The sequence below is a fragment of the Tachysurus fulvidraco genome, chromosome 8 (genome assembly GCF_022655615.1).
Source record: "Tachysurus fulvidraco isolate hzauxx_2018 chromosome 8, HZAU_PFXX_2.0, whole genome shotgun sequence".
In the NCBI taxonomy this organism is placed as follows: Eukaryota; Metazoa; Chordata; class Actinopteri; order Siluriformes; family Bagridae; genus Tachysurus; species Tachysurus fulvidraco.
In genome coordinates, this window is record NC_062525.1 from 15,770,503 (window position 1) to 15,910,862 (window position 140,360).

General features: G+C 37.7%; 13 protein-coding genes and 1 non-coding gene across 31 annotated transcripts in view; 9 read left to right on the top strand and 5 right to left on the bottom strand.

The window, feature by feature from the left end:
* Positions 1–3,526: 3,526 nt before the first annotated feature.
* On the top strand, positions 3,527–15,646 carry aco2 (aconitase 2, mitochondrial). The gene is made up of 17 exons (XM_027137690.2): positions 3,527–3,679; positions 4,420–4,562; positions 4,775–5,033; positions 5,278–5,370; positions 5,467–5,625; positions 5,723–5,873; positions 5,954–6,058; positions 6,141–6,232; positions 10,074–10,179; positions 10,285–10,442; positions 10,619–10,692; positions 10,811–10,922; positions 11,036–11,314; positions 11,405–11,596; positions 11,728–11,860; positions 14,402–14,523; positions 14,753–15,646. The coding sequence occupies exons 1-17, from the start codon at positions 3,644–3,646 to the stop codon at positions 14,882–14,884; spliced, it is 2,346 nt and encodes a 781-aa protein (XP_026993491.1). The 5' UTR covers positions 3,527–3,643; the 3' UTR covers positions 14,885–15,646.
* A 974-nt stretch (positions 15,647–16,620) lies between these two features.
* Positions 16,621–19,961, top strand: csdc2a (cold shock domain containing C2, RNA binding a). 2 transcript variants are annotated; one of them, XM_027137692.2, is made up of 4 exons: positions 16,621–16,807; positions 18,000–18,236; positions 18,397–18,519; positions 18,675–19,961. In XM_027137692.2, exons 2-4 carry the CDS (start codon positions 18,061–18,063, stop codon positions 18,835–18,837), a joined length of 462 nt encoding a protein of 153 aa, XP_026993493.1. In that variant the 5' UTR covers positions 16,621–16,807; positions 18,000–18,060; the 3' UTR covers positions 18,838–19,961. The 2 variants fall into 2 exon arrangements, with proteins under 2 accessions (XP_026993493.1, XP_026993492.1); XM_027137691.2 differs by having other exon boundaries at positions 17,964–18,236; positions 18,675–19,960.
* A 1,892-nt stretch (positions 19,962–21,853) lies between these two features.
* gucy2cb (guanylate cyclase 2Cb) lies at positions 21,854–34,108 on the top strand. Its single transcript, XM_027137660.2, has 27 exons — positions 21,854–22,407; positions 23,671–23,783; positions 23,869–23,936; positions 25,577–25,792; positions 25,974–26,089; positions 26,191–26,290; positions 26,427–26,526; positions 26,730–26,862; positions 26,957–27,039; positions 27,212–27,332; positions 27,557–27,641; positions 27,769–27,871; positions 28,309–28,371; positions 28,453–28,524; positions 29,372–29,476; positions 29,572–29,658; positions 29,745–29,877; positions 29,958–30,095; positions 30,317–30,405; positions 30,538–30,629; positions 30,887–31,042; positions 31,196–31,388; positions 31,500–31,674; positions 31,856–31,954; positions 32,087–32,181; positions 32,337–32,413; positions 33,570–34,108. Exons 1-27 carry the CDS (start codon positions 22,200–22,202, stop codon positions 33,766–33,768), a joined length of 3,219 nt encoding a protein of 1,072 aa, XP_026993461.1. The 5' UTR covers positions 21,854–22,199; the 3' UTR covers positions 33,769–34,108.
* kctd17 (potassium channel tetramerization domain containing 17) lies at positions 34,105–43,677 on the bottom strand. Of its 5 annotated transcripts, XM_027137666.2 has the most exons (7): positions 42,925–43,676; positions 39,417–39,525; positions 38,907–38,998; positions 38,445–38,591; positions 38,051–38,176; positions 37,613–37,746; positions 34,105–36,418 (listed from the first exon to the last, which is right to left on the bottom strand). In XM_027137666.2, the coding sequence occupies exons 1-6, from the start codon at positions 43,264–43,266 to the stop codon at positions 37,654–37,656; spliced, it is 909 nt and encodes a 302-aa protein (XP_026993467.1). In that variant the 5' UTR covers positions 43,267–43,676; the 3' UTR covers positions 34,105–36,418; positions 37,613–37,653. The 5 variants fall into 5 exon arrangements, with proteins under 5 accessions (XP_026993467.1, XP_026993465.1, XP_026993470.1 ...); XM_027137664.2 differs by having other exon boundaries at positions 34,105–37,746; positions 42,925–43,677; XM_027137669.2 differs by lacking the exon at positions 37,613–37,746 and having other exon boundaries at positions 42,925–43,672.
* A 654-nt stretch (positions 43,678–44,331) lies between these two features.
* rangap1b (Ran GTPase activating protein 1b) lies at positions 44,332–49,786 on the top strand. 2 transcript variants are annotated; one of them, XM_027137662.2, is made up of 16 exons: positions 44,332–44,568; positions 44,900–45,018; positions 45,109–45,236; positions 45,478–45,537; positions 45,618–45,797; positions 45,883–46,017; positions 46,109–46,267; positions 46,577–46,687; positions 46,980–47,079; positions 47,389–47,473; positions 47,696–47,831; positions 47,951–48,052; positions 48,160–48,262; positions 48,351–48,439; positions 48,550–48,671; positions 48,813–49,786. In XM_027137662.2, exons 2-16 carry the CDS (start codon positions 44,910–44,912, stop codon positions 48,889–48,891), a joined length of 1,698 nt encoding a protein of 565 aa, XP_026993463.2. In that variant the 5' UTR covers positions 44,332–44,568; positions 44,900–44,909; the 3' UTR covers positions 48,892–49,786. The 2 variants fall into 2 exon arrangements, with proteins under 2 accessions (XP_026993463.2, XP_026993462.2); XM_027137661.2 differs by having other exon boundaries at positions 44,334–44,552.
* A 193-nt stretch (positions 49,787–49,979) lies between these two features.
* On the top strand, positions 49,980–56,015 carry chadlb (chondroadherin-like b). Of its 3 annotated transcripts, XM_047817769.1 has the most exons (9): positions 49,980–50,574; positions 50,847–51,063; positions 51,339–51,533; positions 51,645–51,946; positions 52,073–52,574; positions 52,687–53,373; positions 53,686–53,852; positions 54,861–55,104; positions 55,557–56,015. In XM_047817769.1, the coding sequence occupies exons 2-9, from the start codon at positions 50,857–50,859 to the stop codon at positions 55,557–55,559; spliced, it is 2,307 nt and encodes a 768-aa protein (XP_047673725.1). In that variant the 5' UTR covers positions 49,980–50,574; positions 50,847–50,856; the 3' UTR covers positions 55,560–56,015. The 3 variants fall into 3 exon arrangements, with proteins under 3 accessions (XP_047673725.1, XP_047673724.1, XP_047673726.1); XM_047817768.1 differs by having other exon boundaries at positions 49,982–50,574; positions 54,861–56,015; XM_047817770.1 differs by having other exon boundaries at positions 49,983–50,574; positions 50,882–51,063; positions 54,861–56,015.
* l3mbtl2 (L3MBTL histone methyl-lysine binding protein 2) lies at positions 55,360–64,129 on the bottom strand. Of its 4 annotated transcripts, none has more exons than XM_027137753.2 (18): positions 64,015–64,129; positions 63,274–63,705; positions 62,836–62,992; positions 62,356–62,489; positions 62,082–62,181; positions 61,921–61,997; positions 61,496–61,613; positions 60,888–61,022; positions 60,673–60,761; positions 60,320–60,569; positions 59,907–59,983; positions 59,691–59,795; positions 59,245–59,392; positions 59,079–59,161; positions 58,747–58,981; positions 56,113–56,154; positions 55,748–55,942; positions 55,360–55,663 (listed from the first exon to the last, which is right to left on the bottom strand). In XM_027137753.2, exons 2-18 carry the CDS (start codon positions 63,646–63,648, stop codon positions 55,533–55,535), a joined length of 2,451 nt encoding a protein of 816 aa, XP_026993554.1. In that variant the 5' UTR covers positions 63,649–63,705; positions 64,015–64,129; the 3' UTR covers positions 55,360–55,532. The 4 variants fall into 4 exon arrangements, with proteins under 4 accessions (XP_026993554.1, XP_026993553.1, XP_026993552.1 ...); XM_027137752.2 differs by having other exon boundaries at positions 62,356–62,516; XM_027137751.2 differs by having other exon boundaries at positions 55,360–55,942.
* Positions 64,130–64,305: 176 nt separating this feature from the next.
* Positions 64,306–64,377, top strand: trnaq-cug. The gene has a single exon. It is a non-coding gene; the product is annotated as a tRNA-Gln (tRNA).
* Positions 64,378–72,791: 8,414 nt separating this feature from the next.
* ep300a (E1A binding protein p300 a) lies at positions 72,792–93,548 on the top strand. Of its 4 annotated transcripts, none has more exons than XM_027137589.2 (31): positions 72,792–73,218; positions 75,370–75,995; positions 76,427–76,603; positions 76,830–77,127; positions 77,743–77,856; positions 78,071–78,277; positions 78,421–78,526; positions 78,676–78,810; positions 79,179–79,296; positions 79,868–80,051; positions 80,208–80,297; positions 80,422–80,501; positions 81,596–81,748; positions 82,040–82,468; positions 82,585–82,806; positions 82,918–83,074; positions 83,263–83,381; positions 83,587–83,826; positions 84,705–84,793; positions 86,495–86,605; positions 86,786–86,842; positions 86,975–87,052; positions 87,149–87,216; positions 87,322–87,472; positions 87,691–87,837; positions 87,974–88,087; positions 88,203–88,368; positions 88,477–88,644; positions 88,732–88,893; positions 88,988–89,266; positions 89,420–93,548. In XM_027137589.2, exons 1-31 carry the CDS (start codon positions 73,125–73,127, stop codon positions 92,489–92,491), a joined length of 8,211 nt encoding a protein of 2,736 aa, XP_026993390.2. In that variant the 5' UTR covers positions 72,792–73,124; the 3' UTR covers positions 92,492–93,548. The 4 variants fall into 4 exon arrangements, with proteins under 4 accessions (XP_026993390.2, XP_026993391.2, XP_026993392.2 ...); XM_027137590.2 differs by having other exon boundaries at positions 80,220–80,297; XM_027137591.2 differs by having other exon boundaries at positions 72,793–73,218; positions 86,525–86,605.
* Positions 93,549–94,596: 1,048 nt separating this feature from the next.
* Positions 94,597–102,908, bottom strand: cbx7b (chromobox homolog 7b). Of its 4 annotated transcripts, none has more exons than XM_027137642.2 (7): positions 102,555–102,908; positions 101,721–101,764; positions 101,498–101,563; positions 101,330–101,396; positions 100,940–101,222; positions 100,178–100,278; positions 94,597–97,001 (listed from the first exon to the last, which is right to left on the bottom strand). In XM_027137642.2, the coding sequence occupies exons 1-7, from the start codon at positions 102,621–102,623 to the stop codon at positions 96,912–96,914; spliced, it is 720 nt and encodes a 239-aa protein (XP_026993443.1). In that variant the 5' UTR covers positions 102,624–102,908; the 3' UTR covers positions 94,597–96,911. The 4 variants fall into 4 exon arrangements, with proteins under 4 accessions (XP_026993443.1, XP_026993442.1, XP_026993445.1 ...); XM_027137644.2 differs by lacking the exon at positions 94,597–97,001 and adding an exon at positions 100,564–100,683 and having other exon boundaries at positions 100,144–100,278; XM_027137641.2 differs by lacking the exon at positions 94,597–97,001 and having other exon boundaries at positions 99,436–100,278; positions 102,555–102,906.
* A 2,390-nt stretch (positions 102,909–105,298) lies between these two features.
* josd1 (Josephin domain containing 1) lies at positions 105,299–109,167 on the bottom strand. Its single transcript, XM_027137645.2, has 5 exons — positions 109,009–109,167; positions 107,829–108,514; positions 107,441–107,569; positions 107,163–107,357; positions 105,299–106,890 (listed from the first exon to the last, which is right to left on the bottom strand). Exons 2-5 carry the CDS (start codon positions 108,113–108,115, stop codon positions 106,788–106,790), a joined length of 714 nt encoding a protein of 237 aa, XP_026993446.1. The 5' UTR covers positions 108,116–108,514; positions 109,009–109,167; the 3' UTR covers positions 105,299–106,787.
* A 1,884-nt stretch (positions 109,168–111,051) lies between these two features.
* Positions 111,052–115,599, bottom strand: xrcc6 (X-ray repair complementing defective repair in Chinese hamster cells 6). The gene is made up of 12 exons (XM_027137609.2): positions 115,260–115,599; positions 115,054–115,166; positions 114,806–114,947; positions 114,479–114,730; positions 114,205–114,391; positions 113,750–113,936; positions 113,486–113,654; positions 113,207–113,368; positions 112,949–113,078; positions 112,212–112,312; positions 111,592–111,708; positions 111,052–111,489 (listed from the first exon to the last, which is right to left on the bottom strand). Exons 1-12 carry the CDS (start codon positions 115,327–115,329, stop codon positions 111,293–111,295), a joined length of 1,827 nt encoding a protein of 608 aa, XP_026993410.1. The 5' UTR covers positions 115,330–115,599; the 3' UTR covers positions 111,052–111,292.
* A 25-nt stretch (positions 115,600–115,624) lies between these two features.
* On the top strand, positions 115,625–119,213 carry desi1b (desumoylating isopeptidase 1b). The gene is made up of 6 exons (XM_027137648.2): positions 115,625–115,987; positions 116,095–116,116; positions 116,213–116,282; positions 116,432–116,541; positions 116,699–116,821; positions 116,938–119,213. Exons 1-6 carry the CDS (start codon positions 115,903–115,905, stop codon positions 117,029–117,031), a joined length of 504 nt encoding a protein of 167 aa, XP_026993449.1. The 5' UTR covers positions 115,625–115,902; the 3' UTR covers positions 117,032–119,213.
* Positions 119,214–128,335: 9,122 nt separating this feature from the next.
* The window catches only part of shisa8b (shisa family member 8b), a 16,061-nt gene continuing 4,036 nt past the window's right edge, over positions 128,336–140,360 (top strand). Inside the window, exons 1-2 of the mRNA XM_027137629.2 lie at positions 128,336–129,506; positions 134,949–135,070. Of these exons, the coding sequence (XP_026993430.1) occupies positions 128,953–129,506; positions 134,949–135,070 (676 nt within the window). The 5' untranslated portion in view covers positions 128,336–128,952. The remainder of the gene's footprint in view (positions 129,507–134,948; positions 135,071–140,360) is intronic.

The window sequence follows — 140,360 nt, forward strand, 5'->3', positions numbered from 1 at the left end:
TAATAATGGAAAAACATTCTGTGAATATCGTTTTTGTGGATAGAAATGACTTGTTGATAAGAGACGTCAACGGAAAATGATCAGACTGGTTTTGAGGTGCCAGAAAGGCTGCAGTAAATCAGATAACTACTCTGTACATTTGTGGGAAGCAGAAAAACAGTCAAACTAATACACCCTACAGCATACATGCATGCCACACACTGCACTTTAACTTCAACAGTTCAACACTGGACTATACATACACATCGCATTTAATACAATAATCTATCTGTTACTATTGGATACCATTCGATGCACATCCATGACATTTCTGTATCCAGCTCATGTACAATCTATTGCAGCTTAGCATATTTTTATGCGTATATATGTCTACATAATGTAGAAATGTGTACATTCTGTGTAGAGTGTATAATGTGTAGTTTGCTAACTGTATGTATGTACATATTGTGTATAATGTGTAGCGCTAACTGTAAGTATGTCTAATAGTACACTGTGTGTACTGACTAGATGTATGTGCATATTGCACATTTTCACCTGTTAAAGTCTGTATGGTTTTACGTTAATTGTTTCTGCAATTTCTGGAGTACGCTCCAGAGAATTTCACTCACCAAGGCACATGTGCTGTGGTGATGTGAGCCAAAGATCAAGATGGTGCCACGGATGGCAGCATTGGCTGGCAGCCTCGGCACGACACTCTAGAACTTTCTTTCTTTTTGTTTACTTTCTGTGTGTTTGGTTACCCTACCGTGATAACTTACACTAGAGAAGAACTGCTTAACATTGGGCAGTTCACTCAGACAACTTTTCACCAGTTTTCACAAACCCAGATAGTTTTTTGTAAATATTAGTTTGAGGAGCAGGGGGACACGGTGGCTTAGAGGTTAGCACATTTGCCTCACACCTCCAGGGTTGGGGTTTGATTCCCGCCTTCGCCTTGTGTGTGCGGAGTTTGCATGTTCTCCCCGTACCTCGGGGGTTTCCTCCAGGTACTCCGGTTTCCTCCCCTTGTCCAAAGACATGCATGGTAGGTTGATTCGCATCTCTGGAAAATTGTCCGTAGTGTGTGTGTGTGTGTGTGTGTGTGTGTGTGTGTGTGTGTGTGTGTGTGTGTGTGTGTGTGTGTGTGTGAGTGAATGAGAGTGTGTGTATCCTGCCTTGATGCCCGATGACGCCTGAGATAGGCACATGCTCCCTGTGACCTGAGAAGTTCTTATAAGCGGTAGAAAATGGGTGAGAGAGTGAGTTGGAGGAGCAGCTGTGCTCTATGGTTCATGGAGGAGACGCCGGCAAGGGAAGCGTGCCAGTGCGCTAGTGAAGCTGTGACAGAGGGGATTTAGAACTGCGCCCCATCGATTCACCTGGCGAACCTCCGCTTACTGCCGAACAAAATTAGACAAACTGTTTCTTCTGAACGGAACAAACAAGGACTTACTAAGGCTCACTATACCACCTTCCATTTGTCAGCAGATCACCAGCTTCCTGACAGGCAGGAAACAACAGGTGAGACTGGGAGGTGTCACCTTCAGAGTTCGGACAATCAGCCCTTGCGCTCCACAGGGATGTGTCCTCTCTCCACTTTTATTCTCCCTCTACACTGACGACTGTACTTCAAGTGACCAACCTGTTAAACTCCTGAAATTTGCAGATGATACTACGTCTCATCCAAGATGACTATGAGTCTGCATACCGGCAGCAGGTGAAGCGGCTGGTGTTATGGTGCAATCAGAACAGTCTAGAGCTAAACACCCTCAAAACTGTGGAGATGATAGTGGACTTCAGGAAAGACCCCTCAACACTCCTCCCTCACAATATCCAACAGCCCGGTGTCATCTGTGGAGGCCTTCAAGTTTCTGAGCACTACCATTTCCCAAGACCTGAAATGGGAGTGCAACATAAACTCCATCATCAAAAATGGCCCAACAGAGGATGTACTTTCTACATCAATAAGGAAGTCTGGTCTGCCACAGGAGCTGTTGATGCAGTTCAACACTGCAGTCATTGAATCTGTCCTGTGCACATCCATCACCATTTGGTTTGGTGCAGCAACAAAACAGGACAGAAACAGACTGCAACGCACAGTAAAAACAGTGTAATTACTGTTATAAAAAATAATTGGCGCCCTCCCTGCCCACTCTCCAGGACTTGTATGGCACAAGAATCAGAAACTGGGCAGGAAAAATCACCACTGACCCTTCGCACCCTGGACACAACCTCTTTCAGCTCCTCCATTCTGGCAGGTGCTACAGAACTTTGCTTACTAAAACTGCCAGACACAGGAACAGTTTCTTTCCCCAGGCAATCACCCTGATTAACAACTCACCATAATTATATTCACTGCTTCATATCAATAAGTACTGCATTATCAGGACTGTCAGTCATCAAATCATCTGTATATATTACACACATTACTGCTGCTATGTATTGTAAAAAAAAAAAAAAAAAGCATAATATTACACAATATTGTTATTTGCATTCCCACACTTTATGTACATAACACTTTTTTGTTCATATTCTATATTTATATTTAATACTCATTCTGTCTATATTGTATCTCATCGTCTGCATTCTTGTATAGTTTGTATGGTATTGTGTTATTTATGTCTGTACTTTTGAGAGTCACAAACAGCTGGAACCAAATTCCTTGTGTGTCAACACACTTGGCCAATAAACCTGATTCTGTTTCTGATTCTGATAAAAGTGACTTGACTTGAAAAACATCTCAGAACAGACATGTCTAAATGTGTGCCCACAGAACACAACACCAGGCTCCACTTCTGGAAGACAAGAACATAAATCTCAGGCTATAGTGGGCACAGGCTCAGTAAGACTGGACAGTTGAAGACTGGAAAAATGCAACCTATTCTAATCACACCCTTCAGTGTCACCCATATGAGGATGAGGTTCTCCTTTGAGTCGCCACAGTCACCTGAGTCACCTCAGACTTGCTCATTAGGGATAAATACAAACACATCTAAATATATCTAATAACCTTGAATTTGTGTATTATATTAACCTTTTGTTCTATGTTTATGTTCTATAAAGCTGCTTTGATACTGTCAGTGGTAAAAAGCACTATACAAATAAATTTGAATTGAATTGAATTGAATGAATCTTGAATTTGGGATGTGGTACAACAGGAGATTCACATCACTAAAGTGCAGCTGAAGAATCTGCAGGTATTTTGTGGTGCAACGATGCATGTTAACATGTGAAGTAGAATCCCAAAGGCATGTTTTTCCAGCTTCTTGTGAATCCACAGAGGTGGGAGTAAGTCACACATGTGCAAGTCACAAGTAAGACTCAAGTCATGAATGTCAAGTGACTCGAGTCCCCCATCTCTGGGAATCCATGCCATGGACAACTAAGGCTGTTTGGAGAGCAAAGAGACTGTAAAGTTTCCTTAATAAAGTGCTCAATATAATGAGTGAACATAACATATTCAGCAGCTAAAACCACATTATGTGCAAATTCAGACCTAAATTCGTTGTACAAGACATGATTATTTCAGTTAGGGTTACTTCTCTACCAACACTAGTGCACTAAACGGTACTACAGAGCAGTAAAGTAGAAAGAAAAAGGATGCTAACGAGACATAAAACCGCTGACGTCATTTTCAAGCGTCACATCTTTGTCAGTGCACAAAATGGCATCGTACTGCTTGACCGTCTCTCGGCTTCAGGTAAACGAGAAAAAGTCCATCGAAACACCTCATTAGACGTGTTTAGTGTTTGAATAATTTACTATACAGTGTTAATTGCCGTGATGTGTGTGTATTTAATGTTAAAAGGAGGTTTTTGTGGCGCAGATAGCAGGCTAACGCTGCTCGGGTCATCGAGTCCCAAGGATGTTAGCAGAAAAGCTATGAGCTCTTTTTTACCTAAAGAACTGATATTCATGCATGTTTTTTTAAATAAAATATGAGTTAACCAGCATTGTATAATACTCGTTATAGTTTTGACGGTTTTGTGTTCGGCGTGTATTAAGAGATCTGCTCGGTGTTTTAGTTAGCAAGGTTAACGCAAGGTTAAAACTGCACACAGCGCCATTTACACAGCAAAACAACTCAAAAGTAGACTGTAGAACTTAACCACAGAGTAATGAATAGCCTGGAAATGTCGTGTCTCTATTTCTGTCTAACATTTATCTCTGTTCTTTCGTTAGTTAAGACACCATGTGCTGAATCATCTTTGTTTTTCTGAACGACTCTGTATACCAATGACATGACTCCCACAGAAGTTGTTGTTGTCATTATTATTATTGTTATTGTTGTTATTATTATTATTATTATTATAAGTTTAGTTAGTCCTGATAAACTTTTTCATAACTCTTATTAGTTCTTGGTTACATTTCTTTACACTCATATTTTACTAGAATTGTGTCATCCAGCTTGGATTTGAAGTGCAGTTTTGTCTCCTTTAGCTTATCCTGGGCCATGGAGTTCGACGTCTTCATGTGTCTGCGGCCCTTAGTGCCAAAGCCAAGGTGTCTATGAGTCGTTTTGAGCCCAGCGCCTACATCAACTATGAAAAACTCCAATCCAATATCAATATTGTGCGCAAAAGGTCAGCCTGCTCCAATCATGTTTGCTTTACACTCTGTTTGTTTATTTTTCCTCTCTTATCTACTATGGTCTGTTTTATTATGGCTCTTTCTGGTGATGTCTTTCCAACACACTGTTTTTTGTTTTTTTTTACTTTTTACTCCCATTTGTCCTCACTAACCGGTTATTAGAAAAGCCATGTTATAGCTTTTATATATATTTTTTGTCCATTAGGCTGGACAGGCCGCTTACACTTTCAGAGAAGATCGTCTACGGGCATCTGGATAACCCTGAAGGTCAGGAGATTGTTCGGGGTCGTACATACTTGCGTCTGCGTCCGGACAGAGTGGCAATGCAAGATGCAACAGCTCAGATGGCTATGCTGCAGTTTATCAGCAGTGGGCTGCCCAAAGTGGCCGTACCTTCCACCATTCATTGTGATCACCTTATTGAGGCTCAGATAGGAGGAGCCCAGGACTTGCAGCGAGCAAAGGTAAGTCTGTAATAAGAATTGGTTGGCAACATATTTGCCATTCTTGTAGTACAAGAGTATTGTGTCTGAGTCAAAGGATGCGCAATAAATGTATACTCAAAAGCTCATGTGTCAATTTATCATTGACTGTAAGGACTTTTCTCTATAGTTTGATTAAATTATTGTGGCTGTACTTACTATTTGTACAATATGAGTTTATGAGTGACTAAACTGCAGTTTGTTGTTTTTCTTTTCTGTGACCCAGGAAGTAAATCAGGAAGTTTACAATTTTCTTGCCAGTGCAGGGGCTAAATATGGTGTTGGTTTCTGGAAACCGGGCTCAGGAATCATTCATCAGGTACTAATGCATAATGGAAGCTTTTTAAAGATATTCTTCCAGCAATTCATCAATTTCACATTATTGAATCTATATTTTATATTTTTTTCCATTTAGATTATTTTGGAAAATTATGCCTATCCTGGAGTGATGTTGATTGGTACTGATTCACACACACCTAATGGTGGTGGATTGGGCAGTATCTGCATTGGTGTGGGAGGAGCTGATGCTGTTGATGTTATGGCAGGAATTCCCTGGGAGCTTAAGTGTCCCAAAGTAAGTTTACATTTACACACATTCAGCTACTGGTCACCATTGTGGCACTTAGTACATGTAAGTGACAAGATTATCATTTGCCAAAATACTTGTGCAGGTCATTGGTGTAAAACTGACAGGCAGTCTGTCAGGTTGGACTTCACCAAAGGATGTTATCCTGAAAGTGGCAGGCATCCTTACTGTAAAAGGTGGAACTGGTGCTATTGTGGAGTATCATGGTCCTGGGGTGGATTCCATCTCTTGTACAGGTGAGACTTTGCATGATTGATGGTTATGAGATAAGAGGAAAGTTTACATGTATGCTTACATGCTGTCACGTCTTTTTTAGGAATGGCTACTATCTGTAATATGGGTGCTGAAATTGGTGCCACTACCTCCGTCTTCCCATACAATCACCGTATGAAGACGTACCTGGAGAAGACAGGCCGTGCAGGTTAGTAGTAGTATATCTGTCACATGGGTATTAAAGCTTTTTGTCCTTTTCCTCTGTTGTAGTTATTTTCTGTTTTGCCTAGAAATTGCCAGTCTGGCTGAGGAGTACAAAGATCTGCTTGTCCCTGATGCTGGCTGTGAATACGACCAACTGATTGAGCTGAACCTGAGCGAGGTGAGCACTCATCCTGATTTTATCTGCAACTAGAATGCTAGAAACCTGTGAAATTCGAATATTAAAACTGAATGTCATGATCTGTTCTCTGTATGCCATTGTAGTGCTAATGTCCTCTAGATCAGTGGTCCCCAACCTTTTTTTCGCCGCGGACCGGTTTGATAATTTTACCGCGGCCCGCTGGGGGTGGGGGGTGGCGGCTATACAATTAAATTAAAATTAATAATTTTAATTTAATTTCAATTAAATTAATTTAATTTCAATTAAATTAAAATTAATAATTTTAATTTAATTGTATTTAAACATGCCTTCTTAACTCACTACAACGCTAAATCAATGAGAACTAAGCTTGTTTTTTTGCAACGAGACGGTTCCATCTGGGGTAATAGGAGACAATGACACCCGAAGTGTGTTGCTTATGTCCAGTTTATTCCGTGCTTTTGTTTTGGTTGCCGTCACTGCAGAAAACCCCGCTTCACACAGATAGCATGTCAGAAATGGCAATGGGGATTTAAGTGCTGTGGTGGCAATCTCTGGGTATTCCGCCATGACTTTAATCCAGAACACCGGCAGAGTTTCTAACTTTCTAACGACGTCTGTTTCGTGCTAATTTGTGGGTTAAATTTGAGCAAACACAATATACACGTACACCAAGCAGTGTTAAACATGACAAAGTACCGGTGAACAGAGAGAAGAGTGATACACACCTTCTCTCCACCAAAGCTACAACGCCACTGCCGCTTGCAGCCGCTCAGCTCCAGACATCACCTAAACCCGGCCCGAGATCACGATATTTTGCGCATGCGCGGGATTGGTGCGGCTTTAGGTGACATCTCTCAGCTCCCGGTTAACCTGTTGTCCATGGAAAATTGCAGAAACCCGAGAGAAATACACCACAGTAAATTAAATGGAAATAATTTTTGTCCTGGTCAGTTTGATATCTCTGGGCCTTTTTACACCTGGTCACTTCATGTGTTTTTTCTGATCCGATAGCTATCTGATTTGTTAAAACTGTTCCATTTACATTAGGCCACATAAATGTGTCTTGGCGAATCGGATATCAATCTGATCTTTTTACTCCCGCCCAATACGAAAATATATTCTCGCACGACTCGCGAGTCACCTGCGAGTGACATGCTTCCGTTTGGGAGGAGTATAGTGCTGACGTATGTGGCTTGAACAACCACATGCATTTCCACCTGTCCATTTTCATCTGAAATGCGTCCCAGACCACCTCCTGAAGTGGTTTGAGCGATCGGATTTATATCCGTCTCGAAACCGTTTCGGAGGGCATTTAAACCTGCTCTTTTTACGATCTATCCGATCACAGAAAACGCATGAAGTGACCAGGTGTAAAAACCTCCTCTGTGATGCCAGTAGATGTGGCCAGTTGCAAGGAGTGTCATGTTACAGCACTTGGCAAGCTCTAATTACATTACATTTCTCTAATTTAATTACCTTTCTCTAATACTGCTATTCTCCTTTTAAACTGGATGTGCTCCAGTTTGATTAGGGTTTAATCATCTGGTTTGAATTGGATGGGGCCAGAGGGTATCAGCTCCTCCGTATACATTAGTCTAATTCTCAAATATACTGTACATCGACATACAAAAGCCAGTTAAATGTTTAGAAATTGAGGTTTTTTGTTGTTTTTTTAAATAGCAGTTTATGGTTGTATTCAGTGCAGAGATTTAATTAACACATTTGTAACATGCCAAAAATATGGTGTAAAGACACTGCTTGTTTTCTTTAACGTATTTCCAGTTAAAACCTTCCTACAACCGTGCTTTTATGTCTATAATTTTTAACCTATATTTATTAAAAGCATGGTCTTATGCCTTTTCATTTTGGTCAGCTATAAATGCCAGCTCTCCCCTACTAAGTGTAACATGCTTTTGTCTGAAACACATGAAGCCAGCTCACCATATACATGCAAACTGCTACATGTCAGGACAGTGTTACCTAGCTCAGTGGAAAATGTTAACAGCCCTCTTCCTCATAAAATCTAAACTCTCAGAATCTTATGATTGTTTACTAATGATAGAATTGAAATGGGAGAGAAAATGGAAAAGCCATCACTCGCATCTTGAAAGCACAGGCAATGTTGCACTATTGGACTCCCAGCCATGGAGTCCGTTGTGTCATGTGCCATTGCAGAAGATCAATCTCATAATAGGGCAAAAACCTTTCTGTTGTGCTGCTTGGGATCACATCAGCTTCTGCCTTTTAAAGATTTACTGTACTTATACCTGATTCCACTTTCTTAATCAGTTCATCTTGGTCTCTGATCAAATGTGTCTCCTGTTTGGGTGAAAAATATGGAATAAAAACAGTCAATAATAATCGTACGTAATTCAAAGCATTGTGTGTAAATTTTAATTTAGTTGTGCGTAATTTAAAACTATTGTACGTAATTATGTTTTTTGTGGAGTTGGATCCCAAAATCTACGGCCAAGACAGTTTACAGATACGAGAATTTGTGTGTTTGTTCAAATACGACTCCAAAATGTACGACTATGACAGTTTACAGACACAACGCTTGTTTTCACAACACCTCTTTTTTACACACGAAAACGGTCTGCGAAACAACTGTCAAAAATACGTCATCACGTTCACAGGCATTACTATCCGAGGGAAGATGAATCGATTCCACGAAGCGCGCATGTGCTAAACCACTCATAGAAACCACTGGCGCCGAAATGGCGGGTTATTTATCACTAATAACAGAGAGAAATTTGTGCTAACACTTTAAAATAATGGTTTTTATTTTATTTCTTGACTTTTACAAGGCATTTGATACTGTTGAACATACTTTTTTATTTGAAATCTTAGAGTTTTTAGGTTTTGGGAGTAATTTTTGTAAAATAATTAAGATGTTTTATACTGACATATAGTTCTGTATCCCTGAATCCTAGTATAACTCCTAGGTTTGAAGTGCTCCGCGGTGTTAGGCAGGGATGCCTGATTTCTCCCAAACTGTTTATTCTAGCCACTCAATCACTTATATTACTCATTAATCATAACCCAGATTTGCATGGGATCTAAAGGAATTTAAAATTAGTCAATTTGCAGACGACACAGCAAGCCTTTTAAAGAATAAATTCATGGTTGATGTTGCCCTAAATTCAGTCTCGATTTTCCTTAAAGCTTCAGGATTTACCCTTAATATTAAAAAATGTGAGCTACTTCCCATTCACTCATCAACGGACTCTATCATCTCTTCAATTTAGGTTAAAGACGAAGTGAAATATTTAGGAATAGTTTTATCTAAAAATGCTATTAGAAGAGAAGATGTTAACTTTTCTAACCAGTTAATAGATATGAGGAAATCTTTGAGCTATTTCCAAAATAATCTAACACACAAATTCTCGTATCTGTAAACTGTTGTGGCCGTAGATTTTGGGATCCAACTCCACAAAAAACATAATTACGTACAGTAGTTTTAAATAACGCACAACTAAATAAAAATTTACACACAATGCTTTGAATTACGTACGATTATTATTGACAGTGTTTTTATTCCATAGAAAAAGCTTTTAGCCACACCGTGTGTCCTAGCACTGGCTTCTCAAGTCCTCAAGTTTAACTGACATGGGTTGACATGGGTTTATTCTAATTTCTTGTCTAAATGCCTCCTGCCCAAAACTCAACAGTTTCATTATCTTTTCATGTATTTTCTTTTTGCTCTGTGTAGAAGTGCAGCTTGTGTGTATTAACCTTTTCTTTAAACAATTGGTTTAGAAACAGTGCTATAGACATTATAAAATGATTGATACTGTTGAGACCAGATTTCTTCCAGTGCTTGAGGGCCTTTGCTGATTTACTGTTTAACCTTTTGCAGCTGAAGCCACACATCAATGGTCCTTTCACACCTGACTTGGCTCATCCAGTGTCTGAAATTGGTGCTGTGGCAGAGAAGAATGGCTGGCCTTTAGAGGTTAAAGTTGGTATGAAACACCACAACTCCATTAACTCGTATGTTAGCATTAACTTGTTGTGCTGTAAATTTTTCAGGGAAACTGTTTGTCTGTCTTTGATTCACTGAAATTCAGGTCTGATTGGAAGCTGCACCAACTCAAGTTATGAAGATATGGGTAGAGCTGCCTCTCTGGCAAAGCAGGCTCTAGACAAGGGCCTCAAGTGCAAGGCCATTTTCACAGTCACCCCTGGCTCTGAACAAATCCGTGCTACCATTGAAAGAGATGGTTATGTGAGTCTCTAATATATTTTAAAAGTAGACATGGACATTGTATCATTAAACCACTTATTTGCAATTGATGTAAAATACCGGTTTTGACTGAGTAAAATCAGGGAGTTTTGACTTATATAACCACATTTAGCTTTTGTATAAATATGCTCATGGGGTATTTATTTCTCTGAGTGCAGGCTAAGATATTGAGTGATGTTGGAGGAGTTGTCCTGGCCAATGCTTGTGGACCGTGCATTGGACAATGGGACAGGTAACACAGAGAACCTTGCTTATGCTAGAATTAGCATAGCAATTTAAAGAATTTATTTAAAAAAATAAAAAGAATTTATTCTATTTGTGACTTTTAACTGTTCTTTTATCTTGTGTAGGAGAGACGTTAAGAAAGGGGAGAAAAACACCATAGTTACATCGTTTAACAGGAACTTCACAGCTCGAAATGATGCCAATCCAGCCACCCATGCATTTGTCACCTCTCCAGAGGTACTAGGATTATGGTCTCATTAAGGGACACACTACCGTTTGAAGCACTTGTTTTCTTAAAGTTGTGTTTCATGTTAATCGTACTCATTTTTGTTTGACTTTCTGCCGACCAGATCGTTACTGCACTTGCAATTGCGGGTACACTGAAATTCAACCCTGAGGTTGACTACCTCACAGCTGCCAACGGAGAGAAATTTAAGCTTGAGCCGCCCACAGGGGATGAGTTGCCTGAACGTGACTTTGACCCAGGCCAGGACACCTATCAGCATCCCCCAGCTGATGGCTCTGGACTCAGAGTGGATGTCAACCCACAAAGCAACCGCCTGCAGCTGCTTGAGCCGTTTGATACGTGGAATGGCAAAGACCTAGAAGACCTGCAAGTGCTCATAAAGGTAATCTGGTGAAAAGGTGCTTACTGATTTGACTCTTGGGGTTTTGTTTCTACTTAAACTTAATCTCTTATTAATCTCACCTGTTCCTAGGTGAAGGGTAAATGTACCACAGACCACATCAGTGCTGCTGGACCCTGGCTTAAATTCCGTGGTCATTTGGACAACATCTCCAACAATCTGCTTATTGGAGCTGTGAACGTCGAAAATGATGCCGTCAATAAGATCCGCAATCAATTGACTGGAGAATTTGGGGCTGTACCTGATGTCGCACGTGATTACAAGGTAATCCACTTATTGAACTTGGATATGTTAGTTTAATTTATATAGAAATGTTAAAACAGATGCATTATACAAATTTTTAACTGTTCAGGATGTAAATAATGATAAACTGTCTGTTATTGCCTTACCTGCAGAAAAGTGGTGTTTCGTGGGTTGTGGTGGGAGATGAGAACTATGGTGAGGGATCCAGCAGAGAACATGCTGCTTTGGAGCCCAGACATCTTGGGGGCAGGGCCATCATTGTCAAGAGCTTTGCCAGAATTCATGGTAAGTGTTCTCTTTTCGTCCTTGTTATTTTTAATGCATTGATGATGCCCTTGTTTATTTTTAAAACTGCTATTTGACTATACTACAGATCTGGATGCAAAAACAGTTTCTTTTCCGTCTCATTTTATTGCACAAAATGTATCTCACATACAGGTATCCATTACATTACTTTACATTTACAGCATTTAGCAGACACACCCTGATCCAGAGTGACTTACATTTTTATTTCAATTTATACAATGGAGCAATTGAGGGTTAAGGGCCTTGCTCAGGGGCTCAACAGTGGCAACTTGGTGGACCTGGGATTTGAACTCATGACCATTTGTGTGTGTCATTATTGATTTTATTGTTTTAAGGGTCATGGTGGTTTTGAGAAATTAAAACATATTGTGAGCGCATATAATACTTGCAGGAGCAGATGGGTGGGAAATTTCAAGAAAGTCTGCAGTAACACGTTAGAATTTATTTGGGAGTAGGTGGGGAATGGGATTAACAAAACAGTTCCATGCACATTGCAACAGGCTATCTTTCTACAATTACACGTTTCCTAGAGTCGCTCTCTAATTCTGGGACTATTTTCTTTTATAATTTATCTGTAACTTGTATAAATTGCTCTGTGTTTTTGCTAGTGTGCTATAATGTTTTGACTGGTTGGAGAACAGAAGATGATAAAAATTATTTACAACCCGAATTCAAGAAATGTTGGGACGTTTTTTTAAATTTGAATAAAACAAAAAGACTTTAAAATCACATGAGCCAATATTTTACTCACAATAGAACATAGATAACATAATAAATGTTTAAATGGAGAAATTTTTACACTTATCCACTAAATGAGCTTATTTCAAAATTGGTGCATGATACAGGTCTCAAAAAAAGTTGGCACTGGGGAAATAAATGGCTGAAAAGGCAGGAAATTTTTGAAAAGATTTAGCTGGGAGAACATCTAGCAACTAATTGTTAATTGATATCCAGTCTGTAACATGATTAGCTATAAAAGGCGATGTCTTAGAGAGGCAGAGTCTCTCAGAAGTAAAGATGGGCAGAGTCTCTCCAATGTGGAGTACTTTAAAAACAATGTTTCTCACAGTCAGATTGCAAATTTCCTCATCTACAGTGCATCAAAAGATTCAGAGAAACTGGAGAAGTTTCTGATCATAAGGGACAAGGCTGAAGACCTTTTATTTGATGCCCGTGGTCTTCAGGCCCTCAGATGACATCGCATCACTCATCAGCTTTATTGTGTTAATGAGTTATGAATACTTCCAGAAAACACTGTCAGTAAACACGATCCGCCATCTGCAGATGCCAACTAAAGCTCTATCCTGCAAAAAGGAAGCCATATATGAACATGGTCCAGAAGCACCGTCATGTCCTGTGGGATAAGAATCATTTACGATGGACTGTTTCAACTGGAAAAGTGTTCTATGGTCAGACGAGTCCAAATGTAACCTTCTCGTTTAAAGTCACTGGCACTGTGTCCGCTGGGCTAAAGAGGAGAGAGTATCATCAGCGTTCAGTTCAAAAGCCAGCATCTCTGATGGTATGGGGTGCATAAGTGCATACAGTATGGGCAGCTTGCATGTTTTTAAAGGCACTATGATTGCTGAAATGTATCTAAAGGTTTTAGAGCAACACATGCTCCCCTCCAGATGATGTCTATTTCAGGGAAGGCCTTGTGTATTTCAGCAGGACAATGCAAAACCAAATACTGCAGCTATTACAACAGCATGGCTTCGTCTTAGATGAGTCCAGGTGCTGAATCGGCTGCCTGGGGTCCAGATCTTTCACCAATAGAGAACAGTTGGCACATCATTAAATGTAAAATACGTCAAAGACAACCACAAACTCTTCAGAAGTTGGAAACCTATTTCAGACAAGAATGGGAGCAAAACTACAGAAACTCATAACATGACATCTTCCGAAAAGAAGGGGAGATGGTACATCATAGTAAACATGCCCCTGTTCCAACTATTATGAGATCTGTAGCAGGCATCAGTTTAGAAATGAACATTTAGTGGATAAAAGTGAAATTTCACCAAACATTTATCCATGTTCTATTGTGAATAAAATATTGGCTCATGTGATTAGAAAGTCTTTCAGTTTTTTCATTATATTCAAATAATAATAAAAAAAAAGTCCCAATATTTCCAAAATTCAGGTTGTAAAAAATACTTAAAGATTACAGATTTACCATCATTACCATTTAGGTGCACACTACTTGGGTGCATTAAGCAGTTTGGGCTGCAGACTTGAACCGACTCTGAGTGTGTGTACACAGAGCTGAGATAATTCCCAAATCTTACATTCATCAGTTTTGATAAATAGCTGGATGGATAGATTTTATTTTTGCTGTTAACAGTATGCTTTATCGTTGTTATTATTGTTTCTATCTGGGTATATTAAAACTAGGGTATAGATATATTTACATTTGCATTTTGTAAATGTTTTATGGTAAATGTAAATTGGATAATGGAAGCCTAAATACATGTTAATTCTCCCGTTTTTTCCTTTTTTATTATTATTATTATCTCTATACAGAAACAAACTTGAAGAAACAAGGCCTGCTTCCCCTTACCTTTGCTGACCCTGCTGATTATGACAAAATCCGCACAGATGATAAAATATCCATTGTTGGTCTCCAGACATTCGCCCCTGGAAAGGTAAGGAGCTTTCCCACAACCAACCCCACCACCCCATTTTTTTTTTTTGATGTTCATTTCAGTATTGTTTGACCGAATGATCTGTCAAGCAATACTGAAACATCAGCATTTGACATTAACATCCAGTATGTTTACTTTCTTTATGCATGGTGGATATCACCACTGAAGGTTTAAAACATGTCAAACATATTGCATTATGTGTGGTTTTTTTTTTTTTTTTTACCTCTAGCCTTTGCATGCTGTACTCAAGCACAAAGACGGCAGCAAAGAAACAATTGAGCTAAACCACACTTTCAACGAGACACAGATTGAATGGTTCCAGGCCGGCTCTGCCTTAAACAGGATGAAGGAGCTGCAGTAATAAAGGACTGGTCCTAAAGAAAGGGGAAGGACCTACACATACAGAAGAGTTCAGAGGCATCAAATATTTAGCTTATGGATTTGTAATTTGTTGAGGCAGGAATTAAAAACACCCCAATAATAGTTACAGCATCTTATTTGATTGACTTGTATGTGCGTCTAATTAAACAACCAGTATTGCCTAAATAATGGCATACAAACAGTAAATGATGACACGCACAAATATGAGGAGCATAGCAATGTTGATAAGAGCCATGACATTTGGGTAGAGGTCTGGTATTTCACTCAATAGTTTCATCTTTAATCTAATTGTGAAGGGAACTTTACAGTATATTTGTCAACTTGCAAATACTTCTACTTTCTTTTGATTTTACTGATGATTTAATATGTAACCCATTCGTAGCAGTTGAGCAACAGTTGCATATCTTTACTCTTTGCTAATTATGGTACGCAGAATCCCAATGAGAAGTGCTCGTGTTTCATGGTCTATGTTGTTCTGTGGAAACTCTCATAACTGTGTGGTCATAGAGAGGTTGCCATAGAGAAACAAGTGTTTATGTCCTATTTAGGGCTATTTCTATGTAATAGATGAACATTTGGTTTGCTATGCTGCCTCACAGGTTACCTTCTAACTCCAAATCTACTGTATATACAATCTGTCATTACTGTGTGATTCACATTACAAACCTTTAAAGATGAGAAATGCTTATTTATTGCCACTATAAAGGAAAGTCAACTATCCATAAAATTGTCACAAATCTTGGATGCGTTCTTGTTTTATTTTGTATGGCTGTTTTCACTCTAAAGCTTTAAATGTATAAAAATATTATTTCCATGTTACCCTAGCATTCCTTGGTGCAGTCAATTGATGTTGGAAGGTAGAAATCTCCTGCTATTTCAGCTACAATCCAAAAAAAACAACTGTTTGATCTAGAGACTTGAGCAGATATCATATGATTCTTACAGTAAATAGAAGTAATTGTGCTTTTTTTTTTTATCATTTTGACCCTCTAATGTTTTTTATTTTTTAGCACCATTCTTCTATACCCTTTAAATAAACAAAGTTGCTGAACCATTAAGTGCCATGCTGGGGAAAAAATAATAAACAGCTACCAACTACCAAACACAAGCCAAGCCAAGCTGGTACAGCAGAAACAATTTTTTAATTACCACATTAAATGTAAATAATGGAGAAGTGTTTGTTTTTCAAACTATAGCATTAAGACATTGAGAAAATCTCATGAAGCTGGATAATAATGACAGCTGGTGTTCAAACTAGACTTTTCAGTAAGATAGGGCTGTTAAGTCTCATGGGCTAATATTGTTTACAGTAAGTGTATTTAATGCAAGTAAGAATAAAAAATAAAAAAGTAGTTACATTACCTCTGGATAGGGCCTCAAAACAGCCTCAGTTCATAATGGCATGGATTCCACCAGATTTTGGAAGCATTCCTCCATGTCGTTCTTGTGCTTGTTGACATAATGCATAATGCAATTCCTGTAATTTTCTTCAGGACTGTAGTGTGCGTCCAGATTTTGTAGGATGTTCTGGCCTTACTGTCCATTTATCAGACCAGGTTGCATTTGTCCTGAGCCCACTGCAGTCTCACATTTTCAGTGTAGTCTTCTGTTTTCGAGCTACAAAAAAAACCCTTTAACTGAATAATCGATGGTTTACATGGTTTCCCCAATGTGTGAATCACTACACTTTTTTTTCTGGAAAAGGGCCATCCAGACCTCCTCTTCCTCCTCCTTCTCCTCCTCCTCCTCCTCCTCCAGCAAATCATTCGGTAAGCTCAGCTGGGGTTTGTGTTTTCTATATGAACAAACAGCTGTGTGTCGCTCATGGACTACCTTCAGAACAACAAGGCAGCAGAGTGAAGAATAGACCTATTATTACACCCGCGGACATTTTGAATACACGGTAAGGGAAGTCCTTCATATGTGAGCAGCCAGATCCACCACTGATCCACATACCGTGGGTGATAAATAAAACGCCATGCTGGGTTTAGAACGCGGTCGTGTTTACAAGGGACAGGGAAAGCTGTGGTGTTTGCGTAGCACTGGCGTTGTGTTTTTATGTCTACTCGTTTTTACAGCGGGTGAATTTTGTGTCTTTTAAACTCAAATGTGCAATAATAATAATAATAATAATAATAATAATAATAATAATAATAAACAGTGGAAGAAGACTAAGGATAATAGTTCAGCGTGTTGCTCTGTGCTTGAAGTCTGTGTACGAGGAACAATACATTTTCACTTGGAGATAACCTCCATTTACGCCCAGTTTTAATATAAATTACATCTTCAGAAACACTTCATTACTCTGTGTTACAGCATCATGATGTTGTTACACCTGATTTGTCCACAGTTTATAAACTTACAGAAATATTCTGGTTCAAGAGCATTTTTATTAGACTTCTTGTTATTTACCTTCAGTGAAATTGAGCTAGTTAGCACCTCAGCTGGCAAACAAGACCAATGTTGACCTGATACTGCAAAAGTCTTTAGATTATTATTATTTTTTATTTTTGCTGATGAAGACAGAATAACAGATGAAACAGGTAGCACATGATGTTGCTATGAACATCTCAGCTTCGTGCTAATGAAAAGGGAGTACCCCAGGACCACTGCTGACTCAATGGTGTCTAGGTGGTGGATGATTCTCTGTGATGCTGACATGGTAGTCTGCATGGCAGTGAGTGAAGTGATGTATACTCTTTTTCTGGAATTTATAAACACCTCAGTACCAACGGCTGGGTTGAGAATAATTTGCCAAAACCAGTTCTATTGCATGACCACTGATGAAGGCCTATAGAAACACTATGCATGAAAAATATGAGCTAAAGACTGTAACCGCACACTTACAAGGATCCAGTGATTGACAGAGAGCAATTATGTATAACAGGAGATCAGCTACAGTCAATATTATCATAATGTACCTGATGAAACGCACAATGAACATAGCAACAAATAGAGGTCTACTTAATTAAACTTTCTCCTAAGTGTTTATTTTCATATCTTTTGCTTACTCACAATGAATTGTTATATACACTCCATTAATTTTTGCATCTCAACAGTGCTCATCAGCTTCTGAATCTACTCCTTTGTGACAGACCTAATTAGTCTTTAGCCAGTGAAGCCTACAGGTTCAGAGGGCGAAGACTCCTCTGAACAATGACTGATTCAAACACTTCATCCTCATCTGATCCTCTGCTGCACAAACCCCACAATCCCCTCCCAGTCTCCTTCCCTTTTCTGAGAGGGGGCAGTCATGTCTGGGAGAGGAAACCACCACAAGCTGGGGAGCCACATAGTCCACTTCCCACAAAGCGCAATCGCTCCTATTCTGCGTAAGTTAGATCAAAACACATGTTAGAGAAATATTATGAAACCTGGAAGTTGGAGCAGTTTTGACTGTGCATTGTTTCTAAATGTGTGACAGAAGTTTGCTTTGCTTTCAGTAATGCATCCTAGACTCACTTTTCTCAATCCTTGTATCTGTTTTGTCAGCACTGTGAGATCCAGGTCTGGACCCATTTTCAAGGGAGTCTGCAAGAACTTCTCGAGATCCCAAGGACATGGTTTCATTCGACCTACTCATGGAGGAGAGGATATATTTGTCCACATCTCAGAGTGAGTACACTGTCAGAGGAGTTATCAAGTGTACTGCTCTGGACACTAGAATTATCCATGCATTTGTTAAAAAATAAAAGCCAACAGGCAGCGCAAGCGCAATGCTCACCATTTACTGAATATTCAAGAATAATGTTCATCCTTTTGTTTATCAGCATCGAGGGTGAATATGTACCAGTGGAGGGGGATGAAGTGACCTACAAAGTGTGCCCTGTTCCACCGAAGAATCTAAAGTTCCAGGCAGTAGAAGTGGTAATCACTAACCTTACACCAGGAGCCAAGCATGAAACATGGTCTGGACAAGTTATCAGCTCATAGCTCAGACATTTACTCTTACTAAAATGAAGAACAGAATTTTGGCCAGTTTGAATCCTATTTGGATTTGGGGCTGTGTAATATTTGGCTCTTAAGCTTGGCAAATATGTGCTATAAACTTGGAATGTTGTCTAACTAACTGGAGTTAGTGGCAGGTTTGACCGAGCATTTAGAATGGCAGTAGAAGTAATGTAAAAATTATATAAGTTTCCATTAAGTTAGCATTGACATTGTGTGTCTGTCTGTCTATCTGTCTTTCTTTCTTTCTTTCTTTCTTTCTTTCTTTCTTTCTTTCTTTATTTATTTATTTATATTTTATTTATTTGTTTGTTTATTTGGGTGAAGTTGATTTCATTATATTATTGCATTGTACCTACATACTACTGACAACCAAAATCTTACTGTTTTATGGTTAAACAGTGATAATTATGCTGAAAAATATTACCTTGCCTATCTGTCAGAAATGGACTAAGTACTGATAAGTTATACATAATAAAAAAGTATAGAAAAAGTACTCAATTAAAATGGTAATAATTGTATCCTGACATTCCACATTACAATAGATATTATCTATTATCATTACAATAGATATTACTATATTTAGAGGCACATGGTTAGTTATAGAATTAACTACATTGTGTAACATGACAAAATTGGATTGTCAGAAATATTTCAAGGTCTAAATAAAGAATGAATCCCGTTTTAGGTATGGGTAGAAGTATTCAGTTACAACAGCAGTCATATTTTTTTGTTAATATCCCAAAATAATACTTAAATATAATAACAAAATACTACTCAAAGAAACGTTTAAAAAAATTGTAAACACCTGCTCATAATTATTTGGGAATTATTTATTTTGTATTATTTAAGGGCATTGGTAATGCTCACGAACCTCATCTGTATGATAATGAGCTGTTCACTAGTGAAATGTAGTTTTTGACATTGCAATGTCAGTGTCGGTCCTCATCTGTAACAAATTGTGTGCATTTTAAGAACAACAAATTAAATAAACATAAAATAAACAATGAATGTGACAAAATACCTGCTCACATTCACTTCTTTCCCACCTTTATTGTGCTGTAATTTTATTGTCAACAATGTTATAAAAATGTTTGTTTGAATTAACTGTTGTCTGACCATACATGAGTTTGATCATTCTGATACAGTGAAGATATAACTCTTACTGAAAATATATGTAAAATTTGTGAATGGTTATTTCAGATTTGTTCATATACATCTTTGATAAGAGCCATTGTCTGCAAGTTTCTTAACAAGTTATGGTGACTTAAGTCACCAACTCTTAGTATGACCTTTAATGACTGTTTTAATGACTCAATCATCGTTTTAATGTACTTTGATCAAATTTTATAAGCATTTTGCACCAATTGACAATTTTGACTCTACAAATCAAACCATGCTATAGATGTGCTTAGTGTGTCCTTGTGATCTGTCTTCATTACTCCAATTATAACACACACTGCATAGAAGTACAGCAAAGGTTACCACATTACATGATTTAAAGTATCTTAAAAACATTTCTTGTTATACTAGTTTGGGCTATGTTAGAACTTTATATATATATGTGCAAAGGTTTAGACACTATCCTAAATCAGTACTACTGTGTTACTTAGTGACACTCCCTTTGGCAGATACCACAGCAAGCAAATGCTTTTAGTCAGTGATTGTTGCAAAAGATTTTCATTTTTACTTTATCAGTCTACATCAATTGTTTTCAAAATGTTCTGGCATATGTAGATGTTGTTTTGAATACATCAGTCGATCATGTTTGTGATGATGTTGCAGTTAAGGTTTCATTCTGATGACTCTTTGATGCAGATCAATGCTGCAGTGCAGACACTGTTCTCAGCACTCAGGTGTCAGCTAAACCTTACTACTGTACAGGTCCTTAGTGTCATATGGGGTTTGGTTTGCTTTTCTGATGAGCATGTGGTCAGTTCTGCCTTAAGATTCAGTTGGTGTTCTATACTTTCTAAAGTATACTAGTGAACTACGCATTTAATTTTTTGATTATAGAAAGAATTGATATTGTTTTCAGTAGCTGTGCTCACTTAGCAAGATAAGGAACAAGGCTTTCCTGAGAACACTAAACCACGTATAATTTTATGACAGTTTAGTTAATGAGCAGACAGTAGTTTCATAGCACAGCAACCTTTGTACTCTGAGCTTCATTTTTACTGCTTTATATTTTTTCTACCAAGTTTTTAATATAAGAGCAAATAATCAAAGTTAATCTAATGTAAGAATGTTTTAAATGAGGCAATAAATGAAAGGCATGTCAAATTAAATTGACTAAAAACCCATATAACCACAGTCCACGTTAATTTATATCTGCTAGATATAAGTTTAACAAAGATGAAAACATTTAGCTGTGCATGAGCTCAAAAATGGACTCAAACATGTCCAAATGAATAATGCATTCAAACCGTGATGACCTGGTGTCACATGGTGCTGCAGCGCTAATTGAGCATATGGGAGCAGATCTAGATTAGATTAGATTAGATTAGATTAGATTCAACTTTATTGTCATTACACATGTACAAGTACAAGTACAAGGCAACGAAAGGTCTAACCAGAGTGCAATAGCAGTAAGTGCAGGATATAGTTTGTACAAGATTTAGATAAGTTAAATAAAATGGTAATTTGGAAGTGATTTACAGATGTGTGTGTACTCTGAACATAATATACAGATGGCTATAATCATAACTGAAATTTACAGAAGGATGTAACAAAATATGGCTGTTGCTATAAACAGTAATTTACAGATGTGTATGTACTGTACTATGAATATAATATACAGCTGAATATATATGTGCTATGAATATAATATGCAGCTGAATATATATGTGCTATGAACATAATATACAAATGAATACATCTACAAGATCTACAAGACTGCTGTACATGTTTAATAAGAGAAACGTGCTCTTATCTCATCAAGTTCACTTCGGATGCAGATCCGATTTATTACTCTAAGCTCGACCTTCTTTCCTGTCTGTAGTTTATTAACGAGCAGGTGTTTCAGGACAGAAACAACTCTCTTTCAACTGAGTGTCAACTTTTTTTTACGCCGTGTTAATGAATTTTTTTTTATTTGTATTTATCTTATCTAGTAGTCAGTGGACTACAGGCTAAAAGACGACGATAAGCCAGACACAGAGGACTAAACCAGCATTAGGTTGTAGATGTTTTGATGGATTTTTGCCCATTAAACACTTCGACTTGCTTTTAAAATAATTTATTTACATTATTAACCCTTCAAAAAGCTTAGTCCGTGGTCTTAGATCTAGAAGTAGATCATTAGTTTTTATTCAACGCGATCGTGTTGGACCTGCTGGTAATGAATAATGCGTTGCCCGATGCGCTGGCATTTTATGTGTTTATTGTGGACTCTTCTGAATGGAAAGCAGTCGATAAACCAGTCTTGCTTATACGGTCAGTACCTGATGAACGTGGTGTTGCTGGAAGACGGCGTGTCCCCCTGGAGTATGAACTTCGTGAAACCAGCGGTAATGAAAGCCATTGAAATGGACGCGGAAATCAATTACAGCAATGGTAGATGTTTTCTCCTTGTAAATAATTCATTCTACACATTTTTAATGTTGTTGGACAAATAGACATAACTGTCTATATGTCCCTGTGTGGTCCTTCTAGGTCCCAAGTCACTGTAATTTGATGAATCAATGATTGACAAATATTATGTAGCGATAATTTGTTCTAAAAGACGTTTTATTTTGTCTTATTCGCTCTCTATAGTATATTGATGTTTGGATTAAAAACCTTTTTAAAAAAGGTGACCAGTAATGTATCATTTACCTTAATAATCCTAATACAACATAGGATGACTATGATCATGTGTATCAGTTATTATTATTATTATTATTATTATTATTATTATTATTATTATTATTATTATTATTATTATAACAACAACAATAATAACAATATATTTTGTCCAGATTAACAGGAAACTGTATAATGGTTTGAAACTAAAAAATGAACATGGACATTCAGCCATGGATTTAAATTAGTCGTTTATTGGAACTGCTACCCAACCAAATGTGATAAAACTGCTGGCCACATATGGCCACAAATATCATCAGAAGCTTTTTTAATGCTTTTTAACCTTTATGCAGATGGTTCAAATGAAACAATTATTTAGGTAAAAAAAAATTATTAAAGAAAAAATTGTTGCGCCTATTAATTCTACGGGGAGGCATCTGTCACCTAGTGAAATGTATTCTGTCTTGTTAGTAGTCTCTTCAATAAAGATATTTCCTTTGTCCAGCAACACATTACAATAGTCAAATGCACAGTATACATTATAAAAGCTTTTTTTTTTTTTTTTTGACCAGTTAAAATTCTCCTTAAGTAGTGGAGAATGTTGTCAGCCACCATCAAAATAGGGAAATTTCTAGGTGTTTTTTGGAAGAACAGTGTAAAATAAACTCCAGTATACTCCAGTATTGCAAAATCTGTGCTAACAACCACTGAAACAAATTTTTTTTTCTGTTTGTTGTTTTTCATACTTCTTTATGAACTCTAGGAAATCTTTTTTTGATAGACTTATACTATTAATTACTATCGGTTGTCAAATCACTGAACACATAAATACATTTTAAAAACCTGTCAGTCAAATAAGTTCTGCACATAGTGAAAGTTTAATAAAAGTTCAATGAAAGTTCAACTCACAACTTTGGGAGGTATGCCGGTGAAGGTACATTATCTTGGACTAAATTCACACATTATCATTTTACATCATGTATCAAACATATCATGATACATATTTTCAATAATTTGACACTGTGTTTTTTTTAGATGTGACTCGCAATCTGACTGCTACCTACAATGGGTTTCAAACTGTTTATTACCGAAATAAAGGCTGCAGCAGCAGCGCCTGTGAGGGAGTAGAGATCCTGATAGATTTGACGGTGAGAGCTTACTTTAGGCCATACTAAAACATGGTTAATCAGTCTGTTCACATTGGTTAATCTCATCACCATTATTCTGTGTTAGAACTCAGGAATGGTTGGCTGTGCTCTGCTGGGACCATCCTGTACCTATGCAACTTTCCAACTGGTGGAGTGAGTTACACTGAGATTCCTAACTTTGGCCCTAACTCAGAGCAGTGACCTAAATCCATAAATTTTGCCAAAATTTATGTGGGGAAATTTGCATGTGTTCAGACTTTGAGTGGCTCCTACTAAATTTTTTATAACACTATTTCTTATGCAAGTAATTTGCTTGTAGTTCATGAGTCTAAGGTTGCCAGATTTTTCATGAGTCAACGTGATTTAGATTGGTCTCAACAGTGTCTAGACCAGGGCTATTCAATTTGTCATGTGGGCCAGTTCATGAACAGCATCCCAAATGAGGGCCCAGAGAAATATGGCTTACAATCTGAGGAGCACATGTGTTGTATTTTTGCACCTTAAAACACCCAAGTAAACTTTTCCCCTACATTTAAACATGCTTGTGTTGTGTTTTGTTTATTTTCCTGTTCTGTTTGGGATGTGTGATTACTTGTTTTAAGGACATTCACCGAACCAATTTTTGTGAAAAAAAAGTGTCACTTCATAACTGTAGGGTCCGTTGTCTGACTGAACTAAACTACTTGAAGGGCCAGAACAAATTACATTGAGGGCTTCCTCGGATTCGCCCAGCGGGCCGTCATTTGAATAACCTGGGTCTAGACCACTTTAAACACAATTATGTTTATTTGAACCCGAAAATTAGGAATTCAAAATGCAAAATGGCTTTTTGTTTTGCTGTCAGTTGTAATGTTATGTCAAAAAAGCAAGAGACAAATGGAAAATGACTAATAATGAAAAACTGGCAAGAGTTAAACAAATATTTAACATGAATGTAACATTAACATTAAGGCTTTTATTATTACATTATGGCATTTATAGCTTATAAAATTATAAAGCACTTGATTTAGTTCATCCTACTATTTTACTTCTGCACACAATTTAATGAAGCCATGAGATAATGAAATGTCATGAAGTGACATGAATTGTTATGAAATGTCTGCACGTGACTTAATCGCTTTTATCCCACTTTTAATTTGCCATTTTGAATTGTTAATTGTCAAGAATGAATAAAAGAATGCCAGTGTTTTAATTCAGCATATTATACTGTAAAAAAAACATGCCAGCTCACTTTAAGTGTTGCAGATAAGATACCCGATTCTGATGCTGTCTTCATCGATGCACTCTGTGAGAAAAAAGCTGTTCATGCATTTTAAAGGATGATAGGTATTAATTAAATTACAAAGTCATATGTATGCATTTCTATTAGTCTAAAATGGCATTCTATAGTTTTGTGAACGTTTTATATGGCCAGAAGATGAATTTCAGCATGGCACATTGTGGTTACATGAAACTTACAGACATTGATGCTGGACTTAACACTTTCTTCTCACTTAAACCAATATCAAGCCAGAAAATCATTTTGGTATGACATCCACATTATGTGCTGTAACTGAATTGGAAATAAAGCCATTTGCTTGAAATTAGTTTTCTCAAAAATGGCTAGACTGTGCTCTTTATTGAAAAGACATTTTTAATACTATTACCATTGAAACTTGTGTTTCACATTATATCCTTGGCTTTCAAATTAGTAACATATTTGTTCAAGTTATGTAAAGACCTGCTACAGTTTACAAGACCTTTCTTCTAATGAAATTATTTGATTTTATTGTATGTTACTTGGTCTTTGGCAGTACTGATGTTGGTCTAGACGTCAATATGCCCATCATCTCAGCTGGGAGCTTTGGCCTGTCCTGTGACTACAAGGCTAACCTCACTCGCCTCCTGCCTCCAGCTCGAAAGGTCTCCAATTTCTTTATCAACTTCTGGAGATTCTCTGATGATATTAAGCCTCCATGGAATAATACATACCTCTACAAAAAAAACAATAACACAGAGGACTGCTTTTGGTGAGTTAACTGAAATGTTCTTTGCATGAAACAAGCTAGACCTTGGTAGTAGATTTAGTTCAGTTCATGCAATGTTGACCTGAAAATGTATTTAGTTACTTGTGCTTTAAAAGTGAATGTATTAGTTTATCATGTGACAAATATTCTAAAAAAATTAACATTACTTTCTCCTTCTGACTAGGTACATGAATGCCCTAGAGGTTGCCTCAGGCTCCTTTGCTTCCAGCATTGAGAAGAGAGTGGTGCTTCGAAAAGAGGAAGACTTCAGCGCAGCATTGAAAAATAGAGAAAGTAACTGTAAGAATAAATTCCATGCTTTTATTTTGTATTATTGCCTTTTCTTTCAAACAGGCAGAAGGCTTTTTTCCACCATTAACTAGTGTCTGCTTCCCCTACAGTGTTTATTTTATGTGGAACTCCTGATGACATCATGGATTTGAAGAACGGCTCTCTGGATGCTGATGCTCATGTTACCTTTATTCTCATTGATCTGTACAAGTCAGTTATCCACCAATTACTGCTGTTTCACTTCTTCCAATATTCTTCTTCAAGTATTTTGAGTGTTAATCTTTGTCAGTGTGGTACAGTGTGGAACAATATAGGAAACTAAACATTGCCATATTTCTTTCTTTAGTGATCAATATTACCTTGAGTCATCCAATGATGCTATGAAGAATGTCTTGGTCCTGACAATGCCTAATATTCGCAATTACAACATAACCTCCAATAATACGGTCAGAGGATTTGCTGCATTTCTTTTTCAGCTTTAATTCTGTCAGACTATACTTCTTTAATATGCATATGTGTGTTTTGCACTTTATAGAGTGACACTTTTCTGTTGCCAATCCATAAGCCACAATACTTTCTTGTATGGATGTCATACATGTTTTATTACATTTGTTTCTTCATGTCTGTTCTTTTGTCTTGCTGTCTGTAGATGAATGATTATATTGCTGCATATCATGATGCAGTGTTTCTATTCGGGCAAGTGATGAGGCAAATTTGGAAGACTCCTGTCATGGATGTAGAGAGTGTCAACATTAGCTATTTCAGAAATGTGTCATTTAAAGGTCAACATAATATAGACTTCCTAATTAAGTCTCAGTTACAGTTAGTAAAATCATAATTTTAACATGTGTGAATATTACATGTTTATGATAACAGGAATTGCAGGAGATTATATGTTAGATGAATATGGGGATAGAGATGTGGTGTTTTCGGTGATTTACACCAACACCAACAATGAGGTAAGCAATAAATCTTCAACTACTACAAATGAATACACCAGATTTTGAAGATGTGGAAATCATTTATAAAGCCACTACTCTGATACTGACAGAGAGCACACACAGCACAACTGGTTGCAACCAATTTGCATGATCAGGCATAAACTTTGAAGTTCCTCTTTCTGTCCTTCAGTACAAAGTTCTGTATACTTTTGACACCAGCACTAATAAAACAACACTGGTCGACAACAATCCTTCATTCATCTGGCCTGAACAGCAACTTCCTTATGATCGAATTCATGCTAATAACCCAGGTGCTGTGACTTTTCTGATTTACTGTAGTTTCTTTTGCTGTTAGCAGTTTGACACTGTTGGCATGGTATTCAGTACTGTTAAAGTTATGCACTTTCTGTCTTATGTATAATAGGCAAAAATAATGAATTATTAATTAAACCATGATTAAAAAGCAAAATCATATGAATATACTTACTTACAGACCCTTTACCAATGATTTCTAACTCACTTTATTTATGTTCAGGTCTGCCGATGAAGTATATTGTTATCATATCACTGGCCTCCCTTGTGTTGGTTGCGATAGCCACAGTTGCATTTGTCTTTTATTGGTATGGACGTGAGAGATGATCACTATTTCTCCTCCCTGCTGTCACATTTTATTATTCCCTTGTCCAATTAATATTTTAATTGTGTTTGAAGATCATAAAACAAACAATTTCCGTTCTACTTTCCCAGGCAGAACAGGTCATACCGCCATAAACAGAAGCAATGGTCCCACATACCCGTAGAGCTCATTACCCCTGTAAAGTCCAGTGAGAGGAATTTGGTGTCCCTAAAGGTAATGTTTATCACATATTAAAGCCTTAGGCTTTATGCCTTTGAATATTTTTGTATCTTGATCCATTTTCTTTACTTTGGTTATCTGGTGTTGCAAATGACACAACTCTATAAATATAATGCATAGTCATCAGTATTTGAGACAGTGTTGCAGTGTTTTTACATAAAATGCAGTGTTTTTGCAGTGTTTATTTTAACAATAAAAATTTATTTGTACTTTTCTGTTGGGCCACATTTAATAACACACTGAAACGTATGAGCTAAGTAGCTATAGATACCTGAAGATAAATTATTTTACAGAATAAGGTCCGTTCACATATTGGGCTTTAATATATGTAATTCATCAAGAAAGGCTGAATAATCCATTTAACCACATCTAATTAAATATATTTGGAGGTAATAGGTTATTAATTACCTACACTCTCTCTGTTTAATTAGATTGATGAGGATACCTGGAAAGATACAAGACAGAAGATTCGCAGAGCACGCTATGATAAAAAGGTGCTTTGTCATTATTCCTGTAGCTCTGTCATCAATGTGCCTGTTCAGATAAAATACTTAACTGCATGTTTGTTGTTGTAGGTCGTTATCCTTAAGGAGTTGAAGCATTCTGATTTCTACTTCAGTGAAAGCCAGAGAATAGCACTTAATGCAGTTAAGCAAACGTCTATTTTTTTCTTTTTGGGATGCTTTGAACTCCATTTGCAAGATCCACTTGCCAAAGGTTATACATACACCTAGGCTAAAGATAATCATGTCACTTTTACACAAATCTACACATTTCGTATTACCATACATTTATTTTGGTCTTTAATTCACAATATCAGAATTCCAGTTGGTAAATGTATATACACGTGTAGTTGACTGTTTGTTAAGCCAGTCTGGAATAAAAAAGAAATTGGTCCAATGATTAAGAAGCGGCTGACTGGCCAAATATCATATTTAGGAGTTAATTGGAAGTGAAACATTGGGAGTAAATTGATTTAGCTTTGGTGTCAGTCCAGTGCCTTGTTGTCCTTGATGCTAGTGAAAATCAAGCACAGTCCACAGAAAAAGATATTATAGATCTACACATGTCTGGTTCCTCATTTGGGGCAATAATTTAGCTGTTTAGCTATAATAACCAGCACAATAAGTAGCGGAAAAGAGTAAAGAATTAATTGAAAGAAGGTTGCTGCGTCATGTTTTGGTGGTTTATTGTTGGAGAATGAACTAGTTCACTTCAGTGTATATGTAAACCCACTAAAAGTGTTTTGACTGATTAAAAATCTGATATAATAAAGTAAAGTTAAAATTAGATATATCTCTAAATCTCAACTATTATTTTGAAAATGAGCTTTTATGGAAATTAAATAGATACCCTAAATGACAGGAAATGTCTGGTAAGACGAATTAGGTGGAGTTGTGAAAAACTGAGTGTAAGGTATAAGGTTTTGGCTTCAACTGCGAATACTTGTTTTTATATTATAAAAAATAACTCTTTCTTTGGTCCCCTTTTCAGCTATTACAAATAGATTATTACAACCTAATAAAATTCTATGGTACGGTAAAAATTGATCAAGAGGTTCTTGGAGTATTTGAGTATGGTGAGCGAGGATCTCTGAGGGTGCGTAAAACAGCACAAATCACATGACCTTAAAGTTGAGCATATACTGGTTCAACTCAGATTTACACATATTTTTGATGTCTATTTTCTTTCAGTATGTACTTAATGATAGGATTTCATACCCAGAGGAGACCTTCATGGACTGGGAGTTCAAAATTTCTGTTATGTATGACATTGCAAAGGTATGTTAACATTTATGTATTGTTTGACTTAGATTTGGATGTTTTAGTAGCATCTAGTAGCAAGTCTTTAATATACTGCTATGCAGGGCATGTCCTATCTTCACTCAAGCCACATTGAAGTCCATGGCCATCTGAAGTCCACCAACTGTGTCATAGATAATCGTATGGTAGTGAAAATTACTGGCTTTGGTTTTAATACTATCCTCAGTCCAGACAGAGGTAAGGGTTCCTTAGTTGTTGCAATCATACTGAACAGGATTTTATTTTTGCTTCAACTAAAATTGTTTTCTTTCTAACAGATCTGTGGACTGCTCCAGAGCATTTACGCAACGAGGGCATTTCTCAGAAGGGAGATGTTTATAGTTTTGCCATAATTGCACAGGAAATCATGCTGAGAAAGTGCACTTTCTACACCAAGGCCTGTTCTGACAAAGCTGGTGAGAATGTATAAGCTATACCCCAGTAATACACATACTGACCCCTGCTGGAGAACTATGGGTTAGATCTACTGGTTAGATTTGTTAATACAGTATTCAGTGTCGTTGAGATTGTAGTAGCTGACTTTTCTCTGACAGATACCATTATAGAGGAAAACATTTATTATAAACATAATATTGAATATCATTGAATATATATACCTGTCCTTTTCGTTTGACAGAAAAGTTGGTCCGTGTTCAGTATCCCAGAAGGCTGAGTTTTTTCAGGCCAGATCTAAACTTTGAAACTCCAAGTGAAAAAGAATTGGAGGTATATATGGGTGTATGTATATGTGTGTGTTTGTGTATTTTATGCTTATATTAGTTAGGTTTATGATAAATATAGGGGCAAAAAAAAGACTTATCTTGTATTGTGTGTTCTGCCATTAATCCATAATTTCAGGTGTACTTGCTTATCAAATCCTGTTGGGATGAAGACCCTGAGAAAAGACCAGATTTCAAAAAGATTGAAAGCACTTTGGGAAAGATTGTCAGGTAATAACTGTTCTCTTTGTTGAAATACAAAGTAAGAGACAGAATGTGGCAGAGGCAGTACACATTGCAATACAGGATGTAATGCAGTACTGACAGTGCAAAAAGACATTATAACAAATTCTATTTTAAGAGCTTACAGCTTGTGGTACAGTATAGCAAAGCACATAATAACACATTACAGTTCTGTCTGTATAAAGATTGGTGAATATTATGCTAAATTGGTATTATTAAAGAGGTTGTTTTCAATTTTGTCATAGTCCACACAACCAGGCCAATGAGAATTACATGGGGAATCTGATTCGGCGGCTACAGATGTATTCCCGTAACCTAGAGCACCTGGTGGAAGAGCGCACAGCTTTGTACAAGGCAGAGAGAGATAGAGCGGACAATCTCAACTTTATGCTTCTTCCAGGGTAATGTTTAACACTGTAGAGCATGGCTGTCCTCACCTGCAGGTTCAGAAAACAGGAAATTAAACATTTCCACTATTTTTGTTTCAGTGTATTATGTGTGCTTTAAGCTGTGTCTAATGACAAAATCTTGAACTCAACTTGTGTATACTCTAGCCCAGTGGTACGTGCTCTGAAGGAGACTGGCATTGTGCAGCCTGAGCTGTTTGATGAGGCCACTATCTACTTTAGTGATATTGTGGGTTTCACCACACTTTGCCAATACAGCACCCCCATGGAGGTGGTGGACATGCTCAATGACATTTACAAAAACTTTGACAGCATCCTCGACCATCATGATGTTTACAAGGTGCCTCTGCAAATACATGTCTATCCCATTCAAACAGTATTTGTGCACAATCTGTTTTTTTGCTTTGATAAATACGATATTATATTATTTCTTTGCCTATTGCTGATATAGGTGGAGACAATTGGTGATGCGTACATGGTGGTGTCAGGTCTCCCACGGCGCAATGGAGACAGACATGTGATGGATATTTGCCATATGGCACTGGACATCCTTTCCTTCATGGGCACTTTTGAGTTGCGCCACCTGCCTGGTTTGCCTGTATGGATCCGTATAGGGGTGCATTCAGGTATTGTTCAGACAGACACACAGCAGGTCTGTCTTTAGTGGTGTGTGGTGTCCAGGGTGGCATATAAGTAAATAAGTTTAGACTGTTCACAAAAGTTCTGATTCTTCACAAAAGTTCTGATTTAGATAGTGTTCATTTTGATTGAATGAAATTAAATAACTACTACTTCTTGTATGCATAGGCCCTTGTGCTGCAGGTGTCGTGGGTCTTAAGATGCCCAGATACTGTCTGTTTGGAGACACAGTGAACACTGCCTCTCGCATGGAGTCTACAGGATTACGTAAGTATCACATATAAACCATAAATAAATGCATTGTTTACTTTCTGTTCACATGTTTATTTACTTGTATACGTTCCACACAAAAATTCCATGCAATTAGAGATGGCTTTTTATTGTCTATATCTGACACAGCTTTGAGAATCCATGTAAGTCAGTCAACGATCAACATTATTGAGCGGGCTGACTGCAAATTTGAATACACAAAGCGAGGAGAGACATATTTGAAGGTATGTCTGATTTAAAAAAAATAGAATTTGTGAATGTATGTAGATCATATTATTGAATGCATCTACATAAAAATTATCTTTTATTATTTATTTATTTATTTATTTATTTATTTATTTATTTATTTATTTTATCTCATTACCATTATCATCATTAGGGTAAAGGCAAAGAGACAACATACTGGTTAACAGGAGTTACTGGACAAAACTACAACCTGCCTACTCCCCCAACAGCGTGAGTCAGACACAGACTTTTTTATTTTCATTTCAACAAATAGCTTTCTAATGAATAATTGAATTACAGCAGAAGTTTTACAAACTTATTCTGTGCCCTTGTTGGAATATCTTAATATTCACAAGGGGTTATTCAAATATAATACATTGCACCAGGCTATTGCACAGTGTTCACTGAAGCTGGCATTTCATGTTAAAAAATATGATTATTTGCAATTCCATATTAAAAATCTACAGTCAGATAACTACTGTTTCTGAGATTAAGCCTGCAGATACTCACAACCAGGGGCGGTTCTAGACCTTTTTTAGGGTGGCTCCAGCCCCCTGTCTGCGATCACAGCCACCATAAACCTATAAGTATAATTTTTTCTTTCAAAAATAAAAAATAAAAATTATGTTAAAATGCAGGACATCGTCGTCGATGGGAAAGAAAATTATTTATCAGTTTGATCCAAGAGCGATTTTTTTACTTTGCTTTTACGCGCGTGCGTTGTAGTCTTTCAAAAGTGCGTCATCAGCTGTCTGCTTTATTTGAACGGAAAAGCACAGGCACGCGCAGCGTGCACGCGCAGTCAGAGCTGGAGGAAAACCGCAAAGACGTCAACCAAAAGCAGTGAAATTTCACTATTCTTATTACCAGAGTTGATAGCACAAACAAAATATTAATGCAAACAATCCATTCAATACTAAATAAAAATAACATTTATTGATTTGATCTTTGTCTTGTGAATATTTTTTATTAATGACTGCATTAATTGGAAACACTGATTGTAGAGAATGCACACATACATAAACTGATTTCATTCAAGACTGGCAATTACATCATGCATAAAATTTTGGCGTCCATTTATTTTGCCATTTTAAACAATACCATAACTTTTGACTATGTAGTCATATAATATATAATATAAAACTCTTCTTAATTTTAATCTTCTAAATTCTCACTAAAGCTAAAACCCCCTAAAGATGAAATCCTAGAACCGCCCCTGCTCACAATACATAAAAGATATAGAGTAAATCTTCTTGTTTGTTGTATTCTCACTTTCATCTCTTTAAAGTGCTGAGAAAATAACCGTGAGCATCAGTGTTTTATTATTGAAGTTGAACTAAGTTACACTTATAGCTAATCTGCTGTAATCTTCCACTGGTGATGGTAGTGAAAACTTCCAGCGTCTGCAGCAAGACCTGGCAGAGATGATAAAGTGTTGTCTGGAGCAACGGTCCCCAAGTCTTAAGAAGAGAAAGACGCTTTCAACACGTCAGAGGAAGCTCAGAGGTCAATTAGAGCTGACTGATAGTGAGCAGCCTGAGTACTTCCACCTCGCTACTGTAGACAACCTTAGTACATTCCTGTAACCTGTAAAAATGTTTGTTCCATGTTTATTGCAGAATATTGTATATAATCTATATTTCACTATCGGTAGGTAACTATTGATTTGCCTTATTTTTGTATGCCATTTGAAATGTATGTTTTGTACTTTTTTTACTCTTAGGTTATAGTATGTGCCTGTATTCCATTTGTAAGTGTGAACTTCTGTGAACAATTTTAAAGCATGCATTTTTTTTACTTACCAAATGTTGTAAGGGAGAGGTAGTTATTAAATTGTTCTCTATAACTCTTCATTAGAATCTCATTATACCAAGTTTTTTTTGTCAGACCACATCACACCATTTTCAATAAAACAACAAAGCTAAAGCATTTTTTTTTTATTAAGAACACATTTATTTGAACTTTCTATTTGCTATTCCCACATCAATTCATCAACAAATGTGACTGATTTGTTTGGTTAAGAAAATGTCCTGAATAATGCACTGATCAAAATGTGTGATATTTATTAAGTATATTGGAACTGTCAAAAAGATCTCTAGTAATTTTCAGCATGTCACGTTGTTGAAAAATCACTAATACTTGCAATTGCACACAATTTTAATCTAGACAAATGAATAGAAAACTGATGGTTTTCTTGTCATAGGAGACATTATGCAGGCATGGTTTGTGTTTACTTGTTCCCTTAGAGAGAAGTATCACTTTTTTCAACACCTGTATACATGTTTATTCATGCAATTATCCAATTATTAAATAGCCAGTCAGTAATAGAAGTGCTCTGTACTGAAGATCCAACCTTAACCTGTCCAACCTGTAACTTAAATTCCTGATATTGACTTAGTTATTCTACTTCAAGGATTAACATCTTCTGCATTCCGATGTGCTTTTGTGCTTAATACGATTGTAAAGAGTGTATTTGAGTGTAGCCTGTACAGTAGCCTGCCTTGCAGACTGTAAGAAGGCTTTTCCAGTCACAGAAGCACTACTAACTGGACTGTTAACACTACTAAAACAGACTGTTGTGTGTGAAAAATATGGTCTAACAAAAGCTCCAGACCTATATTTGGTATTGTGTGTTTGGAAAATTGCAGGAATTAGCATGTGTCCAGGTGTTCCTTTTAAAGCGGCCGGAAACTTGGGTGATATTCTTTTTTTTGACAGAAAAAGAACTCCTGTGTTCTTTACTGATAATCTCTTACCAATTCCATTAACAAAAAACATATAAATTGATAAATAGAAGAAAGAATCGATATATAATCAAACAAAACAAAGCACTTTAGTCTATTAGTTCATGACTGACCTAATAGGTGTGGCTCAAGATTATGATTTTAACATAAAGAATATTTATGCAACGTTTGCTGTTAAAATAAAATAATTGTCTGTCATGAAGGTGGAAGAAAAGGGAGCTTGAGCAATAAGTTTCTCACCTCAAATTCATGTACAGTGTACAGGACCACAACTTTGTTTTAGTTTTAAAGTATACATTTAGAATGAATGAATTAATAAGCCAAAATTGGAACATTTTAAAAGAAAGAATAAATAAACTACGCTGCATTAATCAAAGAAAGAAAATACCATTCTGATGCATTAGTGTATATTGTGTTGTCATACAAAATTGGATGGCTTTCTATATGAAGGCATTCTATACATTCACAAATAACATTCTACACTCAGTATAACCTACAGTATACGACCTATAATACATACAAACCTAAAACCTAGGACATGATTATGATTACGATTGCCATCTGGCTAAAATATTCAGAATGAATAGAAAAGTGTGTCATTGTAACATTGTAAGTGCTTAAAAATGGTCTTTTAATGGTGAAAGCTCTCACTTCACACACTTAAGTTTCTCTCATATCTCTAAAAAAATTAACATTTGCAACACTACAGAGTGTGTAATGAACATGCTTAGTTATAGCTCAGTTTTGATCTTGCGCTGACTTTTGGACTTGTTTTTAAATAACCGAATTTCTGGTTGAACTGAGTTATTGTACTTCAGAATTAAAATGAGTTTTTAACATCATAATAAATGCAAGACAAAAGGGCATCACATAATCTTATAATATAGCTTTAAAACCAGAACCTGTTGTGAGTATCACATTATATGATGGTAATTTTAGACAAACCATCCACAACACTGGAGCAATTCAGCACCCGGCACAGAATAATGTATAACAGCAAGTCTACTTTTCATTACATGGTATTCAGGCTACGTGCCTGTATGATTCACGTTCACATATTTTTATATGAGTCACATTTTCACAGCCATTTTCACACAGAAATACGAATTATTTCGCATTTCATAATATTGTCTAGATGCTTACAACAATCTTCATATTGCTGATATAAGGTTATGGTAGGAGTAAGATATTCTAGTGAGTGAATGCTGAATCGTGGACCAGGTGTAATTTTTTTTAATCCCTTTTCATTACACTAATGGTAGTAGAGTTTTACCACTCGTTGCCCTTTGGTCACAGGTTTTGTAAGATCTATTACCTTTTCTTGCTTAAACAATAATACTTTCTCCAGCTACAGCACACACAGTTCCATCCGCATTCCTGATTGTTTTTTCAGATGCTGGTTTATCTACTGATATTGAAAAAAATAATAATTACAATACAATACAAAAAAAAGATGTATAATTTACATCCGGGATCCATGAATCTGGAAAAGCTGCAAAGTGGTAAATAAAAATATCATGAGAATGGAAATCTGGGATTTTACATTATTGAACGATTTTCACATTTCTAATAATAACAGCTGAATAGGTGTTCTGATAATAAGGAAAAAACTTCCATAGATGGAGATGTAGGCGAAGATGATGATGACTAGATGATAGTTTAAGAAACTAGGACTTTGCTAGACAAATATTATGCTTATATTACATTAACACTCCACCCATGTCAATATGAATAAAGTATAGTGTACCTGAAAATAATACTTTTGCTTAAGATGTAGAAAAATGTAAATATTAAATAAACAAACAAACAAACAAACAAATAAATAATATAAAAATATAAAAAGTAAATATATAGTTATTTATCCGTATGTTGTGTTTGCAAGCATGCTTAGCTATTTTTAATAGAGGCTGTCTAGACTATTTCATTTCATTGCACCCTTCTTATTATCCTTGTATTAAATAATACCTAATACAATTCTCACCAATTCCCAACTGATAATTTATAATTCATTTTATTGATTTGAATTAATTGCTATTCCATGTCCGATGGTTACAACATTCATTCTGTTCTTCTGTTTTTCCAGAAACAATCATTACAGACTCAAGGGAAATTCTCCCTGTTTAAACATTGGTTTCCTCCAGGTTTTCTCCACCTCCCAAAATCATGCCAGAAGGTTAGTTTGCTAAAGATAAATTGCTCATTGGTGTGACTGAGTGTCTAAATGTGTATATCCTTGGTGCCCTGTGATGGACTGGCATACCATCCAGGGTGAATTCTCGCCTTCTGCCCAGTTGTCCTGGAATTGGCTCTGTGACCCATAACAGGATTGAGCAGTTACTAAAGATGAATGAGGGGAACACTTAGATTTCTCTCATATTTTCAGTGTGAGATTAAGCTAAATAGCTTTAGCTTTTTCTGAATTATAGCATGACTGTTAGGGGATAGCAATTATAGTAATAGTTATTATGAAACCTTCTATAGTTTGTTCGTTGTTACAGTCTGTTTATTATAGAATGCACATAAAGCTTATTAACTAAACAGTAAACTAGCTTGTTACATTTTCTATTTAATACAGACTTAAGTAAAAGGTTCTGATGCAATGAAATAAAATACCCTATCACCTATTAGTATAGGTCAAAATTTCTATTGCTACCACCAACAAACACCCAGTATTTGATATCCTCACCCATTTTTGTCATTGGAACAATGACACAAGTCTCCTAATCTCTAAAACCACTCATTTGGGGTGTCATTTCTTTCTCTCTCGTCTTCCTCTTCCTTCTCCTCCTTTTCTCCTTCCTCCACTTGAGTGTCTGATGCCTTGACATTTAATGGGTGTTCAACAAGAAGGAATAAAGGACCACAACCACACAGATGACAAAAAAAAGAATGGCACTTCTTTGTCAAGTCAAAAGGAAATATGGTTTCAGATGGTTTATGCAGATAGAAATGATACCATTATGCAATATGGGGCATGATAAAGTATGAGAATGTAGTAAAGGACATACAACTATATAATAACAATAATGATACAGGCTTTGCATTTCAGACATTGCAGCTGAAATTATTAAATTAACAACCGAAATAGTAAAATTGTGAGTAAAAGTATTATGAGCTCTCTAACCTTATTCTTGTGGCTCTGCTCAGTCCCCAGGCCTCCACCAGATGTATGCAGTTCTTTGGAAACAACACAGAGGAACTCTGCCTGGTCCTCTGTACCATAGCTGTACGATGAGCCAATATTCACCATCTGTAATAGCGTTAAAAGAAAATGCATAAAGAGCAAGAGAAAGGGAGTCTTTTGTTAAAACACAATGATCCAAACCAATTTTATTCAACCAAATATACTAACTGTATATTTACACAAACCAACAAGGAGGCTTGTTGCAACTGAAATGTGACACCACATTAAACATGCAGGTGTCAATTTATTTGTCAGATATGTTACTGGACTGGGTTCTGGAAGGGGCAAAAGGACACTGGGATTAGAAAATCAACTCAGTATCAGTCCAACCCACAGTCCAGAGCAGTCCGGGCCACGGCTTTCGGCAGGCACGTACGCTGACCTGCTCAAACTTCCAGCCATCTGACATCGTGGACACCATCTGCGTCAGCTCCTCCTCCTGACACTGCAAAACCCTGTAGACATGCTTCGGAGGTACCTGCTGTAAGAGTAAATGAGGAGAGAGTAAAACAATATAGAGGTAAAATAAGAAAGAAAGACACTGTAGTGTAGACAAACTGAGAAATATGTGTACAAGCTGATAAAACTAGAGCTGAATCAAATTGAGTGGGATGGAGATTATGGGTTGCTGTTTAGTCCTAGTGAATTCTGAAGACATAACAGCTTATCATCATTTTAACATGGGTTTATATGCTTCTTTTTTGTCTTTGACCCCATGAACTGACCCAACTGGCAGCAAATTTTTTTTTTCCGATTTTACAGCACAAACAGAATATGGTTGTAGATTGCTTATTACCTGAGAGGCCTTACAGTCTCGCTCAAGAATCCTCTCTTTAATTAGTTTAATCAGTGGAGTGATGTTATAAAACTCTGCCTCCTCCAAGACACCTGAAATTACAGACAAATGCATCAAATGGGTAAACTGTCAATATTCCATTATTTCATGTATTTCATTTTTATTATTTCTTTGTTTTCAGTTGTTTTTATGAAACTTTTTTTTGATAAATTTGTGCACTATTATCTTTAAAGCATGCCTTTTTGGATTTTTCTAGCCATATATCTAGGTGAAAAATCTGTTAGGTGTAGATAATGTAGGACAACTGTGTTTGTAGTAAAACAAACACTTATGTGTTTGTAGGTTTTTATAGCAAAATGTGTTGGAAATGTATTGTTGTTTTATACAATTGTTGTTATTATTTTTGTCTGCTTAAAATTATTCTTGGAGTTGCATTTAAACCTAAAAGTGTTACATTTTTGGTGCAGTTTTTAATGTTGGAAACCTGCATACAAGACATGAAAAACCAACCTTCTTCAGCCAGTTCCTTGTTATAAACCAGTTTCCCATGTCGGAGGTAGTTGAGTATAGGGCCAAAGTATGTGGGATCTCTGTCGATCACGTAGGCGCCTGTTTCATCCTACACAAAGATTCAGTTTTTGTCAGAATTTATTCTTGGATTTACAGTTATATAACAGTTTTATCTCACTATACCAGAGACTGTGAGAAAGAAAAAGTGCATCTTGAAAGCAATGAAAGAGAATGTGTGTATAACTATATAGCTACAGGTCACTTTCAGGATGGTCACTATCATTGTTTTGTGTGGATGAGGGTCTGCTCTCTGCAGTGACCTTTAAAGTAGAGGGAAAATTCTTCTTAGCTTTGAGATCAGGATGTTTGTTACATGATGCCCTGCAGAGAACATTAGACCAACTAGTCTTACATATGACCACACAACAAAAAAAGGAAGGGAAAAAAAGGAAGATTGATTGAGAATGAAAGGAAAAATAAGAGAAAGGTTACAGTTAAAGATATGGTAAGTGTGTGTGCTTGTGTGTATGTGTGTGTGTGTGTGTGTGTGTGTGTGTGTGTGTGTGTGTGTGTGTGTGTGTGTGTGTGTGTGTGTGTGTGTGTGTGTGTGTGTGTGTGTGTGTTAACAATGAAAGAGCCTGTTGGGAGTGTTCAAGGGTAATCAAATATCTGGTTAAGCATTGAGGGTGCTGAAATGACTATTTGGATATTCATTATGTGCTACTTCCACATGAAGTCAGTGAGAAGATATGAAAAAGAAAAAGCATGTTTTTTCATTCTGATGCAGAGAGCATCTCCTTTTGTGGTCTGCAAGGATATAAACGGCATAATTAATAACCAGAAGCACTGCACGTGCATCATTAAACACGAAACACTCATTTCTTTGTTCATTCACTGGTTTAGCATTTAAATAATATGAATTTTAATTGATGCCACTGCACTGTTGTGGGCTACACATACAAATTGACAGTCAGATATTCTTGTTTAATCTCTGTCAAATTAAATAATCGAACTTCAGTAAAATTTGGGATAGAGTATAACAGAATAGAATAGAATAGAATAGAATAGAATAGAATATAGTACAGTAATGTTCAATAATGTCCTTTTATCCACTCAAATCTGTGCAGGTTTCTACACAACACTGAGAAAAGCACAGATATGTGATTTCAGTGTTGACATTTTAAATTGTATGTTATATGTTTGCCATATGGATTCTCTATAAATTATATAAAAAAACTCCAAAGTCCTGTTTGTTTGAAAAACAACAATCCATACTCTCACCTATCAATCACCTTGCTATTTACTGTTTTTAGGTCTTATCTAATGCACAGCTAAGATCCTTATATTCGTTTAAAAAACTCTCAGGGATTTTGACATTTAATTTTGGCCTTTCTCTCAGAAGCACTTCTGCAAATCCAGGTGACAATCTGTTTTCCTTCGCTATTACGTAGTTAAAATAATCCTGCAATTCCCACAATCAACTGATTTCCACAAAATCAGTTGTACTCTCTGTTGAAAAATGTGCTTTCTGCATTATAAGTAGAGGATTATCCTGCCATTCACACAAGAAAACCTTGCTTTAGACTCAGTGCCAATACTGCAAGAGCTGCATTAATGGTTAAACATGTCCCTTTGGAATTGTTGACTACTTTAACCATATTTTTGTTCATTCAATCACAAATCAAGACATCTAGTGAAATAATTGTAACTAGACAAAGACAACTAGACAACATGTAACTAGAATTGAGAACAGCCATGCACCTCTAGCCTTAACACTAACCCACCTTCACTGTATTAGTCAGGTGGCTTAATCCCTAGTCTTTAAACTGGCAAACAAACACAAAGTTTAGGGATTCAGAAAAATATTTTTGCATATTTCATTAACCCGGGTTATTTCCTTAGAAGGCTGTCATGCAATGAATTTAAATATTTTGTGTGTCTTAATGTTCCTCCCTGAACACAGAAACATGAGAAAGTCCCTATGGCCAACCACCGGCGTCCCATAGGAACTACCTGTTAGACAAACAAAGGGCCTATTTATATCAACATGGCAAGGTGTATCAACACTGTACATGTTATGATCTATCTCTTTCATTGCCACTTCATTGCCACTCCTCTATAATAATTCAGAGAAAAGTAAGGTTTTATTTAACCTGCATATGCAGACTACAGCCCACTCAAACAAAACGTATAAGCCCAGTTAGAAGAATAATATTATATTGTAATAATATTGTCAAAGGACAAATTGCGTAAGTGCTACATAAAGGTAAAACAAACTAGGGACAAGGCACACATCCTCCACACATATGAAGCATCCAGTAAACTGTCAGCCATACACATTATATTGCATAAGTCTTTATTCCTATTAACAACAGATACAGCCTACACAAACATATCCAGCAGGGGAGTAGGTGGTGAAAACAATCCTTGAACATTTGGGAAAAGACAGAACCCAGAATAGAACTGAGAGGGCTTCTCTCATATGTTTGGCCTGATGTCTGGATGCCTTTAATGTGCCATTCCTCTAATCTTATTACAAGAGTAAGCCATGGACACTGAGTTGCATACAACAAAGCCAAAGAAAGCTTCACTGCATTACCACAGACCTTTTAAAATAAATCATCAACACACTGACACTCCGGAGACTAAAACCAGTTTGTGAAACTTCAACCAAATAAGGAATACTGCACAGAGCAGTTCACATGATGTTGACAGAAAGCATGGGGATAACAAGAAATGCCTTCTGAAATGGCATATGCTAAAAGCTTGTGAAAAGGTGTTATTATGAAGAGAAGATGTAAGGAAGAGGGGTGACATGACAGAAATGACAAAAATGGTGGACAGTGTGTAGTAGCATGGTGTGCAGTCTGCTTGACCCCTGTCAAATACAAAAAATATTTTCGGCAAAGAATTGACAAGAAGGGTGAAAACTCATGACGAACGTCCATGTGGAATGCTGTTATATGAGGTATATGAAGGACAAGGTAATGTTTATTTTCTGTTAAATTTACTCTCTGTTGCATGCTTGCACACACACACACACACACACACACACACACACACACACACACACACACACACACACACTTTCTTGTGAGGATCTTCCATTGACATAATCTGTAATGCATCTGATGAATACCATAAAAAATTGCCTGTTTTAGTTTTGTTAAAGTAAAAACTTTTTCAAACAATAAAATGTACATTGACCGCCAAGGTCAATATGATCAACATGATCAAATATTCCTATCCTTGTGGGGACATTCCAACACGTATCTAAACACACCGACGAAATCATTCTTCGTTTCCCAGCATATAGGAGATGTTAATAGGTAAAAGACAGAGAACGATCAGATCAGTTATGCGGGATGCTGAGCGTGTGGGATGCTGCACCAGCTCTGCAGTCCATCATCAGCATCAGCATCAGGACCACTGATCATCCAGCTCGGATGCTGTGCTTTTATTTGATTATTTATTTCTCCGTACTGATTAATCCCGATCGTCGTCTTACCGTGTCAGAATGCAGGTCTTGCTGCTGGCACAGTCTGTACAGGAAGGATGTTTGCTCTTTGAGCAGTGTCTGGCGCGTCGTTAGGAACACGGTACCGCCGACATTGAGCCGGACCCATTTGGCGCTCGCGGTGACCCCGGATCCGGACCCTTGTCTAACACTCTCTGTGTCGATCGGTGCAGACGTGGACGTCGTTCCATCATTTCCTTCGCTGTCTTTGTTGTTGTTGTTGTTATTGTTGTTGTTGTTATTATTCTGTTGGATGCTGTGTGCCGAACTGGATGCGTTTTCAGTTACATCCCTAAGTACCGGCTTCCCTTTATCCTTCGTAGCCGTAGCCATTAGGCAGTGAATGACTGTTGATATATAGGATAGGTTTTTGACAGGGATTTTTACAGCTAAGTTGTATACTATTTGAATTCCTCGGATGCTCTCCCGCTCTCTGTGTCTCTGACTGTGGCGTTGATGCTCGCAGCTTTAAACGCCTCGCTCTTTGTCCGGGTTGCCAGATTGCAGCAGATGATATGAGATAAGTCAAGATATAAATCAGAGCCTATACGACTATAAACTACACAAAATCAAATGACATAACAAGTCAGACGTATTTTGTGCATCATTCTAAAGTCTTGTTTAGCATTCTGCTTTACACAAAAATATAACTACACAACCAATCTGGCAACGCTAATGACTGATTTCCGGTTTCCCCACCAGCAGGTCCTACAATGCGCAGACTCACTACAGTCAAAACTAGGCACACATACGACACAAGAAATTTCTTTATAAAATACATTTTAAATACATGTATTGTTGGATGACGTGGTTGTATAGATAAAATTAGTTTTACAGACTTGGCATTAGAAATGACAAAGCCTGTTAAATGTTTAGGTGAATAGAAGTATTTCATTTGTAAAAGTCTCACTTTTAAAATAGGTAAATGGGAATGAAATAGGGGTGACGTTTAATGCATCTCCTCTAACTAACTCTGTCATTATTGACCGCTTCTGGTTTCACCCCAGACGGGACTCGAACCCAATATCCTTGGGTTAAGAGGCCAATGCCCATTAAGCCACTTGGGCGAGCAGCCGGCCTTTTAAACACAAATTTTATTTATTTATTTATTTATTTATTTATTTATTTATTTATTTATTTATTTATTTATTTTAAAAATATATATTATTTAATTATTTGATTAACATTATATTGCTGTTAATATGCTGGAATTCTGAAGAGTTACTCATGAACAGGCGAATGTACAGGAAGTCACGGTTTCCAATTGCGCTTTGAGCTTTGAGTGAGGTTTCTACAATAAAAGTCAGCAGTTTCAGTGTATTTTATAATATGATTTGTATTTTCCTCTGTTACTTGTTTTAAATACCAAAACCCCTCTGTCTTCATGTATACTTTTAAATAAATACATACATAAATAAATAGTCTACACCTAACAAATGCAACAGATTTGTTTTCCGGCAGCGGCTGTATTTTACGATTAAATTATACGTTGTTATTTTGAAAAGTTCAGGAACCGGCAAACTTAATTGTTCCATGTGTCCATGTTGTGAAAGTAAACCGCTGGTGTTGGATAGTTGATGTACTTTACATTCATATTTCAGCTGTGAAACTTCGGCAAGGTAGATTTAGTATTCGGTTGGTAATGTTTGAACTGTTTACATTTCGTTTGGTAGACCAATATACGCAATGCCAACAGGTTAGCTAGTTTGCTAACTTGCTAGTTATTTGAGCGCGTAAACAAGCTTAAGCCAGTTAAACTTGTTTAGGTAATTGTTATTAATGTCAACTAGATTATTATTTATGTTCAGGACTTTATCTGATCCTAAACGGCTAGTTAATGTAGTTTTACTAACGATACGAAGATAAATAAAGGTTAATGAGTTGTTTGTGAGAATACAAACGATGCTAGTTAGCTTTACAGCTAAAACATGTTAAGTTAAATATTTTCTTGTCTATTGGATCATAGGATTGAATTGATGGCTTCTGCAGACATTGATCAGCTTACAGATGCTCTGGCCAAGACTCATGTTGGGGTAGAGCTCAGCTATAAGGGTCAGGGACTGAAGCTGAACGATAAACAATCAGGTGGGAACATTTTTTTCTCCATTACACTGCATGTATGAAGACTGACCCTCCATAACTTTACATATGGCTGATGTTCTGTTCTCGCTCTAGTGGAAAAGATAGTGCTGGAGATAGAACAGTTTCATGGTCTGAAGGCTTTACGACTTGAAGGAAATACTCTTGGAGTTGAAGCAGCACAGGCCATCTCAAAGGCTCTTGAGTCAAAAAAAGATCTGCAGGTAATTTATTTGTTTAATTTCAGGCTGTGTTTGTGTGTGTGTGTGTGTGTGTGTGTGTGTGTGTGTGTGTATGTATATGTATATTGTGTCCCATCCACTTGCCAAGTATGTCCAGGCTAGGTTCTGACCCTAACCATAAAAGTGTTTAGTGAACTTAGAGTGTACTACATTATTTGAGTATGTGTGTATTACATTATCTGTTTACCTTTCTAAATAATTTGTAACAAATGTTCTATTTAAGCGATGCTACTGGAGCGACATGTTCACAGGTCGTCTTCGCTGTGAAATTCCATCTGCCTTGGTGAGTCGGTATCTTGGGTAATATTGATTGTATGTTAATTCATCCAGTACATCACTACAGCTCTAATTTAATCCATGTAGAAATCCTTGGGCAGTGCTTTGATGATATCAGGGGCCAAGCTTACTGAACTGGACCTGAGTGACAATGCGTTTGGACCTGATGGTGTAAAGGGCATTGAGGCCCTCCTCAAGAGCTCTGTGTGCTACACTCTACAGGAACTCAGGCTGAATAATTGTGGCATGGGCATTGAAGGAGGCACAGTAAGTGTTGTAGTTAATAAGACATCCAACCAAAAGTTTAATGATAGCAATAACCAATATTCAAAATAATATCCATTGATTATAGATCCTGGCCTCTGCATTGACTGAGTGCTTCAAGCAGTCGAGCGCTGCAGGCTCACCTCTAAAGTTAAAAGTCTTTGTAGCAGGAAGGAATCGGCTTGAGAATGACGGAGCCACTGCACTTTCTCAAGCATTTCAGGTAATGAAACAACTTTTACCTCTACTTTTTTTGTGATGACCGTTATAAACAGGTTAATGTTATGCAGTGACTTTTTTCCCTTCTTGTTCAGTTGATTGGAAGCCTTGAAGAGATTCACATGCCACAAAATGGGATCAACCATCGAGGCATCACAGCTTTGGCCACGGCAATGCAGGACAATCCCAATCTGCGTGTGCTTAACCTCAATGACAATACCTTCACCAAGAGAGGTGCGGTAGCCATGGCCCAGGTATGTGTCTCTTTCTGCTTTTATTTATTTATTTATTTTTACTGCCTTGCAACTCACTTTAGACTTAGTAATAAATCTAGTGCTGTTATATCTGGCGATAGATATTAGATAGTTGTGTCCATATGTAGTAACTGCCTCATATAGCTTTAAGGAAGGTGAACAGTAAAAATATTTACTAATGCATTTAGAAGCTGATGTTTTTCAGTTTTATTATTAACTTGGCAAAACCTTAATTAGGGGTTTTGAGTCCAGTTTTTTTTTACCTTTCTGATAACAAAATTACATTTGTGTCTTTTGTGTATTTTTCAGGCCCTCAGGCACTTGTCTAACATACAGGTCATTAATTTTGGAGACTGTCTGGTGCGCTCTGAAGGTGCCATTGCTATAACAGCAGCACTAAGAGGACTGTCTGGTCTTAAGGTCAGTCTTTTAAAAGTAATCACTTTAATCAACTTTAGAGGGTTAGGGTTAACCCTAACCCTAGGCATTAACAGAGTCTGCTTAATAAATGTAGTTAATTTATCAATATAATCAGGTGCATGTCTAGTGCCGATCAAAATGTTACCAGCCATATCAGTTCTGCATGTGAATAGTAATTATACATCCACATGGATGTGAGGTTATACAACAAAATCTACATTCATAAATGCATAACATAGTTATTTATGCAGCACTAGACTGGGTGAAATATACTCATGGTTCTTGTGTGTAGGAGCTGAACCTGTCGTTTGGAGAGATTTCAGAAGCTGCAGCTCTGGTTGTTACCCAGGCTGTACGGGACAAAACTGATTTGGAGAAACTAGACCTCAATGGTAATTTTGATGTTTTGTTAGCAACGTGACTCAGTAACATGATTAGCTACATTAAGCTAGAAGTCTTCATGCATAGAATACACATGTACACCTTGATGTGCCAAGACATTCAAGCGATTCACAAAGTAGTGAAGTGATTCACATAAGCCATTTATGGTATGTTTGACATTTATGTTTTAAACATGGTAAAAAAAAACATACTGAGAAAGAAACATAACATTCCTGTTTACTTGTGAAGTTTAAAAGATATGTTTAAGATTCATGAATTTCTGAAATGAAGTGAACAGTTGTTGCTGGTTGTTTGGACAGGAAACTGCTTGGGAGAAGATGGCTGTGAGGCTCTCAAAGAGGCCATGGAAAATATGGGGATGGGGGATGTGCTTGGCTCGCTCAGGTATTCTGCTGCTTTAGTAGGTATACCAGTGCTAATTAACTAAGCATGGAGCATGTAGAAATCTGTAATGATTCCAGTCTGGCAGAATGTTTCAGTTCAGCTTTTTAAATGTTCTCTTTCTTTTAACTAATAAAAATGACATGCATTCATTCAATCAATTTGGAGTGTTCAGTTATGATTTCAAGGATGAATTCACGATTATTTTAAATTCCTTTTACTTAGTGATGATGAAGAGGAAGAGGAGGATGTTGAGAATGATGAGGAAGATGAAGAAGATACAGAGGTTGAGGAGGAAGATGAGCAAAACTGTACGAACGGGCTAAAAAATAGAAGCAATTTTGAAGGAAGCCCAGCAAAGGTAACATAGCCTGCTTAATGTGTTTATTATAAATAATTATGTAATTTCATTATTCTCTAATTAATGAGAGAAACTTAAAGTGAAATTTTACAATAAGTAAAATTATATTCTCTTTACAGGTATCATTAGGCAGTGCTGAAATCTTGTCCTTCCTTCAGACCCCAACTTCTGAGAAACTGCTTAACCTTGGTGCCAAAAGAGTTCAGCTGTTTGAGCAACAAGTACAGTGTATTTTATTTTATTATTATTATTTTTTTAGTTCTGGCTAAAATTATTTAAGTATATGATCCATTTCAAATAGTTCATAACATGTTTTCTGTTGTATCAGGTGGATTCTTCAGATGCTGGTAAAATTGCAGACATTTTTCTTCAGCTCTCCTCTGTATATAACGAAGACGCAGAAGTGAATCAAGTTGTTCTTGAGCTTGCTGGTATGAGCCAAGTGCATCAGTCCAAACTGACAATTGTTTTTGTTGTGAAAATATTTGTTAGTCATTGAACCTCTCTTGCGTAAAACAGATGCCCTGTTGAAGAAGACACTTTCCAGCCTTCAGTTTCAGACCTATAATTTTACCACTTCACTGCTGGTAAAACTGGGACTTTTAAAGGTACTGCTTACAATATTGTAGTGTTTGTTTCTCTGATCCTTTCCCTCAGATTAATTATTTTTTCATATTCTACATAACCCTGGTTCAGTTTCTCATACTTTATATTTCAGGGTGAGAAAAAGTCCAAGAATGTGTGTGTTTTGCCTGGTCACCTACTTACTCTGAAGCACTGTGTTGAGCAGGACTACTTTCCTGTGGATCAGGCCGAAGTTCTAGAAGTTTTTGTGTCTCGGTTAGTATTGTGTGTGTTTAAAATACTATTGACTTATAAAGATGTTTTTTTTCTCTTAGCCTATTTAATAATTCAGCTTGTTCACTGTGATTATTCACTTTTCATTACAGTGCTGTGACTTTCTGTGTATCTAATTTTCAGAAATGGCAAAGTTTTAGCGTCATGTCCCAGTGCTAGGGATGACCTTAAAGCTTCACTGGAAAAAAGGATCTCTGCTTAGGACCCAGTTTTGTCACTGAGAACTCCTAGAGCCAATGAGGGGACCAGAAATGCTTATAGGGACATGATGTATTATTGTCTGTATGCATCCAAATCATCAGTTTTCTTTAGTTGAAGGAGTAAAAATTCAACCATAGTGAATCAGTCCTTGGAGAACAAAATGTAAAAAATACATTGCAAACCACTGCCTAATTAATTTATAACTAAAACAACAACAACAAAACTTGAGTAGCTTTGATAAAAATGTGTTTCTACTGAGGATTTATTTTCATTCACAGATTCAGTCTTGGCTTCCTGAATAACAGTCCAATTGCTGTTAAAGATTTTTTTAGATAGATTGATAATTGAAGATGAATTGTCACTGATATTTTTATGTCATAACTACTTCAATTGATCCAGTAACAGCACACCAGCTATTAATTATTTAAGGCATTTCTTCAATTTGGAATACACTTCATTTTTTACTTAACCTTATTGACTTTCTCAAATAAACAGATAATATGCTCAAATGTACAATTTGGCCAGTAGCAGACAGAATCTGTAGAATGAAATAAAAAAATAAAATATTTTTAATATTGACCTATTTTTATATATATAAAAAAAAACATCATAAAGTATTGAACAAGGGCTTTGTAGTTATTTTTCTAGCTTATGTATAGTGATAGTAATGGAATGTAATTTTAGAAATGTGAAAACTCCTCTGCACACTGGTTTATTTGACGAGGTGTCTTATTTAAAATGAAGTGATGTGGATTTGGTGTTAAATCTTTAGGGAAAAGTTAGCAAAAGAGAACAGAATAAAAAATGGAAAACATACCTCAATACAATTCTGCCTCTCATTATTATCCTCAATGTGCTCTGTTATTTTTGTATTCACATTAAACTGATTAATTGTTTTTTGAGGATGGGTGTCTCATTTTTTCTTTGTGATCTACACTCTTCAACTTGAACCAGGTGTTTCCAGCTGTTAATGTGTACAATTATTATATTTGCAGGGAGTTAGATGATCGTCTTGGCATTTAAAAGCATTCAGTATCATGTTCAGCACAGCAAGATGAATGATTTTTTTGTTCAGAATTAGTTCTGCTCAGCTGCACAAGTCTGTTGCCAAAATATGAATCTCATAGAATGGGTAAAAAGTTTATTTAGCAAGGACAGACTGCCATAAGAAGATTACTCTTTGTGATGTGACGCTCTGGGCAATGTTTTGGGAAACATTCGTTCATGACTTTTATGTGGCTGTTACTTTGATATATACTACCTACCTAATCCTTGCTGCAGACCAAGTACACCACTAGTAATTAGTAATAGTAGTACTTAGCTGTTTAGGTTCAATTTTGTTCATTAACTATGTGTAATTTTATGCAAAAAACAATTTAAGCTTAGCAGTGATGGTAGAAGAGGAATTCCAGTAGAAAAAAAATTCACTCTATGATATGTTTGTGAAGAGCCTCTGGCTGTGAGTGTGGAACAGTGTGTCTTTGTGTGTTCAATAAGGTCTGGAGCTGCAGGGACACACACGCGCGCACAGAGCCACCTCACTTCCATACGGCAAATTCCTCTGGTGCTGGTACTTACCAGAGAATCTTTAAATTTTCTACACAACTGGATAATTTAAGATGAGAGTATCTTCAGTCTTTAGGAGGCATTAGACGTGTAACTGTGTAACTTCCCAGTGTTGAAGGTAAGTGCCATTCAAGGTTGTTGTTGGTGCAGTGATAGAACTGTTTCTTATTGATAGCTGGAAAAGGTTCTATATAAACATATATAAAATGACTAGATGAAAATAATAAAATAAGAATTGATTTATGGTTCCATTGTTAAACATAGACATTTAAAGGAGGTTTTAATAGAACCAGTATCATCAAAGTTAATCCATAAATGTAATAGTGAATTGAAATACTGTGAAGAAAATGTGATGTGTTGTAAGCTAGAATAACAAATTATCAATTACAGGAAAGAGTTTATGGTCTGCTTAGTTGCACCTATAGAGAGAGAGCGAGAGACCAACATGATTCCCCTTCCTACATGGACCATATTAATATTCTTTTTCCTTGGCATCCGAGAAGTTGAGCCAGGGAAGTGCCCCAAATTCTGCATGTGTGACAGCATTCAACTTACAGTGGCTTGTGTCAAGAAGAATTTGACTGAGATTCCACCTACCATTGATGAGGTACAATACTATATATATATATATATATATATGATCCATTATATACCACTACATAAATATGATAATTAAAGCAAACTGATATCATTTAGATTAGTTTAAATTTTGAAAATCCAACCCACAATATTGTACTTGCTGACACACTGAAATTTTAAGGCTTCCCTGCCTCCTAAACCTATTGTATCCCCACTGTATGATGTAAACTGTATAACAAAATATGAGACATTATCTACAATTTCATGTAATAAACTATTGTATAATGCGTGTGCACTTTCCAGATCACAGTTAAGTTGGACCTGAGAGGTAATAACATACAAGAGCTTCCTACAGGAGCATTCAAACATACGCCATACCTTACCCACTTGACTCTCCGAAACTCTGGCATCCAAAAAGTGCGAGAAGGAGCTTTCCGCAGCCTTGGCCGCTTGGTCTTTCTCAACTTGGCCTACAATAACATTGATATTTTGTACCAAGTGAGACAAGCACTGCTCATTTACAAGACCAGATTTATTTTGTATGTACCACATTCTGTGTATAGTTTATGTTAAAATGAAGCTCTTTGTTACTGTTCATCTTGATCACAGGAGTCATTTGCTGGGCTCACCTCTCTGAAGCAGCTCAACATTGAACACAACAGAATAGAGGAGATACAGCCTGGAGCATTTTCGCAGCTGGGGTTTCTTAACCTCCTCTCCATCACTCACAACCAGCTGGTATACATACCAAATATGGCTTTTCAGGGCCTGCAGAACATCAAATGGTTACGGCTAAGTCACAACTCGCTCAATTACATTGACACTGAAGCCTTTGCTGGCCTGTTCACTCTTAGCCGTCTGAGTCTTGATAATAACGAGCTCCAATTTTTCCCCACCGATACCATGACAAGGTTAGTTTTAATTAAATTTTGTGTGCTCTTGAAATTTGTCATTGTGTAGTTTATTCAAAAAAGAAAGTGGAAGAACATGTCATTCAGAGCAGAGAGAAACGTTTTTTTCATGTTTTTTCTCCATAGGCTCCCCGAGGTGACACGCCTAGAATTGAGTTACAATCCCATGACCTATCTTGGAGAGGAGGTAGTGTCTATGGCCAAGCTTACACACCTGTTTTTGGATCACAACTCCCTGCAGGATTTTTCTGCATCAGCTGTTTTGCTCTCACCCAAGCTCACCCATCTTGACCTTAGCCATAACCAGCTACGTGTCTTGCAGCCTTTGGCAGTTGGCTCCCCAAAGCTGACTCGTCTCAACCTAGCAGGCAACCCAATCTACTGCAGCTGCTACCTGCGTCCACTGCGAGAGTGGGCAAAGCAGGAGCGGGTACGTCTCTTAGGAACTTGTAGTGGTCCACCACACCTATCTGATGAAAACCTTGATGCCGTACAACCTGCTGATTTGCGCTGCCAGAGTCAGGAGGCCATGCTGAAAGCTGAGCTGGAAGAACAGAGGAGACTTCCACCACCACCAACAAACCCACCTGTTGATAAGGTCAAATGCCCAGACAACTGTATTTGTGAAGTAAGAGTTCCATCATATTGCATTGAATGGTTTTTCACATTAAGTACTATATTTTTAATTAAATTATTCAATGTAATTATTCAATTATTCTATGTTTTATCTTTAAATTCAGACTGAATACAATCACACATCCTGTGAGAAGATGGGTCACACCAAAGTACCACGGGGCTTCTCTCCAGACACACGCTTGCTGGACTTACGTGATAATCACTTCCATTACATTGCTTCTAACAGTTTTCCAGGCCTACCAGTGGTGGTTTCCCTTCATCTGCAGCGCTGTAAAATCCATGAAGTGGAAGCTGGGGCCTTTAGTGGTATGAAAGGTTTGGTGTACCTCTATCTTTCAGAGAATTACCTCACATCGCTGAGCCCAGATATGTTCAAGGGTCTACCCCAGCTCACCTACCTTCATTTAGAGAAGAACCAATTTAAACAGTTTCCCAAAGGAGCTTTTACACTGTTGCCTGGCCTGTTGGCTCTACACTTGGAGAACAATGGCATCACTAAGCTTGAGAAGGGAATTTTGGCAGGTGCTGAGAAACTGAGGAGTCTTTTTCTCACTAAGAATGATATTACAAACATTGCTCCCAGGGCCTTTGACCCAGCATCTGACCTTGCTACACTGCACTTAGACAACAACAAACTTAAGGAAGTGCCAACTAATGCCTTTTCAAAAACAAATAGCTTGACAGAGCTTTACCTGTCCCACAATCCTATCCACTGGATTGGGGCTGAAGCTTTTCTTCCTGTTGCAACCTCTTTAAAACATCTTTATCTCAGTAACATGAGTTTAGAAAAGGTGAGACATAATACACAATTACCCACTTAAATGCAAATTGTATCCATGTACTTCAGCTTTGTCATAGGTATAAAACACTTATCTTGTACACTATAATTACTCTATTACCTAACATGATACAAAACAATATTGTGAGCAAATTAATTCATCTCCTCTTAATTTTATAATAGAGATTATTGCCTGTGCATTCCTCTTATACCATATCTATTTGTTTAACTTATGCATTCCTCTTATACCATATCTATTTGTTTAACTTATGCATTCCTCTTATACCATATCTATTTATTTAATTTATTTCTAAATTATTTACAGATGTCCAAAGATTCACTTGCTGGGCTTGGGTCTGGGCTACAGAGTCTTTTATTGGAGGGCAACAAGCTTGAGGATGTGCCTGACTTCAGTCCACTAACAGGGCTTGAGGTCATTAATCTGGCAGAAAATCCACTTCTGTGTGACTGCCCACTGCTACCTCTGCGCAAGTAAGATGTTCTCTTTACCTAACATAATGATATGACCTATCCATTGGTGGGGGAACAATTTTTGACTCTGGTACCAACTCATTTGCATGTGGTTAACTTTTTAAAATTGTTTGTTTATATACATATATCATCTGAAAAAAAGGTCTCATGACACTTTTTAACACACTAGCATGAGAAAATACAAATGAACAAGAAAGTTACCACTCCTTATTAGGCTCCTACATACAGTCCTCTCCGAAAGAATCAGACTACTAGTCGATGAAACAACCTCAACTATGCAGGTGCAAAGGTATCCACCATTTGAAGAAGACCAAGATCAGAAATATACAAACTATAATACAAGATGCAGAGTAAAGCGATAAGCCAGAAAATGTATGAAACCAATATTAACCTCTGCCAAAGTTTTGAGAAAGAAACAATCTGCTTATGATCCATAACATACAAGCTTTTTGGTCAAGCACAGCAGAGGAGTCTGCACGTCTGCTTCGGGAATGGGCTCACTAATCATTATTAATTGTAAAATTCATGATGGTAGCAGCAGAATGAATTCAGAAGTCTACATAAACAGTTCAACTGCTGATTTTTTTTTTTTTTTTTAAGAAATGCATCCAGTCTAATTGGCAGAACATTCATCATGCACCAATACAGTGATCCAAAGCATACATCAGGCGAAAGAAGTGGAATGCTTTAGACTGGCCATGTCAATCACCAGAACTTTACCTAACAGCAATATTTTACCTCATCTAAGTTGTTTAACACCTCTAAATGTAAATATGAGGAAATGAAAGGTGAAATGTTGATCTATGGTCTCATTCATATTATGAGCTTAAATCGTAAATATCTCTAAAGAAAGAAAAAAAAAAAAAATACCTTCGGGGACAGGACACCAGTATATGTGATTTAAGGCAGATCCAACCTCGGTGTGTATATTTGTTTGGTTCTGTGAACTGTATATTTAATCAACAGTGTATTATAACATTAATATATGTATATGCACTTTCGCTGCAGATGGCTAGAGAGGGTCAACCTGAAGGTAAGGGCCAAATGTGGTTACCCACCTGAACTCAAAGGCCAAAGTGTCAAGGACATTCATGTTTTTAAGAGCTGTCCAGGACAAGGACCTCTTCTTTCACAGAATATGAAGATGTCCAAAACACCAAAGAGCACAAAACCAAGACCAGCCTTTACACCAAAAGTCAGCAAAACAAGTAAAGCCAAACCCAAAACACGCAAGAATGCAAAAGCTCACTTGGTACGGAAGTCTGTGTGATTACAACATTTATAAGGGCTGAATTATTTATGGCATTTCTAAATCAAGTATTCAACAATGTTTTACTTAATTTCTCAATTGAATAATACACATTTTTTGCCATGACCAATTACCTAATATTAAATTAGTTTACTCCTATTTTAACATAATCTATTTTTAACATGTAATTTATAGCCTGTGATATCATTTATCTTTAATGATCTGCTCATTCGTCATAGTTATGATGAAACTAGTGTATATAATTTATAGCTACTACCAAAGTTTTTATTGAATGAAAAAGAAAAGGGTACAAAAAAACAAGAAATAGTATACAAAATAACAGAATGTTGTCTCCCCCCCCTCTCTTTTACCTAAAGAGATAAGAGTATTCCTATAATCTCCATCAGTACATAGCCATCCAGTCTAAAGCATCACTCTAGACTTTCTTCTTTCAGTAAGGAAAATGGAGGGGTTTGGATTCCATTGTCTTCATTGTCTTCAACATCCGGAGTGATCGGTGTCTCCATCTCCATCTCCTCCACTTTCACTTTAAAGGAAATAACTGCAAAGAAAAAAAGCATTTCACGTACGATTATTATATTCAAGTAAATGAGAAAACATATTTTAGAACACGAGCAGTACGTACTCTCTTCCTCTGGCTCAGTTTTTAGAGTAATGAGTGGCATGTTCACAGGCCGCATGTGTGTGTCTGCAGGTAGAGACGGCATGTCTTGAGAACGAGTAGGTATAGGGTGATGGTCTGACTGGAGATGTTCATCTTGCTGAGACACTGAAGTTTTTGATGCATCATCACTTGTTTTTTTCTTTACATATCTTCTCTCTGAAATTCGCAGAAATATAAATTTGCCAAAAAATTATAATAATAAATAAATAAAGAGTCTAAGAAATCTCAATGATATGAAACACCTAGAACTAATGATTAATGTTGCCAAGAAGAAGAAATAATAAAATGACCCAGGAAACATGATTGGGAACAAGAAAAATACTTACTTTTTTTACCTGCCGATTTTTTGCTTGTACGTTCCAGTGGTTCTGTAAAATAAATAAATAAAAATTTCAAAAATAATAATAATAAGGAAATGATAATGCACTTTATTATTTTTTAAAGAAAACTTGTTTAACTGTTTCGCTTCCTGAAATGTTTTTGCTGATTGTGACGGGTATGTGCTGAATATGCACAAAAATAGTTTTGGTTTTGCTGCATCACGTAGGAACGCTGAGAAAGACAGTTAACTGTTTACCAGCAATAATGCATTTAATCCCATTTATGTTTCTAATACGCTATTAAGTTCAACATTATTAAAAGTGTTTTGCTCCTGATTTCCGTTTGTATTCGATGTCCGGTGCATCACATTGTAGTGTCTAACCGAAGAAAGCAAGCATTGACGGATTCCAGTTGCCCTGATATCGTTTCTCCATTGTAGCGATGTCCTGGTGAAACTTTTCACTGTGTTAGTCACTGACAGCACCGAGATTTGCAGAGAAGAGTGACATGTTGCACTTCATTGTTTTGTATGCTTTGAGAAGTTTGTCTTTCAGCTGAATGTAATGTGGGGCTCTGTCATTTCCAAGAACTTTGTCAGCATCATCCTTAAAGGCTTTCTGCCCAATTAACAGATCTCCGATCCATGCATCTGTCTTTTTTGACAAAGCGTTTCAATAACGTCATCGTGCAGTTGTCCTTTTTGCTTCAGCTGATTGAGCAATTCTTTCTCAATGGAGAGAGAGGCCAAAGAAGACAGCCTTGATTGTCCAGTTGTGCTCCTTGTGTAGGTTTTAATCCGTTTGAGAGCCGAAAACGAGCGTTCCACAGAGGCTGTAGACCAGGGGTGTCAAACTCAAATTCACAGTGGGCCAAAATATAAAGCTGAGATAAAGTCACGGGCCAAACTGAATATTTATTCAAAAATTAACCGCAACTGATTTGTAATGTTCAACCATTTTCATATGGAAACAAACTTTAGTTTTGCTTAAACACAGGATTTGGAACAACCAGAGCTTGATATTACAAACACATAAGAAATTAAATTTGAAATAAAAGACACATCAGTGGTGTTCATTTCACAAACTTTGACCCTACACTTTTTCACAAACTCTCCCTCAGATTTTGCAAGCTCTGCTGCCACAATAAAGCTTTACAGCAGCTTCACTTTTTATTTTGCTTTCATGAACATAGTCTGCCGGGAAACCAGACTTTTTTTTAATCTCCTCCGCCTTCTGGAGCTTCTGCTTTACGTCCAGTTCCTTATACTTCTCATAATGTTTCGTTTCATAGTGTCTTCTTATGTCAATACAGTGGCAAGGCATTCTGGGATTTGTAGTATTAGCAGAGAATGCAGCTAGCCAGCTGTAATGCACATTTGATATGATCTCGCAGGCCAAATATAATTACACCGCGGGCCACATTTGGCCCACGGGCCAGAGTTTAACACCCCTGCTGTAGACACTGGTATTGTTAGGATCAGGCAGGTTAGTGTGTAAAGTTCTGTCATACTGTCTGCAAGGCCTGTCGTCCTCAGAAGATTCAGGAGATCGCTTATACTTTTACTGCGAAAGTTTGACATGTTATACATGACTTTGAGCCTGCACAGGTGAAACTGTGCACCGGAGTTCTCCATCAGACTCCTGAGCTCTGCCTCTGGAAATGTCAGCTTAAATTTTTCAAATTGCTCACAATCCAGCAATCCAACAAATTGTAATTGTAACAAAAAAAACTCCATCAGTCTTTTGTGATCTTCAAATCTGTTCCTAATATGTGTGAGAATGTTGTCGATTACAACCACATGAAGCTCTCTGTAGTTGGAGCACATCAGCAATGTCAAAAATGCCAGTAAAGAAAAAAAGAAAAAAGCAGAATTCGAAACTTTTTAAGTGTGCAAGGTTTCCAGACGCACAGTGTAAAGTTTCCAGGTCAAAATCTTCAGCGTGGTCAATGATGTGCTGGAAAAGCTCAACCAGCTCAACTCTTTTAGTCGTGAACAGTGCACACTAGCCTGGTATTAAAATTCCACCTCACCTGTGTGACGTGCTGCAGCCGTCTTTGACAAAACTCCTCCAGTAATTTGGTGCGTTTGGGTGAGCGAGTAAAAAAATGCAGATAATCCACTGAGATTTACAAAAAATATCTTGCATTTTTTCATTTTTGCTCCCTGTGACATCACTAGGTTTAAAGTGTGTGCATAAAAATGCACGAAGAGGGCTTGGGGGACTTTTTCTTTTACGCCCGCCTGTACTCCATTTAGTCCCGATGCCATAACAGCCGCTCCATCATAGCACTGATGGTTAGAGAGTCTGACTCCTAACCCTAAGGTTGTGGGTTCGAGTCTCGGGCCGGCCACGACTGAGGTGCCCTTGAGCAAGGCAATGAACCCCCCAACTGCTCCCGGGGTGCCGCAGCATAAATGGCTGCCCACTGCTTCGGGGGTGTGTTCACCGGTGTGTGCGTGTGTGTGTTCACGGTGTGTGCGTGTGTGTGTTCACGGTGTGTGCGTGTGCACTTTGGATGGGTTAAACGCAGAGAACAAATTCTGATTCACCGTGGTTATACTAGATGAAAGTGGGACTATTTATTTATACATCCTGAACTACCAAAGATAAAATATAGATCGGTCATGATCCTTCTACCTGGGCCAATGGGGGGCTGAAGCTGATATCCAGTAAGCTCACACCAGCCCACAGGATAGATATCAGGGGATTCACAGTCCACCCACTGATCAAACTCTGACTCCCAGCCATCAAAGTGCAGCAGAAGCAGGCGACCCACGCAGCGCTGCACAGTAGCCACACACACCAACCGAGGCTCCATTAGGTCCACTGCCTCAAGCTTCATGTCTGGGACAAAGCCATGTTGTACAGCATCCTAGAGGAAGGGGACAAGAGGTGTTAGAACTCAACTCGATTATTGATTTGTATGCACAAATGAGTGCGTAATAAAAGGTGTGACTAGAATATATTACAGTGTTAAACAGTCTGCGTGGAGCAGCCTCTGCTCCTGTTTCTTCCAAATATTTGTCCCATGTGAATGTTGCCTGATCGTATCCTTAAAAAAAGAAAAAACTTCTTACAATGTACATGAAAATATTTAGATCTAGAATTTTAAATTAAAAAAAAAAAAGCTCATACCAGGGGGTAGAGTGAGGGATATGTCATTGCTTTGGCAATATCCTGTGGGTAAGATGGCATGTGAGCTAGCATGGTAGCAAAACCAGTCTGAGCCATCTCCAATCTCCACACCGTCAATACTGACCATGAGATATCCATCAAAGAGAACCTAATAGACCAGAATAGATTACAGTCAATATAATATAATTAACAAAATTTAGGAGCTTTTTACAGTTTATTGAACACTGCAAATTAGGAGCTAATATTCAGCATTCAGCACAATGAAAAAAATCTAATGTAGTTTCAAAAAAATCAGAAAAGGCTAGAAACCTGAGCTTTGAGAATTGGTATAATAATAATAATAATAATAATAATAATAATAATAATAATAATAATAATAATAATAATAATAATAATAATAAGTTAATAGCCGTGATTGCAATCCAACATGAACATGATTGCTGTACCTTTCGAATTGAAGCTACACAGATGTTCCCCAGGTTCAGAGGATCGATGGCCTCCAGTTTCATGCCCTCTCTGAAAAACCCTCCTTCCAAATAAACAGTCCTTAACTAAGATTCACAAAAAAAATGGGTTAGACTTGTGAAGACTTGAAATGACAGAAGGTCACAAATCATTAAACTAAGAGCTGTCGTTGCCAGCACGAGACACGAGACACTGACCTTTTTGAACTGACCTGGCACACTGTCACAGAAAACCTTACGGAATGCTGGATGACTGCTCATATCAACAGACTTATCTGTGAGAAAGCACGCAGAGCCTCAAATAAAAACATGTCTCTTTACCATCAACCCTATAAGCCAGTGAATTTTCTCTTCTCAATTTTCATTGATTACTCTCTCCGATGTAGTTTGCGTAATGCACACAAATATGAATTTTTCAAAAACACATTAAGAATCTAATTAAAATAAGACAGAAATAATTATTAGCTCATTCTATTAAAACTCGGTATGTCCTCGCGTTCGTTTGTACAGTGCACACACAACAGTAAAATTTAAAAAGTTAGGTTAATTATCTAGAAAATCATTTATTATGCTTGCTCTAATGAGCAGACAGTTCTCCTGGCCACAGTTACCTGTCTCCTTAATGAGATGTCCCACTCGAACTGACCAGCTTATGGGGTGTATAAGGGGGCTCAACATGTGACACCAGAAATCTGAGAGCACCTCTCCTGAGGATCCAAGCCCTGCATCTTCATATATAAGCCTCAGACGACCCCCAATCACAGTGTCTACCACTGCTGTACGGGTTCGACTAACCAGAGAGCGATCCACTACTTCTACACGGACCCCCTGCCTGAAGGGACACTTCATACTATCAGTCATCTGTGAGAGAGACAGAGACAGAGACGTAATTAAAGACGTATAGAGCTCTGTACTGTATATAGAAAACTGGTAACTATGGAATATGTTGTGCATTTATTGTTACCATAACATGAAAATCGACAGGTATAGTAGATGCTCCTACAAGTCTCTGCATCAAGTACGATTTCCAATCACTTATACGTTTGTTGAACTCTGAAGGAAACAAAAAACACCAAGTGAACTTCAGGAAAGAACATACACAGTGTTTTGTACTGTAGTTGCTTTTTCTGTTTAAATGAAGTACAACAGGATATAAATATTAAAGAATTTCTGACTTACCCTGAGGAGGAACAAGTAGTTTACTGTTCACAGCACACCAGCCGATAGGATGGACATCAGCGATACCCAGATTACACCAAAAATCATGACGATCATCATCTTCAAATCCCATGTAACGTAAAAGGGCCATATAACCTGATTGAGGAAAAAAAAAAGACAAAGAAATACTGTTTAACGTGAGGTTATAACTAACCTGCTCTAAACAGGAAACACATCACCTTTGCAACCTGCTCTATAAAATTAAATTTGCACCAATATATTTAGTTACAAAAACCACGAGAGCTTTTTATAGTGATCCAGAATCAGCTGAATGTTGTTCAAATTCTAAATATTTTCAACAGCATTTTTTCTCCTTTTCTTAAGAATTTAAATTAGACTCAAGTCGTCATCATTTTTTACCTGCATTGCAGTTATGAAGCTTAAGTTTGAGTTCAGAATGCATTTCATATTTTACTGTCATTTTAAATAAATAATGAGAAAATTGCAAACCCTTAGTGATACATCATAGACAGTTAAACATCTTTGATGTCTTGGATATGCGTTCGTTTTTTATTTTTTCTGCTTAACACTGTTACTAAATAAATGTGCTAAACAAACAAATTTTGTACCAGCAAGTCGAATGACAGTGGCAATCCAGTAGACCTTGGTCAGCAAAGTAGTGCAAGTATTCAGGACCTCTACTTGCAATCCCACCTCAATGTCCTCCCACTGAGCACAGAGGGGAACCTGTGTAGCCAAGAATCAGCACTAATACATACATAAGTCTGTCGGTAGTCCGATCTAAACATTGCTCGAAAGGTGTGGCATAAATTAAAACGAAAATTACTTTTGTAGCTGCAAAGATAAAAATATACCACTGGTCCGGTGTTTTCTATAGCATTTCCGACTGTATATATTTCAATTAAACTGTGCAATATTTAAAAAAAAAAAAAAAGACATACTTTGACTGCTATTTCAGAATTTTGTGTTGATTTTACCTTTTTATTTATTTATTTAATTTTTTGTAATCATAGCCTGAAAAATAAACACTCACGTGTCTAAAGCAGGACACGGGAGCAGCGAGGCAGCCATGTTTCTCAAGGTAGCATCCCCAGTTAAAACCAGATGAGGCTGGAGAAAGGAGAATAAATGTATAACTTTGTGCACAAAACTATATATATATAAACCAGTGTACAGTATACACGTGAGTCACACCATCTTTCCTAACAGCTGTGCTTCCATGATGACGTTCTGTCACTTCCACCTGAGGAGAAGCATTGGTCTGTGCTGCATGAGCTTTCCGAAGAGGTCTTCCCTAAACATAGATGCACAAACAATGATTTTCAGTTCATTATCACATATGAAAGCATCCAAGAAAGTCAGAAAGAATTCACATAGCACATAACATTTTATTTTAAAAATGTGCTTTTTTAAGACACAGCCTGCCTTCCGTTAACATATCCACTTCATAGAGGACACTGTTGCTTACCTGTAACCGTGCCATTATAGAGGATTTTTTAGAGTTTGAAGAGAAAGAGCGGGAGCAGGAAGGACTGCAGAAGCGCTTAGATCTGGAGTAAAAAGTTCCACGGGTTCCAGAAATCCCACACATCTCACAAACCACTGCAAACAAGCAAGTCATACTGTCAACTGCAAAGAAAATAAAGGGTGAAGGTGGAAACTCAGGAAACTTCTTAAACTCACTGTTAGTGAGGCATAAAAATAACATCTGTCCAAGTGGAGTAGCTGCAACAAATCTTATTGGTTATCAGTGCATCTGTCAATCAAAAGTTTACACACACTGAATAATATTCTGGACATCTGGAAGAAAGACTAATCTCAATCAGCTTTTTCCCCCTCATAGCCTTCCTTCATATAGTGCTTCCTTGGCATAATGTCTTATGGATTCTTTGTATATACAAAATTCAAATAAAGCGGTAGGTAATAATCTAATTGTTATTAGTTGTACCTGGATCATCACCATATTCCAAAGGAGAAAGCGGGGCAAATGTAGGACTTATATGCCCATCTTCATCAGATGGATGCTGTTCATTGTGTTCTTTGTCCACGGTTTCATTCTCTTTCTCTGCAGCATCCAAGTCTGCATTTAGAGGAGGCCAAACTTCCTTCATGACAAAACAAAATGCAGAATGAATTCAAAGAAGGTACATCGAATAGCCAGCAAATCTCAGGGCGGTGGTCCATTTCTCGATGATAGTTCTCAACCATTTACACTACTAGTATATCTACATATTGATTTATTTTGTGTTTCTTTGACACAGGTTGTTACACTTGAACACCCAACTGAGATGCATCAGCGACTGGAGGATCCTTGTCCATATACAGGTCCAATGCCTGAATGAATCAACTCTGCTTTAATTAGAGGAGAGGTTTTCTGGGTACTCACCGAGTCCGGCTTCTGATTTTCTGTGCTCACACTTTGCTTTTTCCCCTTTGGACTGCATACTTTACAGGTGGTTTTGCGGCCTCTACATTTTGTGCAGGGCGGTCGGATAAAAATAGTCGGAATGGCACCTTTCTTCAGCTTGAGCCCTTTTGAACCCATGGTTTTGGAGACCGTGGTGGGTCTGGGTTCAAAACAGTCCTTGCTAAAGTGTTCAGAGCACAAGAAAGAGGAGATCTTGGCAACCCATTTGTGGCGAGTTCTTTGTACCTGCTTTTGCCATTTCAGAAACTCACCACGGTCCTTGGGAAATCTAAACATACTAATATTGTCCTTGTAGGACTTTCCACATCCATAAGCTACACAATGGTTGGGCATTTTGTGGTGTTTACAGGGTAAATCTTGCAGAATTACTAAATCACTTTCCTCCTGAAACTATATCAGAAAAAAAAACAGAAAAAAAATAGTATATTATTTTTTATTAATATTAAATCTGCATCGATATAATAATAGTAATATATTATTTATATATATATATATATATATATATATATATATATATATATATAAATATCAGCCTTCATTCATTTATGCCTTACATTTAGTTTAGCACATGTTCTGCAAAGGGATGATAATATTTAGGGTCTCACAACTAAACCAAACGACTAAACACTCTGAATAACAATAATCCGTTGTTATTTTAGATGTAATATTAATGATACGTTTTTAATAATAAATACTTACATATAAACACAGAAGCCCTCCAGACACCTACACGCTTCTTCTGCGCCTTTTTGGTATTGTGGCTTTCATGCTGAAAGGCGCAGTGCTGCCGCCAAGTGGAGATACTGCTACAAACGACCCATTCAAATTTAAAATGTAGTTGGGCAGGGACATTTATATTGATATAAGAGTTTAGATTAATGAAATATTTAGTTAATATAAGCATAGCGTTACTGTTGTTTATGCATTTATTTATTTTTATTTTTTATTGTTTTCCATAAATACATAAAATTGAAGCCCTTGTGACACCGCGGTTCCATGGTGTAATGGTTAGCACTCTGGACTCTGAATCCAGCGATCCGAGTTCAAATCTCGGTGGAACCTGGCAACATTTTTTTTTTTTCAGAAGTGCGAAGTTCATTAGCTGATTTCTCAAAAACACTTTACAACGTTGTCTTCGCTTTAAATATGGCAAATCCTTTTAGTATTTGCGTTCCTACTCACTTTGGTATCTTATTTCACTAACCCATCTTACTGTATCTCACAGAAGTGAGTACACCCCTCACTTTTTTGGAAATAATTTATTATATATTTTCATGTGACAACACTGAAGAAATGATACAATGAGTGTACAGCTTGTATAACAGTGTAAATTTGATGTCCCGTCAAAATATCTCAACATTATAGCCATTAATGCCTAAACCGCTGGCCACAAAAGTGAGTGTGCCCCTAAGTGAAAATGTACAAATTGGGCCCAATTAGCCATTTTCTTTCCCCGGTGTCATGTGACTTGTTAGTATTACAAGGTCTCAGGTGTGAATGGGGAGCAGGTCTGTAAAATTTGGTATTATCTCACTCACACTCTCATACTGGTAACTGGAAGTTCAACAAGGCACCTCATTGCAAAGAACTCTCTGAGGATCTGAAAAAAATAATTGTTGCTCTACACAAAGAGGGTGTAGGCTATAAGAAGATTGCCAAGACAATGAAACTGAGCTGCAGCAAAGTGGTTAAGACCATACAGCGGTTTAACGGGACAGGTTCCACTCAGAACAGCCCTCATCATGGTCGACCAAAGAAGCTGAGTGCACATGGTTAGCGTCATATCCAGAGGTTGTGTTTGGGAAATAGACGTATGAATGCTGGCAGCATTGCTGCAGAGATTGAAGGGGTGGGGGGTCAGACTGTCAGTGCTCAGACCATATGCCGCACACTGCATCAAATTGATCTGCATGGCTCTCATCCAAGAAGGAAGCCTCTTCTAAAGATGATGCACAAGAAGGCCAGCAAACAGTTTGCTAAAGACAAGCAGTCTAAGGACATGGATTACTGGAACCATGTCCTGTGGTCTGATAAGACCAAGATAAATTTATTTGGTTCAGATGGTGTCAAGCTTGTGTGGTGGCAACCAGGTGTCTTGCCTACAGTCAAGCATGGTGGTGGGAGTGTCATGGTCTGGAGCTGCATGAGTGCTGTCGGCACTGGGGAGCTACAGTTCATTTAGGGAACCATGAATGAACATGTACTGTCACATACTGAAGCAGAGCATGATACCCTTTCTTTGGAGACTGGGCTGCAGGGCAGTATTCCAACATGATAACAACCCCAAACACACCTCCATGACGACCACTGCCTTGCTAAAGAAACTGAGGGTAAAGGTGATTGACTGGCCAAGCATGTCTCCAGACCTAAACCCTATTGAGCATCTGTGGGGCAACATCAAACGGAAGGTGGAGGAGCGCAAGGTCTCTAACATCCACCAGCTCCATGATGTTATGGAGAAGTGAAAGAGGACTCCGGTGGCAACCTGTGACGTTCTGGTGAACTCCATGCCAAAGTGGGTTAAAGTGGGTTAAGGCCACACAAAATATTGACACTTTGGGCCCAATTTGGACATTTTCATTTACGGGTTTACTCACCTTTGTGGTGGTTTAGACATTAATGGCTGTGTATTGAATTACTTTAAGGGGACAACAAATTTATACAGTTACCCAAACTGTACACTTCACATTGTAGCAAAGTGTCATTTTTTCAGTGTTGTCACATGTTGTCACATACTTGATGTGGCAATTTAATCATGGGGTTTGTGTCTATGAAGAAGAGGCACCTCCGTGAGTTGAAATAGCGGAATTTAGTGACAGAACCCTATGAGCACCAAAACGGTGACAATGAATCAGACAATGAATAATAATAATAATACACAGAAGGAAAACACAAGGCAGGTTGTGTTCCATGGATTAAAATTGTTAGTACAAAATTCAAACCCTGTCATCTGTGTGCCTCAGCAGAGATTCTCACTAAACTATGATTTTTCAGTCTTCAACTGTCCACTTTTGTTGAGCCTGTCCCCACTGCAGTTTTCTGTATTTGGCTGCCAGAAATGGAACCTGGCCTGCACTTCTGCTGTCAGCTTCAAGCTTGGACAGGTTTTGCATTCTGAAATGCAAATTCTTCTCACTATAATTAAGCAGAGTGACCATCTGAGTTATTCTGCCACAAACAATCATGCCCCAGTCAAAATCACTGAGCTCACATTTTCTCCATTCTGGTGGATGATGTGCCAAAAACTGCCAAATGACTGGCTTATTAGAAAATTGTACGAATCCGTATGTGTACTAGTTTACCTAAAAAGTGTCAGTGAGTGAATAAAATGAACACACATGTTTAGTGATAATTCAAGCTTCTATGTAGTCCACATTGTTTACAATACATGTTGATGTTGCAAACTTACAAAAAGGCTGACCACAGTATACAATTCCACCTGTAGTTCTAATGATGCTTGATGACGTTTTGGGCACTGCATTTTGTGAGTTGGTAACAGGAATGGTTCCTTCTATCTCCAAAACAAAAAAATTGGTATGTACACAGTGTCGAACAGATGATAAATAAAAATAAATGCAGTTATATAGTCTTTTCAAAATACTTTTCATTGCTTTTCTGATTGTACTTGATATATATAACGAAATTCTGTTTGATTCATTCTTTTATAATTAATTATATGGCTTGTGCATGTCAATAATCTTAAGTTCTTTGTGTTGAAAGCTCTTTGCAGTTAGTTAATTAAATGATTACTTATGAGGTACTAAAACAGTGATGTGGATGCAAAAAGAGGCCCCATTAACTTACATTAACACTGTTACAGAATAGATGGTGTGACACACAGTTGAATTAGTAATATTGTGTAGTATAGTGTAGTACTGTATTGTGTATATATGTAGTACTGTATTGTGTATATATGTCCCTCCCTGTAGACTCCCTCTATGCTATGTGTCCTGTCCAGTCTGCGGTCCTCATGTAAAAGCAGATATTTGTATGTCTACCACCCATACGTCCTGGATAGAGACAGGGCTTAACAGAGTCATTTTTTCCTCCTGTAGTCCACCACCATCTCTTTGGTATTAATAACACTGAGTTTAAAGTTCCTTCCACCCCACTAAATGAAGCTGTTGATCACAATCCTGTACACTGTCTCCTGCCCATCTCTGACACATTCAATAATAGCAGTATCACCAGAGAATTTCTGAATGTGAATCATTGGTGTTATTTACTGAAAATCTGAGGTGTACAGCATAAAAAATGACAGGACTGTCCATTGTGGAGCTCCTGTGCTGCACATTACCTGTTCTGGGACACAGTGCTTTAGGCACACAAACTGAGGTCTGGATGTCAGAATCTGTGATCTACAACCCGAATATAAGTTTTATATATATATATATTTATATAAATATATATCTATATATAAATCTATATATATATATATATATATATAGATAGCTGCTGAAGAGATGTATTTTACATTTAATGATGTGACAAATGTTCTCTATAGGTCTATAGGCACCCGGACTCTTCTACAATGAAGCCATGCTGTTGTAATAGCTGCAATATGTGGTTTTGCATTGTCCTGCTGAAATACACAAGGCCTTCCATGAAATAAACGTCATCTGGAGGGGAGCATGTGTTGCTCCAAAACCTTTAGATACATTTCAGCAATCATAGTGCCTTTAAAACATGCAAGCTGCCCATACTGTATGCACTTATGCACCATCAGAGATGCTGGCTTTTGAACTGAACGCTGATGATACTCTCTCCTCTTTAGCCCAGAGGACACAGTGTCAGCGACTTTAAACGAGAAGGTTACATTTGGACTCGTCTGACCATAGAACACTTTTCCAGTTTGAAACAGTCCATCGTAAATGATTCTTATCCCACAGGACATGACGGTGCTTCTGGACCATGTTCATATATGGCTTCCTTTTTGCAGGATAGAGCTTTAGTTGGCATCTGCAGATGGCGGATCGTGTTTACTGACAGTGTTTTCTGGAAGTATTCCTGGCTCATTTATTAATGTCATTGACACAATAATGCCAATGAGTAATGCAGTGTGTCAGTTGCAGTCATCTGAGGCATCCAATAAAGGTCTTTGGCCTTGTCCCTTACGCACAGAGACTTCTCCAGTTTCTCTGAATCTTTTGATGATGTTATACACTGTAGATGATGAGATTTGCAAAGCATTTTCAATTTGAAATTGTACTTAAAGTATTCCACAACCTTTTTACCCACTCTTTCACAGATTGGAAAGACTCTGCCTCTCTAAGACATCCCTTTTATAGCTAATCATGTTACAGACCTGATATCAATTAACTTAATTAGTTGCTAGATGTTCTCCCAGCTGTATCTTTTCAAAATGTCTTGCTTTTTCAGCCATTTATTCCCCCAACCCCCCAACCTTGTGCCCCGTACAGACCTGGAGCAGGCATCAAATTTGAAATGAGCTCATTTAGTTGAAAAAAGTGTAACATTTCTTTGTTTAAACATTTGTTATGGTATCTATGTTTTATTGTGCATAAAATATTGGCTTATGTTATTCGAAAGTCTTTTAGTTTTCATTTTTATTTAAATATAAAAAACATCCGGGGGGCACGGTGGCTTAGTGGGTAGCACGTTCGCCTCACACCTCCAGGGTCGGGGTTCGATTCCCGCCTCCGCCTTGTGTGTGTGGAGTTTGCATGTTCTCCCCGTGCCTCGGGGGTTTCCTCCGGGTACTCCGGTTTCCTCCCCCGGTCCAAAGACATGCATGGTAGGTTAATTGGCATCTCTGGAAAATTGTCCGTAGTGTGTGAGTGTGTGAGTGTGTGAGTGAATGAGAGTGTGTGTGTGCCCTGCGATGGGTTGGCACTCCGTCCAGGGTGTATCCTGCCTTGATGCCCGCCTTGTGTGTGTGGAGTTTGCATGTTCTCCCCGTGCCTCGGGGGTTTCCTCCGGGTACTCCGGTTTCCTCCCCCGGTCCAAAGACATGCATGGTAGGTTAATTGGCATCTCTGGAAAATTGTCCGTAGTGTGTGAGTGAATGAGAGTGTGTGTGTGTGCCCTGCGATGGGTTGGCACTCCGTCCAGGGTGTATCCTGCCTTGATGCCCGATGACGCCTGAGATAGGCACAGGCTCCCCGTGACCCGAGTAGTTCGGATAAAGCGGTAGAAAATGAGTGAGTGAGAGAGAGTGAGAGAGTAAAAAACATCCCAACTTTTTCGGAATTTGGGTTGTATGTATATTTGCATAAAAATGAAATGTTGCTATATTCTGAACCAAAACCTATAATCCAAAAATGTGGTGCTTGCTGTAGTTGATAGCTGTAAGGAAATATGTTTGTGCACTGCCATAAGCACCTGGTAATGCTACCCATACTACTCCCATCTTGTCCATATTGGCTCCCTGCAAGTGTTCTCCTGTTAGCATATTATTCTATTGACTTCCTCCATGCTTGCCGTAAACTCTTACTCAACTTGTCTTTACCTGTCCTTGCCCTGAATCTTGTCCTATTGGAGCTTAGGGGAACCTCCTAGTCCCACACGTCCACCAGCCATAATACCCAGTATTGTCTTGCACCTCAGTAGTGTCTCTGATGACACCAACTTGTTGGGTCTTGTGTCTTCCACTTCCTACCTGTCTAGATCTTGATTGTACTACAGACAAGCTACAGTTTGCTGTTCATCCAATATAAAGCCGAAATGTTCTTAGGCTGCATAGAATAGCTAGCAACCTGTGGCAGTAACTGGAGATCTTCTTCTCCAAGCCTTCATTTTGTTCATGGGTATCTTATACTCAAGTAGTAGCTTGATGTAGCAACAGTTTTGAGGTACAATATCATTTTAGTAAATCCAAGTGTTGAACCTGCCATTTAAACCTGTCCTCACTAGTGAACTAAACATTGAGTTCCTTGTTGGTATGACTGGCTTTTTATAATAATAATAATAATAATAATAATAATAATAATAATAATAATAATAATAATAATAGAAGTCACCATAATAAACAAACAACCAAACAAAAGCAAACAGATAGATAGATAGATAGATAGATAGATAGATAGATAGATAGATAGATAGATAGATAGATAGATAGATAGATAGATAACAGTAAACAACAATAAAACATTATTAAGAATTAAATCAGTTATCTAATAGAAAGCATAAAGGAGATTTAAGTGCAGCCTAAGATCGTGTGGGATAATTGTTTCTGAACAAATACATATTGAGTTGTGTTTTGAATGTGTAAATTCCAGAGGAGCAGTGAAACTGAAGGCTCTAGTGCCCATGGTGGTTAATTAGGCAGGAGGTGTAATAAGGAGCCTAGAAATGGAAGAGCAGAGTATAGGAGGGAGTGTAGAATTGTATGAGATCTGCAAGGTATGGTGGAGCAAGATTACGAAGGGCTTTAAAGGTGAGGAGAAGAATCTTAAAATTAATACAGTGTTTAATAGGAAGCCAGTGGAATTGTAGCAGGGATGGAGTAATGTGATGTTTAATGGGGGTTTGGGTTATGATACAGGCAGCAGAGTTCTGAAGAAGTTGAAGTTTGCGAAGAAGCTTTTGCGGCAATCCAGATAAAAGTGAATTACAGTAATCAATACGGTAAGTGAACAGAGCATGTGTAAGGATGGCAGCAGTTTGTGGGGTGAGGTGTGGGTGGAGACGAGCAATGCTCATGTGGCCCTACAAGACTTGCAGTAAGACGTCATTTACTGTATGATGGCTTTCAGTATCATCCTTAGCTATTGCATCTGTGATTCTTATAGCATTTGTTTCAAAATGGTGCCAATCACTATGCTTGCTGGCTAGAGGCCAATTGACCCACTGATGTTGCTCTAACCTTCATGGCAAGGAGTTTCCAACTCTGCATTTCTGAGCTCTATTGAGTGATTCCATGTTCTTTGCCAAGCAATTCTGGCCTGCTGGATAATGAGCCTATATGGATTTTTTGCTGGACTTATAATATAACAAAATATAACTTGAGTTGGTACTTGATCATTCATGTGTATGGGTCATCTTCCATAGGGCCCTGGTTTTATTAGGGTTTTTTTGTCCTGCATTGTTATTGAGATTGGCTCTGGATCCACTGGGACCCTGACCCTGAAAAAGCAGCTATTAAAGTTGAATGAATAATTCTGCCTAAGGTGAGGAGCTCCGAGATGTTGGAGGAAGTCATTACAGCACCTTTTTTTTTTTTAAGTCTAACTCTATTCAGTTTGTACATATATTCAAAAGTAATAGAATTAAATATTTGCATTAATCATTATGTCAACTACGCTATCTGATAAAGAAAATAATATATTTGATAATATAGATTACATCATTGGGATCCATAAACGTAAGTGCGTGGATAATAATATAAATATATAAACACTTTTATTTAATTAACTATTTTAAAATTTCATGGTTAAGGTGTTGGGCTACCAATCGGAAGGTTGTGAGTTCGATCCCAGGTACACCAAGCTGCCACTGTTGGGCCCCTGAGCAAGGCCCTTAACCCTCAATTGCTCAGCTGTATAAAAATGAGAAAATGTACGTTGCTCTGGATAAGGGCATCTGCTAAATGCTGTAAATGTAGTTTGTAGACTGCTGCTGGATCCTGTTTTAAAATAAAATTATGTATTTATTTTAAATATTCTTTTAAATATTCTGTCAGGTCACTTGTTCAGTAGGAAGGTCATTCTACTGTTACTCAATGGCAACACAAACATGTGATAGCAGTGAATAATTTTTTTTTTTTTTGTGCTGTAATGCACAAAAAAAGAAAAGTGACCTGACAGTTTTCATCAGTCCAACATTGTATTATTGCTGAATGTCTCTATATATTTGTGGATCACTGAACATTGTCCTGGTAGTGTGTAGGTGACAGAACCGGTAGGAACGATGTCTGTGTAAGATATCAAATGTTACCCAGTGACAATCAGGCCAAGAATCACGGTTACAGGAGACACAACACAATGGCTACCGTGAATTTGATAATGATTTGTACATAATAAGTCATATTTTTGAAAATCCTTCAGTTTTTAAGGTAATGACAAATAGTCGGTCAACCTAAAAAGCATAAACAAAGGTTTACTCAAACTTTTCACACCCAGGGCCCTCTTTAAATGTAAAATAAATACAAACCCCTTCAGTACAAAATTTGGTATTTATTGCAGCCAAAGACAAAATAATTCCTGGAATTTCAATTGACAGAAAACACAAGTTTTATCGAGGTTTGGTTTAAACCAGTCATACAGGCTACTAACTATAAGAACTCAGTAATAAATATAGAATAACTCTGATAATAGTTTTAATAACTGGATGCACCCAGAACACAACTTACTGTCCATGGTATAAAAAAATATACTCTAACTATAATTCGGAATAAATCATTCATAAAGACGACACTGTCATCGGATTAATATTTTATTTAACCGTTAGGTTAAAGTGGACGTCATACAAGCGTCGTGCCAAAACAAAAAAGGGAATACGAACAAAATGTGGAAGCGGGTGTGTTTAATGTATAGGAGAAGGTCAGGGGGCTTGTACGTGTGTCTTTTGATGGTCTGAAGGCGACTCCCCCTCCTCTTCCTCCTCCTCCTCCTCCGCTCGCACAAATTTATAAAGAACAAAAATCGCGCTGGGGAGGGGGTTGATACGCTGAAGCTGAAATCGAGAGGCGAACCCAGGAAAGAGGAGTATTTTGTACACGGGACTTTCCCCTCCTTCGTCCCTAAAAGGAGGGGGAAAAGTCGGATTTTTAAGGCGACGAAAAAGACGAGGATTACTAATAGGCGACAACGCCTATTTTTGTGGATATATATTTTTTAATTCGTAAAAATATGGCCGAGAACGTTCTGGAGTCTGGCCCGCCTTCAGCCAAGAGGCCTAAACTATCCTCTCCGGCACTTTCTGCCTCCGCCAGCGATGGAAACGGTAAATATATTTGTATTTTATCTCGCAAATAATTAAAGACATGATCATTTTATATGTTTAACCTATCTTTTGACTGTTTTTGTCCGTGTGTGTATTGTCACGTCGGGCAGAAAAGCGTGTGATGATTTGTTGTTTTTTGCCGTAGCTAACAAACGCAGCTAATACGCGAGCTAACGACGTAGAACATTACGGGGCTAGCTTGTTAGCCTAGCATGTCAGTACAGCTTTACACACACTGTGCGAGTTAGCCATTGGCTGCTTAGGTTGCTAGCTTAGCTTAGTTATTTGGCAATAACATTAGCTTTCAGCTTGTCTCGTAGTTAGGGAGTGCTGTTTCACAGATTTTTGCACCAACGGATCACAATCATAGTAATCAGACGCCAAAGATGTAGCTTGATTCCTGATTTAATGTTTTTCCCCCTTGTTATTATTATTATTTGTGTTGTGACAAACTCCGCACACTTCATTACTTGAGAGAGGATACCACATTAGCTAGCTCCAAACAAACACGTTTAGCCTAACTTTGATTGCATTCTCTTAGTTTGCCAATGAGAATAATTAGTCCGGCTGTAATATGTTGACTTCATGAAACAATTAACTTGAAATTACATTCGCAGATGTTTGTCATGATTATAACAGACGTTTGTCTGGTTGAAGAATAGATAACAATAAACAATAAGTAATGAATGTATCGTTGTTAAGTTTATATTTGAACGACTCCCGGACAGAGCTAACTGGCTACATCAAAGCTCATCTCTTGTTGGCTAACAATCGACAAAGATCAACCCTCATTAGCCCAGTTAGCTAATGCTAAGCTAGTTTGTTTTCTAAAGAGCGTAAAACTTGGACCTAATTTCAAGCCGACGTCGGGTGTAGGAGACAAATTTCAGTTTAGGATTCTAGTATTTGTTTAACAAACATCTGTGGCGGTCTTTGGCATTTTGTTCGCTGTGAGTGGCAGATATGTGTTTAACTAAGAGGGAAGCTAATATTGTTAGCTGGTCAGCTAGCTGGTGTGAACGGTGTATAGCTATAAATGCCGCAGCTTCAGGCCCAGTTGTTAGAACTCCGACTCCCCCCTGGCATTGTTAGCTAGTTTGCTAACTGGCTTTGTCGTCGTACTGTTAAAACACGACAGAATTAGGTTTGTTAACATTTCAAGTAGTAAATAAGCATATTTAGGGACTATTCCTAATGTTTGTCACAAATATATATCAGCTGCTCTGGCTATGATACAACAGAAACCACTAGCTAGCTGTTGCAAAATACGTGATTGTCTTCGGTCATTTTTTTTTCTTCCCATCTGCATCTGTTTTTATTGTTCAGCCATAACGCTAATGCCCCTGTGGACTTGGGGTGGGGAGCACGTAAGATTGAAGTATCGTATGTTTTTGTCTGTTTTGTTTTGTTTTTTGGTGGAAAAACAAACAAAATATATGATGGCTTTAAGTTTAGAGCTTGTTCGCCAAGTGGCTGCAACGTTGCATTCACTTCTCTTTCACGTGTTGGAGATTTCCTAACATCCTACATATTATTTAGGATCTTCTCGTGGAATAACATTGTATCTGGATTATAACATTTCAAAGACACAGTCAGTGTGCAACTAGACATACAGAGGCTGTATTTCTTCACAAATTGTCAAAAGTAAACATTTTCACTGTATTTTTATCAGCATGGTTTCGTTTTTTTATTAAGCATTACTTCAATAATCCCTCATGATAAAACAAAGATTAAATAAAGAACCGAAAAAAGACTTGAAAGGCCCATTACAAGTTAAACATGACTTTATTAAACGTGATGGTGGCTGGTTTATTTGATTATTGAAGATGGATTGATGAGTAGACTAAGAATTTCTCCTCATTGCAGTGTGTGTTTATGTGCAGCCATCTTCATGAAATAGTCTGTGTTTGGTCAGACTACAGCTTGCACTAAACAGAGCCATCTAACTGATCATGCCTGTGCATTTGTTAATATTAACAGTATATATGTGAATGCTTTTATAATAAACCCAATCAGATCACGGGAGACATGATTTGAGAGACATTTTTTACACACGCACACTAATTTTGCTGGGGGGAAAAACAAAACAAAAAAAAAATTGCTCATAGGCATAGTTGTTTATAACAATAACAATCCCCCTTTTTTTTGTAGACTTTGGTTCACTCTTTGACCTGGAGCATGATCTGCCGGATGAGCTTATCAGCTCCTCTGAGCTAGGTGTGTCGAATGGTGGAGACCTTGGGCAGCTCCACACCAGTCTGGGTGGAGGTGGAGCAGCAGTCAGTGGACTTGGAGGGGTTAGCAATGCCGGCCAAGATGCAGCTGCTAAACATAAACAACTCTCTGAGCTGCTCCGATCAGGAGCACCACCTATAGCAGTGCAACAGCAGCAAGGAGGAAGTCCAGCTGGGGCATCTATGGGGCTTATGGGTAGCATGAAGGCATCTCCAGGTCCCCAGAACATGGTGCCTCAGGGACAGCAGCACATGTCCCCTCAGCATTCCAACCTGATTCAGCAGCAACAGATGGCAGGGATGGTTGGTGGCATGAATAGAACTATGCTTGTACCTCAGAAAGGTAATGGTCAGCAGACTGGGGCCCCTACAACTCAACAGCAAGGCATGATGGGAGGACAAATGATGAACGGGACTCCCAGAATGGGCTACCCCAATCCAAGCATGGGCAGTAACAGTAACCTTCTGGCAGAGACCCTTCAACAGCAGGCAGCAGGGACCCAAGGTGGACTGAGAGCACAGCAGCCTGGAGCATTAAACAAGGTAGGCTAGTCCTGGGGGTACAAAAGCACTAATTTAGTGGTAGTTTTCACTGCTTCCTTTAAGTTCATTTCATGAATAACATGAATAAAATAAGATGTTTAGTTTTTTAGGACTGTTTGCTAAATGCATTTATAAAATCTCTAAAATGTTATTGAATCAGGGTATGGGTATGTACAAGCTCAGTGAAATTTCACTCCAAACCACTGCACACTTCCAGGATTTATTACATCAAATATATTGATAACTCTTGGAATTAGAGATACAGAGGCAAATGGTTTCTGACCATACTAGGTCATGATTCCAGACTAGGACATTAAGATAAATGATACTCCATCATAGCTTCCAGATTAAACATTCTAGATGTTGATCCTTATCTCTGTATGTCTTGCGAGCTTATATTTTTGTTTTCATTCTCCACCTTGTGGTCTCAGATGGGAATGATGGGTGGTGCAAACACCTATGGAGGCCCTTATAATCCAAATGCAGGTCAGAATCTGACTGGTGGAGGGCTTGCACCACAACTCATGAACAAACCATCTTTACCTAACAGCTTGGCCCAATTCAACATGGATAAAAAATCTCCGCACATGCCAGGCATGCCATCTATGGTGAGTGGGTAGATTTTTTATAGTTTAAATGGCCTCCACACATTTTATTATGCTTTAAAGGAGAAAAACTGACCTCATATCTTCCATTGGCCTACAGTGGTGCCACTGACAAATATTAGTTATTACTAGAAAAGATTTTTGTCGTAATTTAAATTGCATATGTCCTGCAAAATACATATATGACCACAGCACTGAAACATTTTTGTTCCCGCTATCTTTCTCTCAGGCTGGACAGCAGTCAACAGCTGGTGGTGCTGGAGGGGCAGCAGGGATGGTACCTAATTCACAGGGAGGGCTTGGTCCATCAACAGCCGCATCAGTAGGAGCAGGAGTTCCTCCAACCGCGGACCCAGAAAAGCGCAAACTCATACAACAGCAGCTGGTTCTCCTGCTTCATGCCCACAAATGCCAGCGGCGGGAGCAAGCTAATGGGGAGATTCGCCAGTGTAACCTGCCACACTGCCGCACTATGAAGAACGTCCTCAACCACATGACACACTGCCAGGCTGGCAAATCCTGCCAGGGTAGGTTGAATGAGGGTTATGTGTGAATTTTGAGTGTTCAAAGTAGGTTAACGCGATATTTATTTTTCCCTTTAAATATAAACGTATGCACAGACACATTGGCTTTAAAAAGACAGTAAAAAAAAAACTTTAAAAAAATTATTTCTAATTTTAAAACTTAAATTTATTGGAATGGGTATTATTAGCATTTTTGAGGGCAAAACTGTTTTTTTTAGTCTGTCATTTTGAATTTCTTTTTGAGTGGTTGATGTGCATGTGACTCCTTGGCTAGCAGGGGACACACGTTTCCCCTTCAGGTGCACATGTAATAAATAAAATAGAATTATTTGCAACTGGTTTTAGAATGTTATTTTAATAGATATATTTCAGGTAACTTTATGAATACAAATGAAAAGCATTACCTATATAAACCTGATACCTATTACCTGATATAAAAAAAAAAAGCAGAGTCGGATAATTGTTAATTCTACATTAATCATGCTTGTAAATGCACTCTTTGTCCACCTCGATTATGTTCAGTGACTAATATTTCTTTTAGTTTTACATATGTGTAAATCCCATTGTTTTTATTCCTTATATTTAATTAAACCAAATATTTCTCACTCTGATATACAGTGGCACACTGTGCCTCATCGCGACAGATAATCTCACATTGGAAGAACTGTACGCGGCATGACTGCCCTGTTTGTTTGCCACTGAAGAATGCAGGCGATAAGAGAAATCAACAGTGTGAGTGTGCTTAGTATTTCATTGCATGTTGCTTCTTTCTGTCTGTGTAAGGTAACTTGTAAGGTGTATGTTATGATTATTTGTCCAACACCAAATTTTAAATTTGCATAAAATATAGGTATGTATAACATGTCTGTGTATGAATAAATATATCTACTACAATTTCTGCCATGCAGTTAAATAAAACATTTCCTCCTGTTTCTCCCAACCACAGCCCTATTAAACACCGGTAATGTGGGTTTAGGCACTGCATTGGGTACTGCCTCAGGTGGCCCACACAATGCTCCCAGTCTTAACACTCCAGGTCAGATAGACCCCAGCTCCATTGAGAGAGCCTATGCAGCTCTGGGACTCACTTACCAGGGTAACCAGGCATCTGCTCAGCCTGCCCAACAAACACCTAGGCCACTTGGCACTATGGGTAAGTGCTCCTAATTAAACTGTTTATATTGGGCCTAAAACACTTCTTACAGGATGGTTAAGTGTAACTAAAATGTTTGGTTTATAAATGGGGGAAAAATAGTTCTATGTGTGTTAAATCAGTTTCTGTACTTGCTGTACCAGGTGGGAACCCAATGAGTGTGAATGGGGCTGTTGGTGTCCAACCACAGAGTCAATCATCTAACCTTCTTCAAGATCCTATGCTGCATGTCAACTTAAATGCACAAAAGTAAGTAAATCAAGCACTTACTATAGAATATCATAATTTTAGACTATCCTAAATCACTGTATCATGATTTTAGAAACTTTTGACTTATAATTTTACTACATTCTACTAAACATTTTGACATGCATGTGTTCCAACCCTCTTGCTTTTAGTCTGTTGAATGATGGTAGTGGTGTGGGCAATATGGGCTCTATGCCTGTGGCCACTCCAGCTGCTGCCGCTGGCATGAGAAAGAGCTGGCATGAAGACATCACCCAGGACCTACGGAACCATCTTGTTCACAAACTGTATGCATTTTTCATTATTATTAATTTGTTTTTTAAAATCTGAAGTGGACAAAGCATTAATTATTTAGCCAGCTCACCAGACCCGTGAAAGCCACAGCATGTTTGCCCAGTCCCATGTTTTAGTTGCCTGAGTCCTAACTGACAGGGATAATTGTCACACAATGTAATAACACATGATGAGTGTGTTGGTGCATTCGGTCATTAACCCAGGCTATGGGAAATTTAAAAAGTGTGTATATATATATATTCCGGGGGCAAAAAAATATAATAGAAGTTAAATTGTTCACTTCTAAAGATGTAGCTTATGTAAAACTTTGAAAACAATAAAAAAAAAAGTCATTAAGGTCTTTCTGCTTGTTTCTATACAGTGTCCAGGCCATTTTTCCTACCCCAGATCCAGCTGCACTGAAGGACCGGCGTATGGAGAATCTAGTGGCATATGCTCGTAAAGTAGAGGGGGACATGTATGAATCTGCAAACAGCAGGGTAACATTTCTTCTGTCAGCCATGAGTACTGTGTTGTCTAGTGTTTTTCTTAGTAAGCTATGGTCTTATCTTCAAACATATTCAAGTCAAGTCAAAAAGCTTTTATTTTTAGTTCAGTCATATATAGTTGATGCAGTACATTGAGAAATTAAACAACATTTGTTCAGGACCCTGGTGCTACATAAGAAAAAGAGAGCGCTACATAAAATAACACTCAGCTAAGGCTAAGTTAGCTTATCTACACAAAGTACATAGTGTGCAAACAGTGTAAGACAAATGACCGTGTAGGCAGACCATAAAATGCACTACAGGATAGATACATAAAATAGTGCAGATCAGTATAAAGACTGTAAGGACCATCGTGCAAAAAGGGGGGGCATCTGTAAACATGCCTGCATGTAATAACTCTAGTTGTTAGCAGCAGTAAAGTGAAATGTGTAGGGATAAAATGAATGAATGTGCAAAGGATAAATGCTGTTTATATTTGGTTATGCAAACACGGATGTATATTAAATGAGTATGTGTGTCGGTTCAGTTCTGGGTGTTGGAGTTTCTTTAATTCATCCTGCAGGCAGAGTACTACCACTTGCTAGCAGAGAAGATCTACAAGATACAGAAGGAGCTGGAGGAGAAGCGTCGCATGAGGTTGCAGAAACAGGGCATGATGCCCACTCAGCCTGGAATGCCTCCTACTGGGATGCCGCAAGGACCGCCTGGCATGGGGCAGCAAGGACCACCAACAGGACTTCCTCCAAGTAAGTAGGCTAGTCACCAGCACTTGTTTTTAGAATGCAAAGTGCAAGTACAGCTTGCAGCGTGAACATTGCTTAAAAGGTGAACAATAAGATTCATATTCTGAGATTTCATTAGTTTCACTTTCATCATCATGATGGAGCCTAATCAATTCTTAGTTTTCTCTGCAGATGGGCCTCTATCTGATCCATTGATGGTGCGGCCCACTGGACCAAACCAAATTGTGAACAGGATGCAGAACCCTGCTGGTTTGTACCTTAGATGCTAAATGTTACCACAGTTTTGTTTTTTTGTTTTTGTTTCAGTTTAAAATGTTGAAAAGTAACATTTTAAATACAAATTCACTCATTTAAATGTTTCTTTTGGGGATAGGAATGAACCCATTTAATCAAATGCAGCCCATGGGACAGAGATCCACTCCTCCTCTTCCACTTAGTACGCCCCTCAACCAGGTCAGTAAAGTGATGAGCCCAGCTTATACTAGTAATCTTAAAGTTAGATCAGGCCTTTTCTGGAACAAAACCTAATGTACATGGCAGTAGGGATTGTCATGGCAATCGGCATGGCAGACAGTGTCATTGTTCTGTGTCCAGAAACTGATGGCAGTTTTTTGGAGAATTTTAAATGCTTATAACTCTTCTGAAAAGCTATTTCTACATTGTTCTACCAATACCTTTGGGATATGGTCAGTCATAAATGATTATCAGTGCTTGTGTGAGGGTCAGCTGAGTGAAGATTGTTTGTTTAGGGGTGCGGTGGAATTCTATAACTGAGGAAGACCTCCATTTGCTCTCCAAACCGCCTCAATTCTTCATTGCATGAATTCCATAAGGTGTTTGATAAATTTTTTTTTTGAGATTCTGGTCCATGCTGAAGTGATTGCTTCATGTAGCTCTTGTAGGATGTCCAGGTGCGTTTTCATTCTGTGAATCTCCTGTTCTACCACATCCCAAAGGTATTTTATTGTATTTGGATTTGCTGCTGGTACTTATCTGCATGATTTTATGCATTGCACTGCTGCCACATGATTGGCTGATTAGGCAATTGCCTGAACATACTGAATTGTATATTGTAACTGAAGTTTAACAAAATTAGTACTGATTATTTGGATGGCTATTTTTGCACTTATCCAACCATTCATCAATATTACATTTATCATGAAATCATGGGTCTTCAAATGTCATGGTTTTTACTTTTAAAGATGTTTTGATGTGTTTTAAAATAAGTACTTATCAGTAACCTTTTTTGCTCCTAATGTTGCTAAACTGCAAAAAAGTTGGTTAATGCTTTTTGATATTCAAACCATGTGGCTTAAGGATTTATGTTTTATAAATCAAACTGTCATAGGATATAAGTGAATACAGTTTTGGAGACAGTTGTAAAAATGTTAGTTAGTTATCATTTGCAAACATAGTCCTGTCAACTAAGATGTCTCTCTCTTGAAGTCTAAGGTATAATTCCTAATTATATTGGGACTGTCTGCATGGTAGTCAGCTGTCAGACATGATTTATCATGATTGTCATATTTTTTTTTTCTTTGGTTCAGATGCCAATGGGGCCTACAAGGATGGCACCACCTAATGTTGCACAAATGCAAAATCAGTATCATCCATCTGGCCAGTTTCAAGTTTCAAGTCCAGTGGTTTCTAGTGGGCCGGTTGGTGTGACACAGCCCGGCCCTCAGGGTGGCATGGCTCAGGTAAGGAAGGAAATTTTTGAGTTTAGGAAGGAAAATCTGGAGTCTAGGGCAAACACTGTAGTTTCATGAGCTACCACTATTATTACTCTGCATGTAGTGTTTTGATGAATCTGCATTAATACTTGATTCTACCCATCATTAATAATTTGCACTGATGTGCAGCTGTACTCATGCACACAGACAGTGAGGCTCATGTTGTGGGTCTAGGCATTTTATAGTAGCACTGCATTTTGTACAATTTTTTTTTTTTTTTTTACAAATGTTCTAAATGCTTTTGTCTTTTTGTTTTAGCATACTCCAATTAAGACACCACCATCACTTCCAACCAATAGTCCTTTAGCTCAGCCTGCCTCTGTTGGGGGAGTTGGTAGTGGGGTGTCTATGGGAAATCTAGGCCCTAATAATGGGGTTGGAGGGCCTCCATCATCCACCGCATCCCAGTCGATCAGTCTTTCCAATTGTCCGGCAGTTCGGCAGAGCTCTCCCTCTCCAGCACGTAGCCGCACACCTACTCCACACCTCACACCACCTCCAAGCCTACCAGGTTCACAGACTCCACAGCCTCACACCCCCAGTTTGCCCCTCCTAAACCTGGGTGCCAGTCAGCAGCAGCTACCTCAGCCTGCTAGCAATGATAAAGCCATGCAGCTACAGCAGCCATTAGGAGGGGGTCCATCAACACCAAACACTGCTCTTGTGTCTCAGCATCCACCAACTCCAGTGAGTTTTTCTTCCTTGCATGGACTGCTATTACATTCAGCACTTTTTTCAAGGTGTTGTCAGGTCTGCATTTCTAATGACCAGCATTTCATTTTGTTTTATCTTTTACATCTCAGCTATCTCAGAAAGGCTCTCTGCCAGTAGATGGCCAGGTTGCTACTCCTGCTTCTGTCAGCAGTTCTGAGGCATCATCCCAGAAGGTACCCTCCGATGTTACTGCCACCCTTGAGCCAAAGGCAGAGCATGAGGAAGAGGAGGATGAGGCAGATGAGGAACAGTCAATGATGGGAGGTAGAACTGGAATCAAAGGAGAGATAAAGATTGAGGAAAAGCGTGAGGTAAATTCCATAGTTATGTCTTGTGAGCAGAGACTGGCTTGATGCAGCCAAGCACTTGCATTAATTTTTTTCCATGCAGTAAATATAAAAGGTTATTTGCTCTTTCAATAGATAAAGAAGGAAGAGACATCAAGTGAGATATGTAAAAGTATTCCTATGGAAACATCTATGGCAGCAGGGGAGGACAAAAAACCTGAACTGAAGTGTGAGCCTAAAGAGGAAGATGTTGCTTCCGGCACTCCAGCTGTTGTACCTAATAAAAAGAAAAGTGAGAACTTTTACATACAGGATGTACATGTAATAGCATACATGTCATTTACATACAGGATGTACCCAGATGATTTGATGTAGAATTTAATGACTTGCTGCAACCACCAACAATAGGATACTCTCTGAAATTAGCATGAAATGCATTAAAGCTCCATGCTTATTTTTAACTCCCTTTTATCCAACCAGTCTTCAAACCTGAGGAGTTGAGACAGGCCCTAATGCCCACCCTGGAGTCTCTCTATCGTCAGGACCCTGAGTCTCTCCCTTTCCGCCAGCCTGTGGATCCATCCCTTTTGGGAATACCTGTATGTATTTTTCGCCACTCATGAACACCATTTAGGGGTTTTGGTACAAGGTGATTTATACATGACTTAATGTGTTTATTTGAGCAGTTAGAATACAGATTAGCTAAGAAATTCATAACAAATTCACATATTGGTCTATAATTATTGTGAGCTCAAGAGTAATGTGTTGTAATCTGTAAATTTTTATAATTTTTATTTTCCTCAGGATTATTTTGACATTGTAAAGAATCCTATGGACTTGTCAACTATAAAACGCAAACTTGACACAGGCCAGTATCAGGAGCCATGGCAGTATGTGGATGACATCTGGCTTATGTTCAACAATGCCTGGCTCTACAACCGCAAGACTTCCCGGGTGTACAAGTACTGCTCCAAACTAGCTGAAGTGTTCGAGCAAGAGATAGACCCTGTCATGCAAAGTCTTGGTTATTGCTGTGGGAGAAAGGTAAGATAAAATATGGTCTCCTCAGTAATAAATAGATGTCTATTGTTTCAGCTTAAGTCTAAAGCTAGCGTTGGCTCCCACTGTACACTTTACACTCATGCTGGGTGATGAAAGGGTTTTTGATTTGTATATCGATTAACTTTGCCTTGATAACAGTGAGCTTAGTTGCATTACAAATTGTTTACATTTTCCTACATTTTTCATGCTCAGAGATTGTGCTGTGTGCAGTCTGAAGCCACTGACATAAAGCCAGCATATAGTATCCATTTGGAGTAATAGCAGAGTTAGTTAAGTTAGCTAGTTAGCGAAGTGTGAATGTGTAGACAAAGATTGGTCTTCTGCACATGTCCGTATTACTTCAAAGAAACATTGTCATATTTGTGCTGAAAGCACATAATCCAGAATATGCTGCCATTCAACTCTGACAAAGTCTGGAAACATAAACATATGGAAAAATGGCTATTTGAATACACAAAACAGGGATGGAGACTCGTCGCTCGTTAAACCAGAGAATTGACCAAAAAAAATCCATTCTGACATGAATGTTTAACATTGTCTGCATGCACCTACATGCACCAGCTGGGACTGGGCATTGACCTGACCAGTGGACCAGCTGATGAATTTTATGACCACCCCAGCAGAGGGTGTAAAACTGGTTGGTTGTAAGTGGTGTTTTGTATACTGTCTGTGTTCTCACGGTAAGTTCAGTCTGCATTTATTTAGAAGCATGTTCCTTTTTTTTAAAACTGATTTTCAGACTTTAGACACCACTAAATATAACAATTGTTTTAGCTACAGATTAATTGTTTTGCAAAATTTGATTATTGTAAATGGTTTCATGCTTTTGAATTCTTTTTTTTTTTTTTTTCCTGTCTTAGTGGGAATTCTCTCCTCAAACTCTGTGCTGCTATGGCAAGCAGCTTTGCACTATACCACGAGATGCTGCTTACTTTAGTTACCAGAACAGGTAAGGAACATGGACTGAATTGCTGCTATACATGCACAAATGTCAGTGTTTTATATTAATAATAATAATATAATGGTGGGACCAGAGAACGTTAGATGCCACAGATGATAATTGTGTAACAACACACACAATTTAAATTAGCTAAATATCACAGTGCTATTTACAGTGGTGGCTTGATATGCTTTGGGTACGCATTGCATGAATGTACATTGTACAATGAAAGAAAAACCATGCTTTAAAGTGGAGTTAGTCATGGTTAGACATTCAGTGGGTGTAATCACTGTCTGAAGTGCAAGGATGTTCCAATTATGCTTTTAGCTGGTCACGCCGTTGGTCAATCTATGCGCTTATTGTCCTAGACCTGTGGCACAGTTGCCCCTTAAGGGTGATCTCTACATGCTCGTGGTAATGCATTATACCAGTGTATTGTATATTCGTATTTGGCACTCTGACTCTTCATTACTCACTGGCTATCTCTACTGTAAGTTACTAGTAATTATATTTTAGTTCTCACTAATGTGCTAGTATATTTGTTTAAAAAAAAATCACTTTTTTATTTGCAAAAAATCTCCTCTACCATCTGCGAAAGTATAGGGGAAAAAACCCTTAATTAAAGAAGAACCTTTTTTCATATGGAGTATGGGACTCTAAATGATTTATACTCCATATAATATAAGCACTGTTTTATGTCTAATAGCATACTTTATTTTGCAGTCTGTTGAATCTGTTGTTTGATTCGCTACAATATTGCATCAAGACCCTTATATCGAACAGAACAATACATAACAAGGTTCTTCTACTTTGAACACTTAATATACAGATAGATTATATATAAACCAAGACGTGTCCCAGAAATATTTTGACATGAAGCTTGAATGGTCAGCTTGTGGTTTGGTTTACCCAGAGATTTATACAGATGTAATATGATTTTTTTTTTTTTTAATTAAACTCTTGTATCTACACTGCCCTTCAGAATTATTGGCACCCAATCATAAAAAACAAGAAAAGTTAAGTTTTTTTGTTAAACAGTAGAAAAGTAGACTTCACTCAGTTTTGCTCATGTAATGAGGAACCAACAATTCTGAAGAGTACTATATATTAAAAGATGAAACGGCTCTCTGATCTGGAGGTGTAATTCACATGCATTTGTTACTCCTGTGAGGAGAGACGGCCTTAATATAACCTTTTGGCTGACACTTTTCTTCTGCTGCTTGTGTATATGTTTAATGTGCTCATGCGTCTGTAAATACTTCCCCTCACCCCAGCCTCCCCTGCAGTTGATTATGCTCTTGTTTAGCTGTGATGGTTTACTCATTACACATGCAAACGCTAATCTGTGCTTTGCTTTGGCTTTCTGCTTGTCTTGTCTGTCTTTCTCCCTATCTATTTGTCCATTCCTACCTCTGAACTAATGTCTCGTGTTTTAATTTGCTTCCTTATTGAAACCTCCCTTTATATGTAATTCAACATGTCATGTCTGCCATGGCTTGCTTTCATCTCATCTCCATCGTATCCCTTCCTCTTTAAAATCCCTGCTCAAAAACTGTGCGTCATGATTGACTCCTCTGGCGATGACCCTGTTCTGCGCTCCTCATCTGTGCCTGCTTGCCCCTTGGCCTGCCCTGCCTTGTGCTGCACTGATTGGTTTCTGCCTCCTCATGGCCTTTCATTGAATGGCTGTGGTGCTGGTGAATGGTGTAGTTCACCAAAATATGGACTTCTTGCTGACAGGTACCACTTCTGTGAGAAGTGCTTCAACGAGATCCAGGGTGAAAGCGTGTCCCTAGGCGATGACCCATCCCAGCCGCAGACGTGAGTTCTTCTATAAAAGATTATTTTCTAGCTTCATAAAGGATACTTTTTTTTCCAGGTTGAATGGATGACACTTCAGTACTCATTGTTCTTATCCAGATTTGACTTTGTAATAGAGAAAAGGAAACTGTTGTACATGTCTGACTTCATAGTGTTTAAATCTGCTCATCCATGTTCCAGATCAATTAACAAGGACCAGTTTGAAAAGAAGAAGAATGACACACTTGACCCTGAGTTGTGAGTTTTAATTATTGTACTGACCCTTTCTCTTAAGACTTTCTTTTCTATTTTTTAAGCATTGCAGATGATTGGTAATAAGATGTTTAAATCAGTTTTATAAATATAAAGCATACCTTATGTCTTTTGTAGATTTGTGGAATGTATGGACTGTGGGCGTAAAATGCATCAGATCTGTGTTCTGCACAATGACACTATTTGGCCTACAGGGTGAGTCAACATGTCTGGAAATCATGACACTGCCTGTTTTTATTGTATTTCAAGGATTTCATAATCTAACCACTATCTCTTCTCTTATTCTTTCAGCTTTGTTTGTAGCGAATGTCTGAAAAAGTCCAACAGAACCCGGAGAGAGAATAAATATTGTGCTAAAAGTATGTTGTGCTGCATTTTTGGTTTTCAGTAGGATCATGTGTATGTAACATTTTATCATGATAATTTAGTAATTTATTTTGTTTATTAATTTTTAAATCATTTAGGGCTGCCCCAGACTAAACTGGGCAACTACTTAGAAGCTCGTGTTAATGAATTTCTGAAGCGTCAAAACCACCCAGAATCTGGTGAAATCACTGTTCGTGTTGTCCATGTCTCCGAAAAGGTGGTAGAAGTCAAACCAGGAATGAAATCCAGGTGAGAGATGCTGGGAACTTATTAGATATGTAAGGCTGATATGAGTGTTATGTTCATTAAAATTACTATGTTTTTGGAATCCTTTCGTTTGACTTGGAAAATAATCACAAGGTAAAAGAAGCAGGTGGGGAGAAGGTCAGAAACGGTCCGTTTCTAGTTCATTATTGTGGCCTGTAACACTTATTGCTTGCTTGCTGTTGTTTTCCCCTTTTTCTCAGATTTGTAGACAGTGGTGAGATGCCAGAGTCCTTCCCATATAAATCAAAAGCTCTGTTTGCCTTTGAGGACATTGACGGTGCAGATGTCTGCTTTTTTGGCATGCATGTACAGGAATACAGCTCAGATTGTCCACACCCTAATCAAAGGTACAGTTAATCCTTATTATACAGAAAATATTACCGCTTTCATTTATATAGCAGGCGCACCTAAATTTTTCTTTATATTGTCCAATTTTATTTTTTTTCCCTCTTGTTAAAAATTGCTGTTCTTCTTCCCTAACAGACGGGTATACATATCCTACTTGGACAGTGTTCACTTTTTTCAGCCACGGAGTTTAAGAACAGCAGTATACCATGAGATTCTTATTGGGTATCTGGAGTATGCCAAAAGATTAGGGTAAGCTGAATGTTATTTCAGTGAGAAGATGTTAAAATGTATTAAAATAACCAACTCTTCTGCATGATTGCCACTCGCACGCTCTCCAATTTCGAACTCTCTGGTTCTATTTTAGGTTTACTACAGGCCATATTTGGGCTTGCCCTCCCAGTGAAGGAGATGACTACATCTTCCACTGCCACCCAGCAGACCAAAAGATACCCAAACCTAAGCGATTACAGGAGTGGTACAAGAAAATGCTGGATAAAGCTGTGTCAGAGCGCATCATACATGATTACAAGGTAAGAAATGGTTTGTCTTGTGTAAATTCTCATTTCACAATTATTTTGGATTAAATGGTGCATATTTGCAAAGACAAACAAAAAACAAGCCTTTTTATTCTTTTGCAGGACATCTTCAAGCAAGCAACAGAGGATCGTCTCACTAGTGCCAAAGAGTTGCCTTATTTTGAGGGTGACTTCTGGCCCAATGTGCTTGAAGAGAGCATTAAGGAGTTGGAACAGGAGGAAGAGGAGAGAAAACGGGAGGAGAACAGTACTTCCATTGAAAGTGTAGATGTAAGTTGGTGCATCCAATTCACCATAGTTATATAAAGTTACATACCATTAAGTCGCTTTGATTGTATATTAACTTGTATCCTCTAGACTACAAAGGGTGACAGCAAGAACGCCAAGAAAAAGAACAATAAAAAGACGAGCAAGAACAAGAGCAGTCTGAGCCGAGCCAACAAAAAGAAACCAGGGATGCCAAATGTTTCAAATGATCTATCTCAAAAGCTTTATGCCACCATGGAAAAGCATAAAGAGGTAGGAGAGAGCGCAAGAGAATCAGGTTTTTAATTGACTGGGGAAACTGACTCTGTATTCTAATTTCTTTTTTTATTATTATTATATCTTAAAGGTTTTCTTTGTCATCCGGCTGATGGCATCCAATTCCAATGCTCTTCCACCAATCATGGACCCTGATCCATTAATGGCATGTGACCTGATGGATGGGCGAGATGCTTTTCTTACACTGGCAAGGGACAAACACCTGGAGTTTTCATCATTGAGGCGGTCCAAATGGAGTTCCATGTGTATGCTAGTAGAGCTGCACAACCAGAGCCAAGATAGATTTGTCTATACATGTAATGAATGCAAACACCATGTTGAAACACGCTTCCACTGCACTGTATGTGAGGTAAGGAATATTAGCTTGGCTTTTGGTTTTGTTTTTACCCCCAGAAACCATAGTAATAAATATATATAAGAGTAAAATGTATCCTTGATGTCTTTCTATATGCTATTGGCAAAATTAGTTCACAAAACTAACTGTGTTTTTTTTTTATCCTAGGATTATGACCTTTGCATCACTTGCTACAATATAAAGGGTCATGAGCACAAGATGGAGAAGCTGGGCCTGGGTCTGGATGATGAGAGTAACAACCAAACTGCTGCATCCATGCAGAGTCCTGGTGACTCACGGCGTCTTAGTATTCAGCGTTGCATTCAGTCCCTTGTACATGCTTGCCAGTGCCGCAATGCCAACTGCTCACTTCCATCCTGTCAGAAGATGAAAAGAGTGGTCCAACACACCAAGGGCTGCAAGCGCAAAACCAATGGAGGTTGCCCTATTTGCAAGCAGCTTATTGCACTTTGCTGTTACCATGCTAAACACTGCCAAGAGAACAAGTGTCCTGTGCCTTTCTGCCTAAACATCAAGCAGAAACTGCGTCAACAGCAGCTCCAACACCGGGTTCAGCAGGCGCAGATGCTTCGGAGAAGGGTTGCTAGCATGCAAAGAACAGGCCAACCACTTACTGTGGGAAATGAAGGGTTGCCATCACCCAGCAACAATGGTACAACTGGCCCTGGGACCCCAACACAAAGTACTCAGTCTCCTGCCTTACAGCCACCCACTCAGCAATGTCCAAATTCTGTTCCCCAGCCTGGGGTTGCAGGTGGTCCTCAGCAGCAGCAGCAGCAACTTACAGGAATTGTGCAGCAGCATATTCAATTCCAGCAGCTACCTGGTGGTGGTGGTGGGATGATGAACTCTCCACAGCAACAGGTGGTTCAACAACAACAACAACCACCACCACCACTACAGCCACCCTCAGTACAGCAGCTTCAGCATCCCAACAGCCTTCCTCCATATGTGCAGAGACCTCCAGGTTCCTCTACACTTTCTCAGTCTATGGGGAAACCTGGAATGGGCCCAGCCAGTCTGCCACAGCAACAACATTCAGTCCCAGCTCAGTCAGCATTTCCATCACAGCAGTCCTCTGGTCCTCCACCTGCAGCCCTGGAAATGGCCCTGAAGATTCAGCGAGTGGCAGAAACTCAAAGGCAATTGGCAAAACAGAAAAGCCTACAGATGAATCAAGGACCAGGGATGATGGCACCACACACATTGCATCAAGGCCATCAGACCTCAAACCCAATGGGTATAAATCATCCTGGAGCAGGGATGGTGGGGACCCAGGGATTAAACCCCCAGGCACAATCCATTATACCCAGGGTGCAAATGGAGCAACAGCAAGGTGTTGTAGGAGCTGGCCTGCAGCAACAAGGAGGGCCTCAAAATCAACTTTCTCCTCAGGTGCAAATGCCACAAGCTTCACAGGGTGGGCCTCAACTCCAGCCTCCACAGCAGAGGGGAACCCCAGGCATCAGCCCTCAGCAGCGACTTGGAATGTTGAGTCAAATGGGTCATGCAGGAATGGTTGCTGGGCAACAACCACAGCAGGCTGTGCAACAACAGCAGCATCAGCTTCCCCAACAGGGTCAACCAGGAGTGATGGGTATGATGGGTGGCCCAGGTGGAGCTACAAACCCAGGTACTGGCAGTGGAGGTCTCCTTCAGAGTGCCTTGCAAGACCTTCTTAGAATTCTGCGTTCCCCCAGTTCCCCCCTTCAACAGCAACAGGTCCTGAAAATATTGCGTTCAAATCCTCAACTTATGGCAACGTTTGTTAAGCAGCGTGTGCCGAAATACCTTGGAAGAGGTGGGCCTGGGGCTGGAGGTGCAGGCCCAGCAGGCATGGAAAGCCCACAAATAAATGTAAATACAGGGGGCAGTCAACCAGGTATGCACTTGGGCCAAGGGACCGGGATGCCCCCCACAAACGCTCTTCAGCAGCAGCAACAACTTCAGCAGCAGCAGCAACAACTTCAGCAGCAGCAGCAACAACTTCAGCAGCAGCAGCAACAACAACTTCAGCAGCAGCAGCAACAGCAACAACTTCAGCAGCAGCAGCAACAGCAGCAGCAACAACAACAACAACAACTTCAGCAGCAACAACAGCAGCAGCAACAACAACTTCAGCAGCAGCAGCAACAACAACTTCAGCAGCAGCAGCAACAACAACTTCAGCAGCAACAGCAACAACTTCAGCAACAACAACTTCAGCAGCGTTCACCTATGGGTGTGAATATGCAGCAGCAACATGGTGTTATGCAAGGTCAAGGCTCAAACATGGCAAGTATGTCTCCCCAGTTCAAAGAATTAATGAGGAAACATTTGCTGCAGCAGCAGCTGCAGCAGCAGCAGCAGCAGCAGATGGGAAACCTCAGTCATTTCCAACATCCCCAAACACAACAGCAGCAAGGTTATCTTGGCCAGCCTGGGATGCTGCCACAGCAACCAGGTCAAGCTCATGCTGGTGGGCTTCCGCAACAGCAAGGAGGACCGCAGGCTGGGCTGCAACAGAATTATTCTGGATCTATGTCTCCGCAGGTGGCAGCAGCTTTGCAACAGAGGTTGCAACAACAACAGCAGCAGCAGCAGCAAAATGCCATGGGTGGGTACCAAGGAAGTGATGGTAGTTCACTTCAGCAGCAGCAACTACAGCCCCCTCAAGGTGGTTCTCAGTCTTCCCAGTCTCTTATTCAGCAAGCACTGCACCAAAGGCTTCTCCAACAGCAACAGCAACAGCAACAGCAGCAGCATCTAGGTGGTGGCTCTCCAGCTCATCATAATAATCCCATGAGTCCTCAACAACCAATATCCCAGTCTCCACATTTACAAGGCCAACAACTCTCCACTTCTCTCAGTAACCAAGTGCGGTCACCCCAGCCATCACCGCGACCCCAGTCTCTACCACCGAACTCTAGTCCATCTCCTCGCATGCAACCCCAGCCTTCACCACACCGCATCTCCCCCCAAACAGGCTCTCCACACCCTGGTCATCATCCCCCACATCACACTGGCATGGTAGCGCCTCCACAACAACCACAGCAGCCAACGCAACAGCAACAGACTAATGCTTTGGACCAATCCCCCTTTGTGTCTGACCAGAATGCCATGCTTTCGCAGCTTGGTGGAATGGGGCCCCTGCATGGGCAAGGAACTAATGACATGCTAGCTGGCAACAACCAAGACATGGGGACAAATATTAATCACGGCTCATTAGATTTAATGTAGCATTAGTCCTCAAAACACTTAACAGGAATGGGTTGCAATTTTTAAATTTACTGTTGCCCTCATTAGTGTTATTATTTAATATTTTTGATGTAAATGAAAAGACTACACCTTCCTATGGGAGATTACTACATTAAATGAGAAAATTAATAAATTAAATGAATGGTAAGTTATTGCTGTTAATATATGCATATATATATTTTTAGCCAATTGTGTTCAAAGGGTTCTGGGTGAAAGGATGGTAAATATTCCTCTTGGTATTTGACAAGTACTATTTTTGGGGATGACTGCCTTTTTTATAAATATTTTTTTAAGATTTTAAATGCATAAAATTAAAGAGAAAAAAGTGTTAAAACATTTAAATCTTTGTTGTTTTTCCCTCCATACACATTCGATATTGTGCCCATTTTTGAAAGTGTTAACTACCATCAGCAGTTGTTGTTGTTTTTCTTCGTTCTTGTGTTCAGATAAAAACCCTACAGTGGCCCCCTACTGGACCACTATTGGCATGTTCTGCTTAAAGTGGCTACAATTTTGTAATCTGTGTATTTCTATTTCCAAGCAAGAAACTGATAACTTTACATGCGTGAAAATCGCAGTCTCCTTCCCCCCCCCTCCCCCCTGCCCCGATGACAGATTGCATGGGATAAGTTTGTCATTCGATGCATGTCATGGTTTTCCAAATACCATAGACCCCGTCATTTGAATGTGTATTACATTTTCATTTTGTGTTTTTTTTTTTTTTTTTTTATAAATGGAATGGTACTAGAACTGCTGACACTACATATGTGCTATAATCATAGGACAAAGTGCAGTAATTTCTACCATGAATCTTAAACTCTGATGAGGGAACTTTGATTTTTCAAGAAAGCAATCTTGACAGACTTGATGTCCTTACTCCTCCTCTCTACAGGAAGGAACTATTTTCCTGATTCTTCGCTTTTTGATGCTCAGACTTTTGGGATTTTAATTGTCTTTCCTACTGGCTAAAGAAATTCTGGACTTCAGTACTTTTTTTTTTTTTTTTTTTTTTTTTTAATAAATTGTAAATGGAACTGGACAGTCAAGTCCTACAATTTTGTATTTATGTTTCCTTCTCATTTAAGCTCAAGGGACTTGAGCCTTTAGGGCAGCTTGGAGCAAGTAGGCTCAATATGAAGATTTGATACAAGATTTCATGGGTGGGTTGTTTGTCAGACCAATATTATTATTTTTAAATAGAAAATGTGTGCACTAACAAGGCACTGCTGGTTCTCTTTGTCTTTTCATTGCACACAAACACACTGTGGAGGGCACCTACTGTCCATTTTAGATAGTAAGAGAGGTAAACAGAATATGAAAGATTGCAAACTCTCTAATTTCCTGGTTTCCCCAATTCTTCACAAGTTTAACTGGTAAAGTTAGCATGACCTGACCTGAAAAGCGGCAATATGGTGTGAGACTTATTTTATAAAATAAGAAAAATACTTGTCTTTTTATATATAGAGGGAGAGCGAGAGAGAGATTATTTAATTTAATTTTTGGAATAAAAAAACTTGAAGCAAGAGCTGATAAATTACAATTTTTAAAAGATGTAATGGTGATGCAAAATGACACTGTCATACCTTATACATCCCACTTGGGGACTGCTGAGAAATGTTTTGATTAAATGTCTTATACATGCATATATGAATATATACATAATGATCCACTGTACAAAACAAACATTTTTGTTTTGGGTTTTGTGGGGGGGGATTCCCCCCTTTCCTTTTTTCTTTCTTTTATTTATTTTTTTGGTTTTTGTTTTTTTTTTGAAGGAGAATGGAAAGATGTGGACTGGACAAAGACCATGTGATTTTGTTAAAGCTTTGACCACTTTTCTCTTGCTAACACTTTTTGGTGCTTGCTGAGAGCAGCAAAAATATTTGATTCTCTGGTTTCAAAAATGTTTAAGTTATTTTTGTGGTTTATATTTTTTCCAATTATTTAATTGTACATTAAAGTATGTTTGTACCAATGGAAATCATGTTTGGTGGTTTTACATTTTCTAGGGTTTTCCATTCTTAGTACTTTTCTAGTACTTTCACTAAGATGAACAAAGGACACGGAGTATATCCAATGGGGGAGCATTGATTTCTCACATTTAACTTTATTACAATATAAAAGCACATGTCTAATAATATACAAATACTGCCATGTATTCTGGCATCACAAAACCAGGATATCTGTAAAGTGCAGATTTTCGTAATTGGATCTTGGTAATATGATTAATATTAACATTGAGTACCTTTTTATTATTTATTAAAAGACCGTACAAAATTTCTACCCTAAACACTGTGCAATTACACTTGTCAAAAAAAACAAAAAACAAATACAGTGTAGGTTTAATGCAATGAACTTTGGGTGTTTGTGTATGTATATATGTATGTACAGTATGTATACACAAACACATTACAGGGTGAATACCAAAGATACATAGAGGCAGACATACGCTTGCATTTTCTGGCTAAATGTGGAACAATGGATGCTACAAAGTGCTGTATAAAAATTACATTTGTAAGTAAATGAGGAGGTAGTAAAATTGAAGCAGGCAGGGATGCAGATTTCTTCTGCAAAAGGTGGTGGAAGTTTCAACATTATGATATCTAATGAATACCATATTAAAAAGGGAAACCAATGTGTGGGTTTTTATATTTAGAAATTAATATTAGTAATACAATCAAAGTTTTGTTTCTATGAACATGGAAAAACGAGTTATAAGAAATGACAGTTTTTATTTTGTAGGCTAATGATTTGGAGTTAAATACTGCATTGGTTAAACAAGGCTGTACCATGAGTAAGATTAGCATCTCACACTGTATGAAGAAATGCCTGTTCACAACAATAGAAATGGAAAGACATCACAGGCTGGAAGAAATAGTGACAACCAGAACACACACATACAGGTACAGCTCCAATAATGTGTGAAAACCATAAAAGGATTAAATTTAAAAAAGAAACTTATCAATACAATGTGTATATTTGTTTGAGAGAGAAACTTTTGACCCCATTTACACAGTTATTTCATGTGCAGTGGCATAATTTACTTTTTTAAAGAAACAGATCCAGATGCCTCCTAAAATAGACGTTTAGCTGTTTTGTTTCTCTGCATTGGGCCAAACTCAAGTAAAGTAATGATTTATACTGTAAATAAGCATGGACCAGGCAAGTTTGTAGCAGGGTTTCTTTTCTGTACCACACATGGGAATATATTCAGCGATACCACAGTGATGCTGATTTCTTGAATCAGGCTGAATCAGATTTTGTTTTGTTTGTTTTTCACCTCTTGCTTTTCACCTTTTACCAGGTAAGTCTAAGGACACAATACTACATATGCCTTTTTTTTTTTTCAACAAAAAAAAAAAAAAAAATGAAGAAAACTGTTATAGCATGTTAAATGAAGGTGATAACAGGATGTTAAATACAACTTTAAACCGATAAAAGTATTCAAATCAAATATAATTTGTTAATAAATAAAAAGTATATTGGTGGCGATTTGCTGTGGTACAGGAGGAATAAACAATTCAGGACATTATGGCACAGGAAAAGAATCAACTTTGGTGAAAGAATAGAACTTTGCTGCAATAACATTTACAGCTAAACCAGTAACTAGTGCAAATGCATGTGATTAAAATCTTGCTAGTATGCAATACACATATACAACACATAAAACAGTTACATGTAACCGGGGTCTTTCTTTCAGTGACAGCTTACATACTGTTGCAATAACACTATGCTGCTGGTAAAACATTTCGCAGATCAACTTAACCAAAATAAGCCGTTACACATGTATTGGACCATAATAACAATGCTCAGACTAAACAATGATTACATGTTTTATGAGAGAAGTGGGTGCAATACACAACATTTCCAGATAAGCATGGCATTTAGGAATTTTGTTTACAATGCTTCAGCTTATAGAGAAGATTATAAAAAACTAGAACATTATAAACAGTTATGGATATCTAGGATCATTTTCCCATGTTGTAGAATAAATGCTGAAATGTTGTACATTTATGGAGATGTTGCCTGTTTCATAAATGACCTTTTTTTTTTTTTTTTTTAACCAAAACTGCCAGTGGTACATGTTTAAAACTACTAAGAATAATAATAAGACTAATTACAGTCAAAATGTCAGCATTATTGGTCAAGCTATAAAAAATTGTCTTAAAACCTGGAAATAAAAAATGGGTAGTGGTAGAGTTTGATATAAAACAAGGTTTTTAGCTTTTGACATGGCAACAGCCTTTAATATGAAGGAAATTACTTAATTATTAAATTTAATCCTGATTGAAGCATTAGGTTGTTTGTACAGTTGCCTGGTGGCAGCACAGCATGGTCGTGTCAGCTTTAAGTGGTCATGAGCTCAGCTACAACATTTAAGGAAATTTACTGACCATGCTGTTTATATTTTTTGCACATTCGATTCTGGCACAGAGCATGCGATGCTGACCGCAGAATTCACCTGTGCCATGCTCTCTCCTATCTTTTGCTGCTGTAAGTGAAAGTAAATTGTTAGAAAATGTATTATAATATGTATTATAATAACATTTGAAATTCTAAGGAGATTATGATTAAGGACAAGAGATAACTGTATTTTCTAGGATTGAATACTTAAATAGTAACTAAATGTGGATTGGCTTGTCATGATTAATGATTAAGAGAAGGGGTGCAAAGAAATGATAATATTCTTCCATGACTTGTTTACAATGACATTTCTGTCAGAGGTACTCAATACAACAGGTATGTCCTGTTGCTGTGACATCAACACTGTCAATACTAATCATTTAATAATCACATCATACTTTAATACAATACTAAATCATATAAAAAAATTAATTTCCAGTTTCCTAAAAAAAATTCATCTTGAGAACTCACAATTTGTATTTAAATTTAAGTGTGCACAGGAGTGTCCCTTCTTTGCTGATGTCTGCTAAGCAATTTTATTTACTTATTTTGAGTTACAAATTAGACTATGTATATCTAAAGTGTACTTTTACATGTACTTAAATAAACACACCTGCAAGTAGCAGTACAATGTAGGTATACATAGCTTCGGTATCTTTTCTATTCACTCTCAGGCGTCAAATATAAAACTGCAATTTGAAATTTGGATCTGCTTCATTGATATCAACAGTGTATATATAGGTGCATCTCAATAAAATAGACTGTCGTGGAAGTTCATTTTTTTTTCAGTAATTCAACTCAAATAGTGACACTCGTGCATTATATAAATTCAGAACACATACTGAAGTCTTTAAAGTCTTTGGTTCTTTTAATTGTGATGATTTTGGCTCACATTTAACAAAACCCACAAATTAAAAAAAATTTAATACTTCATAAGACCAATAAAAATTTTTTTTTAGTGAATTGTTGGCCTTCTGAAAAGTATGTTCATTTACTGTACAAGTACTCAATACTTGGTTGGGGCTCCTTTTGCTTTAATTACTTCCTTGGCATGGAGGTGATCAGTCTGTGGCACTGCTGAGGTGGTATGGAAGCCCAGGTTTATTTGACAGTGGCCTTCAGCTCATCTGCATTTTTTGGTCTTATTTCTCATTTTCTTCTTGACAATTCACCATAGATTCTCTATGGGGTTCAGGTCTGGTGAGTTTGCTGGCCAGTCAAGCACACCAACTTGCTTTTGGCAGTGTGGGCAGGTGCCAAATACTGCTGGAAAATGAAATCAGCATCTTTAAAAAGCTGGTCAGCAGAAGGAAGCATGAAGTGCTCTAAAGTTTCTTGGTAAATGGGTGCAGTGACTTTCATTCATTCATTTTCTACCGTTTATCTGAACTATCCTCGGGTCACGGGGAGCCTGTGTCTCTCAGGCTTCATCGGGCATCAAGGCAGGATACACCCTGGACGCAGTGCCAACCCATCGCAGGGCACACACTCTCATTCACTCACTCACGCAATCTCACACTACGGACAATTTTCCAGAGATGCCAATCAACCTATCATGCATGTCTTTGGATCAGGGGAGGAAACCGGAGTACCCGGAGGAAACCCCCAAGATACGGGGAGAACATGCAAACTCCACACACACAAGGCGGAGGCGGGAATCGAACCCCCAACCCTGGAGGTGTGAGGCGACCGTGCTAACCACTAAGCCACCCTTCAGTGACTTTGGTTTTCAAAAAACACAGTGGAGCAATACCAGCAGATTACACTGCACCTCAAATCATCACAAACTGTGGAAACTTAACACTGGACTTCAAGCAACTTGGAATATGAGCTTCTCCACCCTTCCTCCATACTCTAGGATCTTGGTTTCCAAATGAAATACAAAACTTGCTCTCATCAGAAAAGAGGACTTTGGACCACTTGGTGAACCTCTGAAATTGTCTGTGGTTCAGGAGTGGCTTAACAAGAGAAATACAACAACTGTAGCAAAATTCCTTGACATGTCTGTGTGTGGTGGCTCTTGATGCCCAGACCCCAGGCTCAATCCATTCTTTGTAAAGTTCAACCAAATTCTTGCACCGATTCTATTGGTTGGTTGTGCATCTTTTTCTTCCAGACTTTTTCTTTCTACTCAACATTCTGTTAACATGCTTGGATACAGCACTACAGCACTTGAACAGCCAGCTTCTTTGGCAATGAATGTTTGTGGCTTACCCTCCTTGTGAAGGGTGTCAATAATTGTCTTCTGGACAACTGTCAGATCAACAGCCTTCCCCATGTTTGTGTAGCCTAGTGAACCAAATTGAAAGACCATTTTGATGGCTCAAGAAACCTTTGCAGGTGTTTTGAGTTGGTTAGCTGATTGGCTTGTCACCATATTCAAATTTCTTTGTGATTATAATTGGTAGGTTTTTGTTAAACATGAGCCACAATCATCACTTAAACTACTTCAGTCTGTATGTACTGAATGTATCTAATACACGAGTTTCACTATTTGAGTTGAATTACTGAAATAAATGAACTTTTCCACAACATTTTTCTTTATTGACATGCACCTGTAGATATAGCATGACAGACTAGCAAACAGACTTCAAGTTAAAACTAGAATTAATTTTCTGGTTACACAATTGCACTTTTGACTATATAGTACACAATTATCAAAGAGATTTATTTATAATTGAACGATCCAGTGTTCCCATTTGAGTCTAGTTCCTCTCAAGGTTCTTCTTTGTATTGTCTTACAGAGTTTATCCTTGCCTCCATCATCCCTGGCTTGCTCATAAGGGATACATTTCTACATTTAAAATGTATTTACTGTATATATATATATATATATATATATATATATTTATATATATATATATATATATATATATATATATATATATATATATATTTCTGTAAAGTTGCTTTGTGACAATGTCCATTGTTAAAAGTGCTATACAAATAACATTGCATTGAACTGAGTTGAGCATGAAGTGGAGACTTCCCAGGCTGAGGATTTTTGCTCTACTAATCATAAATTTAGCATAAAATGTTAAAAAATATCAGTAGAAAGAATTATGTAAAACCTCAATACATGTAGTGCATTCAATAAAGTCTCACATTCCACGTCTCCCTCCTTCTGTCTCACTTGACATCTTCATCCTTTATAATGTTTCTGTATTATAGTTCCAGTTCCCAGCTTCTAAAGAAGCCCTTTGCAACCAAAGCCTCTCTAAAAGTAACTGTCAGAGAATTGATGGTGACATCTGTCACAGTTACCTCCTCTAGACCCATAACTGGCCTCCATTCCTCACACACTGGAGACACTGCCATTTCCTCTGATCCAGGTAATGGACTCCAATCCTCTATGTCCACATTACCTGATTTTGAAAAAGAGTGTGTGTGTGTAAGAGAGAGAGAGAGAGAGAGAGAGAGAGAGAGAGAGAGAGAGAGAGAGAGAGAGAGAGAGAGAGAGAGAGAGAGAGAGAGAGAGAGAGAGAGAGAGAGAGAGAGAGATAGCAATCTTTAGATAGCAATTCCATGAGGTAAACACAAATCAAATATTTTTGCAAAGGCAAAGTATGGGAAAACATATTTCAATAAAATATATGGCTAGCAAGAACAAAAATTGACACAAACAATGGCCCTCCATTTTGGCTACAGACTGTTTATAGGGGACTTTTGGTTTCAGGGATGTTTGGCAGGGTGCCACATCCATAGAAGGTGTGGGGACAGCTCACATGAAGCCTCACACGCATATACATCTTGAAAATCTCCACTGATGACTGTGATATATATAAAAAAAATGCAGATACAATATAGTAAAAATTAAATCAGTATGACAGGAAAAAATAAACCATTATGGCTGTTTAATAGGTTGTTGCTGATGCTTTCAATTTTCACAAAAAATAAACAGTTGTGCTACAATAAACAGGAAATCCAATCTGGATGATTTAGACCAGTACACAAACACATCTGATCAGTTAATAACAATGAACTTAAATTGAGAAGTTTATTGTTCTGGTACTTTCCCTGACTCACTGTTTAGAGTTGCCTCTACAGTCTCGTCCCCTCTCATAAGCTCCTCTTCATAGTTGTCATCCTTCTCCAACTCTTCCCAGTCCTTCACTGAAGGGTCTTGGAGCTTTCTCTTCTTTATTTTTTGATGAAGTAGATGCCCATATACACTATTTTCTGTGGAGCAGAATTTCTGTGCTGCATGTCCAGCCTGTACATCAAGGGGGTGTGTAAGAGATAGGTGCAGATGTCCCGAAGACGTCTCTACTGCTTTGTGTGCACTGCGGAGATCCATTGAGTAAATGCCCTTTGGGGTAGAGAATAAAAGTAAGAAGGAGTACAGCAAAAATGCATGATGCTAGGATGGTACAGTCGATAAGAAGGAAAGTAATGGTAGAACATGCCAGTCATTACCTGTACAAAAAGTCTTTTCGGTTTAGGTCCTCTCTTACGCCAACCCACTGCTCTGTCCTTATGTTCTCTGTTGCAAAATTGAATTGCGAGGTCAAGAAATATAATTTCAAATAAATCAAGAGAATAATCTAATCAGTTTTTATACTGCTTCCTGATAACAAAGCTCACTTCTCCTCAAATGCCAAAACAAGCCGGGGATCCAGGATATGCTCCTCAGGTTCCCAAGTGCTGTACCTGCAAATTCAGTATGTATGTATGTATGTATGTATGTATTTATTTATTTAGTGATAGTTGTCATGAAAATATTTATATAAATAGAAATGAACAGATTATTGGATTGAAAGTTTCTGTTAATTATTTACAAACTTGGGATTTATTGATATATACTTACTTTGGGGGCCACCCCTTCCATTTTAGTAAATATTCCACATGCCCCTGTAACAATAAAAAATAAATAAATAAATAAAGCTTTAATAATCTTTAGTTGGCATGACGTAATGTTGCATGACGTATAAGGAAACACTGGAGAACGACCCCAAAAGCTCCTGTTAAATTACATTGTAGTCAAAACACAGTGACGCACATAAAGAGAGCTACAGGCAGCTTTAGAGTGAATAACCACGGAGACTGTCATTAAGTCGCGCTTTTAAAAGAGAATCGCACTGGCTGATTCGTGCATTTGGCATGAAACCTTAAGTGACTTTTAAGTGAAATGTTTTAAATCCCTTTATCAGGTCATATCCCTGTAGCAGAGGGTGTCAGTGCGCGCGCATCGCATCACAGCTCAAGCGCCGTCATTCCCATTAACACTACCTACGCAGTATAATAACAAAACATAAAAACATGTCTAATAATGCCTCGAAAGTAGGCCACCGCATCACCAAGACTTATACGTGTAATCCTATAACAGCTTGTCGTTTAACTTCAGCCCAGTTAGCGCTATTTGAGGATACTGCGCACGGCGTGTTAAAGCTTTGGATCGGATCACCAACTGGTTTCATAACCAAAACGATACACACGTTTGTTTGTCTCTCTTCTTGAATGCGTTAAATCACGTTGGTAAAGCGATCACTGGGCTCCCCGCCCTCCTTAAGCGTGGTGTCGTGTTAATGATGGAAACATTGAAGCTGCTTGAAATCCCCAAGTAGAAAAAAAAAATGCACCGGACACTTCTGCAAAACAACATAAACAACACAGACTCCAGCTCTCACTGTGTCCCTCTTACCTTCCTCACTCTTTTCTTTCTGATCGATTCCACAGCAAACACTTGTTCTCCGATTGCGGACAGTTCCATGGGATTATTTGCGCTTTTAATGTCTTAAACAGTATCTTCAAAATAACCCTGGAGCTGTGTGTAGATGTATTTGGAAAATGAAAATGCGCGTTGCTCGTTAAAGTCAGACGAATCGGTGATGTCTTCCTGCTTTTATCTTACTGTTTTCTTCGCAGTTTTGCTTTGGCTTCAGTTTTCAAAGCTTTTCAGCGTCCCATTTCCTCGTACTAGATCTTTCTGCGCGCACGGTGACTTTTAAAATCTGCGACACATCTGCATGGCTCAGCGCGCCCCCACGCGCACAGCCCTGCGCTATCATTTTGGAAAGCCAAAAGTGCCATAAGCATTCGTTTGTTCATTCATTAGTATCCTTTGTCAGGGTGGAAGGGGATCCAGAACAAATCTTGGGGACTCTAGAAATGATTTGTTAATATACCCTGTCCATTGCAGGGTATCATGCACAGTCATATCTATTGACAATACAGTTTATCTGTAATTGCCAAAATGCCAAACTCAGCACAGATTGTAACTTAACTCTAGCTCAGGCACTGTGAGGGGGCACCACCATGATGCCCTTTCCCAAAACAACTAGACAATCATCTTTACTGAATAAACACACAACACTCACATCTAGTTCTTATCTTCAGAATTCACAACAATCTTTATAACAACCTAGGGCACATTGCACAAGCAAACATAGACACATTTGCAGTGTCCACATTATACTTTTTTTCTGCAGTATTTTGTAATGCATATAATAAATGTAACCCCTTTATCCAAAGTCTTTCTAGGGAAAACAAACCAGGGATATAAAGCCATTCATTCATACATTCATGCATAATTTGATAAAATAGTACACAAGGGTCCTGAGAATGAATTAAACATGAGGTAATAGCCTACGCAAGTTGATAAAAGGATACTAGAGTATTAGGAACTATATTACAGACTAAAATTTTATCTCCAGAATCAAACACACAAACAAAAATATTTTCCTCTTTTCAGACATGGCACAGGCCTTCGTCCATGCTAAAAGTTTTGTAAATCTTTTGGCTTTCCATATCAGAGAACTTATCTGTAGCCTTCCAGGACATACATTAGTAGGTCAATGGAAGTTTACATTTTATGGCAATTTCAAACTGATGCCAAGTGCCATTATATACAGTAGTGTGCAAGTGTTTGCTCCCTTCCTGTTTTTTTTTATTTATTTTTTTGCACGTTTGTCACATGTTAAATGTTTCAGATCAAACAAATTTAAATATTAGTCAAAGAGAACACAAGTAAACACAATATGCAGTTTTTAAATGAAGGTTATTATTAAGGGAAAACAAAATCCAAACCTACATGGCCCTGTGTGAAAAAAGTGCTTGCCCCTAAACCTAATAACTGGTTGGGCCACCCTTAGCAGCAAGAACTGCAATCAAGTGTGTGCAATAACTTGCAATGAGTGTTACGGTGCTGTGGAGGAATTTTGGTCCACTCATCTTTGCAATATTGTTGTATTTCAGCCACATTGAACCACCTTTTTAAGGTCATGCCAAAGCATCTCAGTATGATTCAGGGCAGGACATTGACTAGGCCACTCCAAAGTCTTCCTTTTGTTTTTCTTCAGCCATTCAGAGGTGGACTTGCTGGTGTGTTTCGGATCATTGTCCTGCTGCAGAACCCAAGTTTGCTTCAGTTTGAGGTCACGAACAGATGGTAACACATTGTCCTTCAGGATTTTTTGGTAGGCAACAGAATTCATGGTTCCATTTATCACAGCAGGTCTTCCAGGTCCTGAAGCAGCAAAACATCACAGACCATCACACTACCACCACTATATTTTACTGTTGGTATGGTGTTCTTTTTTTTTTTTTTTTAAATGCAGTGTTACTTTTACCCCAGATGTAATAGGACACACACCTTCCAAAAACTTTTGTCCCGCCACAGAGTATTTTCCCAAAAGTCATAGGGATCATCAAGATGTTTTCTGGCAAATCTGAGACAAGCCTTTGTTCTTTTTGCTTAGCATCAGTTTTCATCTTGGAACCCATTTTTGCCCAGTCTCTTTCTTATGGTGGAGTCATGAACACTGACCTTAACTGAGGCAAGTGAGGCCTGCAGTTCTTTGGATGTTTTTGTGGGATCTTTTGTGACATCTTGGATGAGTCGTTGCTGCGCTCTTGGGGTAAATTTGGTCAGCCGGCCACTCCTGGGAATGTTCACCACTGTTCCATGCTTTTGCCATTTGTGAATAATGGCTCTATCTGTGGTTCGCTGAACTCCCAAAGCTTAACTTTTTCAGACTGATAGATCTCATTTACTTTCTTTCTCATTTGTTCCTGAATTTTGTTGGATCTCAGCACGATGCGAAGCTTTTGAGGCTCCTTTGGTCTACTTCACTAATCAGGTCTGGGTGTGGCTAGAGAAATTAAACTCAGGTGTAATAAACCACAGTTATGTTTTAACAAGGGGCAAACACTTTTTCACTCAGGGCCATGTAGGTTTGGATTTTGTTGTCCCTCAATAATAAAAACCTTTAAAAACGGCATGCTTTGTTTACTTGTGTTATCTTTGAATAATATTTAAATTTGTTTGATGATCTGAAACATTAATGTGACAAACATGCAAAAAAGAAAATAAATCAGAAAGGGGGCAAACACTTTTTCACACCACTGAATCTGCATTCAGCACATAAACAGAAATCCAACCACCAATCCCTTTACAAAGAAAGACATTTTATTGATGTCACAACACATCTTTGATTATACATAAAGTGCCATTACAAGCATTTGCATGGAAAAAAATGGATGATCACGTTGTGACTACATCTTCCCCAAAAAGGGATATGAGGGAACAGATTGTCATGGCAAAGAAATCAAAACACTTTTACTGTTTAACAAAGCACCCTGTGTATGTAAATGTGGAATGTCCCTTTTGTACAAGAGTAATGTTCCATACTATAATTGATATATTTGTTCTAGCAATGTTTTGACAATGCTAGAGACTTGTTTCATCTATATCAGTATTAGAATCAGAAATAGATTTATTGGCCAAGTGTGTTGTTATCTCCATGTTAACTAGGTCAAATGTGAGTGTCCAGTTTTTAAGATAACCTGAGGTGTACATTTATATTTCCCTTTTGAATAATTTGATTAACCAATTAATAATGTGACCCCAACAATGAACAGTATACACAGACTTGAACAAACTTAATTACAGATATACTGCATAATTGGCTTAATTACTCAACTTACACAAAAGACAACCAACAACAAAAACAATCTCATCAGTTTAAATACCTTTTACAAATCATTTTTTAAACTCCAGCACTTAAAGAACTAAATCTTTGTTTTTTTTCTTAATAACAATTTCTGAAAGTCATAAAAAATCTTAATATCTATTTAAAGTACAGCACAGACTGTTTGGCAATGTGACATGAAAATTATAATTTACTACCTGTGGAAAATAATCCTTGTAAGGTGTCAGTCAATAGTTTTTTTTACCATAACTGTATGAGGCAAAGCATTATAACCATTGTGGGTACTATGGCTGTAGTGCAAGAGAGGAAGTAGCAGTTTTCCTAGTACTCCTAGGAGAGATTAACATGAAAAATCCAGTTATTACTTTGCCACACTGTGCTTCTTAGATTCTTCTTCTTATTTATTACACCCAACAACAAACCACACAACAATTACCATTAGGTGAAGGTGCTTCTGGCTGCTTTTGCAAGTTGGCCAAAAAACCCAAAACAAACAAACAAACAAACAAAAAACCTGCCACTGTATATGGTGAAGTCTAATTTACACAATCATATGAACAAAATGGGAATCACCTGAAGAGCAAAGAAGTGACTATGTGAACCATTTACTGAGAATGCATTACTAAATTTCAGATGTCTTATTTTGAATCTAAAACAGTATGAAAAAAGAAATTGCAGACAAAAATGCATCGCCAAATTCTAAATATTGAAAGTCTTATAGAACAGTATAGTGTTTTTGCAACATCCCTGTGTGTTAATCTCCTTTGCTGCTTTAGTCGGTGTCCAGCATATTGTGTTTTTTTGTGTGTGTAAACAAAAAGTTCTGCCAGTGTGCTTTTGTGACTCGTTGAGCACAACTCCATTTGCTCTTATATGGTTCCCTGATTGAACCTTACATTCCCTCCTGAGCATGAGTTGAACATTAAAAAAAAAAGAAGAAACAATCAAGCATTATCAGTCCTCCAGGTCTGATGGACCTCTACCTCCTCTGGCACAACCAACAGCAGTTCACAGTTCTTCCCTCGAAGCTGGTGACGCAAGAACTTCCTGAAAAATCACCAAAAAAACAAACAGAGTCATGATGCAACATTATTTCCAGTTAGTTGGAAGTATATGAGAAACAAATCCTATATTTGAAATGTAAAACTAAAAAAATCTGCAGTGTTAAAAAAAAAAAACAAAAAACATGCACTCAACTAACTACTGGTTTGTTTTATTTGTCCATGTCAAATAAAACTCTTAAAAATAGACTCCTAGAATTTTAAAAAGTAAATCTCAATTTATCACAAAAATCTGTTGTGTGGGTAGTTTCAAAATACCTGAGTTCATCAGCTGTTCCAATGGGATGGGGATTACGCAGTTTGGAATCCAAGTTGTAGTAGACACCACCCACCTCCCTCACTCCGATCCAATGCTGTCGTTTGAGTGGCAGACGCAGAGGCCCCCAACGAAGGTTGGATGGCACATTCATAATGAAGCCTGTTACGTTTGCCAGTGCAATACTGCTTACATCCCTAAGATAAACAATAATGCCACATAATGACAGAGATGCAGAAAAGAAGTGAACATTAAATGTACTCTTTGTCAGAACAAGTACCTTCTTTTGTCCCACCAAACAGCTTCATACCCACGAGTCTGTAATGCAGCCATAATGACATTTACATCATAGTTTCCATTACCCAGCATGCTCTTCTTGTGAGGAGTTACCAATGTACTAGGGGAGAGCCTGTAAGACAGGACAATAATGGAAAACAATCTTCATAAAACCTATGTCGAACTATGTTGTCATTTTGAAACATCTGGTTTATGATTCTGACTGTTTGACAACAGACTGCAGACTATTCTTTTTCATGTTTTGTGGTGAATTAATTATGATCTCACAACAGGTACAGTATCTTAATTGCAAAAAGCAATGCACTGAAGGCTAATGGCTTAGGTTATATACTTAATACACTACAACTGTGCAACATGCAACATTCACAAACCTCTGGTAGATATCTTGAAGTGCCTCTCTACTGAAGGCAGCACCATCCTGGAAGACATTATTTAGTGCATGCAGAGCACACAGCTCTCTGTGTTGCTTCTCATGGTAGATGGCAGGAGGCTGTTGAGGAGGAGGGATGACTCTGGCATTTAAAGCTTCATACGATTCAGGGACACATCCACCTCCAGCAGCCTCACCTTTCTGCTTGCTCACCTTCCATGGCATACAGCCAAGCTCCTGAAAGCTACCTACCCCCCTCCCCTTACCAGAACATGGTGTACTCCCCATCCCTGATTCTCTGCTACTCTGTCACTGCTGTCATCTCCACGACAACCACTCAGATGCTTGAGGTGTATGGCAAGGGGAGGGGAAGATAGCTACAGTGAGAAAACTGACGCCAGCTCAGTGTATCTACTGACAGCGTAAGAGTGAAGATGAAGAAAATATCACAAGATGATATAACTTTGAAATGTTTTTGAAATCAACACTGGCATCTTCTTTCTGCGTTCTACACGTGATCCTCACATGCAGACCTGCTGAAGACCAAAGTTTTCCCTAACACAAAGAAGTTCTTTCCATTTTGGCACAGATCATACGTTGTAAGACATCCAGGAAAACACACATTGATGACCAAGTGAACCAACTCCTGAACTTGTGGCAGTCATGTAGAACTCACACCGACAAGGACTTAAAATAAAAACAAAAACAAAAACAAAGATTAACCATGTGTTTATATATTTCACTAGTTGTAGCTTACAAGAGGTGACAAACGTATTATATTAACCTATAGCATACAGGACCTATAGCATATACGAATGTGAGCAATATTATTGAAAATAAGAGAATGTTGCTCTATTTAGCTAGATTTACCAAACAGTTCATGTCTGCTGCCAGGTAACGTTAGTTACTATGGACAGAGTGGCCCAAAAACTTCCTTCTGACTAGTAAACAGCTACAGAAAGAAAAACAAATGGAAGAAAAAGCCTTTTAAAACATTTAAGTGTTGGTTATTTCTGAATTTTACACCTGACTGTCACTAATGACGGTTACTCTGTGCAGAACATCTATCCCTCTCTACTAATTTTGCCATAACGTTACCACAGCTAGCTCCATGCTATTCGTTTCATATTATTTACTACATAAAACGGCAAGAAAGAAAAGATGGAATTTATCCTCCTCACCGCACACTGCACTCGGTAGACAATTCTGTGGACTCTGAGCTGTTCCGCTGCTGTAAAATTGACGCTTTTATCTCTTTTCCTGAGGTTGTTTATTTCTTTGTTTCTCTCACTTTTTTCCTTACAGCTCTGATTCTAACCTGAGCATGCGCAATACGTCATTGGCTTTCTGCTGCCTGCTCCGGAAACGTCACCAGCACGTTGCTCCGCCCATGCGACTGCAAAATGTGGCTAACTTCTACACTTGGAAGAAGTTTTCGTAAATACTTTATAGTGCACTACGTTTTCTTCCTGGATTTAATTTTGACCTCAATTTAACATAATCTCTTATTCAGGGCACATTTATTTGTTTATACACCTCAGCAATTGAGGGTTAAGGGCCTTGCTCAGGGGCCCTGCAGTGGCAACTTGGTGGACCTGGGATTCCAACCAATGACCTTCCGATCAGTAGTCCAACACCTTAACTACCGACCTACCACATCCCCCATACACTGTACAGTCACAGGGCTCTACTGTGTAATCAGTCAACATTCGTTTAACTGATATGAATATTCAAATATATTCGGCCACGACTGAGATGCCCTTGAGCAAGGCACCGAATCCCCCAACTGCTCCCCGGGCGCCGCAGCATAAATGGCTGCTCACTGCTCCGGGTGTGTGTGTTCACTGCTGTGTGTGTACAATTTGGGTGGGTTAAACACAGAGAACAAATTCTGAGTATGGGTCACCATACTTAGCCATATGTCACATCACTTTTTTTTTTTAAATTGTCACATACAAAAGATTCACGAAATCATTCAGTGGTCTTAAACTACCATGCACTTCTCACACTTTATGTACATAACTGATATGTCATATTTTCTGCATTCATATTTAATACTCATACTGTCTATTGTATCACATCGTCTGTATTGTCTTGTATAGTATAGTGTTATGTACTTTTGAGAGTCACAAACAGCTGGAACCAAATTCCTTTGTATGTGTCAACACATTTAGCCAATAAACCTGATTCTGATTTTGGCCAACTGTGGTATAAATTTAAACCAGGTTACATTTAACTGTTATAATAGTGGAGTTATAACAATAACAATAATAAATAATTATTATTATAAAAAATATTTTTTACAGTTGTAAAACTTTTAAATTGGATATTTATAGATGTTAACAGTGTCAAATATCAATTGGATTTTTAGTGTTTTGATCCAAAATATATTAATATCGGTAGACCATTTTGCACAAGAATGTTTTGTCACTACACCATTTTAACCAGGTCATTAGAGTTTAGATGGTTGCATAAAAATCTGAAGTGTCAAGCAGATATGCTATTTGTAATTGTTTCATAAAGACACTAATAATCATTCATATGTTCTTTGCCTGAACCAATGAAGTTCGTTCATTCTGCAATTTTAATAGACCTATTAGAAAACTTAATTGTCAACATCAATGGCAAATTCTTTCTTTTACAGCCTCTATTTAAATTTGAAATTAAGAAGCACACAATCCTGGTTTTTAATTATATAAATTGCCATTGAAAGGTAGGCAAGTTGGACACTATAAGCAATGACACAAAATTAATTTATTCATTTTCAGTAATCACTTTATCACGGTCTGGGTCATGGAAAATCCAGAACCATACCTAGCAACACTGGGTGCAAGGTGAGAGAATTCACCCAGGATGAGATGCCAGTCCACTGCATCATTCTATCCTTATTCACAACCAGGGGCATTGTAACACAGCCAATCCATGCATGCATGTTTTTGGACAGTAAAAATAAGCAATTAACCTGGAGAGAATATTTGAAACTTCACTCTGAGCTTTGACGTAGCACACAGCACCAGTGTAACAGAAATGAACAAATTGACACAAAAATTACCAAACAGAAGTGTAATAAGAACAGCCACCAATATTAATATGTTCTCCTAGTAAACACAAAACAGTATAAAAATATATTCACATATCTTCAGTTTCTTTTGGAGGTTGTATTTTGGAGGTTTTTTTGCACCTCTACAAAGCATTTACTATAGAAAAAACATTCCTGAAAAACAAACAATGCAAAAAAGTTTTATTTCGAGTGTCTGTTTTACAAAGCCCTCAAACAATGTGAAGCAACAGTAAGTGAAGGTTAGAAGCTTATAGAGAATGGCAACAGTACCTTCACCAACTACAAAACACCAGCAAAACTGCATTGTGTCTAACACATTTTAACTGGTATTACAAATCAATTGTAAGCATCAGGCACAGTCATTACCTCAAGCAAAATCTTCTGCCATCTACTGTATGAATTTATTAAGAGAGCTGTTCGGTCAATGCATCTATAAGTTCCTGTTTCTTGGTGCCAGTGGTTCGTACGCCAAATTGTTTACAGGCATCTTTTAGCACAGGTACTGTCAGCTTGCCCAAAGTTCCTTTAGCGACATGAGCTCGCAGATCGTCTTCTGAGATCTCAACTTTTGGTTTCTTGTCAACACCTCCCCCAGCCTCAGCTGTTAAATCCAAAGAAATGTCTTTAGCAGCTATAATAGTGACTGATTAGGAAAATTTGTCACTTTAACTCATAATCCGTATAAAAATCCAAGCCCCCTCACCTGGTTTGCGTTTAGCTGATGGCTTTACATCAGGATTGTAGTCTGCTGGATAGACCAAATCTTTGAATTCCTGAATGAGAGGGCCAAGTCGATCATCAATCATTTTCACCTTGGGCACTGGAGATAGAAAAAAAATTAAAAATAGAAGAAAAAAAGCCAACAAGAACTCCATGTTTGTGGCCACTTGACCATCACACCCAAAAGTGTGTCTTCCATAGACTCTTGAACAGAGTTGTATATGCTGTCTTTAAATTTTGTAAAAATTTCCCTTTACTGGAAAGAAAATGCCCAAGAAATGAAGAAACGTTCCCATGACTGAAGCAGGGCCCTGACCTCAACCCGACTAAACATGCTTGGGATGAACTGGAACACTAGCTGAAGCCCAGAAGTCCTTCCGAAAATGACTGGCCTTATTAACCTAAGGGAAAGACTTCTGAGAAGAGTGGAGGTGAAAAGAGGGAAAGAAGAGACGAAATCTGGTATAGGATGTTCAAAAGACTCATGGATGTCATGTTCAGATGTCAAACAACTTTTGGGAATATAGCGTACATCAGGATACATGCAATTCTTAACACATTAATAATTAATACATGGCTAATTCATATCCACAAAACTCTTACTTGTAAAGTCCTCAATAGCTTCAGGTGCCACCATATCCAGAGCTAGGGCCTCCAGATTTCTATAATGCTGTTGCAGAACTGGATTTTCAAATGCATCACTCCTATATACATAAAATTTTCTACATCAAATAAAATAGTAATAATATATATATATATATATATATATATATATATATATATATATATATATATATATATATATATATATATATATATCTTTAACATAATACAATACAACAGAACAACGACAGATCACAAATACAGTGCAACATAAACCATAAGCACATACATTCCCAAAAGAGAATAAATAAACAAACAAAATAGAGTAAAAATAAATAAATAAAAGGGAAGAACAGCCAAAGCCAAACAATACCTCTTTTTGCAAACAAATCTTTTATAGTGATTATACCAGCATCTCTACATAAAACAAAACCGTTGTCCATTATCCCTGGCTGAAAATCAGAATTTCTTAGTACTGGGGTTATAGATGACAGAATTTTAGCGTTTCCCTCCCAACCCCTGATCAATTTTCATGCTGGTATAGTATTACTGACAATTCTGTTCTGTCTTAACCCAAATCATTTTTTAACATCTAAAACAAATGGAAGAGAGGCTAATAAGATTGGCAATCCATCTACTAGGTTACACAATTCAATATCTAACCAGACTGACTCCGGATCATCCCCCCCATTGAAACACAAACGCGCCCTTAAATTAACATCACAGAAAAAAAATACCTATATTTGAAGCGGAGTTTGTGCACAATCTCTTTCATTTTGTCGATTTGTTCATCAGAGGCTCTAGGACACTCATGCACATCCAGAGTACGTATATCATCCGCGTAGGGTAGGAATATAGCATGAAAACCTGTATGACAAAAGTACATAGCAAACAGTGTTCATATCTTGACACTATCACAGATCTGCAGAAAGTTACAAATACAGTCTGCATACAACATTGTGAATAATATTTTGCTATAAATTGACAGGTGATACCTGGCGGTGCAGCTTGAACCTGACTGTTGTCCAGCACTTCTCTCTGTGGTACCAAGGCCACAAAGCGAGGGGGAGTGTTCCGGCGTGAAGTGAATTTACATAATGCAAACACGTTTCTTTCACTACATCTTTGCAGCAGGGCTGTGAAAACACAGGAACTCCCTGGAAGAGTGGGATTAATGCTGAATGAGTTGAGAACTCAAAGTGGTGTCATCATGTCTGGAAAGCATTTAGCTTAAATCAAAAACATACAGAAATTCCAAAGAAATAAAACCTTGCCTGTGACTTGCTCCTCCTCAGGATATATAAATACTGCAGGCCGTATATGATAGTGTAATTTCAAACGATCCATTGGCTTAAAGCCCATTAGGACCAGACCCGTATTATCAAACTTTTTCATCTCATCCACTTCGTCCTTCTCCAGGACAATCTGCTTGTTTCCATAAACCTTTATAAAATAAACACAGACAACCTTTCTAAAATCAAGGCATACATGTCTATGTATAAAAGATGATTCTTTAAAAAGGCAATTTGTGCAGTTACCTGGGCTCTCTTGGTATCACTGGGCAATAGCAGGCTTCCATTTTGGGTGTGGAAGAGACGGGTCTTAGTGTGAACTGGCTCATTGGTATCTCTGTACAACTTGACGGCAGGAGGTTTTGTGGCTGTTCTAGCCAATAAGTAAACACCCACAGCCACATTCATATCATCTCCCAGAGACAGAGTAATTCTTAGAGAAGAAGGGGGAAAAAAAGAGTTAGGAATATGTGAGTTATGCTGGTTATTTAGATTTTACTTTCAATGGACCTTATATATTGTATGAACATTTTTGTAGCTAAACTGAAATAAAACTTCCCCCAGATTAAACAATGTATATGAAAACAAACAACAATGGAGTAAAATGGCCTATAAACAATGCATACACGGCTATTATTTTAGGTTATATTTGCAGACTATAGATTTTACACACATTCTACATATGGAGTCTTTTCACTTACCTACTCATAGCTCTCTTTGGCATCTCTCGTGCCCTGACCCTTTTCTGCAGTTCCTCAAGTTTTCCACAAGGTTCACATTGCACCCCAAACTCACTCTCATCCTCAGAGGGGCTTATAATGTCACAGAAGAACAGGGAAACATCAAACCCTCCTGGCTTGGTAAGGTGCATTAAGTCTATAACCACTCCTGTGGGAAGAGAAAAATATTCAAATCAGGATCAGATTCAACGACAGATGTACAAGCTTTCAATAGTTTAATAGTTTGCATTTTCACCTGTCTCTTTAAGATCATCAGCCTTAGTACAAGCCTGTCTATCTTGAGTTCTGTCTCCTCCATGAGGGTTATCTCTGCAGGTGAAAATCATGAGGCGTTTGTGAGACAGCCGTAGCTTAATGTCACTATACAAGTTTGAACAGCACCACAAAGCATCCCCCAAGGATGTCTCTCCACTGCCCATGGTCTCTGCAGCCAGTTGAGACCCTTTATCACCTCTCAGGTTATCGATTTCCTGCACACGCCGAGCACCTGCAAGAAAGAATGGATTTGGTTAAAATGGACTATTTTAACAATATACACAAAACACAAAAAAATTTTGCCTACCAGGAGAATCCAGATCATGGTAAACATAGACATTTTTGAAAGAGTTTCTGGGGTTCTTGCTTTGCTTAGTCCCATAAAACACCAACGCCACCAGGTCTCGGTCACTGCTTATGATTTTACTGGTGTACACACTGCGCACACACTGGAAGAAAAACACAGAAATCAGTGTCGTAAAAATATCAGTACACATAATTTTGTTAGAAGAAGGACTGTTTGGATTTCAAAATGATTTGGAAATCTGTGCATACCTGCATTGTCATGTCAAAGTTTGATGGTTCTCCATCTTCACCCTTAACAAACATTTCTTTAGATGCATCCACTAAGAACACCAGACTGTCACGCCCACTGCTCTTGTATTCTCCTGATAACATGCAAAGAGAAAATGCTGCATATGAAACAGGATCACAACTAAACAATTAACCTTAATGACATTACAAAGCCTATACTTTCAGACCTGTTGGTTCTTCTCCTTCTTCCTGCTCCTCTTCCTCATCCTCGTTACGGTAGTCTGACCAGTCAGCCATTCTGTTTTCAGTTGTCTTTGCACCAAGCAAAATGTTTCAACTTTATATTACACTTCCGTAGGCTTCTTAGATAAACACTAGAAACTTTACTTCTTGATGCTAATTTTGTCGTTTGTTATGAGAAAGCAACGTCCCTTTGCTTCTTAACAACTGAAGCATGGGCAAAACATCGCGCGAGACGTCTATACTTTGATTGACAGCACAGCAATCCAATCAGAGACAGAGATGGGAACTTTTACACCAATCAAAGAGTTAGAGGGCGGAAGTGATCGAAAAATACAGATTACACTGGACTACTAAAAACGCGTACCAAGTAAAAACAACAGTATTTTCTGCTCGTTTTTTAAGATACGTCGATGCTTAAAAGAACTACACAAAAAGTCCTCTTTACGAACTTTTAGGTTTTATACCGCCACCTATCGCTGTGGAGTATGAAAGCGACACTTTCTGTTTCCTGATGTAAACAGCTCAGTCATTTTCTATGTTGAAGTCGTGCTAGTCTTCTGCGTTACACTTCACTGTAATATTAACTGGTTTTATTTAGGAAAAACTAAATTAAAGTCGCGCTCACTGATGGATTCTCAGACCTACAACGTGAAACTCTATATTTATGACTTGTCAAAGGGACTTGCTCGCCAGCTGAGCCCGATGCTCTTAGGTAAGTTAGCTTGTTACCGCTAGCAACATTCTAGCTACAATGAATTAGTTACCAGGGTAACCAAATGACACCGTTTATCACAATTCCCTTTACTTTCTGATTGACAGGAAAACAACTCGAAGGAGTTTGGTAAGTATTTAAGAGCCATATCTACAAATGTTTGTTGTGGCATGAAATCCTGGACCTTTATAAGCAACAGTTCAAACCTGTGTTATTTGAACGTAGGCACACGTCCATAATAATACATGAAGCAGAGTATTTCTTTGGGGGACAAGGGATAACACACTGCCCACCGGTAAGACCTGTCTTCTTCTTTGTTATTACTTGTTTGCTTATAAAGAGGTTTGTTTTCAGGTAGGCAGCACAGCTATAATACAACAGCACAGCAAAAGAGCTGAGTCATGTGTTGTGAAAGACATGACCATGTATTGTTTATTGTTTCAGGGCGGTACACTGTTGGGAGAGCCTGATGCCATAGTGGATATGGGAAACACAGAAGTTCCAAAAGACTTATTTACAGAATATATTTCATCCCTTCAGGAGTCTGCATACAGGCAAATTTAACCCCTTTTCCTGATGTTACACATTTTAGCATCTTTCAGATGATGTGCTTAAGTTTTGATAAAGCTTCAGCAGCAAAATCAAAAGAAATTACATATGTATAATAACAAACAATAGTGACATCATTTTCATCTTCATTTCTCTCTACAGCCCAGAGACCTACCACATTTTTGACCACAACTGTAACACTTTCAGTAGTGAAGTGGCCCAGTTTTTAACAGGGAGAAAAATTCCATCATATATTACTGACCTGCCAGCTGATGTGCTGTCCACGTAAGTCTCTCATACAGGCCATGATTATAGAAAAAGTTCCTAGGAATACATGAATCTTGATGACCTGATTGCAGTGTTAAACTGAACATTTTCCTGTTATGTATGGCTTTCCACAGGCCTTTTGGACAAACACTGCGTCCTCTGATTGAATCTGTCACCATTGTCCCGCCTACAGACAACTCTTTTAATGGACATTATGGACAGAGGTAGACTGTGTTGTAAAGAACAGTGTCACATTAAACTAATGGTTCAAGCTCAGATTAGGAAATGAAGGTTTTTCGGAGGTTGGTTTATCAGGCAGTATACATGACGTATATAAAATTAACAGCCCGTCGCACTACAGGTTTATTTTCTGCCACTACAGTTTAATGTAGCTAACAATTGAGGGATGCTTCTATCTGCCTGTCTAAATGACATCTTAATCATCACACATTTGTTTCAAAAATACATTTAGAAACCAACAGATCAAGTCTATTAATCAGCACATAAACATGAACAAATAAGTTTGTAAGATCTGTTAAACAATGTGCCTTACAATTAATAGATTCTTCCTGGATCTTGAAGTCTGCTTTCGTGTTGTCTAGACTTTAATTCGATCTGCGCGGTACCATCTGAAATTCACCCGAGCTTGTACAAAAGCAATACCAAAATACATGCTGAAGTGATTCTTGCGTTATGGCAGTTATTTCTGTTTTGTGCAGAACACATCTCGTATATTATTACTGTATGGCACTTAATAGTTCACTGTATAATAGTGAACCATATTACACTGTGCATCATGCAGTGTTAAAAACTTAATGGAGATTCTATTGATTTATACTTCTGAATGTGTGATGAACAAAATGCAGTTTGAGAATGATGCTGAATTAAAGGCTGTAAGCTTCCCTTACTTGGTAGCAACATTGAACTAATAACTCCAGTGTAGATGCCAAACATATTTTACATGGAATTACACTTTTATTTCCAATCGATCACTTTAATACATTGGTCTTAGATGGATAGATAGAAACTTTAAGGAACATCGCAGCATAAATGGTAAAATATATTAATGAGAACTTGAGCTGTAAAATTGTGCAAAACAAAATGATCAGTAATGAAGCTTCAGAATAACATATTGAGTAATAGAGTGCAGATAATATATTGCAAAATATTTTGGTCTTACATACACCGATTCTTTCACAAAATGCTTGGCACATCAGTTACTGAAAAAAAACAACAGAATATACAGTGCCTTGCAAAAGTATTCATACCCACTGAATTTTTTCACATTTTGACACGTTACAACCTCAAACAAAAATGTATTTTATTAGGATTTTATGTGATAGACCAACACAAAGTGGCACATAATTGTAAAGTGGAAAGAAAATGATAAATGGTGTCCAACCTTTTTTTTTTTTGCAAATAAATATCTGAAAAGTTTGGAGTGCATTTGTATTCAGCCCCACTGAGTCAATACTTTGTAGAACCACCTTTAGCTGCAATTACAGTTGCAAGTCTTTTGGGGTATGTCTCTACCCACTTTACACATCTAGAGTAACATTTTTGCCCATTCTGCAAAGAAGCAAAATAGCTCAAGCTCAGTCAGATTGTATGGTGAGCGTCTGTCAGCAGCGATTTTCAAGTCTTTGTGATTTATCAAATTATGTGCTACTTTGTGTTGGTCTATCACATAAAATCCTAATAAAATACATTTTTGTTTGTGGTTGTAAAGTGTCAAAATGTTGGTATGAAAAAATGTTCAGTGGGTATGAATACTTTTGCAAAGCACTGTATCACACAAACAAATTGCTTTAAAATGTCTGTAAAATATTCTATATCCAAAGTGGGACTATGTTTGTACTGATACCAAATATCTTAAGATATAAATGTCTTTTCTGTAAGTGGTGTATCACAAAGGCAACTTCCATTCACTTCTCATCTATTAGTCTCTGGTGCTGTATGGCACATGTGCTGGTGAGTTCAGCTGATCTATTTTACATTTTCCACATTCTTTTTTTTTTGTCATTATTTGGTATCATGTCTATCTTTTTATAATCTGTCAAAATTAGATTTATTGATATTCAGTTTTGTTTCTTAAATATCCACAAATTTTCCGTCTTTAGCAGCGAAGTTATCGGTTTGAGCTCAGTATATTAAGCTTAACTAATAGGGTTTTTTTAATACTTGGAAGGAGCAACATTCAGAGAATATATTTTTAATATATAATTTCAGATTTTACCTCCAAGTCTGTATGTATACCTATATACTTAATGGGAGAAACTTGTGAGAGAATGACTTCTTTATTATATACTTGAAGGTTCTTATGTTGATCTAATTTAAACTGAATTATTGGTTATGTTACTTGTCAAATTGGTGTAATAATTGTGTATTCAAATAATAAAGCATATCTTGTGTATATTTATATCTTTACTAATTAAAGGGGAGGAAAATATTACATGACCAAAAGGTGTACGTGTTGAGGCGTAAAATATCTTGTGATGTTTGTCTGTGTTTGAAACACTTGTGTAATTGTAGTATAGCAATGAAAGTGGCCACTAAGTGGCAGAAGTACTGCAAAGTTTTGAGGAATAAGCCAAACAGGCTGCAGCATTTATACATACACTATATTTTATTTTATTAAATATGGTTTTAGAATGTACTTGATAAATATCTACAATAACCTGTAATAAACGTTTGCTCTTTCTTGTTTTCTATAAAAAAATGTCATGATGTACAACTGTATGAGACAGGAATAACTACAGTGTCTGCATACTGTTTTGTCAACGCTTGTCCCCTTCGAAGGAAGGATCACTGCAAATTACTGCTAATAACCTAGTTATTCAGCCCTATCACCTTTATACTATCATAAAATATTTTGATCCTTACTGGTCTCTTGGAGCATGACACACACTCCCCAAAGGCTCATTGGGTAGTTTGATGATTAATGATGTAAATCATATGCTATGGCTTTCACAAACACAAGATCTCAGCCCAACATCTAATGAGAGACTGTGTTTAACTACAGTGCAGTACAGTTCCAGAGGCTTGCAGATTCCATGCCGTTGATGCAGATCTCATGATGGCCCAAAGCTGTACTAAGGCACATAGTTAGTTGGTTGTTTTTTGGGCACCTATCTAAGCGTTTTCATTTCTTTCTTTCTTTCTTTTTTAAAAACAAAAAACAACAACCCATCTTAGGTTTTGTAAATCATTTACCCATATATTATACATTTTGGGCAGTGATCTTGTGTGTAAAACTCATATCTGATTATGAATACCATGACAACAATTACTTACAGGTTTTTCCTGTACTTAGAGGAACTTCCAGTTTTAAGCAGGTGAAAGGTCCTCTTACCTGCACTCATGAAATGACCCGTCATAAGCCGTGTCTTCAGGAAAAAACATGCGAAGTAAATAGAATCAGAATCAGGATTCATGTAGATACTCTACTGTAAAGCCAATCCTGTCTTTTTATCAAAAGGTGTAGTAGCAGTGATTTTGGGATACTGTGCTTCATTGAAACTGTGGTATGTGATTTACTTTAGTTATATTAAGACAAAAACCTTTGCAACTTAAAACTCAGTAGCTTAGTTCCTTCCACTGTCCAGTTATTCAAGGTATGCCATTAAGAGTATTGCTTCTCAGAGGTCTTCGTTATGTAAGCTGATAGTCATCTGCATTTTGTGCTATAGAGCAGTGGGGTTAATCCTAATGGGCATGTCTAATATTTGGACATTCTTATGGTAAAGACCATGTGGACAAAACAGTTGTTCAGTGAGGAAGAAAATTATGACTTCTGGCCACCGAGGAATTAAACGAGGAGTACATAAACACGGTGTACATAAACAATTTTCCAATTAACCATTGTATCCCACCTTGTGGAGGAACTGATTAATCATTAGAGACATGTTTTTATCGTTCATGGTACTAGAAGGAGACACCAAGACATGATTCATATATTCACTATTATTCATATAGTGAATATATGATTCATATATTCACTATTATTAATTCCATTTAAATCCTCTGAGTGTTTTTCTTTTCCTCAGAAGTAGAAGTGTTGAAGTGTAATCTTTCTCTGCCTAAACCTCTTTTGTGTGAAATTCCTGCTGTCAGATCCCTTAGCTCAAGAATCAAACCTTCCTTCCTCTGTTAGACCACATCTACAACCTGTCATCAGTAGAAGCTGGAAACTCTGTAATATTACCTTAGCTTTGCTACACAGTTGAGTGATTTGTCAAAAAGACAAAATAACAGCTTGTAGTCATTCTCGCATTACTAATGCATTTTGTAACACATAGACAGTTCACATTTGAGGTTATTAACAACATGACATCATATTAAAGCAATGCTATTTATTCCATTCTTGTGATTCTGAATATCCTAGAGACATTAAAATGATAATAGAAAAAGGGGAACCAATGTTATTTTTGGGTGTAACCTAGGAAACATTAACTAGAACAAAGATGGCAAAAATAATCACTACATATGCAATATGGCTAAACGTATCTGGACACCTGACCATCACAAGCGAATGTACTTAGTGAGCATCATAATATTCCACAATTAGATCCTCCCTTACTGTTATAACAACCTCCACTGTCCTGGAAACATTCCTCGTAGATTGTGGATCATGGCTGAGGGGAGTTGTTCATTCAGCCAAAAGAACATAAGTGACATCAGGAGACCTGGTGCACAGTCTCTGCCTTTCACCACCAGGATAAAACATTAAAAATTAGAAACCCTTTAAACATCATTTTATTATTGTGGCAGCTGGTGGACATTGTTTGAGCATGGATATGCAACGAGATCAAGATTTTTAGAAATTAGCTACAGGGGCAATAACTATTTTCTCTCTCTCTCTCTCTCTCTCTCTCTCTCTCTCTCTCTCTCTCTCTCTCTCCTCTCTCCTCTCTCTCTCTCTCTCTCTCTCTCTCTCTGATTCTCTCTCTGTCTGATTCTCTCTAGAGCATGTGAGCTAAAAATAAAAAGTAACACTATTTGTATTACTAATGTACTAAAGTACTGCATGACAATCGTGTAATGGGAATGTTTACAAATATAAATATAATTATAGTTATTACTATAGTACTATATTGTGTGTAGTTATATAGTAATATTACTGTATATACAAATATAGTTCACATGTTCTGTTACTAATAATGCCATTTTTTCACTATACTCTCGACCTAAACATCATTTTGTATAGTTTACCATCACATTGCCCAAAGCAATGTGGCAGGTCTTACTGTTTGAAATGATAACACAGGAATACCAGCCACAATGAAACAGACCAACTCTCAAGCTGGAGCCAAAATAAGGCTTTTCCCTGCGGACTTCTGTTTGTAAGACCAGTCAATATTATGGGTCCTATTTTGATTGGAGAATGAGTGATAAAAAAAGATGGAGAACCATGGGATTTCTCAGTGGATCAATGGATTTCCAGACCAACTCACAATAATAATGAAATCAATACATTGAATGTCCAGTGATTTGCATGTCTTTTCAGTCTATTGTCACGTTTCACATAGAAGTCCCTCAAGTATCAGACTGACTTTTCTGTTTGTGATCCTGCTACAAATGCATGCAGCTCACTAGTGTGTATTATGGCATCATCAAAGGATGTTGCTTTCATTTACTTCCTTCCTTTTATCTTAAATTTGCTTCTGTACCGAGTATGTTCAGTCATTTCCTCTCCTCTCTGCATTTGTTCTGCTGTTTTACTGGTTATAATATTTTTGTTAAAAGTTAAATCTCATTTTTCTCCACTCTGCATGTCTTCTGTGAATGGACGGTTCACTTTATCCTGCATGCTCTACTGTAGTAAGCTTATTTTGTACAACAGTCAGACATCATCAGATGAAACAAGTCTTAATATTTTCTCTGTTAATCACAAATTAGTGCTTGAGGTTTTGTAATGATCATGTAAAACAGGTTTGGTGGAGAAAGTAGATAAATTCATGTTATTCTGATGAGTACAGTATAGTCTACTCAACCCTTTTAAAATGACAGATTAAAAAAATTTTTTTAGATATTATTATTGTCTGTCATTTTGCCTGTTCTAATACGACTTGAAACACCTATTGGAAATGATGGTATTTTTAAGTGATGTAACTCTTCCTTTTTCTCATCAAATTTAATTTTTGTTTGAAAACCAGAAAAATAATCCACTGTGGATTGACCTATTTATGTTTCCTTCCATCATTCTTTGAAAACAACTTCAACACCATTGATTAACCTTCAGCTTGACCTTTTCACCGAATTTTAGACAGGAATAACGTGTCTAAATGCCCTCCACACTATCTTCATAATGTAGATGTTTGTGTGAGCTCACCATGTTAACAGGTTTATCTTCAACCTGATTAATTAGTAAATCACCTCTTAAATTATTAAAGATATGATAATTTATCACATTCAGCAGATCAAGTAGATGTTAATGACACCTATAAAGAACCTGTAGCCATATACAGTAACATATGACTTGCAAAAAGCACAACTGTCATGCATAACTAATTCTTTTATTGAATCTCCAATCCCCTGACCCCCTTTGAAATGTAGCTTGAGGCATGGTATTTCCACCCCCTCGGTCTAATAGGCAATTCACTTATTTCTTTCATTTCATTCTAACCTCTTTCTCTCTTTCTCTCTCACTCTACTTTCTCAACCTTATCAGTAAATCCACAGCTCTCGGTCTGTTACCGTCTCAGGATGGGTGTATTTCACGCTACAATGGGTTCATCACAGAACAGGTCTTTTATCAGGAAAGATGAAGGAAATAAGAATAAGAAAGGAAGTGTAAAGTATAAGAGGAGGGGTGAAATCATGGGAAAATGGAATAAGTGTAGAACAAGTGTGTGAATGATTTGAATATCTAGCTCTGAGCGAAAGTCTCCTAATAGTGAGAACAGCAGAAGGTAAGTAAGGTCAGGTCAAGCAGGGATGGCCAGTATTCCTGATACTAGTATATGAAATACATGTTTAAAATATAAAAGAAATACATTTAGTTATTCATGATGACTGTATACACTTTTTTATGTAATTTGGATAACAGCTATTTTCAAAATATAAACTGATTCTTATAAAATTCTGGTTGTGCTTCTGCTGCACACTGGAAAAAAAATTGGGATCAAAAGATATGAAACGAAATAAGAAATGAGAAACGATAGATCGGAATTTAATTTCCTGAGAGTTACAATATGTTAAACAGCTTAGAAAATGTCACCTTTTGTTTGAATCCTTTTTTTCAAGTGATCAGAAATATTGACAGGTATTTCCTATTGCCTATGTGTGTTCTGTTAGAGTTACTGTTTAAAAGGATAATAGCTCTGAAAGTCTTCCCTTTGGATGATCCCTGGATTTTACCTGTATTACCTGCATTTGTTATTAATAAAAAAAGGTTTATAAAAGGTTATAAAAAAAAAGGTTATACAATAAACCAACATGAAGACCAGAGAGTTGCCTACGGAAGTAAAGTGTGTCATTCCGAAGCTAAGAAAAGAGGGAGCAGAGCCATTGAACAAGCATTGGGAATTACTAGTACAACAATCAGGAATATCCTGAAATCACTGGGGTCTATTATATTGGTATTGGAATATCTTCAACTCACTGCAACAGTCATTGCCAACAACAGTCAAGTGAAGTGAAGATATCGCAAGCCAGCATTCGAAAAATCTATCAGAATTAGACATATAAAGGCCATACCACAAGATGTAAACCACTTAACAACAATAAGGATCAGAAGGCCAGATTGAAATTGGCAAAGGATCAGATCAGCCACAAAGGTAGTTTCATGGCTAGGGCTTGAATGGTTGCTTCTGAGGCTCAGCTAATTCTTTATTGATTTTGTCTCACAATTTACAGAGAAATGCATCCAATATAATAGAAAAAGAAGTTTATCATGCACCAAGACAGTGACCCAGGGAGGAAAGTGGAGGGTTTTTAGACTCAGTCAATTACCAGATGCATTTCATCTCCTGAAGAGGAGACTGAAGGAAGAAAACCCCAGAACAAAGAACAACTTAAAGAAGCTGCAGTAAAAACACGGAAAAGAGTCAGAATAGAAGAAAAGTTGGGTTTTATGGAACATGTTCTAAGTTATCTGGGTAAATATTAATAATGAAATTGTGCTCCATCATCTAATATTCATCTTTTCATTTCAAACCCAAATGTCTCCAGTGTATAACAAAAGCAGAAGAACTGACTTTGTAATTAGAGCTTGAATGTAGAAAAGGGCACAGTCTAACTTTAATCTCAGAAATATGCAATGTAAGTGAATTAAAGTAAGTGAGTGGATAATCTGAACGTAGTAAACTTTAACTCTACGAACCATGAAAAGAAAAGGGCACACAAATGCTATTAACTTTCTGCCAATAGGTTAAATTATTTATTTATATTTGCTTCCCAAACTACCAAATATGAATATTTAGTAAAAATAAAATGAAGGCAAAGTAATTAATCATAAATATGAAAATCTGAAAAGCTTAGGCAAAATTATATTTGAATTTCAATCTGCAGATATAAAATAGCTAGGAATTTGGATCAGTACAAATTTTAACCTAGTAAAGTTTACAACATACATCTGTAAATTGACCATGCAATCTCACATCCAAGGAAGCTCCTGCAGAGAAATGGGAGTACATCATGACTACATGATATGCATTAACTCATTCACAATCCACTTGAATTTACAGCTCAGGAAACAAAGTCTTTAGTCAGACTAACTGCTATTTTATAGAAATTTAAATGACTTCCTGGACAAATCGTATCATCAATCAATATGTATATCCGGTGTACAGATTTACCTGGGTATTCCTGTTTGCTTTTGGTCAATTGTAAAAAATTATGCAGATGACACATTGTTAGTCAGTTTAGATAACACAACTCGTGTTTCTGTTTCCTTTTATGTATTTTGTTTCGTTGTTTCATATTCCCTGCTTCATATCTATTTAAGTATTGCATTATCAGAACTGTGAGTAATCACATCATCCGTATATGTTACACACACTACTGCTGCTGTATATTGTACAAAAGTGAACTCTTTATCATACCTGACGCACAATACCATTATTTTCACTACCATGTACTCTCACGCTTTATTTAAGTTACTGACCTATAATATACTCTGTATTCCTATTTAATACTCGTACTGTCTATATTGTCTCACATTGCCTGTATTGTCTCGTATAGTCTGTATTGTCTTGTCTTGTCTGTTTTTGTTTTATATAGTTAATGCTAAATGTATAGTGTTATTTATGTCTGTACTTCTGAGAGTCACCAACAGCTGGAACCAAATTCCTTGTGTGTCGACACAATTGGTCAAAAACCTCATTCTGGTTGTATTATTTTTTAATGTATTTTTTACAGGGTAGTTACTGATCACCACCAGTGTGTCTGTTTCTTTTGTTGATTGTAGGGTAGTTTGCTCTACTGTGTTACTTCAACTCTCAATTTGCAGTGTTTCATGCTAGCATTCTCATAGCCTCAGTGGTGATGGACCTTTGACTTTCGATCCAAATAAAAGTCAACATCACTGAAAAAGTGAAGTGAACTCATAGCTGATGATATTATCTAGGTATGAATGTATTATAACGCTTAATGCATGCATCAAAATGTGAAGTGCATCAAATCTGAAAATTATTCTTCACATTTTGCATGCACTCAATTGTACACATAGGGTTAATATTTTTCCCCCACTTACAGAACCTTTCAAAATTTCTCTTTGTATTTATTAATTGTCCCTGACTGGGTATTCCTTATCATTCTTACCTGTTAATTTTCTAGATTTGTTTTATATAGTTCATGGTATTCTTGCTCACTTGTATGCACTGACAGAAAATAGCACTGTGCTTCACACCACCTGACAGCTTCCTCTGCACACGCAGCAATCAAAGGGGAAAAGATGTGAGAGGGAAAAGAAAAAAGGAATGTATGATGACAGAAGACTCATAAGTTCTATTATATCTAGCTAGATTTTCATATCATTTTTTTTAAATAGCTAGATTTTATTTTACATAGCTAATTCTTTGTAGCTGGATGTCCTCTAAATCACAGAGTTAGACATAAAAGGATTTGGATATTAAATGTTTAAAACTTGTTCTGTTTGACATGAGAGTTTCAGTGGAGAGTGAGAGAGAAAGGCAGAGGCAGTGTTTGTGTGGAGATAAAAGAGATCTTGGCGGTTTGGTGCAGTACCAAGAGGCAAAATGGAGATGTGAGAAATAAGATCTAAATCGGTAGACTTGTGCTTTGGTAAAGAAATCAATAAACCATTAAGGCTACATTAAAGTCTCCCAAAACTGATTTACTTAGGCTGTTCACATTATGTTTTCACTGAGGCCTATATCTGACATAACGTTCCTAAACTGGCCTGAATGTGCAAATAAGCAAGGTGCCAAATGATACAGTCAGGCTTGCTGTAAAAAGTCCTGGCGATGGCCAGTTCTTTTAGTCAAATCCTTAGTTTCTTTACATTTTGTTTTTTAACTGTTCTTTGGAAACGCGGATTCTCCTAGGGCTGCATTCGACCCATTTCTTTTGAGACTTATAAACAAATATGCCATCTAATTTTGCTTAGACAGCAACATCACCCCAAATATTTATGAAGTCTAGCATAGTTGAACTCTTTCAGTTATCCTCCATTGTCCCTTCTGCAAATGTTATCTTTTAGCAAGATATTTTGGTGAATGGTGAGTTGGATTCACATAAAAGTCGCATGAATTCAGATCTGCGAGTTCAGACAGAGATCACATTACCACATACTTGATTTCAGTACCCTATATGAAAGTGCCCCAAATCAGAATGTCAGACACATTGTTTTTTTGGGTGTTCACACAGCAATACAATTAATAGTATGTGTCACATTTTAAGAAAAGCTAGGATTCAGGCAAACTTTGCCTGCTGCATGTACCCTTAGTTCAATACCAACGGCATTTTGGATTAAATGGTAGCCCTTTAAACACAAGCCTCCACTTTTTATACCTTTTCCATCTTTAAGAATTTTTATGAATTTTTAAGACTGTTGATTGACAGTGAGTGGGGGACTCATGGCAGCCTTAACAGGGCTTGGACAGGTCTGGATTTTGCAAATACATGAAAAGGATTTGAGAACTGAAACCTTGGATTTATTCATGCAGTCACACACATGCATTTAAACTGTCATGTGTTTATCTCCATCCTGCACCTTTAGGACAGTTTACAGTGACAGGCTTGGGAAGAAGAAAATTGACTCTATGCTACACTATAGTATGCAACCTCAGCTGCTATAATTCACTGTCCCCTTTCATCCCTTGCTTACACACACTTAAAGCCACTTTAGCACAAATATCCACAATTATGCTGGCAGTAAAAATAGAAATAGGGTTCTGCTTCATAAAGCTATTTTTAAAATTGTGATGTCCATAAATATAATATTATATCCATTCCTCACACTTTTTAGTGAGCAGCAGCTGGGTAGATAATATAATCCCCTCCCCCTCTCTCTCCCTCTCTCTATCTCCCTCTCTCCCTCTTTCTCCCTCACTCACTCTCAGAGTTGAGAGAGAGGTTCAAGCAGAGAGGAGGGATTTCATCTCAGTCCTGAACTGTTGCTTTTTACGGAACTTTAAGTCTGGGCTCTGAGTGGAGTATGTCGGATTGCTATAAACACACCTGCCGTGAACTCTTTAGGACTCCCTACCTCAGGCAAAAAAGGTGAAACAGCTCATAAAGGAACAACTAATTATTCATTTGTAGTAGCAAAAACTGAAATGACACTGCTTCTTGGATGTACAAGTCAGCTCTTTTGACCTGGCTGCCTAGTACAATGCTGGAATTTATTGGCTGATAAGGAGCAGGAGCAAGAGAAAGCAGAAAATCTTCTGTTTTTAATATTTTTCTCTATTAAGACAGAGGTAAAATATGATTTCTATTGGTCTGATTTTTTACAAATGTTTTACGGTACATACCTTCTACAGTACAACTTGTAATTTTTTGCATGTCTTAACAAACTGGTATTCGTTCTAGACATAAACAGTAAATTAGTTAGTTACTTAATTAGCTATCTTTATAGTTTAAGTTAATTTAATAATTTTCTCTTCAAAGTTCACGCTTGCTTGGAAAATAATTGCTATCAAACTGGAGCAGTCTTATAGACCTTAATAAGTATTTAGAGCACCATGGTTAGCCCGTCTTTTCTACTCCATGTTGTCCTGGCTGCTTTACTTGGGTGCTCCTCAGAGGCCCAGGATGAGGCGATCACAGCGATGGACATGCAGCTGACCAATCGGACAGCTGATCCCACCATGACATCAGGGGGACCTCTAATACTTAGCTCACCTGCAGGAGAAACAGTGGACGAAACAGTCCCTCCCACAGGTACCCGCTGCCAGGGTTATTATGATGTGATGGGCCAGTGGGACCCACCATTTAATTGCAATGCCGGAATCTTCCTGTTTTGCTGTGGTACCTGCTTTTACCGGTTCTGCTGCCAGTTCCGTCAGCAACGTCTGGACCAGACTTCATGCTCCAACTACGATACACCAATTTGGGCCAACACAGGTAAACCTGTGGCCACTATTACTGAGGTGCACTCAGAGCATGAGAGGGACCGCACGCAAATGATTGTCTACATAATCTGTGGTGTGGTGGCCATCATGGTTTTGGTAGGCATCTTCACCAAGTTGGGTCTGGAGAGAAGGCGAGGTGGACAAAATGATGTCACAAGCTCAAGGTGAGTTTGAAAGCTTTGTAAGTGCTTATTAACACATTATCTGATTTTATTCTACAGTGCATATTATTCAAATCAGGTTTCACTACTCCTGAAATTGTCATAGTGTCTTTGAAATGAGGGCGGAGACAAAAAAAACTAATTTGTCTTATAATATACTTAGTTGCAGTGAGGTGGTTGAGCCCAATCATTTGTTTTATTATACTGTTTGTTTTATTCTTAAATTTAAAGCAAAAAATCACCGCAGACAGACTCATCATTTAAATTATATGGTTGATGAAGGTTTAAAAGATGCCACCCACTTTTTGGTAAAGTGAAGCAGAAAAGTAAAAACATTTGCTAAAAGGTATTTAGATTTTGTACTAACCTGGTATTTGCAAGAAAATTATAAAATTTATAAAGTGAATTCTTTAGCTATTAATTGTTACAAATTGTTGACTTAACTATCTTACATTTGCTCATATTTTTTTGGGCTTTGAGTCATTTAACATGCTCTTACACATCACAGTTCCTACTAAATATCTCTCATCCAGTCAAATTCTTGCCAAATTCAAACCATTTTTGTCCTTTCTCTGAATATCAAATGACCTGTCAAGAATCTTAAACAAAAAGCAATTCACAAGTGTGCAACGCTATTCCCTTGCCTTCGCAATGCTGTGCTTATTATGTAAAAGACCTTTAAAAGTAGGTGACATTTTGTGGTGAAAAAGAAATTTTCCTAAAAGTTGGTACTTATTATAGTTAATGTCTCCCTAAAACAGAGCATTACTGACATGACAATTACTGCTCCTTCTCTAAGGCCGACACACTGCATATAGAATAAACTCTTGATTTTGCTCCTTTTGCTTGTTTGCCACTCTGTGTGCATGTTTTGTCACAAATCCTCACATTGCTCTATATAATCCTAGTAACCTCTACACAACCAACAATGTACACAGTTTTTAATTTTTTTGTTATATAGTTAAACAATATATATATATATATATATATATATATATATATATATATATATATATATATATTGTTATAGACACAAAACACAATTCCTATGCTATCTGCCTATCATCTGCCCGCCATGCAAAAATTGCTTCCTTGTGTGATTTTATGGCAGAGGGAATTTTAGCATATAAAGTTGAGGTGGTATGGACTAATATAAGCAATCAGGTGACATCTACTACAATAATAGCATTTCGAAAGTCGAGGAAATGTATGTCAACTATAAGACCCTTCCAATCGCTTTTCCAAATATATTTGACATATATGGACATGGCTGTCTCAGCTCTACAATGTGTGTGTGACTGAGGGTTCAGGTGTTTAGAGGTGTATCTGTCTCTCTGATTTGTAAAGTCTATCGTCTCCTGCTTGGCTGAGTCATGGTGGGTGAGCATTGACATTTTCATCCTTCTGGCCCCCTGCCTACCCATGCCCCTTTCCTAACCTCTTCGGGCACCATAAGTAGTCTCGTGGCAATACAATGATCCATGTTCACTGACACATTACGTTAGTACACATTACATTAGTACACATTAGTACAATGACGTTTTGGATTTTTCATGCCTCTAAAATTCTGCATGGCTTTACACCTGACCCTTTTTTCAGTGTAGCCTAAGGGAGCCCGGAAACAGACACAGTAAAGTCTGCTCTATTTAATGATCATGATTAATGGACACAGTGCACATTAACGCTATAGATTCAAAAAAATGTCCACAGTCTTGTAATGTTTCTGTTATACAGTGCATGGAAAGTCACCCTACCTTGAATTTTTTTACATTTTGTAGTTAAACATTTGAAGAAATTTTTTTGGTGACTCAAATATTAATTAAATAAATTAACAAACAAACAAACAAAAAAAAATTCAAAAAATGGTTGCATAAGTATAACTCTCTGGGTCAATACTGTGTAGAACCAGCTTTGTCCTTTGGAATGTGTTTCAGCTTTGCATATTTGGATTTTTGCCCATTTGGCAAAATTGGTAAGCTTGGTCAGACTGCATTGAGACCACTGGGGAACAGCAATTTTTCAACACACACCACACACAGATTGAGATCTGGGTTAGAATGAGCCATTCTGACAAATGTATATTGTCGTTTTTTAACTACTCTAGTTTTCTGGTATCTGTAGGGTTATTGTCCTGTTGTCTCTTGCAGACTGGAACAGATTTTCTTCCTTGAAATCTATCTCTACAGTGAAGCATGTAGTGTTGGTGGCATCATGATGCAGATATTTCATGGTGGTAATGGTGTCCTCATTGGTCTCATTTTGTATGCTGTGTGACAGATGATCTGCAAATGATGTTACATACTTCAGACCTACCGTTTTTTTTTGGCTGCTTCTATGATTAATGCCCTTTTTACCCATTCACTGACTTGAGGTGGACAGCTTTTTTATTTACCTGTTTGTTAAGGGATGTTCTTTAACAACTTCTGGTATTCTGGTATATGAACTGGTGCATATTAAGATTCTAAAGGTGCTCTTCACTCAGATAATTATTCCATTTCTGATTTCTGGATGCAAGATAACTAATCTAGGGATGTCTCAGTGATGGTGGTGAATTTTATATTTTTTATTAGTAAGTATGTAATTAAGTAAATCTGCTAATTAAGTCTATTTTTTTGTAGGATATAACACTACAAAATCTGGAATAGGGAGGTACGGTATATGGAAAGCTCTTCACGGTCTGTAATTCTAGGACTGACCTTACACATTTGAGGGTCATTGAAACTTAATGAGACAAAAGCCATGTCACAGAGTATTACGAATATTTTGTATTCTAATGGACAGTGAGATGGATTTCAATGCGGGTGAGTGGTCTTTAAATTGTTCATATTATGATTATGTATATTAGTCTGGGAGAGTGCAAAGAAGGCTGACATTTTTGATAGTGCTGTTACAAGGATGTGTAAAGAATGGTGGTAAAAGATTTTTCAGATATGCTCATGCTCTGCTGGACAGATTTGACATAGTGGGACAGAGGTATTTGGGCATTTGAGAGTTTAAACAGACTACATTGACTATATGTTAACAGTGATCACTTCTAAGTAAATATGTTGAAGGTCAATTTCTACATCATATTTTTTTTAACCCAAGAGACCCAGAGAAAGTGTATTCCTTACTTTGATACATGATTCATTTTAAATTTTAACCATAATTGTTCACCCAGATGAGACGCAAAATTAGGATTGTGATTGCTGCAGTACTTCTGCTCTCTACTGCTATACTGTATAATTAGTCCCAATTAGAATCACGTATCAATCAGAAAATTTACAAGCCTTAATTAAGATGCTATTGTTTCTAGTGAAATATGCAATCATGCATTTAACAGTAAAATGTGTGTACAAATCTCTCTGGAGAGAACAGTTGAATGTTGCATGCACAAAAATGTTCTGTTGGAAAAAATTATAAACATATCATAATGATTTTATTTACAGCACCAATAATTTGTAATAATTACTTTCAGTAGTGTTGATTTCAAGTCAAGTCAATTCAAGTCAAGAAGCTTTTATTGTCATTTCAACCATATATATCTGATGCAGTACACAGTGAAATGAGAGAACATTTCAACAGGACCATGGTACTATATAGAACAACACAGAGCTAAGGAGTTAAGTAAGTTAGTCCTAGGCACATAAAGTGCATCTGTGCAACCTGGTGCAAACAGGACATTTATTATTTATTTGCATCAACTATGACAGTAAGTTCATTATTGACAATAATAATTTCTGCAGAAGCTGTAAATTACACAAGCAAATAAAAACTGTTAGAAACTGAGAGTATCGAATGATAGCTAAAGGTTATAACCAGAGAAGGACAAGAAAAATAATGTGGGGTGGGTGAGATGGAAATAGACCCAAAGAAAAAATTTTTATACATGATTTATAATAGTTTAGACATTTCTAGTGTATATATCTGTTTATATATCTGAGCTTCTCACCCACTAGAGCTTATGTTCAGAGAAACAGAAATTACAGAAATTGAGCAATTTAAGGATAAGAGTGAAGTAACAGCTTCAACTGATCCAATTAAACCTTAAAAACAAAGGAAATGATTATACATACAATTGTTCTAACGAACCCACTAACAATATGGCTCATCTTCCCCTTGTCTTACAAACAACATATAAAGTAAGTAAAGAAAAACCCTGCACACTATACAGTGGTGAAAGTTAAGCCTCCAAACCTTTTGTATTTTCATAAATCAGCTTCCAAATCAGCTTAATAAATCTCAGCTTCCAAATGAGATCTGTGACAGATAATATGTGACATTATTTGCCAGCTTCCCTGTCTATAACCGAAGGATTTGCTGAAATTGTGACAACTTACTAGATTAACACACTGGCTGACCTGATCATACCATATTACCACACCTTTCCCTTTTCTGCCCTCTCTGTCATTTCTGAAACATGCTTCATCATTTAAGTGAGATCATTGCAGTGCGTCGTTGTTCTCTTACGCCATATCTGATATGTTGTTGTCCTTATTTTGTGCCTCAGTGCTCTACTACCATTGGCGTTTTTTGGGGTAGGGGAGCACACTTTTGCTCTGCAGTCACATTAGATCTCATCATGGTCTTATGCCAGCCAGAAGGCGTGTTATACATGGGTACTCACTGGAAAGGCACGTGCATGTAGCAGTGCCAGAGGAAATAGTATCAAATATTTTACATATGCATGTTTTAGGACTGGGTTTTCGACCCAGCATTGTTCTTTACTTACTCAAGAGTAAGGATTTATATATCTGTGCCACTGTTTTTGTTTGAAAGAGCAAACAGTCCCCTCCAAAATATTGAAACAGTAAAGCCAAATGTTTAATTTTTTGATATATGCTGCATGACTGAATGGCTGAAGTGTGGAGGAAGAAAGTGATCCAAAACATATAGGCTTAGCATTCAAACAAAGTATTGGCATAGCTTGGGCTTGCATGGCTGCTTCACTAATCCTTATTGATTGTGTAAATCATGTTGGTGAGTTAACTAAATGAATTTAGAAGTCTACAAAACATTCTGTCTATGTACAGAGATATGCCTCCAATTATTTGGGAGGAACTTCAACATGTGCCCAAAACACTCAACCAACATAAGAAAGGACACTCATCAGGGGGAAAAGGTGAAAGATTTTAGACAGACCAATTCCATCACCAGACCTTAACCCAACTGAGCAGCATTTCACCATCTGTGGTGGAGACTAAAACCTCCTGCCAAAAGAAACAACTGAAGGAAACTACAGTACAAGCCTGGAGAAGCATCAAAATGAAAAACAAATGTTGGTTTGGTGATATCAGTGTGTTGCTGGCTTATATATTTTATATACACATACATAAGTTATTAATATATGAAATAGAAATTTCCATTTCACAAATGCTATTTTGGACATAAGAATCTATAATACTGAAAAACCTAATTCTCAAAGAACCCTATGTGTTAAAGAGTGTTTATATCTTTGCTGTGCAGGACCCTGCAGGAGCTGCTGAAACAGCCAGGTGGGGATGTGAGCCCTGGAGATGTGACCATTAGCAGCAACAGCAACATTGGGGTCAATGGCATTTCAGCTCGGATGTTACGCAGCTGCAGTGGTAAGATGCTGAGGCTCTTCTCTCCCCACAACCAATGTGTTTATGGCAACAATGTCAAATGTCCACAGACATGGGGTTGAAAGAGTTTCCAAAAGTCTCATAGTATAATTTTGACTTGTTGTAGACAATTGGATGTATACCTCAATACATCACTTCCTGTGACGTTTTCATCAGTAAACTTGACATGTATGCATATGTGTATGTTATGGACTATACATTGTGTCAATAGTCAGGATTAGGTGTAGGTCTTTGAGCAGTGCATTTTTGAACAAAAATTTGATTTTTCATGCTAGATGGTGATGCTTTTTAAAAACATGTTTATTTTTAAAATGCTATGCTTTGTGTCACTGTCCATTGCTGAAAATGCTATACAAAAAAAATGACAGAGAATTCTGCAAGAAGCTTGTGCTTTTTTGTACCTTTTACACACATGCATTTTCTTCATATATTTGGGGAATATGTGTATAATCGAGTTATGATTTCACCCCTAGTGCTCCTCCCATCTCCTCTTCCTTGCATCAAATTTGCATACCTTCCACCTACTAACCTAAATAAACCTCCTTTCTTACTCATCCACATGTAAAATCACATTCAACAGAGCTTCTGAAAGTGGCACTTGGTGGAATTGCAAATGGAAGACCAACGGTCTTGATGTGGGATTAATGCTGGCAAGTGTGCTTAAGAGGCACACTATTCTGTCCTCATTATGGCAAGGATTAAAGCTTGGCTCTCCAGTGCTCAGAGGTTTAACTTGTGTCTGACTGTACACATCTCCTGCATATCCTCAAGTTTCCTCCTGTAATGGCTTTAAGATCAAGAAGCAGCACTACTGTTGTCACATGGATTTTAAAAAGCTTATTCGGGGGGAATTAACAGGTACCAGGAGGATTCACAAAGTCTGACATCTCTCTATGAAGGCAATAATCAGCAAGGGTTAAAGATGAGAAATTATGGAAATAGCAGGCTGCTACACTGCCTCATATGCACTGGACATGAGAGAACCTGCAGGTTATATAATGTCTAGGTCTTTATAAAGAGACATGACCTGGTAAGATGACCCAGATGGCAATGTTGTTATTACACTGGAAAGAACAGCTCACATCATCTTTAATGATGGTTTTGTCAAATTAAATGATAAGCCTTTAAATCACACAAAACAATAATAATAATAATAATAATAATAATAATAATAATAATAATAATAATAATAATAATAATAATAATAATAATAATCTGCTTTCAATTGTGGCTGCTCTTGACTGAAAACTTGAAGTCTTTTTATGTTAGAATTAAATGAAAATAAATAAAAAAATTAAATCCTACACTATCAATATCTATTTTTTCTTTTTTCAAATGATTGATTTTTTTGTTTCTAGACATTTCTGCAAATTTTGCCATTAACATGTCATTTATAAATTTCCACTGTTTCAGGAGCCCCTTTCCTTCTTTGTCCTTTTTCAGTTGGCCCCATTTCATCTTCCTCGCCATGTAAACTTTCTTTCATCCCTCAATGTTCTACTTTAGCCATGTTCTTTTTTGTGCTCTTTCCTCCCAAGCCCCCACTCCTGACTCTACCAGGCTCTCCACAGAAAATAAGCATGCATTTCAAAGCTTAGTTACAGTATATGTCTCTTTCTCCCAGTTCACTTTCCTAAGCATGAGGAAAAGATTCAAACACCACATACAAGGATTGTAGAGGAATAATGTAAATGGAAGTATCATTGCAGATTTAGTGCCCCTTTAACTCTTCTGTGAAGGCTTTCCACTAGGTTTTGGAGTGTGGCTGTGGGGATTAGCTCATTCAGCTAGAGAAGCATTAGTGAGATCGGGCACTGATGTCAGGTGAGGAGGCTTTACACATTCGGTGTTGCAGTTCATCCCAGAGATGCTGCGTGGGGTTCAGGTGCAGACCACACAAGTTCTTTTATACCACCCTTGTCCATACATGTCTTTAAAGAGTCACTTTTTACACAGGGGAATTGTTTCTGGAACATGTTTGAGCTGTTTAGATCCAGTGACGAAAAACTATAATGCAACAGCATACAAGGACATTCTACACAATCATGTGCTTCCAACTATGTGGCAAAAGTTTGGAGAATACTCTGATATGAGATGGTGTGTGCAGGGGTGATGGTCAGGTGTCCACATACTTTTAGCCATATATTCTACATTTGAAGTAATATGGAAATACTAAACGTGTAGATGTTAATCGCTAGGTATTTATTCTCTCTCAGTTTCATTAGGAGCTGGTACATGCACTCAGTCTGGGCTTATGCAGTGATCAGTTCACGTAGATTTTGCCCTGGAAATTATCTAGGCAAGCATGTTCTTGAAAATCTTGAGACAGTCTGCCTTAGTGTATGAATAATTTAAAAACTCGAACAAGACATAATCTACTCATCAATTGCATTTTTAAAATGAGACAAAACGAGTGTTTAAAATGAAATCTTGATGTTCATGTTTATGTTTATAAATGTGCACATATGTGAAGCATCCATGATCCATAAATGTGGGGTGGTCTGGTGCACACATGCACATATGTCTCCTCATCTCAGTCTTTCTGGTACACAGAGGACCTGTAAGTGTGCTATAAAGACCATGTCAAATGGGTCGGAGAGCTGCAGGGCTGTGATCATGCACAATAGTGCATGCACACACACACACACACAAGCACACACGTGCACGCGCACACATGCACATGCACTCGCACACACACACACACCCCATGTCTCTCAGTTTCATATCTCTACTGCACACACAAAATGTCCAGCTCAGTTTACATGTAAACCCTAAGAAATACTGGCTGAATATTTGCCTTATAAGCTTATAAGCACTTAATCCTGTATGTGCTTACATGTCGTATGTGTATATGTGGGTGCATGCATGTGTTTAGAAGAATAAGAATGATAACAATACAGTTTTTTGTATTATAAATATTCAAAAGGGGGACATGAGACAAAAAGCAAACATTACCCTACCTGGAGTTTCAATTCACGTTATAAGACCATTTTTAGTTTTTGTATAACACAATCATAAATGTACTTAGATGCAGCTTGATGGAAGTAAGTAGGGTTGAAAAAGGCTCAGCTCCTGAGACATACTTTGGTCTGACAGCCCTCCAAACCATTAACCCTTACTTTTACCCTACATTATTATCAAGCACTGGAGGGGGCTGGTACAGGGAGGCAACAACAAAAGTGGATGGCTGTGGTAATGCTACAGCTACTGAGCTCAAGCATGGATTTCTACAACTTTGTCCAGAGAGTATTCTGCAGAATATAATACAAAATTAGATTTCATAAAGAGTTTCATTCATCTATTTACATACACATTGTATATGGATTCATTTAATAAATTGCCTGATATAAAAACTATGGAGTCGTAAAAAGCGATACAAACATTAAATTTGTCATGCATGCACCTAATAAGAAGGCTCAGAACAGCGATAGCTCTAATTGTTTAGAATGTTGTTTAGTTTGTAAAGACATTTTATTGCTAATGGCATAAAATTCACTTCAATTTAAACTCATTGTGCCACAATTTTGCTGTGCTTTTTTTGTAATGCCTGTTGAAATAATAAGTAGATAATTTGTTGGATGCACTAAAGAATGTGCTTGTGGTTTTAGTAAACCTTCCGTTAGAAGATAAATAATCTCTTTTTTTGCCATCAACAGGAAGCGGTAGAATAAGTCTCTGAATATAGGATGCAGGTTAACCCTGAAAAAGCACTGTGCACATTGATCGTAGCTCAACACACTGCTATGTTTAATGAGACATGACTAATGATCAATGGAAAACATAAAGGAAAAAAGAAGCCAACATTCACTAATTGAATCAGTGGCCTGTCCATGTTACCAGCCAAGTGAGGAAGTAGGCCATTCAGCCTGGGACTGGGCTCTCAGTGTGGACTGTGCCACATTTTTGTGTCAATATATGACACGGCAGGAAAGCAGAGCAAAACAGCACATGCCTCAAACCAGCAAAAGTGACAGATTTAAACCTGTCCCCAGTGTTTGTGCAGTTTTTAGAGTAACACTTTGCAATAGTAGCACAAAATTCTAATCTAAACCTACACACACATTTTATTACTATTGTTATAAACATATGGGTAGATAAGACCACAAGTACACATTTGTTTATTCAGAATGGCTATTCAAATGTTTCAGTGTTCTCCTCAGTGATGTTTTTTTTATGGTCTGTATGGCTGTTGTGTCCTCATTCAGAGATGGTGCTGAACTAAAAACGTACCCAGTAGAAAACTTTAGCACAACCTAGATCTGTTCAAACCCACAAAAAGGGCATAATTTAAATATCACAAATTACAGTAAGACAAAAATAAATTATGCTCTGGCCTATAACAACAAATTTATTGATCTACTGGTCATGACAAACCTACTTGTAATACATACACTTGCTGTCCAATTTATTAGATACAACTAACATTTGATTCACTATGTAAGTATGCAACTACAATCTGTGCATAGAAATTTGTCTACTTTTTCCAGAGAATCATCACTGACTCAATATAGTTGGGGTGAAAGACTATTCTGATGTGTACGTGATAATATGGCAAAATACTGTGCAAGGCAGGACTACTGTTCATAATAAGTTGTAGTGAAGTCAACCTATATTGTCTAGTAGAGCTCGACACAAAATATTTTGATTATGTCAAAATAATCAAATAAAACAACACGGATAAAGATTGTGCTACATTACGCAGAGCAGTACTTGCTTTTGTAATCACATAACGACTTGATTTATCAAAACATCATAAGATGCCTTATTTAAAGCTTTTGAAATTAGACATATGTTATTTTAGACCTCAGACTGAGGTGACATGACCATGTGAATACATATCATGAGTGACATGTAGACGTTTGGAATGCCTGTCCTTGTAAGGCAATGTTGGGTCAAACCCCTGCTTTACAGTGGGGTTAAAATCCACATTTGAACTCAAACTTGAACTTGTTAATAAGTGGTAAATGGGGTGAACTTAAGTGCCTGCTACAGGTCTAATAACATGACTCTACATGTACAAAGCCCTCAGAATTTATGTGTTCTCTGAGTTAATGAGCCAGGCTGTGGTGATTTGAAGGTGCTACCTGGCCAGTCTATTTAGCTGTTCTAGCGTCTGAAACTCTCTGGTCTCCAGGGTTGGGTTTCCTTGCAACCCGAGCACACAGAGTATATTTCACAGGGTTGATATTCACATATCCAGCACCACAGAATTGAGGCTTTAAACAACTCATAAGTAACAGAGGGATTGATAGATGCAGATTTGGGTGATTGT

Coding starts and splice junctions, on each gene's coding strand:
- aco2 (XM_027137690.2), top strand. CDS start 3,644: ATGGCATCGTACTGCTTGACCGTCTCTCGGCTTCAG. Junction 5,626..5,722: donor GGGAGCTTAAGTGTCCCAAA/GTAAGTTTACAT, acceptor ATACTTGTGCAG/GTCATTGGTGTAAAACTGAC. Junction 6,059..6,140: donor GGAGAAGACAGGCCGTGCAG/GTTAGTAGTAGT, acceptor TGTTTTGCCTAG/AAATTGCCAGTCTGGCTGAG.
- csdc2a (XM_027137692.2), top strand. CDS start 18,061: ATGACTGATTCAAACACTTCATCCTCATCTGATCCTCTGCTGCACAAA. Junction 18,237..18,396: donor CGCAATCGCTCCTATTCTGC/GTAAGTTAGATC, acceptor CTGTTTTGTCAG/CACTGTGAGATCCAGGTCTG. Junction 18,520..18,674: donor ATATTTGTCCACATCTCAGA/GTGAGTACACTG, acceptor TTTGTTTATCAG/CATCGAGGGTGAATATGTAC.
- gucy2cb (XM_027137660.2), top strand. CDS start 22,200: ATGCGTTGCCCGATGCGCTGGCATTTTATGTGTTTATTGTGGACTCTT. Junction 26,291..26,426: donor ATTCTCATTGATCTGTACAA/GTCAGTTATCCA, acceptor TTCTTTCTTTAG/TGATCAATATTACCTTGAGT. Junction 27,642..27,768: donor GTTGCATTTGTCTTTTATTG/GTATGGACGTGA, acceptor CTACTTTCCCAG/GCAGAACAGGTCATACCGCC.
- kctd17 (XM_027137664.2), bottom strand. CDS start 43,266: ATGGCTACGGCTACGAAGGATAAAGGGAAGCCGGTACTTAGGGATGTA. Junction 39,526..42,924: donor AAGACCTGCATTCTGACACG/GTAAGACGACGA, acceptor ATCTTTGTGTAG/GATGAAACAGGCGCCTACGT. Junction 38,999..39,416: donor CAAGGAACTGGCTGAAGAAG/GTTGGTTTTTCA, acceptor CTGTAATTTCAG/GTGTCTTGGAGGAGGCAGAG.
- rangap1b (XM_027137662.2), top strand. CDS start 44,910: ATGGCTTCTGCAGACATTGATCAGCTTACAGATGCTCTGGCCAAGACT. Junction 46,018..46,108: donor CACTTTCTCAAGCATTTCAG/GTAATGAAACAA, acceptor CTTCTTGTTCAG/TTGATTGGAAGCCTTGAAGA. Junction 47,832..47,950: donor TTGAAGGAAGCCCAGCAAAG/GTAACATAGCCT, acceptor TTCTCTTTACAG/GTATCATTAGGCAGTGCTGA.
- chadlb (XM_047817768.1), top strand. CDS start 50,857: ATGGTCTGCTTAGTTGCACCTATAGAGAGAGAGCGAGAGACCAACATG. Junction 52,575..52,686: donor CAGACAACTGTATTTGTGAA/GTAAGAGTTCCA, acceptor CTTTAAATTCAG/ACTGAATACAATCACACATC. Junction 53,374..53,685: donor GTAACATGAGTTTAGAAAAG/GTGAGACATAAT, acceptor AATTATTTACAG/ATGTCCAAAGATTCACTTGC.
- l3mbtl2 (XM_027137750.2), bottom strand. CDS start 63,648: ATGCCCAACCATTGTGTAGCTTATGGATGTGGAAAGTCCTACAAGGAC. Junction 59,984..60,319: donor ACATCTCATTAAGGAGACAG/GTAACTGTGGCC, acceptor GCTTTCTCACAG/ATAAGTCTGTTGATATGAGC. Junction 55,943..56,112: donor AAAATCGGCAGGTAAAAAAA/GTAAGTATTTTT, acceptor TGCGAATTTCAG/AGAGAAGATATGTAAAGAAA.
- ep300a (XM_027137589.2), top strand. CDS start 73,125: ATGGCCGAGAACGTTCTGGAGTCTGGCCCGCCTTCAGCCAAGAGGCCT. Junction 73,219..75,369: donor CTCCGCCAGCGATGGAAACG/GTAAATATATTT, acceptor TTTTTTTTGTAG/ACTTTGGTTCACTCTTTGAC. Junction 80,502..81,595: donor TTAGTACGCCCCTCAACCAG/GTCAGTAAAGTG, acceptor TCTTTGGTTCAG/ATGCCAATGGGGCCTACAAG.
- cbx7b (XM_027137641.2), bottom strand. CDS start 102,623: ATGGAACTGTCCGCAATCGGAGAACAAGTGTTTGCTGTGGAATCGATC. Junction 101,397..101,497: donor GTTTTGGCATTTGAGGAGAA/GTGAGCTTTGTT, acceptor ATTTTGCAACAG/AGAACATAAGGACAGAGCAG. Junction 100,279..100,939: donor TGTAGAGGCAACTCTAAACA/GTGAGTCAGGGA, acceptor TTTCAAAATCAG/GTAATGTGGACATAGAGGAT.
- josd1 (XM_027137645.2), bottom strand. CDS start 108,115: ATGGGGAGTACACCATGTTCTGGTAAGGGGAGGGGGGTAGGTAGCTTT. Junction 107,570..107,828: donor CTTCAAGATATCTACCAGAG/GTTTGTGAATGT, acceptor CCTGTCTTACAG/GCTCTCCCCTAGTACATTGG. Junction 107,358..107,440: donor GTTTGGTGGGACAAAAGAAG/GTACTTGTTCTG, acceptor TGTTTATCTTAG/GGATGTAAGCAGTATTGCAC.
- xrcc6 (XM_027137609.2), bottom strand. CDS start 115,329: ATGGCTGACTGGTCAGACTACCGTAACGAGGATGAGGAAGAGGAGCAG. Junction 114,948..115,053: donor ACTTTGACATGACAATGCAG/GTATGCACAGAT, acceptor TTTTTCTTCCAG/TGTGTGCGCAGTGTGTACAC. Junction 114,731..114,805: donor CCATGATCTGGATTCTCCTG/GTAGGCAAAATT, acceptor TCTTTCTTGCAG/GTGCTCGGCGTGTGCAGGAA.
- desi1b (XM_027137648.2), top strand. CDS start 115,903: ATGGATTCTCAGACCTACAACGTGAAACTCTATATTTATGACTTGTCA. Junction 116,283..116,431: donor GGATAACACACTGCCCACCG/GTAAGACCTGTC, acceptor TTATTGTTTCAG/GGCGGTACACTGTTGGGAGA. Junction 116,822..116,937: donor CCAGCTGATGTGCTGTCCAC/GTAAGTCTCTCA, acceptor GGCTTTCCACAG/GCCTTTTGGACAAACACTGC.